This window comes from Mauremys reevesii, linkage group 22, assembly GCF_016161935.1.
Source record: "Mauremys reevesii isolate NIE-2019 linkage group 22, ASM1616193v1, whole genome shotgun sequence".
NCBI classification, from domain to species: Eukaryota; Metazoa; Chordata; order Testudines; family Geoemydidae; genus Mauremys; species Mauremys reevesii.
This window is the reverse complement of record NC_052644.1, coordinates 18,698,807-18,830,790: the sequence shown is the minus strand read 5'-3', so window position 1 is coordinate 18,830,790 and position 131,984 is coordinate 18,698,807. Positions and strand designations below refer to the sequence as shown.

Genomic DNA, 131,984 nt, shown 5'->3' with positions numbered 1-131,984 from the left:
AGGAGGGGCCCGTTCCCAGAGCCCCTCGAGGCAGGCGCCCCATGCGAGAGCTGCAGACTCTGTGACCCTGGCTCCCTCCAAGGACCAAGGGCCCAGCAGCACCCGGCCCTTGGAGCTGGACAGACAGCGGGAGCTGGGCTGGGGATCCAGCAAGACGAGGAGCCGGAGCAAAGGTCGGCAGGAGGAGAAGCGGCACCCCTCTGTGGGGCACCCCACCAGCAGGTAGGTGGGGCTGGAGCATGTCACGTCAGCTGTGCATGTTCAGCAGAGGCCGCTTCCGCAGGACTCCTGGGTTCTATCCCCGGCTCTGGGAGGGGAGTGGGATCTAGGGGTTAGAGTGGGGGGGCTGGGAGCCAGGACTCCTGGGTTCTCTCCCTGGCTCTGGGAGGGGAGTGGGGTCTAGTGGTTGGGGAGTGGGGACATTGGGAGTCAGGACTCCTGGGTTCTATCCTCAGTCTGAGACTGACTTTCTGTGACCCTGGGTTAAGCCTCGTGCCTCAGTTTCCCCCACTACACGGTAGGGCTGTGCTTCCTCCCTGCTGGGCTGTATAGGGGAGCACTGCGCTCCCCGTGGGGCCTGGGGGGGGCTGCAGAGGGATAGGAGGTCCTAGAGATCCTGACTGGATGCTCTCTACTCTCTCTAGGACAGGCAGCCGTGTTTCCTGGGGGCTCAACAGTCGCCCCCATTCCTCCTACCCCCTGCTCCTGAGACTCAAGACTTCCTAAGCTTAGCTCAGGTCTGGGCCGTTGCCAGGAGCTTCTCTCATCAGGCCAGGAGGGGAGTGGGGTCTAGTGGTTAGAGCAGGGGGCACTGGGAACCAGGATTCCTGGGTTCTTTCTCTGGCTCTGGGAGGGGGTCTAGTGGTTAGAGCAGGGGGAGCTGGGAGCCAGGACTCCTGGGTTCTCTCCCCGGCTCTGAGAGGGGATGGGGTCTAGTGGTTAGAGCGGGGTAGGTTGAGGGAGGGGGCAGGACTCCTGGGTTCCATACCCAGCTCGGGCTGGCCGGACCAGCCTTCCATTCCATGAAACACGGGGGCATTTTGAGGTTTGCTTCCCCGTGACGCTGAACAGAGACGAGGCCTGTTGACCCCGTTCCCTGGCCAGCCGGGACCTGGGGGCGCTCTCCTGCCGTGGCCACCTGCCCATCACCAGGGCACAGCCCTGCCATGGGATGCCCCTGCTCTGCCCCATTTGGGCGAGGGACCTGAACCAGGGCGTAGCACTGGGGGCTACCCAGGGCTCTGATGGACCCCCTTACCCTGAGTGCTCTGTGGGGGGGGGTCTGCTCCCCAACTCCATAGGAAAAGCAAGCCCCCCCCAGACCCATACAGGGCAGCCCTACAGGCACACCCCAACCCTCACGTGTCCCCCTGCAGCCTCTAGGCCCTGGGCACCCTGGTTTACCAGCCCCCCTCCGCTCGCCACGCTGCATTAACCCCCAGCGTTTGGCCCCACGTCTCGTGAGCCCCAAACCACGCAAGGTTTCGTGGCACTAGACTCAAGCGGTCTCGGCCCTCCTGCCCCAGTCCTGCCAGCCTGCCTGGGACCCCCCTTTCATGAGACAGGCCCGCGAAGGATCCTGGCGGCGCATCTCCACCAGCTCAAACTCCTGCGTTTGTGTTTCTTGCCAATTGTTGGTCAACATTAGTTTCGATTTTCAGCCATTGTTTTAGGGGTTTTAAGGCCAATTTTTTTGTTTCTTTTTCAGTTTTCGGTCAAAATTAGGGCTGTTGATTAATCGCAGTTAACTCATGTGATTAACTCCAAAAAATGAATCACAATTAAAAAACTTAATCACACGCTGTTACACAATAGAATACAATTGAAATGTATTAACTATTTTTGGATGTTTTTCTACATTTTCAAATATATTTATTTCAATTACAACACAGACTACAAAGTGCACAGTGCTCATTTTACATTCTTATTTTTATTACAGATATTTCCACTGTAAACATGATAAACAAAAATAGTATTTTTCAATTCACCTCATAAAAGTACCGTAATGCAATCTCTTTATCGGGAACGTGCAACTTACAAATGTAGATTTTTTTTGTTGTTGTTATCTAACTGCACTCAAAACCAAAACAATGTAAAACTTTATAGCCTACAAGTCCACTCAGTCCAACTTCTTGTTCAGCCAATCGCTCAGACAGACGTTTGTTTACATTTACGGGAGATAATGCTGCCCGCGTCTTATTTACATCACCTGAAAGTGAGAACAGGTGTTCGCATGGCACTTTTGTAGCCGGCATTGCAAGGTATTTACATGCCAGATATGCTAAACGTTTGTATGCTCCTTCATGCTTCGGCAATCATTCAGAGGACATGCTTCCATGCTGATGATGCTTGTTAAAAAAATAATGTGTTAATTAAATTTTGATTGAACTCCTTGGGGGAGAATCATATGTCCCCTGCATTCTGCCATATATTTCATGTTATAGCAGTCTCGGATGATGACCAGAACATGTTGTTCATTTTAAGGACACTTTCACCATAAATTTGACAAAACGCAAAGAAGGTACCAATGTGAGATTTCTAAAGCTAGCTACAGCACTCAACCCAAGGTTTAAGAATCTGAAGGCAGGGGACTGGACTCGATGACCTCTCGAGGTCCCTTCCAGTCCTAGAGTCTATGAATCTATGAAGTGCCGTCCAAAATCTGAGAGGGACGAGGTGTGGAGCATGCTTTCAAACGTCTTAAAAGAGCAACACTCCGATGTGGAAACTACAGAACCCGAACCACCAAAAAAGAAAATCAACCTTCTGCAGGTGGCATCTGACTCAGATGATGAAATTGAACATGCATCGGGCCGCTCTGCTTTGGATCATTCTTGAGCAGAACCCGTCATCAGCATGGACGCATGTCCTCTGGAATGGTGGTTGAAGCATGAAGGGACATATGAATCTTTAGCGCATCTGGCACGTAAATATCTTGCAACACTGGCTACAACAGTGCCATGCGAACGCCTGTTCTCACTTTCTGGTGCGATGTAAACAAGAAGCAGGCAGCATTATCTCCTGCAAATGTAAAGAAACTTGTCTGTCTGAGCGATTGGCTGAACAGGAAGTAGGACTGAGTGGACTTGTAGGCTCAAAAGTTTTACACTGTTTTATTTTTGATTGCAGTTATTTTTTTGGTGCGTAATTCTACATTTGTAAGTTCAACTGTCATGGTAAAGAGATTGCACTACAGTACTTGTATAAGGTGAATTGAAAAATACTATTTCTTTTGTTTTTTACTGTGCAAATACTTGTAATCAAAAAATAAATATAAAGTGAGCACTGTACACTTTGTGTTTGTGTTGTCATTGAAATCAATATATTTGAAAATGTAGAAAACATCCAAAAATGTCAATAAATGGTATTCTATTATTGGTTAACAGTGAGATAAATCGCAATTAATTTTTTTAATCGGTCAATAACCCTAGTCAAAATTTGTTTAATTTTTCAGCCATTTCTTGGGGAGGTTGGCTGGTTGGCCAATTTTTATAGCCCAAATTTGGTGGATTATTTTCAACTACCCCTTTTTTTAGCCCATTTGTTTTGCAGCTGTTTGTATTATCTGGCAATTTTTTCATGATTTTCCACTGTTTTCTGGGTGGTTTTTGTTTTTTGTTAGCTAAAGTCAAAATTTAGATGGAAATGGAAAACCATTGGGTGGGTTGTGATTTGCTATGGAAAATCCACCCCATTTTCCAATCAACTCTAATAACCGAGTTCTGCTTAATAGCTTCTCTTGACTTGCCTTTCTGCGGAGCGGGGCAGTTGGGGGATATTTTCTCTTGTGCAGAATCAGGTGTTTCGATCACGACATTGGGGGCGGGAGGGTCCCAGCTGATCACGGCGTGGGTGTTTGTCTCCACAGAGGCGGCAGTGAGCAGGCTGCAGTCAGAATGAAATCCCAGTAGAGGCCAGGTAAGGGCTGGCAGAGCTCCATCTCCGTGCATTTGGATGTTAGCCGCATTCAAATCTTCACCCTATTCTGCGTGTTATGGTGGCGCATCAACACGCTGAGATCAGGGCCTCGGTTGTGCCAGGTGCTGTACAGACACAGAGCAATCCCCACGCCCCACAGCGCCCCCTGCGGTGGGGTGCAGTAGTTGGCAGTACGTTCTCTGCCCTACGTGACGACAGTTTCTCTTCCCGCAGGCCGGACACAGCCAGCGCTGGAGGAGAGGATTCGTCGCCCGGCCCGGGGAGTCTCTCAGGGACAGGACGTCTGGAGGGCCTAGGCTGGGGGATCGGGGCAGGGAGCAGCTAGGACGCCCCTCAGTGGCCGGCCGGCCAGGAGCACGGGGCAGCGAGTGTCACGGCTTTCCCAGCTTTGCCTATTAAAATTTGCAGTGAACGTTGGGTCAGGGTCGTGTGTTCAGTTGTCCCTCCTCCGCGGCAGCCAGTGACCACCAAGGCTCAGGGCTGGACCCCTGCCCTAGGGTGGCGCTAGGGAGCCTGGGCTGCAGGGAGGGGGCTGAGTGGGGGGGGTCGGTGTCAGGGGATGCCGAGTGGGGGAGTGGGGGGGGGCAGTCAGGACGGTGATGGGGAGCAGTGTGGGGATGGGATCCGGGGGCATTCAAGGGGTGGGGAGAGCCGCGTGGGAGGGTTCGGGGGAGGCGTATGGGAGGGTGGGGGGAGCAGAGTGGAGGGGACTGGGTCAGGGGGGCATTCAGGGGGGTGGGGAGAGCAGTGTGGGAGGGTTCGGGGGGGTGTACGGGATGGTGGGGAGCAGAGTGGAGGACTGGGTCAGGGGGCATTCAGGGGAGGAGAGCAGTGTGGGAGGGTTGGGGTGTGCGGGATGGTGGGAGCAGAGTAGAGGGCACTGGGTCAGGGGGGCATTCAGGGGGGTGGGGAGAGCAGTGTGGGAGGGTTTCTTATTGGCTGAAAGGCCTCCCCTCCCCCCACATTTCTAGAAGGTTCCATGGCAGTTGCTCCTAACTGACATGCGGTGGGGCGGGGCCAAGCCACGCCCTTTGCTCCCATTGGCCAGAGCCTTCCACGGCGGGGAATGTTCCAGCCAATAGGAACTCAGGGGGCACTGAGTCCCCTGCCCCCTCAGAGTCTTTGGGGCACAGTTCTGACCCACAGTCACACTGTATGGGGGGGCAAAGGGAGCGCAGGCCGGGGAGGGTCGGGGAAAGATCCTGGCAGCGGGGGCAGCGAGGAGCACAGGCTGGGGTCAGGGAGGATCCTGGCAGCGGGGGCAGCGAGGGGAGCACAGGCTGGGGTCAGGGAGGATCCTGGCAGCGGGGGCAGCGAGGGGAGCACAGGCTGGGGTCAGGGAGGGATCCTGGCAGCAGGGGGGGCGAAGGGAGCTGTGGGAGGGGTTGGGATCCCAGCAGCAGGGGGTGGGGCAGCGGCAAGGGGAGCGCAGGCTGGGGGTGGGAAGTTGGGGAGGGATCCAGCAGTGGGGGGGGGCGCAGGCTGGGGGGGTCAGGGACAGATCCCAGCAGCACCCCTGGGGGCCAGAGGGAAAGGTCACCCCCACATTTTATTCTTTCTCCCTTTAGAAGCCCAGAGCAACTGAATTTACTAGCTTGGGGCATTGGGGGTGAGACACAGGTGAGACCAAGCTCTGGGAGGGGAGTGGGGGCCAGTGGTCAGAGCAGGGGGGCTGGGAGCCAGGACTCCTGGGTTCTCTCCCTGGCTCTGGGAGGGGAGTGAGGGCTAGTGGTTAGAGCCGGGGGGGATGGGAGCCAGGACTCCTGGGTTCTCTCCCTGGCTCTGGGAGGGGAGTGAGGCCCAGCGGTTAGAGCAGTCCAGTCTCTCCACTTTCACAGGAATGCAGAGCTCATATGGAGCCGGTGGGGGGGAGAAGGGTGCCCCTGAGGGGTCCCGGGGGTATTACCGCACAGCCCCCTTTGACCCCCGCTTCCCCAACACAAACCAGACCCGCAACTGCTACCAGAACTACCTGGGTGAGTGGCAGAGGGCCCTCGGGGCAGGGGGGACTAGGAGCCAGGACTCCTGGGTTCTCCCCCTGGCTCTGGGAGGGGAGTGGGTCTAGTGGTTAGAGCAGGGGGGCTGGGAGCCAGGACTCCTGGGTTCTCCCCCTGGCTCTGGGAGGGGAGTGGGGTCTAGTGGTTAGAGCAGGGGGGCTGGGAGCCAGGACTCCTGGGTGGGGTAGTGGTGGGGAGGGGTTGGCTATGGGGGGCAGGGCGGTGAGGTTGGATCACTGGCGCCTCCTTGTGGGGGCAGAGGGTAACGTGCTGTCTCCCTGCAGACTATTACCGCTGCCTGAAGACACTGGGGGCGAAGGGAAAGGACACCAGGCCGTGCCAGTGGTACTACCAGGTCTACAAGTCCCTATGCCCCATCTCCTGGGTATGTGGGGTGCCAGGACCCCGGGGGTACCCCCCACTCTGCACTCAGTGGGAGAGGAGGGGAAAAGGTCCCATGCCCTGTTCCCTACCCCGCTGAGACAGTCAGTCCCCTGCCCTGGGGCTGGACGGGAGCTGGTATCCCCAGGGGAAAGGGCCCCTGCGGGGAGGGGGGCTGTGCCCTGCTCTGTGGGGGGGAGTGGGGGGGCCTGCTGCCCCCTGCTGGGAGGGCTAGGCCTTGCTCTGTGTGGAGCTGCCCCTCTGGGTGTGACCCCCCACCCCAACCCCGTTTCTCTCCCCCCAGGTGAAGCGCTGGGACGAGCAGCGGGAGGACGGCTCCTTCGCTGGCAGGATCTAGGCCCAGCTGCACCTGGGGGTGCTGGGGGGGGGCAGACCTACAGGCCCCGCCCTGTGGCGAGTCCCTGCCCCCTCCGGCACATCCCGTGGTGACTCCTCCTCGCTGGCTCCTCACAGACCCACAATAAACCTGCTTCTTGCATAATTTGGCTCTGGAGTCCAAGTGTCCTAGTCCCCATAGTGCTCCCTCTGAGGAGATCCCCCGGCGAGCCTGGGGGCTAGGTTTGGGGAGCCCCAGGTGCTGAGCCCAGAAAGCCCTAGGGGGGACGCTGGCTGGCACAGACCGGACCAGCCCCAGTGCATCCCCTCCTTGCCCCCCACACAAGCTGCCCCCCCACTGCATCCCTTCCCCCACTGCCCCATTCCACCGACACTGCCCGCTCCCTCCCACCCACTGCCCCCACAGCTCATGTCCTCCCCTCCCCCTCATGCCCCTCCCCACATTTGCTGCCCAACGGTGCCCCTCCCCATGCATTGCTCCCCATATCATGCCCCTGCCTCCTCCCCACACCACGCTCCCTCCCCACTCACGCCTCCCCATCGCACTCCTACCCCCATTGCATCCCCACTGCCCCCTCGTGCCCCTGCCCTGACATTCACCGTTCCTCCTCCCCACTCACAGCCCCACATTGTGCCCCTCCACACCCATGCCTCCCCATCGCACCCCTTCCCCACATTGCATCCCGCACTACCCCTCGCGCCCCTCCTCATGCTGCCCCCAGACACCCCGCCCCCACTCACTGCCCCCACCACGCTCCCTCACCCCCAACCGCTCCCTCTCGCTTGTGGCCCCACCCCCTTTGCTCTGCCCCTCCCCGCCCCCAGCTCCGTGTCCCCGCCCTGTCGGAGGGGCCCCGCTTCCTGGCCCGGCTCCTTTTCCTGCCCCCCCCACCAGCACCGGCCGGGCGGGGGCGGGGGCCATCCGCGCTCAGTGACTCCGGCCCCGACTGGCAGCGGGCTGGCCGCAGAGCTGGGGCTGGGCTGGGGGTCGCGCCCCACCGAGGGGCCATGGGGCGGGCGGGGCAGCCCCCAGGCTGGAGCTGAGCGCGGGAGCGGAGCCCAGGAGAAGAGACGTCCGGCCCCCCGACGGGACTGGGTAACCCCCCCCCCCCCGCTTTCCTCGGGGGCAGCCGCGGGGGACGGGTGGGGTGGGGAGTGGGGTTATCGGGGGCCAGCTGGGGGGGTCAGAGTGGGGTGATTGGGGGTCAGAGGGGCGCAAGTGGGGTGATCGGGGGCAGCCAGCTTTGGGGGGGAGTGGAGTGATTGGGGCCAACTGGGGGGGTGATCGGGGGCCAGCCGGGGGGGTCAGAGTGGGGTGATTGGGGGTCGGGGTGGGGAGTGGGGTGATCGGGGGCAGCCAGCTGGCCCACAGCCTCCCCCCTCCCCACTCTGACCACTAGCCCCCACTCCTCACCCAGAGTGGGGCCGGAACCCAGGAGTCCTGGTACCCCAGCCAGGCTCCTTACAGCTTTGGGGCCTGGGGGTCTCCCCGATGTGGCGCCTCTGTCCCCTCTGACCTGCGCCCTGGGAGGGGGAAGCATTTGAACCAATAAAGAGCCTCGAAAGACACCGCAAAATGGCCCTGGGCTCCCTCCAATTCCATGGATCCCAGCTCCCCCGGCCCCCTGCCCCCTCAATGCCGCTGGCTCTGGGGCGGAGCGGGAGGGGGGCTGGTAGCCAAATCTAACTGGGTGGAAGTCACTGCCTGTGCACTGGCAGGACCAGAGAGAGAGCTGGCCCCCAAAATCCTGTCCCCCAACCTACCCCCCAACCCCCACTCACCCCAACCTATCCCCCAACCCCCAACCTATCCCCCAACCCCCACTCACCCCAACATCCTGGCCGCCAACCTACCCCCTTCCCCACTCACCCCAACATCCCAACCCCCAACCTACCCCCTCCCACTCACCCCAACATCCCAGCCCCCAACCTACCCCTCCACTCTACATCCCAATCCCCAACCTACCCCCTCCTCCCTCCCCCAACATCCCGGCCCCCAACCCACCCCTTCCCCACTCACCCCAACCTAACCCCAACCCCCACATCCCAACCCCAACCTATTCCCCAACCCCACTCACCCCAACATCCCGGCCCCCAACCCATCCCCTCACCCCAACATCCCATCTCCCAACCTACCCCCATCCCCACTCACCCCAATATCCCATCCCCAAACTACCCCCATCTCCACTCAATCCAACATCCTGGCCCCCAACCTGCCCTTCCCCCCTCCCCAGCAGCTGCAGCCTCCCGGCCCCTCACCAGTGCCCTCTGCCGGGTCTGGCTGCCGGCTCCCACCCGGTCTGGCTAGGCCCCTGCCCCTGGCACGACTGCCCCGCTCCTGCCAGCGCTCTGCCATGGCCGTGTCCCCCCAGGTGCCCAGCGCCCCCGGCACCATGTTCTCGGAGGAGCGGAAGGAGGGCAGCCCCCGCTTCGGGAAACTCCACTTCCCCGTCGGCCTCTGGATCAACTCGCCCAAGAAACACTTCGTCAAGATGAGCCGTCGCTGGCCCAGCGTGGGCTCCGTCAGGTACCGGCTCCCTGCCCCCTGGAACGGCCCCCTCCCCTCCTGCCCCCTGGAACGGCCCCTCCCCTCCTGCCCCCTGGAACAGCTCCCCTCCCTCCTGCCTCCTGGAACAGCCCTCATCCCCCCTGCCCCCTGGAACAGCCCTCCTGCCCCCTGGAATGGCTCCCCTGCCTCCTGCCCCCTGGAACGGCCCCCATCCCTCCTGTCTCCTGGAACGGCCCTCGTCCCCCCTGCCCCCTGGAACAGCCCTGCCTCCTGCCCCTGGAGTGGCTCCCCTGCCTCCTGCCCCTGGAACAGCCCCCATCCCTCCTGCCCCGGAGTGCCCCACAGCCCTCCTACCCTGGTATCCGGCCCCCTGGATCAGCCCCACGGGCCCATCTACCCCTGTATCCGGGCCCCTCCTGCCCCCAGATCAGACCTATGGGCTCATCTACCCCAGTATCCCTCCCTCTCCCTGCCCCCCAATCACACCCACAGGCCCATCTATCTCAGTATCTTGCCTCCTTCCTGTCCCCCCAGTCAATCCATGGGCCCATCTCCCCCATTATTGCCTCCTTCCTGTCCCCCAGGCCAGCCCCACAGACCCCTCCAGCCCACCCTCCCAGCCTCCCTGCTCCGCTCAGAGCAATGGGCCCATGTAACCCAGCCTCCCGCCTTCCTCCCCAGGTCCACCTCCTCGGACACCGCCAGCCGGGGCAGCGAGACGGTGGAGCTGCGGCCCCCTGGCAAGGCGAAGGCGGGCCGCCACAAGCGCCTCTCCAACCTGTTCCACCGCAGCACCAGCAGCGGGGCGGGCGTGGGGGGCGGGCGCTGGGGCAGCGAGAAGAAGCTGGCGGATCTCATCGACCCAGTGCCTGAGGACCTGGTGGAGCTGTCCAGCCAGCCGCAGCTGCCGGGCATCCTGAAGATCTTCGGGGGCGCCATCTCCCGGGGCGCCAACTACAAGAGCGTGCTGGCCACGCCGCGCTCCACAGCGCGCCAGCTGGTGCGGGAGGCGCTGGAGCGCTACGGGGTGGCGCCGGAGGAGGAGGAGGGGGGCTACGTGCTGTGCGACGTGGTGGGCCGCTTCGAGGGGCCCGGCGGGGCCTGGCAGGCCGAGCACCTGCGCCCCGTGGGCGACACCGAGCGGCCCCTGGTGCTGCAGGACGTGTGGAAGCCCAAGGCCGGCCTGTCGCGGCGCTTCGAGGTGCGGCGGCGGCGCGAGGTGGAGAGGGTTGGCGAGGCCGAGGATAACGAGACGGCGGGTGAGGCTGCGGTGGGGGCTGCCCCCATCCCCTGGGCATGCCAGGCTGGGAGCCATGGGACCCCCGGGTCATCCCAGGCCGGGAGCCACGGGACCCCCGGGCATGCCAGGCTGGGAGCCACGGGACCCCCGGGTCATCCCAGGCTGGGAGCCACGGGACCCCGGTCATCTCCCAGCCAGAAGTTACGGGGTCCCCCAGTCATCGTCCATCTCAGAGACATGCCCCCTCATCTTCCCGCAGCCAGGAGCCACGGGACTCTCTGTCGTCCCCAAGTTCGGAGCCATGGGGCCCCCCACTTATGTCCTGCCTTGAAGCTACAGGCCTCAGATTGTCCCCGGGGGTAGGGAGTCGGGCTGGGGATCCCTGAAACCCCCAGAGTGGGGAGCCGGTCAGCTCCCTCTGAGGCTCCCCCTTCTCGCCCCCCAGGCATCAACGCCCAGGCGCGGCGGCTGCAGAAGAGCCGCTCACGGGCAGCCTCGGGGGGCCCGGCCCCCAAGGAGCGGGCCGACAACTTGTCCCTGCGCCGCAGCATCAGCGACATGAACCTGAGCGCCCGCAAGCGGCGCGAGCGCAAGGCCGTGCTGAGCGTGGCGGGCGCCGAGGTGGGGCCGGCCAGCGAGGAGCAGGAGGGGGAGGTGGCCCCGGCCCAGGAGGCAGAGCCAGCAGACGGGGGCACCAAGTCCGGGGAGGCCGAGGACTCGGCGGACGGGGCCAATCTGGAGCAGCTGTCCCAGTGCCTGATCCAGCCCCCCACCCAGCACCCCTACTTCCTGCTGCTGCTCGGCTGCGACAAGCAGGTAGGGCAGGGGGCTCTGTGGGGTGCTGGGCTGCAGGGAGTGGGGCGGAGGCTCAGCAGGGGGTGCCAGGCTGCAGGGAGCAGGGTAGGGGGCGTTGTGCTGCAGAGGGCACCAGGCTCGGGGGGGGGGGCAGAGCGGGGGCTCGGAAGGGGGCGCTGGGCTGCGGTGCAAGGTCAGTAGGGGGTGCTGACTCCAGCCCCCAAGACCATTTGCTCCCCACTATGGTTCAGCAGAGAGCATGCTGGGAGCACAGCTTTCCCATAATGCTTTGCACCCTCTGGGTCAGCCTTGTGGGAGGGAAGGGTTGGTGGGAGCGCCCCAGGGTATGGGGGAGGGTGCAGTAATGGAAGAGCCCATTTTAACATAGGAAATAGGGGGCTTCCCAGAAGAGACAATTTTAGCCAACAAAAATGGGGGTGCAACAGCAGGATGGCCCATTTTCTCACAGAAACCGTGGGTGGGGCAAAAAGGGAGAACCCATTTTATCATAGAGGGGATTCCTGGGAGAGCCCCCCCCAAGAGTGGTGGGGTGCCACAGTGGGAGAGAGCCCACTCCCCTCCCCCCCCCAGAGGGCAGGGGTGGTGCAGCAGGAAAGCCCATTCCCCCCCAGAAAGTGGGTGTTGTGCGGTGGGAGAGCCCATTCCCCCCCAGAGGGCAGGGGTAGCATGGCAGGAGAGTCCATTCTCCCCCAGAGGGCAGGGGTGGCATGGTGGGAGAGCCCGTTCCCCCACAGAGGGTAGGGGTGGCATGGTGGGACAGCCCATTTCCCCCCCCCCCCCGAGGGCAGGGGTGGCATGGTGGAAGAGCCTGTTCCCCCCAGAGGGCAGGGTGATGCTGTAGGAGAGCCCACTCCCCCCAGAGGACAGGGGTGGCATGGCAGGAGAGTCCATTCCCCCCCAGAGGGCAGGGTAGTGCTGTAGGAGAGCCCCTTCCCCCCAGAGGGCAGGGGTAGCATGGCGGGAGAGTCCATTCCCCCCCAGAGGGCAGGGGTGGCATGGCAGGAGAGTCCATTCCCCCCCGGAGGGCGGGGCAGGCCCGCTTTCGATGGCACTCCCGTGTTTTGACGCCATTTTCCCCCCATCGCCCCCCAGGATTTTGTGATCTACGTGATGACTCGGCGCCGGCACGTCTTCGGGCGCCGCCCCCAGCCCGACAAGGGGGGCTACGTGGACACCTTCCTCTGCGCCCCGGACATCCTGCCCCGCCACTGCTGCGTGCGGGAGGCCGAGCCGGCCCCGGGGCCAGCCCTGGTGCGGCCCTTCCGGGGGGCGGCCGTCACCCTCAACGGGGGGGCCCTGGTGCGCGAGGCGGAGCTGCACCCCGGGGACCTGCTGGGGCTGGGCCAGCACTTCCTCTTCATGTACAAAGACCCCCGGACCCCCCAGCCCCGGCCGGCCTGGCTGCCCCGGCCCTGGGTCTCACCCGGGCTGGCGGGTGCCTTCTCGTGCCAGGCCTGCGGGCGCTCCCTCCAGGAGAGGCAGGACGCCTTCCAGGCCTACGTGGAGAGCCGGGAGCCCGAGCTGCGCTACCGGCCCCAGGAGGAGGAGGCGCTGCTGAGGGAGATCGTCCGGCTCCAGGGGTCCACCCCCTTCAACCTGGCCCCGGCCTTCCTCCTGGGCCTGTGCCTGGAGCACTCCACCCGCGTGCTGGAGCCCAGCCACTTCCCCCGCCTGGTGGCCAGGATGGCCCAGCTGATCAAGGAGGCTGTCTGGGTAACGAGAGGGGGGTGGGACGGGGGATCGGGGCTGGGGAGCAGCAGTGGTGGACTAGTCACTGGGACAACGGGGCCCTGTGCCCAGGCTCCCAGCCAATTGGGGGGCCCTGGAAAAATGGGTGCCCCAACCCGCTCTGCCCACCCACCCAGCGCTCCTACCAGGGGCGTGGGGGCTTGGAGTGCCGGGTGGGGGACCCCATGTCCCCAGCAGCAGCACACGGGGGTGGGGATGGACTGCAGGTAGAAGGGGTGGGGGAGGGGCCCCACTTGGTCTGGCCCAGGGCCCCACAAAACCCCAATCTGCCCCTGGGGGTCAGGGACTCCTCCCAGAGTGGGGGAAGGGCGGAGGGAAGAATGGCTGGGGGCAGGGCCCCCTGTGTATCCCGGGGTGGGGGCCCCCATGTGTATCGGGGGGCAGGGCTGGGGGAATGTGATGGCAGCCCCAAGGCCCGTTCCGGATCAGCTCTTTCTTCCCTGCCAGGAGAAGATCAAGGAAGTCGGGGACCGGCAGCCGGAGAAGTGAGTGAGACCCCAGGACCCCGGCCACACCCCACCCTGGGCGTGGGGGCTCCCTGGCTCGCCCCCCTCTGCGGCAGCGGCCAGGGTGGGGGGAGCTCTGTCCTCGGACTCCAGCCCCACGCCAGAGGGGTTGTATCTTAGTGCCGGGCGAGGGGACCCCAGATACCCAGCCCCTGCACCCACCCAAGAGGGGCCAGGTCCCAGCGCCGTGCGAGGGGTCCCCATATACCCAGCCCCTGCACCCACCCCAGAGGGGAAGTTAACCCCTTCAGAGCTGAGTATGTCCCATTGGAAGCTGCTAAGAACTGGACGGGGTCCCAAAGGGCCTGGGGAGGGGAGAGGGTGTCCCAGCAGCTCCGATGATCCCCCAGTCGCTCCCCCCACCCCTCTCTCCCCTCCAGCCAGCAGGACAAGGGCCAGGTGGGGGTGCTCAGCATCGAAGAGGTGGCGGCCGACTTGCGCCCCCTGATGCTCTGGATGGCCAACGCCATGGAGCTGCTCAACCTGGTCCAGAAGAAAGTGCTGGACATGGAGAAAGAACTCGACCTGGAGGGTGAGCAGGACGCCTGGGTTCTCGCCCCAGCTCTGGGAGGGGAGTGGGGGCTAGTAGTTAGAGCAGGGTGGGGGGTTGGGAGCCAGGGTTCTCTCCCCCATAGGGGATGGTGGGGTGAATTCCACAGGGATGGGATGAGCTCGGCAGCGAGCGCAGCTCACAGAGCCCCACGTCCGACCCCCTTTGTCCTCTCCAGGAAGTTCCCATGATGCTTTGCTGTCCAGCGACCTGGAGACCTGCGACGAGGCCATGGCGGTGCTGGACGAGGTCATCATGTCCACGTTCCAGCAGTCGGTGTATTACCTGACCAAGGTGAGCTCAGCCCCCCTGCAGCCCAGCACCCCCTAGTGCAGCCCTAGGGCATGGGGCCAGCCCTGCCCGGCCGGGGAGAGCCCCCTGCTGAGCCCCCCGCTCCCTGCAGCCCAGCGCCCCCTAGTGCTGCCCTAGGGCATCGGGGCCAGCCCTGCCCGGCCGGGGAGAGCCCCCGCTCCCTGCAGCCCAGCGCCCCCTAGTGCTGCCCTATGGCATAGGGGCCCATCCTGCTTGCCCGGGGAGAGCCCCCTGCCCCGCTCCCTGCAGCCCAGCGCCCCCTAGTGCTGCCCTATGGCATCAGGGCCCGTCCTGCCTGCCTGGGGAGAGCCCCCTGCTGAGCCCCCTGCCCCGCTCCCTGCAGCCCAGTGCCCCCTATAGCCCTCCTGGCTCATTGCCGCCCATGCCCCGTGTTTAACCCTTTCCTTTCTGGGCAGACGCTGTACTCGGCCCTGCCCGCCCTGCTGGACAGTAACCCCTTCACTGCCACGGCGGACCTGTCCCACGCCCAGGAGCTGAGCACCATGCCCGAGGGCATCCGTGGCACCCTGGCCATCTACCAGGCCACGCTGGAGCTGACCAGGGAGTGTGAGCTACACCCCGACCTGGTATCCCAGACCTTCGGCTACCTCTTCTTCTTCTCCAACGCCTCCCTCTTCAACACCCTCATGGAGAGAGGTGAGGGGCTGGGGGCCAGGATGCCTGGGTTCTCTCCTGCTCTGGGAGGGGAGTGGGGTCTAGTGGTTAGAGCAGGGGGAGCTGGGAGCCAGGACGCCTGGGTTCTCTCCCTGGCTCTGACAGAGGCTCTGTTCTCATTAGCCAGACTCAGTGAATCACAGGCAGCCCGAAATCCCAGCCACCCTCCCCCTGTTTCCTCCCATTGTCCCATCCCCGGATCAGCAGGAAGGCAGCTCTTTCCTGCCCATGGGCCCCGGGGCGGAGCAGGGCAGGAAATGGGTCCGTGCCAGGAACCAAGGCAGGAGGGGCAGGGGGGCAGGGGGCTCAGTCAGTGGGGGGCCAGGAATCACTGTGGGGTTGGGAAAGTTTGATCAGAGGGGTATTGGGGGGGTTGCTGGGGCTACCCCAAATCCTGACTCTGAGGCAGGGCACCCAGCTGTGTCTCTTCCCCCAGTCTCAGCCCCTGGCTCCCTGCCCCCCACCTCTCCTCCACCCCGCCCCCACATCACAGTCTGCTTCACCCCCTGCCCCCTCGTACCGCTCATGTCTCATGGTGGGTGAGTGGTCAGGACACGAGGATGGGCGGGGATGGGTGGATGGATGGATGGATGAGGGTTGGGAAGGTGGATGGATGGGACGGAAGGGGGGGATGCCCGGGATGGGAGGTGGGGGGACGGATGAGAAAGAAGGTTGGGGGGTGGCCGGTGGGAAGGTGGGGGAATGGCTGGGGAGGAAGGCGGGGGTGTAGGTGGAAGGAAGGCGGGGGACGTCTGAGAGGCAAGTGAGGGGACGCCCTGGAGGGAAGGCGGGGATGGATGGGAGGGAAGGTCGGGGCTGCCTGGGAGGGGAGGTCAGGGGACGCCTGGGAGGAGGTGGGGAGACGGATGGGAGGGAAGGTCGGGGTGGCCGGGAAAGGTGGGGACGCCCGGGAGGGAAGTTCGGGGTGGCGGGGAAAGGTGGGGGACAGATAGGAGGGAAGGTCGGGGTGGCCGGGGAAAGGTGGGGGGACAGATAGAGGGAAGGTCGGGGGTGGCCGGGGAAAGGTGGGGGACGGATAGGAGGGAAGGTCAGGGGTGGCCGGGGAAAGGTGGGGACAGATAGGAGGGAAGGTCGGGGTGGCCGGGGAAAGGTGGGGATGCCCGGGAGGGAAGGTCGGGGTGGCCGGGGAAAGGTGGGGAACAGATAGGAGGGAAGGTCGGGGTGGCCGGGGAAAGGTGGGGACAGATAGGAGGGAAGGTCGGGGTGGCCGGGGAAAGATGGGGACAGATAGGAGGGAAGGTCGGGGTGGCCGGGGAAAGGTGGGGGACAGATAGGAGGGAAGGTCGGGGTGGCCGGGGAAAGGTGGGGGACGGACAGGAGGGAAGGTCGGGGTGGCCGGGGAAAGGTGGGGATGGATAGGAGGGAAGGTCGGGGGTGGCTGGGGGAAAGGTGGGGGGACACCCGGGAGTTAAGGTGGACAGATAGATGGACGGGTGGGTTGGAGGGCGGATGGGTGGCTGGATCTGCCCCAGGGCGGGGCCGAGGCCCAGCTGCCCTGGGGGTCCCATCCAGCCCCACCCTGCTGTGACTGTGGGTCTCCTGCTCCCGGCGCCAGGCACCGGGGGGCCCTTCTACCAGTGGGCAAAGGCCGTGCAGATCCGCACCAACCTGGACCTGGTGCTGGACTGGCTGCAGGGCGTGGGGCTGGGCGACATCGCCGCCGAATTCTTCCGCAAGCTCTCCACCACCGCCAACCTGCTCTGCGTCCCCAAGACCAGCCTGGTCAAGGTGAGGGGCCGCCTGCAGGGGGCGCCGCAGAACAGCACCAGTGGGGAATGGGGCCCGGGGCCCGTCCCCTCTACGGGGCGCCGGCTCCCATCCGGCCCCAGGGCAGGGACTGGCCAACTCAGGGGGGCGGGGAATGGGGCCCGGGGCCTGTCTCCTCTAGGGGGCGCCAGCTCCCATCCGGCCCCAGGGTGGGGACTGGCCGACTCAGGGGGGTGGGGAATGGGGCCCGGGGCCTGTCTCCTCTAGGGGGCACCGGCTCCCATCCGGCCCCAGGGTGGGGACTGGCTGGCTCGGGGGGCGGGGAATGGGGCCCGGGGCCTGTCCCCTCTAGGGGGCGCCGGCTCCCATCCTCCTGCAGCTCCCAGGGATCTCACCATCTCTCTGCTCCCCCCAGGCTACCTGGTCCCGGCTGCGCAGCGACTACCCGGCCCTGACACCCGCCCAGCTCCACCATGTGCTGAGCAACTACCACCTGGGGCTGGGGCGCCCGTACCCCGAGGGCTGGAGCCCCCCGCCCGAGGAGAGGGAGGAGATGGCAAACAGTGAGTGCCAGCCCCCCCCCACCCCCGCCCTGCCCCCCGCCCTGCCAGCCCCCCTCTCCCGACCCGCTGCCCCCGCCAGCCCAGCCCTGCCCCCCCGCCCTGCCAGCCTCCCCACTCTGACCCATAGCCCCGCGAGCCCAGCCCTGCCCCCAGCCCTGCCAGCCCCATCACTCTGACCCACAGCCCCCGCGAGCCCAGCCCAGCCCCCAGCCCTGCCAGCCTCCTCACTCTGACCCACAGCCCCGCGAGCCCAGTCCTGCCCCCAGCTCTGCCAGCCCCCTCACTCCCGACCCACAGCCCCCGCGAGCCCAGTCCTGCCCCCAGCTCTGCCAGCCCCCGTCACTCTGACCCACAGCCCCCGCGAGCCCAGCCCTGCCCCCCCAGCTCTGCCAGCCCCCCTCACTCCTGGCCCGCAGCCCCTGCCCGCTCTCACCCCTCTCCCCTCCCCCAGGCGAGATCTTCGAGAGTTTCTCTGACCACCCGCCCCTGATCCTGCCCAGCGAGGGGTTCCGGCTCTGCCCCGCGGCCCCGGTGACGGACGACGCCCTCCACCACCAGCTGTGCCGCCTGCGCCGCTTCCTCTGGGACCTGGAGCAGGCCTCGCTGCCAGCCAACCAGCGGGCGGCCCATGGGCTGGAGGGCGGCCAGTGAGCGCACCTGGCACCGAGCGCCTGCCGACGCCCCCCCACCTTCCCGGGGTGCCCGGCTGGGGGGGGGTGTCAGACGTCGTAGGGCCTGGACAGCGACGGGGGGCGTCACCCAAAGTGTCTCCCCTCCGGGAGAGTGGGGACCCCGATGGGTTCCCCTGGTGCTGGGCTTGGAACGAACTGTGTATTCCAATAAACCATGTCTCTGTGCCAGCGCCCGTCTCTGCCAGCAGGGGGCGCTGGGGGCGTCTCCCTGCAGGGGTGGCGGAGGGTGTCAGCGAGAGCCCGGTGCTGCCCCTGCTGGTGTGTTTGTGGTGGGGGCTGGGAGCCAGGACTCCTGGGTTCTCTCCCCTGCTCTGGGAGGGGAGTGGGACCTAGTGGTTAGACATTGGGGGGGCTGGGAGCCAGGACTCCTGGGTTCTCTCCCCCGCTCTGGGAGGGGAGTGGGGCCTAGTGATTAGATCATGGGGGTGGGGCTGGGAGCCAGGACTCCTGGGTTCTCTCCCCCGCTCTGGGAGGGGAGTGGGACTTAGTGGTTAGACATTGGGGGGGCTGGGAGCCAGGACTCCTGGCTTCTCTCCCTGGCTCTGGGAGGGGAGTGGGGCCTAGTGGTTGGACATTGGGGGGCCTGGGAGCCAGGACTCCTCGGTTCAGGCCCTGGCTGGGGAAGGGGAGTGGTGTCTAGTGGTCGGAGCGGAGCTGGCCCGGCTAGGTCTATATTTATCAATGGCGTCAGTCCCGAGCATGATTTAATCCTGGAAACTTTAGCTGGGGAAAGACGCATGAGCTCATCTCGCCCGGCTGCAGGCCACCCCACCTCCCAGCACCCAGCCCTGCCCCCGAACCGCCCATCAGGCACCCGGGGGGGGATCAGCCCCCCAAGAGGTGAAGGGAAAGAACCCCGGAGTCCTGGCTCCCAGCCCCTCTGATCTACACCCTAGACACCACGCCCCCCCCCCACCCCTCCCGCCAGAGCTGGAGATGGAACCCAGGAGTCCTGGCTGCCCCTCCCCTCCCCACCCCACACTCCAGTAGGGGGCAGAGCCCATCTCATCCCCACCTGGTTTTTCCCTGGAGCTGGGGTTGTGGGGGAACATGGGGGTACAGGGCCAGGCAGAGGTGGGGCCCGGGCGCAGGGTGGGAGGGACCATGGCTGGGGGCAGGGTGGGCATCAGGCCGGCTTTAAATACCCGCAGCTGAAACCGATCCGCAGCGTCAGTGAAATCCAGCTCAGCCCAGACAGCCAGAGACAGGTGCCACCTGTCGCGGGATCCCCCAGCGCCCCACTGCAGCCACCGGCAAAGGGCAAAGGGCACCCGGCGGCTGGTCCCTGGCTCGCCCTCCGCACAGCCCCACAGCACAGCCCCAGCTCCCAACACGTCTGTCCAGGCCACACCTACTGCGACGGGGCCCCGATCTCAGCGACTCTGTGTCTGGGCAGCGCCTGGCCCGACGGGGCCCTGATCTCAGCGACTCTGTGTCTGGGCAGCGCCCGGCCTGATGGGGGCCCGACCTCGGGGACTCTGTGTCTGGGCAGCGCCCGGCCCGAAGGGGCCCCGACCTCGGGGACTCTGTGTCTGGGCAGCGCCCGGCCCGACGGGGCCCCGATCTCAGTGACTCTGGGTCTGGGCAGCGCCCGGCCTGACGGGGCCCCGATCTTGGTGACTCTGTGTCTGGGCAGCGCCCGGCCCCACAGGGCCCCGATCTCGGGGACTCTGGGTCTGGGCAGCGCCCGGCCCCACAGGGCCCCGATCTCGGTGACTCTGGGTCTGGGCAGCGCCCGGCCCCACAGGGCCCCGATCTCGGTGACTCTGGGTCTGGGCAGCGCCCGGCCCCACAGGGCCCCGATCTCGGTGACTCTGTGTCTGGGCAGCGCCCGGCCCCACGGGGCCCCGATCTCGGGGACTCTGTGTCTGGGCAGCGCCCGGCCCGACGGGGCCCCGATCTCGGGGACTCTGGGTCTGGGCAGCGCCCGGCCCGACGGGGCCCCGATCTCGGTGACTCTGGGTCTGGGCAGCGCCCGGCCCGACGGGGCCCCGATCTCGGCGACTCTGTGTCTGTGATTTGGGTGAGGAGTTCAGGGGCTGAGCCAGGAATAGGACCCAGGAGTCCTGACTGAAGGTGCAACAGTCACATCCCCCTCTAGTGGCCAAACCTAGGACGCCTGGGTTCTCCGGACTCTGGGAGCGGGGTGGGGACTAATGGTTAGAACGGGGGGGCGGGAGGTGCCAGGACTCCTGGGTTCTCCCAGCTCTGGGAGGGTGGGGACTAATGGTTAGAGCGGAGGGCGGGAGGTGCCAGGACTCCTGGGTTCTCCCAGTTCTGGGAGGGGTGGGGACTAATGGTTAGAGCGGGGGGGAGGGAGGTGCCAGGACTCCTGGGTTCTCGGGCTCTGGGAGGGGGGTGGGGTCTAGGGTCAGCCCAGGGGGCGGGTCCCTGCTGAGCCAGCAGCGCGTTCCTGCCCGCGAGTGGCGGTGTCGGGTGACCGGCAGGTGGGGCCTTTTCACACGTGGGGCAGCTGCCGCCCCCCATGGGGGCAGCTGTGACATCACCGGCCCGAGGTCCTCCCGCCCCCCAGCCTGCAGAGCCCGCCCGTGACCGGCCCCAGCACCCCCCACGCAGCCGGGCCGGGACCCGCGGGGAGAGACCGACCGAGCCGGGCCGGACAGCGACCGGGACAGTCACCGCGCGGCGCTGGTGGGTGGGACCCCGAGCCCCCAACCTGCCATCTGGGACCCCCCGAGCCCCCCAACCTTCCCTCTGGGGCCCCCAACCTGCCGCCTGGGGCCCCCGATCCCCCAACCCGCCCTCTGGCTCCCGTAACCCCCAACCTGCCATCTGGGGCCTCTGAGCCCCCACCTGTAGTCTGGGCCCCCTGATCCCCCACAACCCGCTCAATGGGGCCCCCGATCCCCCCAACCCTCCCACTTGGGCCCCCGATCTCCCAACCTGCCCCCAGTCCCTCCAACCCATTCCCTTGAACTCCCAATCCCCCAACCCGCCCCTGAAGCCCCAGATTTCCCAGAACCCACCTCCTGGGCCCCCCAACCTGCTCTCTGGGTTCCCATGATGGACTCAGCCTGCCCCCTGGGTCCCCAGATCCCCCAAATCACCCCTGGGGCAGCCAATCTCCCAACCCACCCCTGGAGCCTCCAACCTGCCCCCTTGAGACCCAATCCCCCCAACTTGCACCCTGGGGCCCCCTGATACCAGCAATCCCCCCAATCTGCTCTCTGGGGCCCCAGATCCCCATCCTGCCCCTGAAGCCTCCAACTTGCCCCTTGAGACCCAATCCCCCAACTTGCCCCTGGGCCCCAAGCCCTCCAACCTGACCCTGGAGCCCCCAACCCACCCCTTGGGACCCCTGATACCCCCAACCCACCCCTGGGCCCTGCTATCCCCACCTGCTCTCTGGGGCCCCCTGATCACCCAACCTGCCCCCTGGGGGGCCCATCCTGCCTCCTGGAGCCCCCTGATCCCTCCAAACTGCTTCCTGAAGCCCCCAATCCCAAAACCTGCCCCATGGGGCCCCCATTCTCCCAAACCTGCTCCCAGGAGCCCCCCAAATCCCAAACTTCTCCCCAACCTGCCCGCTAGAGCCCCCCAATCCCCACTATCCACCCCTTGGGGCCCCCTGATCCCCCAACCTTCCCCCTGGGGCCCCCGATCCACACCTTGGCCCCTAGATCCCCCAACTGGATCCCCCAAACCTGACCCCATCCATCTCCCCAATCCTGACCCCCCCAGTTGATCTCTCTTCACCCACTCCTGCCCCAGCCCCTCCAATCTGCTCCCCAAGACATCCCTGCCCTCAAACCTGTCCCACTCCCTTTCCCCAAAAATCTGATCCCCCTGATCACCCAACCCGCCCCCTGGGGGCCCCCTCCTGCCTCCTGGAGCCCCCAATCCCCAAACCTGCCCCATGGGGCCCCATTCCCAAACCTGCCCCGAGGAGCCCCCACTCCCCACGATCCCTCCTCTGGAGTTCCCCACTCCCCCACTTGCTCCCCCTGGAGCCTCCCAATCCCCCAACCTGCCCCCTGGGGCCTCTGACCCACAGCTTGGCCCCTAGATTCCCCAACTGGATCCCCCCAAACCTGACCCCATCATCTCCCCAATCCTGACCTCCCAGTTGATCTCCCTTCACCCAGTCCTGCCCCAGGCCCCCACAGTCTGCCCCTCAAGACATCCCTGCCTTCAAACCTGTCCCAATCCCTTTTCCCAAAAAATCTGATCTCCCAAATCTGACCCCCTATAGCCCCCCTGAAATCTGACCCCTAGATCCTCATGTCCCAGAATGTGCCCCACCAGATCCCCCCAAACCCTGCTGTCTGACCCCTGCCCCATCCCCAAATCTGCCCCCAGATAGGCCTCCTCTAAACTGTCCCATCCTGCCCCCCAAACTCCCAAAATTGGCCCCCGGATCCCCGCAGCCCTTTGTTCTGCTCCCCCTCCAAACAGAGCCCCCTAGATCTGCCCTCCCCGCCCCAGCTCCCCACCCCCCAGCAAGGAACCGGGGTGTGTGCGTCTAGAATTAAAATGACCCCCTATGCAGGGAATAATCTGTCCCAACAGGATTAGAGCTGGGGGCGGGGGGCTGGGAGCCAGGACTCCTGGGTTCTATCCCAGCTCGGGGGGGGGGGGGCTGGGAGCCACTGAGTGGTAGTTTTTGAGAGTTCTCTGCCCCCCATTATCCAGCCCTGGGGCATTTCCATCCCCCTCAACTTATGGGGGCCCCTCTCTCAGGGGAGGGGTTGTTTAGTCACAAGCTCCATCTGTGACCCCCCCGTTCTCCTTCGGTCTCTCCTCCCTGCTGGATTGTTTTGGGGTCCCCCCAGGCCAAGGTGGCCGGCCAGGTGTCCCCCCCTTCGCGCTTGACGCCCCCAGCCCAGACCATGACCCTGTTGGCCTCCGAGCGCTCCATGCTGATCCGCAGCAAGTTCCGATCCGGTGAGTGGGGCTGGGAAACGGGCCCCCAGCGCAGGGCCTCGAGGGGCAGATGGTAAAGCGGGGGGCTGGGAGCCAGGACTCCTGGGTTCTATCCCGGCTCTGGGAGAGGAGTGGGGTCTAGTGGTTAGAGCAGGGGGGCTGTGAGCCAGGGACCCGGGCGTGCCAGACAGCAGATCCCCTGGGTCTCCAAGGCCTCCTTCTGGCCTACCTGAGGTCCCGCCTCTGCCCGGATGCCTGGGTCCCAGAGCTGAAGGGATTCTCCAGCTGGGGGGAGGGGGGTGTCTGTGAGCAAAACAACCCTGCCCCCTCCCGGCTGTGGCAAAGCCCAGGCCCTGGTTTAGCCACAAAGGGTGGGGTAGGATGGGGGGTGAATGGCACCAATGGGGAAAGGGGGCAGCATGATTCCCCAACCCCCATGATCATAACTGCCCCCCTCCCAAGCTCTGTGCTGCAGCTCCCCTCCCCCCCAGCCTCCTCTGCCGGGAGATATTAGCCAGCCCTGCAGGGGTTAATGAATCGGGATTCCCCCCACCCTGATGCCTGGAAATGAGCTGCTTCACTTCCTGTCCTAAATCTCCTCTTGGCTGCCTGTTCAACAGCTGGCTGCAGCCACCCCAGAGCCAGCCGCAGCCCACGGGATCAGAGCTAGAGTCTGCAGTTTAGCGCCCTCTGCCGAGCCCCCGCCCCGCCCCCTGCAGCCCGGAGCCCCCTGCCGAGCCCCCACCCTGCTCCCTGCACCACAGGCCCCCCCGCTGAGCCCCTGGGGGTATTCCATTGGTGGGGGGTTATATGGGGTGGGGAGAGGGTGGTTCTGTGGGGGGCAGGGGGGGGTCTCATGTTACCAGCTCCCGAAATAGCTCTCACTCCCCTCACCCCAGCTGCCACCCGCCAGACACCTGCTGGGGTGGGGGGGAGGGACAAGAATAGATGGGAACACCACGGCCCTCCCCCTCCTCTGCCTGCTCCCCTCCTGTCCCTCCTCTTCCCCCACCTGCCCTGCCTTCTCTCCACCCCATCCTCTGCTCCCCACCCCATGCACCCCACTCCCAGACCCCTCCCCCCGTTTCCCCCCATCCATCCCGAATGGGACCTGAGAGACAGCGGGGACTGGTGGAGGGTGAGGGGGGGCTGCCCAGGATTGTGGGGTTGCAAGCAGAGCTCTGGGGGGGAACCCCTGGGACGTGGGCGATGGGGCTGGTGGTCTCACCCCCCTGATTGTATCCTCCCTCCCCCAGTGCTGCAGCTCAGGATGCAGCATCGCAGATCCCAGGAGCAGCATCTCCTGACACGTGAGTGGGCCCAAGGAGGAGGAGCTGGTAAGGGGGGGCCCAAGGAGGAGGGGCTGGCAAGGGGGGGCCCCAGAAGGGCTGGTAAGGAGGGGGTCTATGGGGGAGGGATGGGGGGGATCAGGGAGATGGTGGGTAACCAAGCACAGCATATCTGGGAGGGAGGGCCCCCCCTTCACAGCCATCCTTGGCTTCCAGGGACACTTCTCCTACTGAGGGTGACAGGCTCTAACCTTCCCATCTCTCCCTGCAGCTCTGACCAAGCCCCCCCCAACCTACCTGGAGGTGAACGGAACCCCAGAGCAGAGCCGGGTGAGCAAGCGGGGCAGCCTGGGGGCAAGGGGAGGCTTGTGTGGCTATGTTGCTGCTGCAAGGCAGGCTGGGTAATGGAATATGCAAATCATCCCCCCCCCCCACTGGAGGGTCTTAGAGTGCTGGAGACACATTCAGGTGGATGGGAGTCAAACTCCCAATTGCGCAGAGCGGGAAACTGAGCCACAGAGAGGGGAAGGGACTTGCAGGGGAGAGAACCCAGGAGTCCTGGTTCAAATACCCTCACACACACTAACCACTAGACCCCATTCCCCTCCCAGAGCCAGGATAGAACCCAGGTGTCCTGGTTCCCAGTCCCCCTTCCCCGCCCCCAACCACTAGACCCCACGCCCCTCCCAGAGCTGGGGAGACAACCCAGGAGCCCTGGCTCCCAGCCCCCGCTGCTCTAACCACTAGACCCCACTCCCACCCAGCAACCAGTGCTCCTGCCCTGCTCCTCCCAAGCACCCCGATACCCCCCCTCTTTGCTGCTCCAGGCTGTTCTGACCCCCGGTCCCACCCCTTACAGGCTGACGAGACCCTGAAGGTGAAGGTCCAGACGAGAACCCACAAAGTGGGAGCTGCCAAGGGCCAGTTCACAGAAGGTAGGTGCCACCTGGACACCTGGGTCCCCAATCCCATGCTCTGGCTCACCTGGGGTCCCCGCCACCAGGACATCTGGGTCCCCAGTCCTTTGCCCCAGCCCATCTGTGGCTCACCTGCCTGGCCTCTGGGGTACCTGGTTCCTTCTCCCAGATGGTTGGGTCCCATGATTGGCACAAACAGATCAGTGCATGGTACTTGGGTCCGTCCCCCCCCATGGCCTGTGACCCCCCATTCACTCTGTGCCCCCCCAGCAGAGTCTGGGGGGGACCCCTCATTGCGGAAGGAGAAGAAGACGCGTCTGGCCGAGGATCTGAAGGAGAAACTCCTGCAACGGCCGGGGCCACTAGAACTCGTGACGAAAAACATCCTTTCCCTGGACCCCAGCCTCAAAGATGCTGTGAAAGGTACGGCAGGTGCCAGGACTCCTGGGTTCTCTCCTTGGCTCTGGGAGGGGAATGGGGTTTAGTGGTGAGAGCAGGGGGCTGGGAGCCAGGACTCCTGGGTTCTCTCCCCAGCTCTGGGAGGGGAACGGGGTTTAATGGTGAGAGCAGGGGGCTGGGAGCCAGGACTCCTGGGTTCTCTCTCCAGCTCTGGGAGGGGAGCGGGGTCTAGTGATGAGAGCTGGAAGCCAGGACTCCTGGGTTCTCTCCCTGGGTCTAAGGCTCAATGAGTGGCTGAAGGTGGACACGTTCTGGGAATAGTGGGCGCCGGCTCCTATCCTGGGCCAGGGTGGGGACTGACTGTCTCGGGGGGGGGGCAGGTGAGATTTTCTAGACTTCTCTAATTCCCCTCCCTCACCCCACCCCCCCGCCCCCGCCAGCTGATCCTGCCCCTGGGACCTTCCTATTAGACGAGGACCTCAGCAGCTCTTCATCGTCCTCCTCCTCTTCTTCCCCATGCTTCACCCCCTGCCTGGGGGGGGGACACGGCAACCCATCCCCCCCCTCGGCCTCAGGGGCCGCTGTCCAGGTGAGATACATGGTGGAGGCCAGAGCTGGGCACAGGAGGGGGCTGCGGGTCGGGAGTGAGGGGCACCGGCAGTGGTGGGGGGGTTCCCTGGGTCTCTGCTGCCATCTGGTGTCTGGCTTTTCAAACTGCAGGTACTGTGGGGGGGGGGCGGGGGGGCTGGGAGCCCGGACTCCTGGGTTCTATCCCCGGCTCTGGAAGGGGAGTGGGGTCTAGTGGTTAGAGTTGGGGGAGAAGGGGGGCTCGGAGCCAGGACTCCTGGGTTCTATCCCGGCTGTGTGACTCCTTGGCTTTCTGGGCCTCTCTCCCTGCAGCCGGAGCTGCTGTCGATCCGGGAGTCCCAGCCCCCCTCGGCGCCTGCCCCGGACCCCGAATCCCAACCTCCTGGGGGTGGCCCCCCGGCTAAGGCCCCGGCCTTGCTGCCCAAGGTAGGTGCCAGGCTGTGGTGGGGCCGGGGGTGGGGAGCTGTGGGACGAGACCCCAGCAGGAATTGGAAGGGGAATGTAGGGAAGCTGGAGCTGGGGTGTCCCAGCTGGGGGGTGGGTGTTGGGGGGTGGGTATTGGGGTGTCCCAGTGAGGGGATGGGGAAGAGGGGCTAGCATTAAGAGTGGGGGGCAGAATTGGGGTGTCCCGGGGGAGTGGGGTGTTGGGGTGTCCCAGCTAGGAGGTGGTTGTTGGGGGGTGGGTATTGGGTGTCCCAGTGAGGGAATGGGGAAGTGGGGCCAGCATTAAGAGTGGGGGGGCATAATTGGGGTGTCCCAGTGGGGGGGGTGAGGCTGGAGTTGGGGGGATCCCAGTAGGGGGATAGGGCGGGGGCCCCACTCAGCAGGTCCCAGCCACATTCTCCCCCCTCGCCAGGGCCCCCCACGCCCCAAGAAGGCGAAGGACCCCAAGCCCAAGGTGAGGAAGCTGAAGTACCATCAGTATGTGCCCCCCGCGGCCCGGCCCCCCCGGGCCCCGGCCCCCCTGGACGCCGCCTACGCCCGCCTGCTCCAGCAGCAGCAGCTCTTCCTCCAGCTCCAGATCCTGCAGCAGCAGCAGCCGCCGGCCCCGCCGGGCCCCCCCACAGCGCTGTGTGTGCCGGCCCTGCACCCCCTGAGCGCCAGGTACCCCCTGAACCCCCCTATAGCCCCTGAGCACCAGGTATCCCCTTGCACCCCCTGAGTGCTAGGTACCCCTGCACCGTGCTGCACCCCCAGTGCCCGGTCCACCCCTGCACCCCCCAGTGCCAGGTACACCCCCTGCACCCCCTGAGCACCAGGTACCCCCCGCACCCTCCTGTACCCCCTGAGTGCTAGGTACCCCCCTGCACCGCCCTGCACCCCCTGAGCACCAGGTACCCCCACACCCCTGAGTGCCAGGTACCCCCCCAACTCCTCTGCACCCCTGAGCACCTGGTACCCCCCCTGCACCCCCAACTCCCCTGCACCCCTGCACTGAACCCCACTGACCCCCTCTCCCTCTCCCCCCTCACTGACTCTGCCCCCCTCTAACTTCTCCTCTCTCTGCCCCCCAACAGTATTTCCCCAGATCCAGTGATCAGCTTCACGGCCCCCCCAATTACCCTGGCAGCACCCCCCACCCCTCCCACCCCTCCTGTGCCCCCCAAGCCTGAGCTGCTGCCCGCCAACCTGGATGACCTGACAGTGAGTGTGTCTGTGAGGGGGGGAAATCTGGGGGGACCCTGATCCTTCTCTTGCTCCTCCTTGGAGGCAGGGACTGGCAGGGGGCTGCCAGAGTGGAAGAGGAGGAAATGGGGAGTGGGGATGTGGGGGTTGGGAGGGAATGATGGAGCGTCATGGGCGTGGGGGGGTTACGAGGGGTTATTGGAGGGTGGGGCTGTGAGGGGAGGGGTTATTGGAGGGTGGGGTGGGGCTGTGAAGAGGTGGGGAGGGGTTATTGGAGGGGTGGGGTGGGGCTGTGAGGGTGGGAGGGGTTTATTGGAGGGTGGTGGGGCTGTGAAGAGGTGTGGGAGGGGTTTATTGGAAGGGTGGGGTGGGGCTGTGAAGAGGTGGGGAGGGGGGTTATTGGAAGGGTGGGGGTGGAGCTGTGAGGGGGTGGGAGGGGGTTATTGGAGGGGTAGAGTGGGGCTGTGAAGAGGTGGGGAGGGGTTTATTGGAGGGTGGGGTGGAGGGTGGGAGGGGTTTATTGGAGGGGTGGGGCTGTGAAGAGGTGGGGAGGTTATTGGAGGGGTGGGGCTGTGAAGGGGTGGGGAGGGATAATGGGGGTAGGGAGATTGTGAGGGGCTGGAGGATGGGGGGGTTCCCTTCTCCTCTGTCAAGAAGACATTCTTAGTGGGGTGGAACGGGGACCAAGGCCCCCTGACCCCCACTGACACCCCCCTCCCCCCCAGGTGTCAGAGCTCCGCCAGCAGCTGCGCCAGCGCGGGCTGCCCGTGTCGGGCACCAAGCCGGCCCTGCTGGAGCGGCTGAAGCCCTTCCAGGTGCGGGGGGCCCCGGGGCCGCCCCCCCCGGCCCTGCCCCCCGCCGACCGGGCGCTGCGGGAGAAGCAGCGGCTCATCGACAGCCTCACCTGGGAGCTGCAGCGGGAGCAGCAGGAGGCCGACGACCTGCGGGAGGAGCTGCAGCTGCACAAGTGCCGGCGCAGCCGCCCGGAGGGGGAGCCCCTGCCCCCCTCGCCCCCAGCCAGCCACGGCCCCCAGGCCCCCGCCGGGGAGACGCCCGAGGGCACAGCGCCCAGGAGAGAGGGGTTCCTGGTGAGAGCTGGGGGCGGGGCTTGTGTGCCAGGGGTGGGGCATGATCAGGGGCGGGGCTTGTGTGCCAGGGGTAGGGCCTGATTGGGGGCGGGGCTTGTGTGCCAGGGGCGGGGCATGATCAGGGGCAGGGCTTGTGTGCCAAGGGTGGGGCATGATCAGGGGCGGGGCTTGTGTGGCAGGGGCGGGGCATGATTGGGGCAGGGAGGATGGGCCAAATGGGAGGGGCATGTCAGGGGGTGTGGCCATACCATAATTGGAGTGGGCGGAGCAGTTGGGGGGCATTCCAGGGGAGAGGCTGAGGGGCGGAGTCATGACAAGTTGGTAGGGGAGGGGCCCTGGGAGGGAGGCGGAGCCATGCCAAGGAGGGAGGGCCATAGGGCCATGTGGGGAGCAGGGGAACCTAAAATTTACCCCCATGTCCCTCCCTCTCTCTCAGGTTTTCTGCCCCCCTTCCTGTGAGCCAATCGGGGAGGACCTAGAACTGCCCCTGCAGATCACGGCCAGCCCCGCCCCGGCCCCCCGCTCCCTGGAGGAGGAGCTGCAGGAGGCCATCCAGAAAGCCCAGGTATGGGGGGGTCCCATAGACCCAGCCCCCGCACCCCACCCCAGAGGGGCCGTGTCCTCGTTTCTGCCCTTCACTCCCTTTCTGTCTCCCCGTCCACAGCTGGTCCCAAGTCAGTCGATCGAAGACATCCTGGAGGAGCCACTGGCGTGTGCAGGTGAGACCCTGGCTACCCCCCTGCCCCAGTCTGGTGTACGGGCTGCCATGGTGCAGGGAGCGGGCTGGGGGCTCAGCAGGGGGCACTGGGCTGTGGGGAGCAGGGCAGGAGGTGGGGCTGTGAAGGGGTGGGGTAGGGGGCTCAGCAGGGGGCGCTGGCCTGCAGGGAGCAGCTTGGAGGGGGTGCCATTCAGCATCCCATGTCCATCTAACCCCCCCGCCCCCTCTCCAGGTGATCTGCTCCCCACGGATGCCCCCTTGCTGCTCCCCACGGAGCCGCGCCGGCCCCCCTCGCCTCTCAGCCAGCAGGGGGCGCCCTGCAAGAAGCGCCGTCGCACCCCACCGGCAGCGGCAATCTTGGATTTCCCCGGCCACTACGACTTCCTCACCCCTCCCTCCTCCTCCTCCTCCTCTCCCTCAGACTCCCTGCATGGGGTCTTCTCCCCGGAGCCCCCGGAGGGGCCCCCGTCACCCAGCCCCCGGCCCGCCTTCGACCCTGTCGATTGGCTGGAGGCCTTGACGTCTGGCCCGGCCTCGGGGCTGGGGCCCGGCACCCCTGGCGGCAGCAGCATCTTCTCCACTGACTTCTTTGACTCGCCCGAACTGAGCGTCAACCACATGATTGACCTGATGGTGGAGCAGTGGTAGGGGGTGCGGGCCCCCCTGGCCCGTCTACGGGGAGTCCCCCACCGCCACCCGAGAGACGCCAACAAATCACACCAATGCAGGTGCCATCTTGGATGGGTGACATCAACTCCAGGCACCATCTTGGGAGGAACTATTGTTTGTAGTGACGCCAAAACTGGGCGCCATCTTGGATGGTGGAACCATTGTTCAGGGTGACATCAACTCCAGGCGCCATCTTGGATGGGTGACGGTAACTCCATCTTGGATGAGTAGAAGCATTATTCTTGGTGACGTCAACTCGCGGCACCATGTTGGATGGGTGGAACCCTTGTTTGGCGCCATCTTGGATGTTTGGAACCATTACTCAGGGTGACATCAACTCTGGGTGCCATCTTGGATAGGTGAAACCATTGTTTGCAGTGATATCAATTCCAGATGCCATCTTGGATGGGTGAAACCATTGTTTGCGTTGGACATCAGCTTGGGATGCCACCATTCATCGGTGAAGCCAACTGGATGCTATGTTGGGTGGATGAAACCATTGCTTGGGGTGATGCCAACTCCAGACACCATCTTGGATGGGTGAAGCCATTTTACTGGGTAATGTCAACACTGGATGCCATCTTGGATGGATTAAACCATTGCTCTTTTGGTTGTCAGCCCCAAGGGGCATCTTGGAAGGATCAAACTGTTGGTGTTCAGAGTGAAACGGTGGGTGGCTGCAATCTTACATAAATCATACCACAAGTGTTCAGGGTCAACATCAGCTCTTGAATGGGTTAAGCCATTATCTGGGGGTGATGCCAACTTCCACCCCCGCATCTTAAATGGATCAGACCAGTGATGTTTGCGTCACGTCAGCTCTAGGTGCCATCTTGGATTGGTCCAGTCATTGGGGCTTGGGGGGATGCCAAGGCCAAATGCCCTCTTTATTTGGGCCGTACCATTTAATTGGACTTAAGTGTTTCATTGGCAGGCGGAAGGCAACTCCACCTGTGGGATGCCATCTTGTTTGGGACATACCACCTTTGACTCTGGTGTCTTATTGACCAGAGGGGAGGATGTGGAAACCATCTTAGTTTGGATTGTACCATCTTTGTACCTAGCTGGGTTGGGAGTGGAGAAGCCAACTCTAGACGCCATCTTGGATGGATCATACCATTTTTTACCTCATGTTTTACTGGCAGAGGGGGGTGGGGAAATGGCAACTGTAGACGCCATCTTGGTTGGACTGTACCATTGCTGAGCCTAGTGTTCTGTTGGGGGCTGCCGCACCCCCGGCCCTTTTCACTTCCCCCCACTGGGACCGGATCCCCCCCTCCTCCCACCCAGGCTGCCCCCCAGCTCCTGGCCCCCTCCCATTTACACCCAGTCCCCCCCACCCTGCTCATCACTGTGCCCTGCCTGATAATTACGGGGTGGGGAGACTCTGACCACTGGTGAGGGGGCAGCTCCCTAAGGGGGCTGAGCTCGTGGGGGAGGCATCATACCACAGGGGGGTGGGGAGCTGACAGTGGCCAAAGGCTACTGAGAAATTTGGACCGACTGGGTGACAGGGCACTGCTGTGGGGAAGCTCGCAGCCCTAGAACAGCCCCCTTGGGGCACTGTCATGGGGAAGCTCACAACCCCTTTGGGGCACTGCCGTGGGAAAGCTTGCAGCAGGGGAGCTCAACTCCTGTTTGCTCCCCAGAGTGGGGGCAGGGGCCGGGAGAGCTCCCCCCATCACTGGAGGGGGGCAGTGGGGATTCTGGCCTCCCATGAGCCCCGATCCGCAGGGGGGTGAGTAGAAACTCCAACTTATATCCAACCCCCCCGCCCAATTCACCTGGAACTGCCTAGCCTCGTTCCACCCCCCCACCCCAGCTCCACAGCTCTAATGGTTCAGCCCACAAGGGTTGGGGAGGCCCCTCCCACAAGTGCTGGCTAGTGGGGGGTCAGTTGAGGGGGGACCCCTGGAAGCCAAGCTGATCCCCCCACACAATAAAGCCCCTTCCCACTGCACCAGCTGCCTCTGTGTTTTTTAACTCTGGCTGCGGGGGTGTAGCTGAGGAGTGGTTCATAGGGAGGGAAACTGAGTCACGCTGAGCTAGGAATAGAACCCAGGTGTCCTGGCTCCCAGCTCCGCCCCTCACTCAGAGGCGGGAACAGGACCCAGGAGTCCGGGACGATAGTGTATTGGCAATAAAATCCTGTCTATTTAAAAATAGCGGGGGGGGGGTTGGAGGTGGGAGGAACCAGGGCGGGGGTGTTGGTTCTGGAGTGGGTGGGCGGGTCACGTCTTCAGCTGCCCCTCTTGGCTGCCACCGTCCTTCTCTGGCACCTCCTGCTGGCGGCGATAGAGCCAGGTGCTGTAAGGGGGGGAAGGGGAGGGGGGTTAGGGAAAGGAGATGGGGGGAGCTGTCTGGTGGGGGGGGGGACAGAGCCAGCACTTGTCCCCCACCCGGGCACAGGCCTTGCCCCCCAGACGCGCAGCCCCTGGCACATGGGGGCCCTGTCCCCCGGGGGGAAGGGGGGAGGGACCCCGGCGTCCGGACTCACCAGCCCCCGATGAGCAGTAGGACGAGCCCAGCGCTGCTCCCAATGATGACCCAGACGGTCCAGTCTCCAGGGCCCCCCGGGGGGGTCGGGCTCCGTGACGGGGGGGGCAGCGTCAGGGGCCCCAGCAGGGGCGGCGCAGGTGGTGGGGTGCTATTCCCCGGCAGGGGAGTCACTGCAAGGGGGAGGGGACAGGGGTTAGAGGGAGGCAGGGCTGGGAGCCAGGACTCCTGGGTTCTCTCCTGGCTCTGGGAGGGGAGTGGGGCTAGTGGTTAGAGCAGGGTGGAACTGGGAGCCAGGACTCCTGGGTTCTCTGCACCTCACCTGTCACCTGGAAGCGCAGCTCGGAGCAGACCCAGCCCTGGGTGTTCAGCATCTCACAGCGGTAGCGCCCCGAGTCGTTCGCTGCCGCCTCCTTCTTCACGAGGAAGGCGTCGGGGCCCGTGACCATGACCTGCTCCGAGCCCCCCACAGCCTGCAGGAGAGACACAGGGATCTGGGAGACTGCGGGTCGGGAGTGAGGGGCACCGGCAGGGCTGGAGCGGGGTGGCAGGGCTGGGCTGGCAGGGGCTGCGGGTTGGGAGTGAGGGGCACCGGCAGGGCTGGGGGAGCCCAGAGCTCGGCTGGCAGGGGCTGCAGGTCGGGAGTGAGGGGCACCGGCAGCGTTGGGGGGAGCCCAGGGCTCGGCTGGCGGGGGCTGCGGGTTGGGAGTGAGGGGCACCGGCAGGGCTGGGGGACCCAGGGCTCGGCTGGCAGGGGCTGCGGGTCGGGAGTGAGGGGCACCGTACCCGGTAGAAGCGGTAGCTTTTGGCACCGTAACTGGCACGGTGCCAGGTCAAGGCACAGTCCAGGATCAGGTCGTCGTCCTGCTGCACCTGCAGCCTCCGCTCTGCCAGAGACCCAGAGATCAGAGCCCATAACCCCCCGCCCCTCCGGCCGGGCTCATCCACTCCAGTAACCCGCCCCCCCCCCCCCCATTGATCCCAGCAGTGTGCCCTGGGTCACAGCAATGGGCCCATCCACCCCAGCCCGCCCCCCGCATCAGAGTAGGCCCATCCATCCCAGTACCCACCCCCGCCCCCGGTCAATGGGCCCATCCAGTCCAGCTTCTGACAGTGGCCAGTTAGATATAGAAAACCCCTTCATTACCCACAATGCACCTGGCCATAGTGGAGGTGGGGGGAATTTTCCTTCCTGACCCTGCTGGAGAAGCCAGGCCCTGGAGCCTGGGAGTGAAACCCCAACACAGGTGGGAGACCTCTAGACCCCCCATCCCTTCACAGCTGCCCCTCCCCCTGTTCATCTGACCCTCCATCCCGCCCCAGGCAGCCCCCGCTCACCCCCGCAGCGCAGGTCCCGGTTGCAGGAGTAGATCTTGGTACCGCAGGCTCGACAGTCGATGAACTGGTGAACCATGCGCCCTGTGGAGAGGCGGGGGTCAGGGCCGGGGGGGTCAGGTCCCCAAGGAGTCAGAGCCTGGGGGGGAGCTCAGGGACTGGAGGGGGAGCTCAGGGCCCAGGGTTTGTCAGGGATGGAGGGGGGGGTCAGAGTCCAGGGGGGGAGGTCAGGGCCCGGGGGGGAAGTCAGGGATGGGGGGGGTCAGAGCCCCAGTAGCTAGGGTGGGGTAAAGGCCCCCTGGGTGTAAGGCTGGTGCCGGTATCCCGGGAGTCAGAACCTGACTTGCTGGGGGAATTGGACCCAGGTATTCTGGGGCTGGTGGGGGGGGGGAATCACTGGGGGGAGGCCCTGAGGGGCTGCAAGGGGGTGGTAGCATTAGGAGGTCAGGGTGCCCTAGCCTGGAGGGCAGTCAAGGATAGGACCTTCCCAGCACAGGGATTCCTGACCCCCCAGGGAATCAGACACAGGGTCTCTGGAACCCCTCACCCCTCCCCCAGGATCTGTCCCTTCCCCCCCCCATCCCTCCTGGCTCCCACTCACCACACTTATTCGGGCAATAAACTGCAAAACAAGAAGGAAGAAGAAGGGTGAGAAACGCAGCTCACCCCCCCCCCAATCCCCTGGGGAACAGGGCTACGGGTCGGGAGTGAGGGACACCGGCAGAGCTCGGGGGGATCCCAGGGCTGGGCTAGCCGGGGCTGCGGGTCGGGAGTGAGGGGCACCTTCCCGCTCACCCTCTCTCTGGAATCGGGCCATGAGGGTTGTGAAAGTCTCTCTCAGCGCCTGCAGGCTCCACATCACCTCGTTGAAGAGCTGCCCATCTGCAGAGCAACCAGTGCGCTGTGAACACCACACAAGGACAGTGCCATGGCCCCATACAACTGGGCAGCCGTGTGGGCGTGGCTTCCGTCTAGCCCCGCCCATATCCCTCAGCCACCCCAGCCCCACCCCTCAGATCCGCACCATGGGACTCAGCAGCGCAGCTCCGGCCCCGCCCCATCCTTAGGTTCAAGAGGCAACAGGGGAATTTAACTGAAAACTAGACGCCCCTCCCCCACACCAAAGTGGGACCCTTCCCCCATATCCCGCCACCCACATTCAGAGCAAAGCCCCCCCCCCGCGCGCGAAAAGACCCTCTCCTAGAATCGACCCACGTCGTCTAAGCGGTTCAGGTGTCAAAGGGTTAATCGAGCTTCAAAACTGAAGAGCAGCCAGAAGGGGGCGCTGCCTCATTGGCAATGGGAATGGGGAGCCCAGGGCCGGGCTAGCAGGGGCTGCGGGTCGGGAGTGAGGGGCACCGGCAGGGCTGGGGGGAGCCAGGGCCGGGCTAGCAGGGGCTGCGGGTCGGGAGCAGTGGTTTCCCCAGGAATTGAAATTAGGGGGGGTGTTCGAATTTACAGGGGGGGTGTCAGGACCAACGAGATATATAAAAGAGATATGAATAAAGTAAATGTTTTGTTAGGATTATGCAAATTTAACATAAGAATAATGCAAGTTACACCAAAACACATAACAGGTCTAGATTTCTAAAAAAATATACATTTTAAAAAAAAGTATTTAATTTAAATTGACTTTTGAAAAGTAAGCCATCATGGGGTAAGAGGAAAGTCCTCTCATGGATCAGTAACTGGTTAAAAGATGGGAAACAATGGGTAGGAATAAATTATCAGTTTTCAGAATGGAGAGAGATAAATAATGGTATCCCTGAGGGGTCGGTACTGGGACCAGTGCTGTTCAACATATTCATAAATGATCTGGAAAAATGGGTAAACAGTGAGGTGGCAAAATTTGCAGATGATACAAAACTATTCAAGATAGTTAAGTCCCAGGCAGACTGCGAAGAATTACAAAGGGATCTCATAAAACTGGGTGACTGGGCAACAAAAATGGCAAATGAAATTCAGTGTTGATAAATGCAAAGTAATGCACATTGGAAAACAATCTCAACTATATATACAAAATGAAGGAGTCTGAATTAGCTGTTAACACTCAAGAAAGAGATCTTGGAATCATTGTGGATATTTCTCTGAAAACATCCACTCAGTGATTCTGTTTGCTTTTTTAAAAAGAACAGGAGCACTGTAGATCTCTGAAAACATCCACTCCATGTGCAGCAACAGTCACAAAAGCAAACAATGTTGGGAATCATTATGAAAGGGATAGATAATAAGACAGAAAATATCATATTGCCTCTATATAAATCCATGGTACATGCACACCTTGAATAGTGTGTGTAGATCTGGTCACCCATCCTAAAAATATATATATTGGAATTGGAAAAGGTACAGAGATGGGCAACTAAAATGATGAGGGTATGAAACAGGAGGAGAGATTAAAGTGACTGGGAATTTTCAGCTTAGAAAAGAGATGACTAATGGGGATATGATAGAGGTCTACAAAATCTTGACTGGTGCGAAGAAAGTGAATAAGGAAATTTTATTTAATCCTTCACATAACACAAGAACTAGCAGTCACCCAATGAAATTAATAGGCAGCAGATTTAAAAAAAAACAAAAGGAAGTATTTCTTCACACAATATAAAGTCAACCCAGGGAACTCTTTGCCAGGGGATGCTGTGAAGACCAAAACTATAACATGATTTTAAAAAGAACTAGATAAATTCCTGGAGAACAGGTCCATCTGTGGCTATTAGCCAGGATGAGAGGGATGCAACGCCATGCTCTGAGTGTCCCTAGCCTGTTTGCCAGAAGCTGGGAGTGGGCGACAGGGGATGGATCACTTGATGATTCCCTGTTCTATTCATTCCCTCTGAAGCACCTGGCCTTGACCACTGTTGTAAGACAGGGTACTGGGCTATCTGGACCATGGGTCTGACCCAGTATGACCATTCTTATGTAAAAATTAATTATAATAAAAATGTTTAGTACAGAAACTCCCCAGCATAATGACCTCCCAAGATAGCAACAATGTGAGATAACAACCTTGGCAAATACTGCATTTTAAAAATCTTGGCCTACTGGGAAACATATTTATATAAGTTTCCATTCCCAGTCACAAATCTAGCATTCTGGAGCAAAGTGAATAAAATATAGTCCAACAAACAAATGTTTATTTAACGTGCCCCTCACTTTTCCCTCCACCGCACTCCACTCACCGGTGTCGTCCTTGGTCAGTGGAGACTCAGAGTTCAGAGATGCTTTCACGTGAGTACACCTTCCAGGTGGGGGACAAAAAGGCACAGTTTGCTCTGGCCATGGCTGTTCTGTTCGTTGTGCCACCGTTCACTCCACCACTCTGTTGCCAAAGGCCCTGCACAGTCACCTTCTGCTGTCACCTACCACTGTGACCTCTGCGAGTTGGTCTCTTGAGGTTCCACCAGCTCTCAGTGATTTCAGCTGAGCCCTCAGTGCGGGAACCTCACTGCTAGTGCAGTCTGGGCTGTCTCTTACACAAAAACACTGTCCCCACAGGAACACTGTCCCCACAACAGGACAAAGCACTTAGACCTGATTGTCAGTGATTTCAGCTGCAGTGGTCACTTAACAAAACAAAAGACTCTCTATGGAGCCTAATCAGCTCTGTCTTTAAACAGTGGAGAGGGACAGGTCCCCAACCTCTCTCTTGATGCCTTCAAATCATAAGAACATAAGAATGGCTGTACCGGGTCAGACCAAAGGTCCATCTAGCCCAGTATCTGTCTACCGACAGTGGCCAATGCCAGGTGCCCCAGAGGGAGTGAACCTAACAGGCAATGATCAAGTGATCTCTCTCCTGCCATCCAGCTCCATCCTCTGACAAACAGAGGCTAGGGACACCATTCTTACCCATCCTGGCTAATAGCCATTTATGGACTTAGCCACCATGAATTTATCCAGTCCCCTTTTAAACATTGTTCTAGTCCTAGCCTTCACAACCTCCTCAGGTAAGGAGTTCCACAAGTTGACTAAGTTCCACATCACAGACTAAGTACAGTTCTACTGCCCTTTATTCATCAATAAGAACAACATTTCATCCCCCCTTCCCCCCACATTCAAGTGGTTTGTAACCCAACCCCAGCCAAAATCTATCACTTGGACAACACAGCTCTGTTTGCTGGATCCCTAGGTAGATTAGGTGGGAATGTAAATATAATCTGTCCCTGAAGCCTTAGCCCCCAGCTCATCACTAGCTGTCAGGGAGAGCTCATTTAGACTTTGCTTACAAATCATCATTTGAAATTATTAGGATAGCCAACATCACCGAAATGAATGCACTGACACTGTCATAAAAAACAGCTGTATAAGGAAGCAAGGAAGCTAGTCTATGTTCATACTTTTCAAATCTATTCTACTTTTTCAGATACACATATTTTATCATACACTGTATAAGCTTTTAAAGTGTGTATTAATGTTTCAGTTTAAATTCAGATTTCCAAACAGTCACTAAATTGGTATGTAACTAGCTCACAAAACTGGGGGGGGGTGTTGGGAAAATTCAGGGGGGGTGTAGGGAAATCACTGGTCGGGAGTGAGGGGCACCGGCAGGGCTGGGGGGAGCCAGGGCTGGGCTAGCAGGGGGCTGCGGGTCGGGAGTGAGGGGCACCGGCAGGGCTGGGGGGAGCCAGGGCCGGGCTAGCAGGGGGCTGCGGGTCGGGAGTGAGGGGCACCCTGGGGCTGGTACCTTTGAAGTCATTCTCCATGATTCGGGTCACGGCCCGTCTGAAGTGGGCGGCGGCTTCTCCCATCGTCTTCTCGTCTGGGGGGGGGGGCAGTGACATGTTAGTGGGGCAGCAAAGGGGATGAGACCCAAAGCTCTGGGATCCCGCCCCCCCGGGCTGTATTGGGGTGTCGGGGGCGGGGGGGCCCTGCGCACCGATGACCCCCATGTAGCTCTGCTCCCCGATGGGCAGCTCCGCCAGGCCCTGGAGGCTGCGCTCGAGCAGGGCCTCCAGCCGCGCCCGCAGGCCCGGCTCCCCCCGCAGCTGCCGGCCCAGGTAGGGCCCCTTCAGCTCCCGCAGCAGCCGCATGGAGCCGGGGTCGCAGCGCAGGCAGCCCCGGGCCCCCGGGCCCCCCAGCACCCACAGCGCCAGCCACAGCGCCCAGGCCATGGCCGGCCACCAGGGGGCGACCTCGTGCAGCCCCGCCCCCCCGCCTCGCGGCCAATCGCCGGCGGCACCCACCCCCGACATCACAATGGCCTGGCCAATCACGTGCCAAGATTAAACCCCGCCCAGCCTGACCTGGGCGAGGGGTCCCCATATACCCAGCGCCCATGCCCCACCCCAGAGGTGGCTGCTTCTCAGTGCCGGGCGAGGGGTCCCCGGATACCCAGTCCCCGCCCCACCCCAGGGGGCCGTGTCCCGGCGCCGGGCGTGTGAAATCCAAGCTACTTTAGGGCGACAGGCGTCTCTGATTCGGGGTTAATCCCACCTGCCTTTCCCTCCCCCCTCCAAGCTGAGTCCCAAATGGTTGCCGTGTCCCCCCAGCCCCCCGCTGAGCCCCCGGCCCCTTGGCAGGCCCGGGGCCCTGTTGGTCTTTCATAACGGCTTGTGTGTCAGGGCTGGGACCACCTGCCCGGGCGGGGGTCAGAATAACTCTGGACACGGTCTGCTTCGGATTAATTAACCTTTGATCCGAATGGGCAACCCGGGGCGGGGGCGGAGGGGGGTCATAAAACCAGCATCGAGATTGATGGCTGCTTTCATCAAGTGAGGGACAGAGCCAGCCAGCTGGGAGTGGGAGGTGGGGCTGCGCGTCGGGAGTGAGGGGCACCGGCAGAGCTGGGGGGGGAGCCCAGGGCTGGGCTAGCAGGGGCTGCAGGTCGGGAGTGAGGGGCACCAGCAGGGCTGGGAGCAGCCCAGGGCTGGGCTAGCAGGGGCTGCAGGTTGGGAGTGAGGGGCACCGCCAGAGCTGGGGGGCAGGGTTGGCCTAGCGGGGGGCTTCAGGGTGGGAGTGAGGGGCTGGGGGGAGTCAAGGGCCCCATTGTGCCGGGTGCTGCAGAGACCCAGAGACAGTCCCTGCCCCATGGAGCTCCCACTGTGACTAGACCTCAGGAGAATCCTTCTCCCCACTTTACAGCCGTGGGGCAACTGAGGATAAAACCACGTCTCTCTGCCCCTTGTGCCCCATCCTCGCCCCCCCGAGCCAGCCAGTCCCTGCCCCGGGACCGGGTGGGAGCCGGCGCCCCTAGAGGGGAAGGTCTGACCCCAGCCATGACCCAAGTGCTGGTCTGGCTCCCTCCATCCCGTGGCTCTCAGCCAGGGGGGCCGCGTTTCCCGGGCGTCCGCCAGGGTCTTCCCGGGGGTCCATCAACTCATCCCGAGAGTCGCCTGGTTTTACACCAGGGGGCGGGAAAAGCGCCAGCGCCTCCGTCCGAACGAACGTTTTGTGCAGCCAGTGAGCGGTGCCGACGGCCCCGTGTCCTGGCCCGGGGGTGAGCTCAGGATTTCTGTCCCAGGTGCTTTGTTTGCGAATCATACGGTAAAAGGGCGAGAGGCGGCAGGTTTTCAGTGACACTGGCTGGGGCACGGTTGTATTTTTGGAAGCAGCTCGTTTGTGAGCGAGGCGAATCTTGGGGGTGCACAAGACATGAAAGGGGGACAATGGTCTGGAAAGGTTCAGAGCTGCCGGCTCCATCCTCTCTGCAGACTCCTTCCTTTGCTCCCTCTTCCCGCCCCTCCTTTTCCCAGCCCCACACGCCTCTCCCCACAGCCGGCCCCTCTGGAGCGCCAAGCCCTCCGCAGCTGGGGTGGGCTGGAGGGCTCAGTGGGGGACACCGGCCGACCCCAGCCTCTGCCCCGTCCCAGGCTCGCCGTTCCTGTTCCCTGCGTGGAGATTCCAGGGGGGTCTGGCTCGTCTTTCGGGGGGCGACCGTCTCCCCCATGGCACGGTGAGTCCGAGCGAGTCCGGGGGCCGTCCCTGCTGTATCAGTTTCATAGTGAGACGTGTGAATCTGACTGGCTGTGGGAGGGACACTCCCCTCCCCGGGGAGAGAACCCAGGAGTCCTGGCTCCCAGCCCCCCGCTCTAACCACTAGACCCCACTCCCCTCCCAGAGCTGGGCAGAGAATCCAGGAGTCCTGGCTCCCAGCCTCCCCTCCCCTCCCCCCCCCCCCAACTACTAGCCCGCACTCCCCTCCCAGAGCCGGGGCTAGGACTCCTGGGTCCCATAAATGGGGAGGGATCAGAACACACGATTCGGGGCTGGCTGCTCGGGGTGAGTTGGGTATCGACTCCGGATGGGTGCGGAGCGAGGGATGAAGGTGGGCTTGCCTGGGGAAGTGCGGGTGAATGAGAGAAAGAACCAACGAGGAAATGAGGAAAGACGTGAAACTCTGAAAAGAAAGACAGAAGGGCTGTAAAAGGAGAAACGAAAGAATTTAAAGGCAGGGAAGAGAATGAATAAATTAATTAGCACAAAAAGATGATTAAAACCGAGAAGAAAGATGGAGAGGGAGATTGACATGAAAAACAGCTATGAATGAATGACTTGAAAAAGCGAAAATGGGATGAAAAGTGAGAATGAATCAAAAAATTGAAAAGAATGAAAATGGCAAATGAAAAAATAAATTAGCTAATGGATGGAGAGAAGAATGTGTTAGAAAACCAAAAATGGGGAAAAGAGAGCAGGAAGAATAGAAAAGAATTAATGAAAAAAATGGATGAGTGAAAAAGAGAGAGAGAATCAAAACTAGAAAAGAAAGAATAAATGAAAGAAAAAAGAATGAATGAAAAATAGAAAAGAAATATAGTGTGAATGAATGAAAAAGAAAAATGAGGAAATTAACTAGACAATAGAGAATGAATGAAAAAGAGAAAATGAAAAAGAGAAAGAATTGAAAATAGAAAAGAAAGAATAAAAGAGAGTGAATGAAAGCAAGAAAAAGAATTCATGAAAAACCAAAAAGAAATGAATGAATGAAAAAGAAAGAACTGAAAATAGAAAAGAATGAAAGAGTGAATGGATGAAAGAAAAAAGAATGAATGAAAAATAGCAAAGGTAAAGAATGAAAAAGAAAAATGAAAAACTTAACTAGCTAATGAATGATAAAGTGAATGAAAACCAGAAAAGAATGAATGAAAGCAAAAAAGAATGAATGGAAATTTGAAAAGAAAGGTTGGATGAAAAAAGAAAAATGAAGAAATGAATGAGAAATTAGAAAATGAGTGAAAAAAAGAAAAATTTGAAAATAGGAAAGAAAGAATGAAAGCAAAATAGAGTGAATGAAACAGAACTGGAAAGAAATATCGAATGAATGAACGAAACAGAAAAATGTGAAGACACTAACTGGAGATTAATGCAAATCAGAAAAGAATGACTGGAAAAGAGAAAGAGAACACATGACCCAAGGAAGGTGGAATGGAAAACTGAAAAGAGAGGATGAAAAGGGACAAGGAATGAATGAACGAGAGATGAGAGGGAATGAAAGACTGAAAAAGGAAAGAACGAATTCAGTAAAACAGAAAAGGGGGGAAGGGAGAGGATGAAAAACAGAACATTTTGGATGAGAAAGAAGAAGAGAATGAGTGGGAAATGGAGGGAGAAAGAAAGAAAGAGAATCTATGTGCTGGGGGGGTATTACAGTGTAACCCCCCCCCCCACACACGATGTCTTTGCCAGCTGCCGGGGGCGGGAGGGGGGACGACGCTGGCAGATCAGGGTGGGGGCCCAGAGGCACCATTTGCTCGTATTTTTACACTCGAGGGTCAGCTGAGCTCACGGCATCCCCCAGGGCTCTGTGCACCCACCAGCCCCTGGGGGCCACTCTCCTGGCCCCTGCATTTGAGGGACTTCCTTGCACCCACCATCTGCTCCCCCTCGTGTCAGGGGCTCTGGGTGCCCCCCATTCCTCCTCCCCCTGTGCCCGGGGCCCTGTGTACCCCCTCCCCCCATACCAGGAGCTTTGTGCCCCCTCCCCCATGCCAGGGACTCTGTGCCCCCCACCCCTTGCGCCAGGGCCCCCATTCTCCTCCGTATGCCCGGGCTCAGTGTGTATCAGTACCTGGGTATTAGCTGCATCAGGCTCAGGATGTTAGTACCAGGGCTTGGGCATTGACAGCAACATACTGGGGATTTTACCATCAATACTGGGGTATTAGCTGAACCAGGCACAGGGTGACAGTATCAGTACTGGGGTATTAGCTGGAGCAGGCTCAGGGTGACAGTATCAATACTGGGGTATTAGCTCTAGGAGGCTCAGGGTGTTAGTATCACTACTGGGGTATTAACTGTAACAGGCTCAGGGTGACAGTATCAATACTGGCTATTGGCTGGAGCAGGCCCAGGGTGTTAGTATCACTACTGGGGAATTAACTGGAGCAGGCTCGGGGTGACAGTATAGATACTGGGGTATTAACTGGAGCAGGCTCGGGGTGACAGTATCGATACTGGGGTATTAGCTGGAGCAGGTTCGGGGTGACAGTATCAATGCTGGGGTATTGGCTGGAGTAGGCCCAGGGTGTTAGTATCACTACTGGGGTATTAGCTGGAGCAGGCTCGGGGTGACAGTATCGATACTGGGGTATTAGCTGGAGCAGGCTCGGGGTGACAGTATCGATACTGGGGTATTAGCTGGAGCAGGCCCAGGGTGGGTTGGGGTGGGTGGGTAGGGGGCAGGGTAGGAAGGGAGAAGATATTCACGGCTGGAGGAAATAAGGCGAGTGGGAGCCATCCGAGCGAGGGTGGGAGCTGGGCCGAAGGTGAGAACTCAAAGGATGGTTTTGGCTAATGCTGTAGGAAGGGATTAAAAAGTATGTTATCCCTTGGTCTAACCCTAGAGCCTGCTCCCCTTCTAAAGCCAGGGATAGAACCCAGGAGTCCTGTCTCCCTCTGCCCCCGCCTGCTCTAACCAAAGAGAGTGGGGGCCAGGACTCCTGGGTTCTATCCCCGGCTCTGGGAGGGGAGTGGGGGCTAGTGGGTTAGAGCAGGGGGGCTGGGAGCCAGGACTCCTGGGTTCTATCCCCGGCTCTGGGAGGGGAGTGGGGGCTAGTGAGAGCGGGGGAGGGCTCTTTAGAAAACAACATCCAATTTCACAGCTCACCCGGCTGTTTCCCCTTCTCCCGTCGGAGGTTGAACGAATCGGAGCCGCGCGGAGGTAATAAAACTCTGATTTCAGCAGGGCCGTCGGCTCGTGTGGAGGCCGGGACCCTGGGGCTTGTAAACTGGGCGAAGGAGCAGGACAGTGGGGTCTCGTAAACCCGGGACCTAACTGAAAGCAAACAAACCCTGGGTGATCCGAGGGCTGCGCAATCTGGGCCCTGGGGGGACAGGCCCCAGGCGCTCGCCTGCTTGGGGAGCGCCTGGCGAATGCCATGGAGAGGTGAGACGCCGGCGTGGATGCATTTGGGGGCAGGGGGGCCGTGCCGTGACTTTTCTGGGCTGGAATGAAGCGGGAAGAGGGGCGGGAGGCAGAGGTGCTGGAACGGAGGATGCGGGGGGGCAGCCGGCCCCCCTGGCTTGCAGTGGTTTCCATCATACCCAGGGTTTGCAGTTTGGTTCAGTGGCTCCCCGCACCCGGTGGGGGAAGGGCTGGATGCTCGCGGTGAGCGAGCAGGTAGGGACGGCAAAGCATGACCGACCGCTGGCCCGAGCTGGGTGCGCAAGTCTGGGTTTAAGAGCGTTTGCAGGGGGGAAAAGCCAATGGCCTGGAACGGCTCGTAAGAGCGACCGAGGAGCGCGTCGAAAGGGGAGTGAATCGGCAGAGTCTAGAGGTGGGAATATTAACAAATAGTAACACAGAGCAGCCGAGATTCGTTAATAATGATTATTAAATACTGAGCAGCAACTTAACGTTCTTAATGACATAAAGCTTAGCAGTCTGCAACGTGCATGAACATAATTAATCCTGTTAAAAAACTCCATACGGGCTAACAATAGTGATCATCCTGCGAGCCGAGTATTCATAACACCTGAGAAATGTATATTCATAATGACAAAGACCGAAAACATGTAATAATAACAGTATAAGAAAACCTAAGTGAATATGAACAATATTAAATAACCTAGAAGTGTTCATAATAGTGATGATGATGATTATTAGACTAATAGTAATAACTAATACACACCAGAAAACACATAATATGACTAATAAATAACCTAAAATTGTTAATAAGAATTATCATTAGTATTAGACTAGAATTCTTAATAATAATTGAACTGTTAATAGGAATTATTGTGCTTCCACTAGCATTCAGAACAAGTAATTAATGAATTAATAGCCTAGAATTGTTAATAAGAACCATTATTGGTAGACTGGAATTCATAATAATCGACCAATAGTTTAGGCTTGTTAATAAGAATTATTATTAGACTAGAATTAATAAAAAATTCATGAATAGTTTAGAATCATTGATAATCAGAATGATGATTAGTCTAGAATTATTATTACGACTTATTTGTAATAAATATCCCAGAAATGCTAATATTAATAAATGAGCTAGAATTGTTAATATTAGTTATTAATAAGCTACAATGATTAAGTACTTATCATTATGTATTGATATATGATTATCACATTATTATTTTACTAACTTAAGATGAGTACTTATTATTTATTACTAATGTAGAATGATATTAATAAGTAATTGATGGCATATATTTGTTAATAACAAATCATAGCGCACGATGGTTAATACATAATTAATAGTCAGAGTATAATGTAATACATTTATAAATATTTATTAACAGCATAGAGCTATTATTAATAATAAAAAATAGCTTAGAATCGTTCATAATAATCAACAATCACTTTAGATAGTTAATAATAATAATAATAATGAGAGAAGAAGAAGAAATGCCTGTGATGGTGGTTACAAATTTGGAATAAACAGTAATGTGAGGTCAGAACAGTACCAATAATTAATAATCCATTTGCTAGGAATAGCAACGAGTTATTGTACTTTAAGATTTTTATTAATAAATTATATTTTAGAATGTTTATTAAGCTTAATAAAAGAGTAGCCTAAGCTAATTGGTAGTAGAAATAATGGATTATAATAAATAATTAGATTATGATGTTTAGTAATAACATCTATGCATAAGTGATTATAAAAATATTATGAATAATAAATAATTAGCCCATGATTTTTAGTAATAATACTAAGAATTAGTCTAGAGGGTTAGAAACTGCATTAACAAATAGTGATGTATGATTGTTTATAAGAATAAATAGCTTTTGATGGTAGGTAAAAATATTAATGCATAAGAATTGAACATAAGTAAGTAACTATCGCTTATATTTGTTAATAATAAATTAATAAGTAGTGAATAATTAATAATTAGTAATAGGCACTGGTAGGTCATAGAATATTCATCTGTAATAATTTAAGATTGTTAGTGATATAAATTATATCTGAGTTGTTAATAATAATACATTAAAATTAGTTAATACTTATAAGCGATAATAAATTACCTCTGATAGTTCAGAAATCAGACATTTAATATATGATAATTTACATTTCTTAGTAATAAAAGTAATACATTATCACTTACAGTTGTTAGTAATACACTAATAATTAGTTATAATTAATAGCCTCTGATAGTTCCTAAACATTACTCTAGCATCATTTCAGTTAGCTCGCAATATTAATAAACTATAACTTAAATAAATAAATAAATAAATAAACTATAAACTTGTTGATAAATTAATAATTAGTTTATAATAGTAATTAGTAATAATAGTCACAGTTAATAAAATATTACTCTATAATGTAAGGTTATTAATAGTATTTCTTATCTTTAACAGTGTTAATTATAATTAATAAATAACCCATGGTAGTTCATAAAATAATAATCTATAATAATTTGATTGTTAGTAATAATATTAATAAACTATAGCTTAGAGTTGTTAATAATGAATAATTAGTTATAATAATTAATAAATGTCCTCTAAGATACCATTACATATTAATCTACAATAACTAAAAATTGTTAGTGACAATGTTAATAAATTGTATCTTAAAATTGTTAATAGTCACACTTGAATAGTGAATAGTTAATTAGTGAATAAGTATTTATACATTGGTGATAATATTATTAATGAATAGCTTACTGTTTCCGGGGCTAATTTCATTTAGTCAGATGTCTACAAATTGCTTAGACTTGCTAATTGCAGTAATTACACATCCTGGTCTGTCCTTGTTTCATATGTGCCCTGTTCAGCCGAGACTCTCCCCCACATGCCCCCGTGTGGAGCCCAAAGCTTGGAGGTAGAACAAAGCGACGCAACCTTGGGGTGGGGGCAGAAACGTTGGGCCGTGGGCACAGAGCAAGAGAGACGGCCACTGCACCGAAATCACAGGGGGAGCTTGCTTGTAGAACCAGTGCTGGCTCCCCACTGAGAACGGGGCTCAGGAATGTCTCGGGTCATCATAGGATGTTGAAATTGTCGTCGGTCATACGGGCGATACGTCGTGACACGATTCCTCCCTGGTATTGTTTTCCGTTCTTACGTGGCATCTCCCTTCCTGGAGGTTTGCAGCCACGGCGGGGTCTGTTCTGTACCATCCTCTGCTCATCTCTTTGGGGATGACGGGTCCTTGCAGCCATCCAGGGCACCACGTCGGTCATACGACGGCTTCTTTTTCTGCCGCGTGTTCTTCTCCCCTCGATTTCCGGTGCCTGTCAACGCGCCTCGCCCGCCAAACCTCGTAAAATGGGCCCAGCAAATCAAATCTTTCCTCTGCTAAGATCTCTGGTAGCGTTCGCTGAGTCCCAGGCTTCTCCCGTACGTGTTCGTCAGCTGCTCCGTCCGCCCGTAATATTTGCAGAATTCACCGATAGCTCTATAAGTCGACCGATTGTAACTGCTTTGGCGTCATTTATTTGAATGTCCCTGTTTCACGGCCGTGATGTCAGTTTGACCAATTTATTTATATTCAGTGTTTCATATGACCAACAATTATTTGAGATAATGTATTAGTTAATTTACATTGATAATACAGGGAATACATAATTCCTTACGATTTCTCATGGCTGTTATTATCTTATATCACCCATAACTACTTTATATCACTTATTATTTAAAGTGTTTCTATTATTAAACTATTATTGGTCATACAAAGATACATATTGCTAATGATTCATTTTAATTTATGTTCTCGATACTTATTATTATTTTATGTACTTTATTATTCATTGGCATGATTGTTGATTAAAATGGGTAGTAGTAGGTGCTATGCATAATTGCTTTTAAATAAGCTAAAATCAAACTCTACTAAGTTCTTAAGCAACATTTTTCTTACCTTGTTTCTGTGTGATGGGGCCTCGATCTTGGTGACTCTGTGTCTGGGCAGCGCCCGGCCCGACGGGGCCCCGATCTCAGCGACTCCGTGTCTGGGCAGCGCCCGGCCCGACGGGGCCCCGATCTCGGTGACTGTGTCTGGGCAGTGACTGGCCCGACGGGGCCCCGATCTCAGTGACTCTGTGTCTGGGCAGCACCTGGCCCAACGGGGCCCTGATCTCTGTGACTCTGGGTCTGGGCGGCGCCCGGCCCGACGGGGCCCTGATCTCGGCGACTCCGTGTCTGGGCAGCGCCCGGCCCGACGGGGCCCCGATCTCGGTGACTCTGTGTCTGGGCAGCGCCCGGCCCGACGGGGCCCCGATCTCGGTGACTCTGTGTCTGGGCAGCGCCCGGCCCGACGGGGCCCCGATCTCGGTGACTCTGTGTCTGGGCAGCGCCCGGCCCGACGGGGCCCCGATCTCGGTGACTCTGTGTCTGGGCAGGCCCGGCCCGACGGGGCCCCAAATCCGATCTCAGTGACTCTTTATTCGATGTGCTAGTCCAGAGCAGGAACTGAGAAGCATCAGAGCGCTGCCACTAGCGAGTTACCACGAGACGATCCCCAGAGAGTTCGGGCAGCGCAGAACAATGTTTATCTTTCCCTCAGCAGGGGTAAAATTCTCACTGGAGCGCTGGGAAACGTGACCCTGGTAGCTCGTGGAGCCGAGGAACCAGTTGGTGCTTTGAAGATTTAAAGCATTCGGAGACCAGACGCGCAGCAAGTGTCACTCGGTCGTAGCGCCACTGGGGTCACTGGGGCTGCTTGACCCCGCTGAGGATCTGTGACAAAGCTGTTCTCCAGAGAACAACTGGGCACGGTCCCTGTGCTCTGCTGAATGTCTCCGGTCCTCAGAGTGGGGCCAGGGCAGCCGGGTTAGAGCGGGCAGCGGGCACGGAACAAATCCAGGATCTGCACCCGCAACTTCTCCCCCCGCCCGAAGTCCGAACCTCAAGAGCTGGGTAATGAGGAACTATTCACTGGACGTATCAGTCAGTGCTGGGCAGTTGTTACCGAGCAGCAGTTTTATTGTTCTGCTTATGTATTTACGTGATTCAGTCAGTCAGTCTGTCTGTCTGTCTATCCCGACACCTCCCTATCTATCTATCTATCTATCTATCTATCTATCTATCTATCTATCTATCTATCTATCTATCTGTTGTGCCTACACTTGCCCCCTATACTCACCTGTGGATGTTGGCTGGAAGGGGGTGTTTGGGAAGTTGTGGAGGGGCCTGTTGAGGGATGAGTGGATGGAAGGCGGGATGTGGATGGGTGGTGGATGGATGGATGGAAGGCGGGATGTGGATGGGTGGTGGATGGATGGATGGAAGGCGGGATGTGGATGGGTGGTGGATGGATGGATGGAAGGCGAGATGTGGATGGGTGGTGGATGGATGGATGGAAGGCGAGATGTGGATGGGTGGTGGATGGATGGATGGAAGGCGAGATGTGTATGGGTGGTGGATGGATGGATGTGTCGATGTGTGGTGGATGGATGGATGGAAGGCGGGGTGTGGATGGGTGGTGGATGGATGGATGGAAGGCGGGGTGTGGATGGGTGGTGGATGGATGGATGGAAGGCGGGGTGTGGATGGGTGGTGGATGGATGGATGGAAGGCGAGATGTGGATGGGTGGTGGATGGATGGATGGAAGGCGGGGTGTGGATGGGTGGTGGATGGATGGATGGAAGGCGGGGTGTGGATGGGTGGTGGATGGATGGATGGAAGGCGGGGTGTGGATGGGTGGTGGATGGATGGATGGAAGGCGAGATGTGGATGGGTGGTGGATGGATGGATGGAAGGCGAGATGTGGATGGGTGGTGGATGGATGGATGAAAGGCGGGGTGTGGATGGGTGGTGGATGGATGGATGGAAGGCGGGGTGTGGATGGGTGGTGGATGGATGGATGGAAGGCGAGATGTGGATGGGTGGTGGATGGATGGATGGAAGGCGGGGTGTGGATGGGTGGTGAATGGATGGATGGAAGGCGAGATGTGGATGGGTGGTGGATGGATGGATGGAAGGCGGGGTGTGGATGGGTGGTGGATGGATGGATGGAAGGCGAGGTGTGGATGGGTGGTGAATGGATGGATGGAAGGCGAGATGTGGATGGGTGGTGAATGGATGGATGGAAGGCGGGATGTGGATGGGTGGTGAATGGATGGATGGAAGGCGGGGTGTGGATGGGTGGTGGATGGATGGATGGAAGGCGTGGTGTGGATGGGTGGTGTATGGATGGATGGAAGGCGGGGTGTGGATGGGTGGTGAATGGATGGATGGAAGGCGGGATGTGGATGGGTGGTGAATGGATGGATGGAAGGCGGGGTGTGGATGGGTGGTGAATGGATGGATGGAAGGCGGGATGTGGATGGGTGGTGGATGGATGGATGTAAGGCGGGGTGTGGATGGGTGGTGGATGGATGGATGAAAGGCGGGATGTGGATGGGTGATGGATGGATGGATGGATGGAAGGCGGGATGTGGATGGGTGGTGGATGGATGGATGGAAGGCGGGGTGTGGATGGGTGGTGGATGGATGGATGAAAGGCGGGGTGTGGATGGGTGGTGGATGGATGGATGAAAGGCGGGATGTGGATGGGTGATGGATGGATGGATGGATGGAAGGCGGGATGTGGATGGGTGATGGATGGATGGATGGATGGAAGGCGGGATGTGGATGGGTGGTGGATGGATGGATGGAAGGCGGGGTGTGGATGGGTGGTGGATGGATGGATGGAAGGCGAGATGTGGATGGGTGGTGGATGGATGGATGGAGGGTATGTGAGGAGATAGATAAATTAAATAGAACCTCCCTAGAGCCACTAACCACTGGGGAAACTTGTTGGTTTCTGATCTCAGCTCCCCGGGGTCAATCAGGAGTCACCCCAATTGCAATGGGAGCAGTGCCGGATTCTGATCTCAGCTCCCTGGGGTCAATCCGTAGTCACCCCAGTTGTAATGGGGGCAGGGCCGGATTCTGATCTCAGCTCCCTGGGGTCAATCCGGAGTCGCCCCAATTGCAATGGGGGCAGGGCCAGATTCTGATCTCACTCCATAGCGGAACTTCTGATTTAAGTTCGGTCGAAGGGATCCAATCCTGCTAACATACAGGGCGTAAACCAGATCCCTTCCTTCCTAAATCTCTCCCCTGGAACCTGCCTCTGAAAACCTGACCCCTAATGCTGGGGAGGAGAAGCTGCAACATTTTTTCAACCAAAAAAAATTTTTTGCGAGGGGGGAGGGGATGAGAAGCACAGCTTTGGTGCCATGGAAACAATTTGTGGATTTGGGTCAATTTCACTCAATTCTTCCGGTCCAAGAAAAAAATGGAAAAAAAAATTCTCCCTCCCCCCCGATGATTTGTTTAGACATTTTCTAACCAAATAGTTTTGTGTTTTTCAATTGGAAGCGTCTCTTCCTTTAGACATCGCCTGGTGCTTTTAAAAACACTCAGCATTGCAGCGAGTCGTTTCCTTCTACCCGAATCAAAACCAATTCCAACTTTTGGGTGCAATCAAAATGTCACCAAAAAAGATTCATTTTTTTAACTAAAAATGAATTCCCCCCCACCCCCCCCGCCCGATTTATCAGAAGAACCAGAAAGTCTGTTTGTCACCCAGCTCATGAGAGGCACAAATGCGAAAGGTCCTAGCACAGTTATTCTCATCCAGGAGTACACAAACCCTGGGGGTACACGGAGCTCTTCCAGGGGGTACATCAACTCATCCAGAGATTTACCTAGTTTTACAATGGGCGGCAGAAAATGCCCTAGCGAAGTCAGTGCAAACTAACATTACATACGGACAATGACTTATACAATATTTATATTCCAGCTGATTGGTTTTATAACGATATGGTAAAAAGGAGAAAGGCAGCCGGTTCCCACTAACCGTGTGGCTATGCCGCTTTTGTGTTCTTAGCTCTGATTTTGGAAGCAAGTCGTTTTTAAGTGAGGTGAAACTTTGGGGGCATGCAGGGCCGGCTCTAGACCCCAGCGTGCCAAGCGCGTGCTTGGGGCGGCGTCCCAGCGGAAGGGTGGCAGGCAGCTCCGGCGGACCTCCCGCAGGCACGCCTGCGGAGGGGCCGCTGGTCTCGCGGCTCCAGTGGAGCATCCGCAGGCGTGCCTGCGGGAGGTCCACCAGAGCCGCAGGGCCAGCGGACCCTCCACAGGCACGTCTGCGGGAGGTCCCCCGGAGCCGCGGGACCGGCGACCGCTAGAGCACCCCCCACGGCGTGCCGCCATGCTTGGGGCGGCGGAAATCCTAGAGCTGCCCCTGGGGGCGTGCAAGACAAATCAGACTCCTGAAAGGGGTCCCGTCATCTGGAGACACTGAGAGCCTCTGGCCTAGCTCATGGGATTTTCCGTAGGCCTGGGAGTGATCTTCTGCCAAGTTGAACAGAGAGAAGGCTGAGGTATGACTTGATCCTAGCCTAGAACTGCCGACATGGGGACCAAAGATTGGATAAGGGGCTTGTCGATCTAGCACAGGTCTAACGTGGCTGGAAGCGAAAGCTGCACAAATTCCGACCGGAAATAAGGTGGATTAAGGAGGGTGATTAGCCATTGCAATTGGAACAATTCCCCATGGGTTGTGGTTCGTAGCGTAGCTAGCGGGGTTCAGGGGAAGCAGCCGCTTCCCCTCAGCACGTTTCCAAAAAGCGGCGCCTTCCGGGCCGGCGCTGGCGGCAGCACGGCCGGAGGAGCTATGGGGGGGTGGCAGGCGTGGCTGGAGGAGCGAGGGGGCCGGCTCCTCGGCCATCGCGCCCCACGCTCAGCACGGGGGGCGTGGCCAGAGGAGGAGCCAGGGGAGGCGCCTTTTTTATATTTGCTCCCCCTACACTTAAAACCTGGCTACGCCACTGGTTGTGGTGGATTCTCCGTCACCGCCAAGACGGGATGTTTTCTAAATGCTCCGCTCTAGAGAACGTTCTTGGCCCTGCGTTAGCCAGGAGGTTGGAGTTGATCACAATGGTTCCCTGGAGTCTGTGATGTTTTTTGGTGGTGGTGGGGGCGTTGGGGGACTGTTTCTAAAATAATTTATGCTCCCCGTGGCTCTGCCCGACAGGGGGGCCCTGGAACATCTGGTTCGGGAAGAGGGGGAACATTTTGGTGTCGGAGCGTGAAATGGAAAGGCAGCAGGGGAGCTGATGTGAAATTTGCTCCTTCCTCACGGCTCATCTTTCTTTCAAGGCACCAGGCCAGTCATTAGCAATCCACTTGCCGGTTCCTTCTAGGCCCAGGCCCGAGGTTAGAACCAGGTTGGGCGGGTAGGATTCTGCTCTCACTAACTCCGGGATTTCTGGCAGCGTAAATGAGAAGAGAATTGGGCCCGAAGGAAACCAAGCGCAAAGGTCCTCAGCTGGTTTGGAAACGGATCATTTCATGCCTGGAGAAAGTTAACTGGAATGGGGGAACGGGGCACATTTTTTTAGCTGACACAAGTCTTTTTTCTCCCTGTGAAAGTCAGTGGATCTACGTCGATTTACACACGGTTGACGATTTCGCCCGGTCTTGGTGGCTGAGAGGAGAAATAGATTTAACTCGGCCATCGGTTGTGGTTCTCGTGCGTTAACTGTAACACCGGCAGGTACAGCAGAGTGGGGAGGAAGTGGGTTTTGTCTCTGTGAAATCCAAGAGGCCTGTTCCTTAAAAAAAAAAACAAAAAAAAAATGGCCAACTTAAAAAAAGCCATCTTCTCTTTTTGTGGATCAATGAACATGATTTATGGGGGCGATTTTCAGAAGTGGAAATTGAGTGTCTAGCTGCTGGTTGCACCTGTGATAACCCTCTGCTGTTCGGAGCCGTTTGATCTACCCCGGCTGAAGATCTGATTCTTTTTAAACGACTTTAGTGGCAACAATCGTTTTTCACTCCACTGCACGGCAGTCTGATTTCCAGGGCTGGTTGGGAACGGGACTTTGGTTTGTGGGAGATTCTGACATCCGGGGGAAAGTGAGGCAGGGCGGGGAGGGGGGAGCCTGTTCGGAGTCTCAACCAACAGCTGAAACTTTGAAATTTTCCACAAAACACAAATTCTGAATAACGTCAATTCCAGGCCCAGGCGGATGATTTGTTTTGAAACTTTTGATTTTTGATAAGGTTAAAACTTTCCATATTGACGTGATTCTTTTGATTCGTTTTGTTTGGACTTTGGTGTTTCGATTCAGTCTTAAATATATATTCTGGAGATTCCATCTTAAATATATACGCAGTCTATACATTACTTTAGATCATATATATATAAAATTTTAGAGATTAACATATATATAATATTAGAGCTTAACTATATTTATTTGTATATATCATCAGATCTTAAATATGTATATTCTATATATTAGCGCTTAAATGTATATGTAATATATTGTATATATGTTCTATAGATTATATTTAAGATTGTATGTTAAATATGTTAGATTCAATATATAAAATATAATATTCAAACAAACAGAAGGCTGAGAGGGGACATGATCGCAAAGTGCAAGTACATGAAAGGTTGTTACAAGGAGGAGGGAGAAAAATTGTTCTCGTTAACCCCTGAGGACAGGACAAGAAGCTTTGGGCTTGAATTGCAGCAAGGGCGGTTTAGGTTGGACATTAGGAAAAACTTTCTGTCGGGGGGGTTAAGCGCCGGAATAAATCACCCAGGGAGGTTGTGGAATCTCCATCACTGGAGATTTTTAAGAGCAGGTTGGACAAACACCTGTCAGGGATGGTCTAGATAATACTTAGTCCTGCCCTGAGTGCAGGGGACTGGACTAGACAACCTCTCGAGGTCCCTTCCAGTCCTACGATTGTATGATTCTATGAATACTACAGTATCATGTAAACATAATAACAATATATTAAAGCTAAAACAAAATGCACCAAAATAAACTCAGAACATTTCAACTTTACCAGAACATACCGAGAAAGCTGAAACAATTCGCTTGGGCATCTCCCGGTCTAAAATTTCCTTGAAATTGACACATTCCCCCACAATAATTTCGATTTCCACAAAACTGCAATTTCCAAGAGAAGACGGATCTGGTGGAAAATATTTGTGACCCTTTCTAACGGCAAGTGTGTGGTGTTCTGGTAACAAAAGTGAAGACTCACGCGGGTGTTTCGTTTCTTAAAGGATCCATTTTTAAATTTAATTCTACCACGTAAACAAATTAAGAGATTTAAGTGGCGCGCCTCAGGAAATCCATCCTTTCATCACAGAAGAAGCACTGACGCTTTGAGAAGGGGACGTTATATTTTTCCTACGTAGCAAAGAGCTTGAATCTGCACTTTGGGGGCACAATTGGAGTTCATCTTTTACTCTGGAGCTGTGACTTGTGCTTGCCTCGGAGCGAAAAATATATTTAACGCCCCCGCCTTACACAAGTCCTGTGATTGTGAGTGGGACTTGCCATGAAAACAGGTGCAAAAATGGTCAGAACTAATGCGGCGGTTGAGTGGCGGGTGTTTTTTGTAAAATCCACGCTGCCTGTTGCTAAAAAAACGGCAGCAAATTTCAAATATTCTCTTGCAGTTTGTGCGGTCTGGGCTGCTGCCTTATCACTGATGCTTTAGAAGGCGCTTACTGATTCATCCTCATTCCCCACAGCTGAGGGTCTGGTCCTGTAGACTGGAAAAAAAAACGTACATTTAACTTTGAATTCTGAAATGGGACAGCAAGTCCCAAGAAAATTCAGACAGAAGCATCTTTGCTGAGTGAATCCCCGATCCTAAAAACTGATCGCAAACTTGGGCACAGTGTTTCAAAGCACCTGTCTGGTTCGTTGGTTTTTTAGAAGCCCGAGTTTGAGGATTTAGGTATTTTTGAAACCCCCGGCAAATAAAAACTTCGCCTTCCCGTTTTGAATCCCTGAATGTTATCCAGACTCTGATATGTTGGGGTAGCTTTTAACAGAAGGCCGTCCTGGTTTCCTTTCGCTTGATTTCTATATACGAGGCAAGTATCAGGGGTAGCCGTGTTAGTTTGTATCCACAAAACCAACAAGGAGTCCGGTAGCCCCTTAAAGACTAACAGATTTATTTGGGCATAAGCTTTCGTGAGTAAAAAAACCTCACTTCTTCAAATGCATACAGGGCTCTGTCATGTTATTTGAAAAATATCTCTCTGCCTACAGGAGGTTCTTCTTAACAGCCTTCGGTGATGGCAGATGGTGAAACAGAAGGAAAATCTGGAGTGGTGATGGGGGGAGGTGAAGGTTACGGGAGGAGCGGAAAATCGAATTTGGAAAGTTCCGATCATTAGGGAGGAATCAGAGGGAAAGGGAGGGGGTTTTCTAGTGGGGGGTTGCTTTTTTTTTTTAAAGGAGAAGGGTTTTAAGAGAGAAGAAGACAAGACAAATGAAAGATGAGGGGGGAAATTCTAAGTGAGCGAAGAAAAGTTTAAGTAAACGGAAAGAGGCCTTTTCAGGTTGTAAAAGAAACTCCACCAGGGCCTGGTTCCCAGCGAGTGGAAATCCAAGGAAGCGCCGTTTGTTGATACGGTGACACCTTCATCAGGCAGTGCAGTTCTGATTGCGTCCTGGCGGATTTTTGAGAAAGAGAGCAGGGCAGTATTTTCAAAAGCACTTCAGCTTCGTGGGAGCCTTCGGTCCCGCCGAAAATCAGAGGGACCAATTTTCAAAAGTGTTTAGGAGACTGTGGAAAATTTGAATCCCGGCTTTGATTTTAAACTCCCCCCGCGCGCGCGTTTTGACAGGGCTGTTTCTGGTCTGTGCTGGCGTTTGAGAGAGAAGAGTCACAGCCCCCCTCCCTCTGCGTCTTTGATCCTCTCTGGGCCCCTACCTCTCCGGAGAGTGAAAATAATTGAGTCGGTTTCACCTGGGCATCTTGTCAATTTCACACACACACACACACACACACTCTCTTTGCTCTGGTCAGTTTCCCTCTCTGGGTTTTTCTAGGCCCCTGGCCCACAGCCATAACGGTGCTGGCTACGCGGCCCCGGATCCTGACGGGGCTAACTCAGAGCTCAGCACGGGAGCTCCTGGGAATACACCTCTGCCATGGGCCCAAGCAGATGTGCGTGGTTCTCACACCTTCATCTGAAGCAGTGACGGGCTCAGCCTGCAGCTCGCGAGCTGCCGGTGGCTCTTTCACGTGTCTTCTGCGGCTCTTTGCAAGCACATGATATTAAACCAGTGCGTGATTTAATTATTGACCAATCTAGGTTATTAACACATCTGGATGTTTTTACTGTGTTCTCAACCAGCGAAGTGAGCAACTGGCACTAAGTTAGTAACTCATTTGCTGCGAGAATTATAGATCTCTCTATATAAACTTAAATATTTCTCCGTCGGACTGTTTAAACGTGAATAGTTCTGTAGTAAATGAAACAATGAGTTCACACGGCTGTGGCTCCTTCGGGTAATGCTGATTCGGCTCCTGAGCCCGAGGGCTGAGTGTCACTGATCAGCATCAGCTCTGGCCATGGTCAGGGCCGGGACGATGGGCTCGACGCGCCTTGGGTCCGATCCTGTTTCTCGGATTGCCCTGGTGGGGATCGGGTCCCATTGACTCCAATGGAGCTATGGCTGATTGACGCCAGCTGGGAATCTCGCCCAGTAGTAGCCGGCTGCTGATCTGGCAGGTCACGGGGTCGGGCCCCTCGTCCCCACATGCCTCCCGGCGGCAGAGCTGACAGCGCTGGCGAGGCGCGTGCGGATCGGAGACATTAGCAGCAGAGACAGGACGCTGAGCAGCCGATCTCACTGCGGAGCAGCGAGGGGGACTCCAGAGTTTGCTGTAGGTGTCTGTCTGTTTCCTCCGAGGATTATCTCTTTGTCTGCCCCCCAGGAGGGGCAGAGGGGAATCCGTCCGTTACGTGGCTGTGTGAGCGCAGCGTCTAGGAGGCCTGGCTGAGATGAGGGCAGCCTGGATCCCCGGGCACTGGCTCTGAGCCGCGCGGGAAAAGTTTCAGGATAGGCAGGTGCTTGTCTCAGGTGGGTGGGTTTCCTCTTGGTTTGAAAGAAAGAGCCCTCCAAAAAAGTTTGGGGGGGGGGTTGTTTTGTTTTTGCTTGGGTGGTGGTTTTGGTGTGCTGGGTGGTTGTTGTGTGTAGGTTTCTGTGTGTAGGTTTGTGTGGGGGGGTGTTTTTGCTTGGCTGTAGGTTTTTTTGGGCGGGGGAGGAGGGTGTTGGTTTTAACTGTCTGCTTGGTTTTTTTGTGACGAGTGTTTGTCCTGTGTAGGTTTGTGTGTGCTGTTTTGTGTGGTGTGTTTTGTGTGTACTTTTGGGGGGGTGTATGTGTGTGTGTTGCTTTTTTGCTGTCTAGTTGCTTGGGGAGGGTTGTCATGTGTAGGTTTGCGAGGGGCCATATGGTTCTTTTTGCTTGTGTGTCATTTTTGGTGGGTGGGTATGTATGTGTCTTGTTTTGCTGTGTGGTTATTTTGGGGCATGGGTGGGTGGGTGCGGTGGGTATAGTTTTGGGTGGAGGGGTTGCTCTGTGTGGGTGGTTTTTGGAGGTGTGTGGTTGGGTTGGGGGGTGGATGGTTGTTGTTTGTGGCGTGGTTGCGTAGGGTGATGAGTTGTTGGTGTGTTGTGTTGTGATTGGTACGGGTGGGTTTGGTGAGTGTGTTGCTGTTGGTTTGTGTGAATTTGGGGGCGGGATTGTTCTTTGCTGTGTGTTTGTGTTTGGTACGTGGCTGTGTGCGTGTGTTGGCTCGGGGGTTGTGTGGTGGTTCTCACTGCGTGTAGGCTTGGCGTCTGAGTTCGGTGGGCGTGTGATGTGTGTGAGTGTGACTTCGGGGGGGGGTGTGTACATGTGTGATTGTGTACCCAGGCCCGTGTGCTTGGCACATCTGTGCGTTGACATTTGCCAAGCAGCATTGGTGCCTTTTGGTGTCCTTGGTTTTTGCATCTGTGCGTGTGTGTTGATTTGCGTCCTTGCGGAGTTGTGAGATGCCACAACCTCACCTGGGCCCGTCCTTTTCTTCCACCCCTCGGGAAAGAAAAGGACTGGAAAGATTTATTGAGCTGCTAATCGAACGAGGGCAGCTCCCTTGTGCGGTTTGTTAGTGCAGAGACAACACCCTGCTGGTCATTTATGGAAATGGGGGGGGGGCTTGGAGAAAATCCCACAGAAGAGCAAAAACCCCATGAATTCCTGATCCGGAGCCCTCAACTGCCATGTTCCCTGTCCCATTCCGGCACGCTGGAGTCAGAGATCCAGACAAAAATACAGACGGGTTTCAGGGTATCGTTTACAGACCAGTATAAACAAGTCACTGTCTGTAGGAAATGTTAGTTTGTCCTGACTTCGCTAGGGCTTCTTCTGTCACCTGTTGTAAAACTAGGCAAATCTCTGGATGAGTTGATGTACCCGCTGGCAGATCTCTCTGTGCCCCCAGGGGTACATCCCTGGGTTGAGAACCTCTGCTTCAGATCCCCCAGCCAGCTGTATAACCCAGATGATTCAGCGTCACCCACTTACCCCCTGTCTCTCTCCCCCACGTTGCAATCTGTAACTCCGTTATTAAGGGGTTATTAGGCACCCCCTGAACAGCGTTTAAAGATTTGTAAGTAACGGAGAGCAAGGTGAGATGTTTCCAGTGGTCAGTGGTTGCTTCTCTGCACAACGGATCGCTAAGATGAATTGTGTTTAAAAGTTAGTTATGAGTAAAGATCAGGGCTAACGGAATAATAATAATAATCGCCCACATGATTACAAATCCTAATCGGTTGTAGATATTAGTTATTAACAAACAGCAACGCTAGGTTTTAATAATGAGTCACGATTGTTGCTCTACGCAAATGGTTGCAAAGGGGAATAGAGTTTAAAGATTAGTTAGTCATAAAGATCAGGAATCAATTTGATAAATACTTAATAATTACACACATGATTTACAAATCTGAATGGATTATAAATATTAGTAATTAATAGAGAGCAAGGATTGGTGCTCATGATTAATAATGGCTGCCACACATGAACAATTGCTGACATCATGAACATCTTTTCAGTATTCCCACGAAAGAGCAATGGTCTGTTTTAATAGTAATATTTGCTGTTGGTTATACACAAACGATTGCTGACGAGCAGAGCTTTTAAACATTCATAATAAAGAGCAATTATAGGGTCTAATAATAAATAATTGCTACCCATTACACACTAATTGCTACTCTCATTAATAGAGTTTGGCTAGTAGGTAGGTTTTAATAATTGTCTCGACTTTGGTGGTACACAATTATTAATTATATGAATTGCTTTTAAATATTTCTAATAAAAGGGAGTGGTGAGTGAACACCAGGTTTTAATAACAATTGATAATTACTGTCCATTAGACATCAATTATATGTATATATTATATTATACACTAATTACTGTCAGGAATAGGTGTAATATTTAATAATCGCTACTGAATATGACATTGTTAATCATGTCAATTTTATGGTGTTAATATGAATTTCCATTAATTTTTGTTTTAGTCATTCATAACGCATTAGTAATAATTAGTGCAGATGTATTAACAATGACTAATAGCACCCATTTATTGACATTTGGTAATTGTAATTGATTATTTGTTATTTGCTGTTATTCCATTTATTAATTAATATTATTATAGTTAATTGTAGACAATCAGTCATCTTCAATTATTTGTTAATATTTGTTATTAATCAAATATTGGTTATATATAGCTCATTTCCCATGTGCTATTCATTATTTGTTAATATTTAAGAATAGGACTAATATAACTACTTGTAACTTATAATAATTAAGTATTATTATATAATTATTTGCCAGTAATTGTGATAGGTTCTTTATTAATAATAATAATTTATTATTAATAATCAATGTTTATTAGCTGTTATTAATTGCAAATTATTTGTTATCTACTAATTGTCATTAAATGTTCATTAGTAATTATAGATTATTGCTAGTATTATTGATTGCTAATTATTAGACATTAGTTGTCATTATTTATTAGTAAGTATTGTCATTAACTGTTAGCAATTGTCTATTGCTATTTAATTGTAAGTAATTATTAATGATTGCTAATTATTTGATAGCATGTATTATCACATTCATTAGCAATTATGAATTATTACCAGTAATTATAACTGATTGCTTAATTATTTGTTAGCGGTTAGTTGTAATTATTAATTAAAAATATTAATTGCCACTAATTAAATATTTGGCAATTGTCTATTGCTAATTAAGTGTTAGTAAATCTTACTGATTGCTAGTTATTGGTGATTAATTTTTTTTAGCAATTAGTACTGTTAACTAAATATTAATTGCCAATTATAAATAATTATAAGTATTAATTAGCCATGTTAGTATATATTAATCATTCCTAATAATCTGATTATGGATGGCCATGTGTTATCAACACTGATGCATAATTAGTAATAAATATGTGCTGGCTAGTAATGCCACTTATGCTTTTAGCCATTAACAATTTATGCTAATCATCAATTCATTATTAATAATCATTAATGATTAGAGAGCCATTATTACCCACAACCCTGTAGCCCCCAGGACTAAGGAACAACCTCCCCGCCAGCAGCCCCCCCAAAAACCTAATGCCTACAGCTTCTCCCCACCCCAATCTCCCCCGGCCCAGTATAAACTGCTCCCAACTGGCGGCCTCCTGCACTTCTCCACTGGCCTCCGTGTCTTTCTCTCCTTCCATCGCTTTATTCGTTCCTCTTTTCTTCATTTCCTTCTGTCTTCATGTCTTTTGTCAGTCTTTCCTCGGCTCTTTCCTCATCCATCCATCCATCCTTCCTGGTGTCTCCTTCACTCCTCCTTCTCCCGTCAGTTCCCATTTGTTCATCCTCTGGTTAATTCCTTCCTTCCGTTCCTTCCTTCCTTTCTTTGTTTCTTCCCCTCGTCTGGTCATTCTTTCCTATATGTTTCCTTCATCCTTTCCTTCACTCGTCTGTCATGCTTTTGGGTGCAGTTTCTTGCCTTCATCCATTGGCTCTGTCCTTTATTTCTTTCCTTCATTCCTGCGTTTATTCTTTCATTCACACTTTCCTTCATCCAATATTTATCTTTCTTTCTTTCTTTTCTCCCCTCTGAACCTGAAATCAAATACAGGCCAAAAACGGCAAGAGTTCCCGGACACTCCAGCAAAGAGGGAGCTGAGAGACCTGTTAAACCCTTCGCTTAGCTCATCCCTCACCCGCTGGGTGCCTCTGGCCACCTGTCACAGCCCATCTGATGCCTGGGTCTGCTCTCGTGATGGTGTCTGGGCAGCGTCCAATGTGATGGGGACTCGATCTCAGCGACTCTGGGTCTGGGCAGCGCCCGGCCCGACGGGGCCTCGATCTCGGCGACTCTGTGTCTGGGCAGCGCCCGGCCCGACGGGGCCCCGATCTCGGCGACTCTGTGTCTGGGCAGCGCCCGGCCCGACGGGGCCCCGATCTCGGCGACTCTGTGTCTGGGCAGCGCCCGGCCCGACGGGGCCCCGATCTCGGCGACTCCGTGTCTGGGCAGCACATGATAATAATGATCAGTGTGAGGCCAGCATGTCCCAAACTGAGAAACGATTGGGTGATGTTTGCGTTCAGGGTGGTCACTGGGATTTTGTGGGAAAGGTTCAGGGACATGAGGGTGAGTTTAGGGGGAAAGTTCGGGGGGAGGCTGGCAGCGAGTTTTGGTGGGCCAGGGGAGATAGGGTGCTTAGAAAGGGTCCCACCCAGCCACCTCTGCCCTCCCATGCTCCCGCGCCATGTCCCATTATTACTGTAGGTCCTACCCAATGATAGTATCCACTCCCTGGCAGCCCAGGCACTCCCGGACCTGGTCTGGCTGCGGCCTCAGATCCAGGCTCAGTAACTCCCAACCCGGAGAGGCTGGGGGCTGGCGCTCGGGGTGGGACGGGCCCCAGGAGTGGGAAGACAGAGACCTCTCAGCCCTGCAGGAATGTTAACAATTAGAGCTGACCTCAGCAATTAGCAATCGGGGAAATCAGAGCTGGGCACAGACCCACGGCTCCCAGCACATCTGCCGCCCCTGGGGAGCTTCTCACTAGCTCCCACTGCCCTCCCAGTGCAAGGGGATAGACCCCAGATGTCCTGACCCCCAGCCACCCCCCTGCTCTAACCACTAGCTCCCACTACCCTCCCAGTGCAAGGGGATAGACCCCCAGGTGTCCTGACCCCCAGCCACCCCCTGCTCTAACTACTAGCTCCCACTACCCTCCCAGTGCAAGGGGATAGACCCCCAGGTGTCCTGACCACCAGCCACCCCCTGCTTTACCCACTAGCCCCCACTGCCCTCCCAGTGCTGGGGCTAGAACCCAGGAGTCTTGGCTGCGAACCAACACCTCCCTCTCCAGACCTGGGGGAAGGTGTGGCCAGGAGTTTTTTCCCACACTCCACCGGGGTGATAAATAGCTGGAGGCAGCAGCAGGATGGGCCCCAGTGTAAAATCCCAGCTGCCATGAATCAAACAGAAGATCCTGCCGGACATGAAAGGGGCAGTGCTGGGGGGCGGGGGAGCTGGGCCCAGCACTGGAGGATGCTGGCAGCAGTGAGATCTTGAGAGAGAGCGCGGATGGGACAGGAGGATGTGCAGAACACTGCTGCGGGGAAGCTCGCAGCACTGGAGTCCCTGGCTGGGGCACTGCTGCGGGGAAGCTCGCAGCACTGGAGTCCCTGGCTGGGGCACTGCTGCGGGGAAGCTCGCAGCTCGGAGAAGTGCGCTCTCAGCAGGGAGCGGTTCCCCACAGTTTGTATATTTTCCTACCCTGGAGGGGTGGGGGCTGAGTTGGGGGGCAGGGGGCCCAGATAGGGGCGAAGGTGTTTACTTAACATGGAGTGCAGGAACGCAGCGAAAATCAAGAATTCGCGACGACCTAATCCCAGACTTAGCACCCCTGAGTCATCAATCAGTGTCCAAGAGACACAGGGAGGCAGAGACAGGTGTCTGGCCGGGCTAAGGCAGAATAAGAGAATTTCCTTCTGGTCACAATCAGGCATCCATCGCGCCGGGCACTGCCCGGACCCAGAGTCACGGAGATCAGGGCCCCGTTGGCCCAGGCGCTGCCCAGACCCAGAGTCACCGAGATCGGGGCCCCGTCGGGCCGGGCGCTGCCCAGACACGGAGTCGCTGAGATCGGGGCCCCGTCGGGCCGGGCGCTGCCCTGACACAGAGTCACCGAGATCGGGGCCCCGTGGGGCCGGGCGCTGCCCAGACACGGAGTCGCCGAGATCGGGGCCCCGTCGGGCCGGGCGCTGCCCAGACACACAGTCGCCGAGATCGGGGCCCCGTCGGGCTGGGCGCTGCCCAGACACGGAGTCGCCGAGATCGGGGCCCCGTGGGGCCGGGCGCCGCCCAGACACGGAGTCGCCGAGATCGGGGCCCCGTGGGGCCGGGCGCCGCCCAGACACGGAGTCGCCGAGATCAGGGCCCCGTCGGGCCGGGCGCCGCCCAGACACGGAGTCGCCGAGATCGGGGCCCCGTCGGGCCGGGCGCCGCCCAGACCCAGTAACTGAGATCGGGGCCCCACTCAGCGCTTTACACATGCACACAGAGAATCCAAGTGGGAAACAGGCCCCAGGAGCCCTCACTATTTTATCTCTGCAAATTTGTGGCTGCATCAGAACCAGTTCTCTGTGTGGAGTGAAAGGCCCCTGCCCCATTCCCCATCCCTGGGCCACCTGGGCCCCTGCCCTGGGGCCACATTGCCGCTGGCGCCCCCTAGAGGGGAAAGGCCCCATGTCCCAGCCCGGGTCCCCTGAGCCAGCCATTCCCACTGGAGATCGTTTGGGGCTCTCCGTGCAGTGGATGGGTGGGTGTCCTTTACCCCTCCAGGCTGCCTTAATCCTGCATTGACTCCAGCTGCCAGCGGACCCTCTCTCAGATCCACCCCTTCCCCATCGGCCCTGCCAGGGAAAGGAGAAGGGGGCTTGGGTGGGTTGGAGGGGAAGCGGGAATCAGGACAGAAACAAGCCGATGAGCCCTTAATAACCGTGAGAGTCTGGATTTAAAGGGCCTCTTCTCACAGCAGTCACGCACCCGGATTAGCGCCGAGCTGGGGCTGCCGGGGTGGGGGGCTGTTAACCTTTTCCAGGCTGGCCGCAGCCAGGCCCGGGGCAGGTTGGAGCAAGCCTGGGGCGTGAGATGCCTAGATCCTAGGGGGACCGGCCGCCGGTCAGTTCCACCCGGTCCCTTACCCCTCTGGGACGCCTGGAGATTGGCCTGCGATCAAAGCGACCTCCTGGGCCAGGGGCCGAAAACGGGCGTGTCCCAGAGCGGCAGAGGCTGGTTCAGGTGAGCCAGCCCCAAATTCCAGCGTCCCCGGGCAGGCGAAAGGACCGGTCGGGGGAGGAACAGCAGCGAGGGGTGGGCAGGATTAGCCCGGCTGAGAGGGCTGGATCCCAGCTCAAGGAGGGTGTAGGGAGGTTGGGATCAGCTGGGCTCCACATGGCACAGAGACGGGCTGGGGTCTGTTCCCGGCGAGCGAGATCTAGGGTGGATATTAAGAGGGGGCTGGCAGGGGCCGGAACAGGCGGGACGAAGCCTCGTTGGGGTGGGCTCGAACACCACGGGTCTGGTTCAGCGCAGGTGGGGCCGGATTGGCCGCGCACCCGCCGTTGCAATGAGCCCGGCTGTGCGAGCTCTGGGGGAAGGGGCCTTTCCCCCCAACCCACTGAATTCCCAGCCAAGCTGAGCCGGGAGAGAAATTCATTCCTGCCCTGCTCATCCCAAATCTGCTGAGCATTTAGACCCTAATGTGTGACACCTCGGTCAGGAAGCTAGAAAGAAAATTCTCTGAGCACCAGTCCAAGCCGGACTCTGGGAGAGGAGTGGAGGCTAGTGGTTAGCGATGGGGGGCTCTGGGAGCAGGACTCCTGGGTTCTCTCCCCAGCTCTGGGAGGGCAGTGGGTCTAGTGGTTATAGTGGGGTGGGGGAGTTGGGAGTCAGGACTCCTGGGTTCTATCCCTGGCTCTGGGAGGGGAGTGGGGTCTAGTGGTCAGAGCGGTGTGGGGGGATAGGCTGGGAGCCAGGACTCCTGGGTTTGGGAGGCTGCATGGTGGTGTATGCAACACACTGTCTATGTATGTTCTGTAGCCCTTTTGTGTCTGGTTTAGCTCGAGGGTAATGCCCTACTACAGCTGACTGGAGCTGGCAAATGGAGTTACTCCACTAGGTCATTGAACATAAGCGCTGGCTTTGGCACCCCAGGAGCAGCGCTCTGCCCAGGGTGGGGAAGGTGTTAGTTGGAGCAAGTGGGTCAGAGATGGTCCCTTGGGTCCCTCCCACTTCAGCACAGAACACGTGGGGCACGACAGCGAAGGAGATCCAGCCGCTGAGTGGTTTAGCCTGTGGAACTCACCACCACTGGATATGGCTGGGGCAGAGTCCTGCCGAGCGACGGCTGTTTCTGTGACCCACCACAGTCAGGGGAAGGAATGAGAAGCCACCTGCTTTCTGGCAAGCAGGCGGGCCTGGGGCTGGCCACTGCAGGCTGTCTCCTGCCTGGCCTTCCCCTCACCCTCTCCTCTCTCTGTCTCTCCAGGTGATGCCAGCCCGGCGCTGACCACCTGGCCATGCCTGGCCTCTGGCGGGGCCTGGGGGTGCTGCTCTCGCTCCAGCTGGCCCTGCTGGGCCTGGCCTCCGACCCCTGCTACGATGCTGCCCGGCGGCCCCGCTACTGCCTCCCGGAGCCGGCCGACCTGGCCGCCGGGCGCCCCGTCCAGGCCTCCGCCACCTGCGGCCGCCCTCCGCAGCGCCTGTGCGCCTTCCGCCACCCGGGCGACGCCTCGTCCCGCCGGTGCCGCCTCTGCGACGGGGCCGACCCTGCCGCCGCCCACCCCGCCGCCTACCTGACCGACGCGGGCGGCGAGGCCACCTGCTGGCAGTCGGGGCCGGTGGCCAATGCCAGCCTGACCCTGGCCCTGGGGGGCCGCTTCGAGCTGCTCTACGTGGCCCTCCGCTTCTGCTCCCCCCGCCCCCACTCCCTGGCCCTCTACAAATCCACCGACCACGGCCACTCCTGGACGCCTTTCCAGTTCTTCTCCGCCCGCTGCCGCCAGGCCTACGGGCTGCCCCCGGCCTCGGCCGTCAGCAAGGCCTCGGAGCACGAAGCCATCTGCACCGCCGCCCAGACGGACCCCACGCCGCTGGTGGGGGGGCTGGTGGCTTTCATGCCCCTGGCCGGCCGCCCCTTGGCCCGAGCCTTCGAGTACAGCCCCGTGCTCCAGGACTGGGTGACGGCCACCGACCTGCGGGTGGCCTTGGATCGCAGGCACCGGGGGCTGGGCCTGCGGGGCCGGGAAGCCTCCTACGGGGTGTCGGAGCTGCAGGTCGGGGGCCGGTGCCGGTGCAACGGGCACGCTGCCCGGTGTGGGGCCGCCGGGCCCGGCGGCGCCCCCCAGTGCCAGTGCCGCCACAACACGGCCGGCCCCGAGTGCGAGACCTGCAGGGCCTTCTATTGCGACCGGCCCTGGCAGCGCGCCACGCCCAGCGATGCCCACGAGTGCGTGGGTGAGTGACAGGGGGTGCCTGGCTGCTAAGGGGGGGCACCCGGGCAGCCCCTGGGTGCTCCTGAGCACAGAGACCCCCCAGGCTGGGTTTGCGGGGGGGTGGCGGGAGCGGGGTGGGCACTGCAGGTCAGGATTGGGGGGGCACTGGCAGAGTTGGGGCGGGAGGGTGGAGAGCCCAGGACTGGGCTGGCAGGAGGCTGCGGGTCGGGATTGAGGGGCCCAGGGCTGGAGAACCGTGCGGGGGGGGGGGGAGGCTGCGGGTCGGGATTGAGGGGCACCGGCACCTGCGTAAAGGATGGGCTGGGTTTGCCGGTGTTTGAGGCGCCCCCTGCTGGGCATCACTGGAACGACGACTCCCCCACCTCCACCCCAACTCTATCTCCACAGCCTGCGAATGCAACCGCCACTCACACCGGTGCCGCTTTAACATGGAGCTGTACAAGCTGTCGGGGCGGAAGAGCGGGGGCGTCTGCCTGAACTGCCGGCACCACACGGCCGGGCGGCACTGCCACTACTGCCAGCCGGGTTTCAAACGTGACCTGGCTCGGCCCATCACCAGCCGCAGGGCCTGCAACGGTGAGCAACACAGGGCACTGCTGCAGGGAAGCTCACAACTTTGGCATCCCCATCTGGGCACTGCTGTGGGGAAGCTCGCAGCACCTCCCCACCCCTTGTGAAGCCTGCTGCTGGGATAGACATTAACCCTGCTTGTTTCCTTCCCAGCCTGTCAGTGCCACCCCATTGGAGCTGTCGGCACCATGTGCAACCAGACCACGGGGCAGTGCCAGTGCAAGATGGGTGTCACCGGGCTCACCTGCAACCGCTGCGCCCAGGGCTTTCAGCAGAGCCGCACGGCCCACATCCCCTGCATCCGTAAGTCTACCCCTTATACATACTGGCTGGGTGTAATCCCCTAGACAGAGCTCATGTAGGCTGCTCAATACGGTAACCGGGCTGGGCCCATATATTCTGCTCAATATGGTAACCAGGAAAGGCCCATATATTCTGCTCAGTACGGTAGCCAAACTGGGCCCATATATTCTGCTCTATACAGTAACCAGGAAGGGCCATTTATATTCTGTTCAATATGGTAACCAGTCAAGCCTTTTATACTCCCTTTAGTAGGGTGACCAGACTATCTTGATATTAGGGGCTTTGTCGTATATAGGCAACTGAAACACACCCACCCCCCAAAAAGTGCCTCTATTTGTCACATTTGCTATCTGGTCACCCTAGTTAGGTGCAGTAAACAAATTGGGACCTGTATTCTGTTCACTAGAGTAACCAGGAGAGGCTGTATATTCTGTTCAATATGGTAATTAGACAGAGCCCATATATTCTGTTCAATATGGTAACTAAATTGGGCCCATATATTCCATTCAGTTTGGTAATTGGGTTGGGCCCATATATACTGCTCAATACGGTAGCCAGGCTGGGCCTATGTAGTCTATTGAATATGGTAACTGCAGAACTTTCATTTTCTGTTGAATACTGTAAAGAGGTGGGGTCCCTATACTCTGTTCAATAAGATAACCACCTGTAACATATTAATCCACCAATCAGATCCTGCCCAGAAAGCCCCGCCTCCTGGGAGTTTTTCAGGGGGCGGAGGATAAAATAGATGCTAATTCAGGAAGTGAGCTCATATCTCTGGATCTGACCTCTGGTTAGGGCACTTCAGGAAGTCCCGCCTGTAGGGGAGGAGCTCATTCAAGAAGTGACCTCATAGCTCTCCAGAGGTGTGGTATGTGGTGTAATGCACTCCAGGAAGGCCCACCTCTAACTGGGCCTGGGGGGCGGGCATTGTTAATTCAGGAAGTGACATCATGGAACCGGCACTGTCGCCTGGCATGTGGCACTCCAGGATGTCCCACCTCCGGTGGTGGAAGGGGAGAGAGAGACATTGTCATTCAGAAAGTGACATCATAACTCTAGAAGTGAGTCATCCATCCAGGAAGTGCAAACACTAATTCAAGAAGTGACATCGTAGCTCATGCCTTCAACCTGTCCTGGCAAATGGGCAAGGATCACGCCTGGAACATGCTTAGTGGCAGCCTGAGTGCATGAGTGAACCTTGCTCTCTACACGCATGAGATGGTGAGGGGGTGGCAGGATCACGCTTATTGACTCCACACGTCTCTCTCTCTCTTTCTCCTTCCCTCCTTCCCTCCATCCCCCTCTCCCAGGCGTTCAAGAGGTGATGACCACCACGGCTGCCTACTCCCTGGAGTGGAACACAGGTGCCTGGGGCAGGATGAGGGGGATCAACGGTTGGGCATCGTCCCCCCACTCCCATTTCCCAGCCTCAGGATGGAGCAGTCACCCCCGCCTGGTGCAAGACTCTGTAGGGAGGATGACTGCCTACTACTGCTGCCAGCTAGGGAAAGCCGCTCCTTTAGTGCAACTAACAGAGAGCCATGGCTTTGGGGGGAGGGTTCAAATCTTGCTGGTAAGACTCAGTGGAGGCCAAGCTGCAATACTTGGCCTCCACTGTGGGTCATGGAGCCTGCAGGTTCATGGCATGAACCAGCCAAATATGCCGGCTCTGGTGGAGGGGAATTTGGGGGGGGGGGTGCCAAGGAAGATGGGCATTTAGCAGATGGGGATGGAAGTGAGGCAGGCAGGAGAGGTCGGAAGAAGGGAATGGGAGGAGGAGGACAATGGGAAGAGGAGGGGAATATTAGGAGGGGGGTATGGCTGAACACATTTGTTGGGGTACCTATAAAGAAGACCCTCCCCCAACAGAGTTTCAAGGTTCCAGGGGCTGTAGGCAGGAAGTGATGTCATAGCTAGTGCCCAATGATATATGGCACTCCAGGAAGTAGAAAATATAATTCATAGACCTGGAACTGTGGCACAGTGTAGGACAATCCAGGCAGGCCCGCCTCCAAAGTGGGGGAAATGCTTATTGAGGAAGTGACATCGTAGCTCTGGAGCTGTGCTGTAGGGTAAGACATTCCAGGGAATCCCTTCTAAAAGGTGGATGATGAACACAAATTCAGGAAGTGACATCATAACCGCAGAATTATGTCCTCTACCTGGCACTCTAGGAAGTCCTGCCTCCAAGGAGGGAGGCATGCTAGTTCAGGAAGTGACATCATAGCTCCAGAACTGTGCTGTATTACGGCATTCCAAGAAGTACCGCCTTTGGAGGGGAGGGGGAAATGTTACTTCAGGAAATGACATCATAGCTCTGGAGCGGTGCTATAGGTTCCACCTCCAGCGGGGGTGACACATGTAATTTCAGGAAGTGATGTGATAGCTTAACAGCAGGGCCGCCCAGAGGATTCCGGCGGCCCGGGGTCTTCGGCGGTGGGGGGCCCTTCCGTTCCGGGACCCGCCGCCGAAGTGCCCCGAAGACCCGCAGCGGGGCCCTCCCCGCCACCAAATTACCGCCGAAGCGGGACCCGCCGCCGAAGTGCAGCCTGGTCTTCGGTGATAATTCTGCGGCGGGGGGTCCCCGCCGCGGGTCTGCGGGGCACTTCGGTGGCGGGTCCCAGAACGGAAGGGCCCCCCGCCGCCAAATTACCACCGAACACCGGGCTGCACTTCAGCGGCGGGTCCCGCTCCGTCTTCGGCGGTAATTCGCCAGTGGGGGGGTCCTTCCGCCGAAGACCGGGAGCAGAAGAAGCTCCTGCGCCCGGCCCCGCAAGAGTTTTCCGGGCCCCCCGGAGCGAGTGAAGGACCCCGCTCCAGGGGCCCCGAAAAACTCTGGTGGGGGCCCCTGTGGGTCTCGGGGCCTGGGGCAAATTGCCATTCTTGCCCCCCCCCCTCTGGGCGGCCCTACTTAACAGCTGTACCATGGAGTTTCAGCCCTCCAGGAAATCCTGCCTCCAAGGAAGCAGGGATGCTAATTCAGGAAGTGACATCATAGCACTGGAGCTGGAGGTCCCGCCTCCAGGCCTGGAGCAGCAGTTGTGGGGGGGTCAAAGGCATGATTTGGGATGGATCCTGGTTCGTGAGAAGCAGGATGGGGTGAGGAGCCGGGGACGGGCTAACCCCACAGTACCCATGTGCCCCCATCTGTGCTCTCCCCCTAGGCACTGAATGCCAGACTCACTGCAGCCCCTCCCACGGCCGCATCCACATGAACCTGCGAAAATACTGCAAGAAGGATTACGGTAACATTGACCTGACATCATTATCTATCTATCTGTCTATCTATCCCCAGCCACCCCCTCCATCTATCTATCTATCTATCTCCAGACACTCCCTCAATCTATTCATCAGTCTATCCCATCCACCTATCTGTCTCTCTCTCCCTATACGTGTCCATCCTGAAGCTGGGAAATGTTATAGAAAGAAAGAAAGATGTGCCATGAGGATGGATAGATAGATAGATAGATAGATAGATAGATAGGGGGGGTGGATGTGGATAGATAGATAGATAGACAGGAGGTGTCGGGATAGATAGATAGATAGATAGATAGATAGATAGATAGATAGACAGGAGGTGTCGGGATAGATAGATAGATAGATAGATAGATAGATAGATAGATAGATAGATAGATAGATAGATAGGGGGGTGGATGTGGATAGATAGATAGATAGATAGATAGATAGATAGATAGATAGATAGACAGGAGGTGTCGGGATAGATAGATAGATAGATAGGGGGGTGGATGTGGATAGATAGATAGACAGCAGGTGTCGGGATAGATAGATAGATAGATAGATAGATAGATAGATAGATAGATAGATAGATAGATAGATGGGGGGTGGATGTGGATGGACAGATAGATAGATAGATGGGGGGTGGATGTGGATAGATAGATAGATAGATAGATAGATAGATAGATAGATAGATAGATAGACAGGAGGTGTCGGGATAGATAGATAGATAGATAGATAGATAGATAGATAGATAGATAGATAGATAGATAGACAGGAGGTGTCGGGATAGATAGATAGATGGGGGTGGATGTGGATAGATAGATAGATAGATAGATAGATAGACAGGAGGTGTCGGGATAGATAGATAGATAGATAGATAGATAGATAGATAGATAGATAGATAGATGGGGGTGGATGTGGATAGATAGATAGATAGATAGATAGATAGATAGATAGATAGATAGATAGATAGACAGACAGACAGGAGGTGTCGGGATAGATAGATAGATAGATAGACAGGAGGTGTCGGGATAGATAGATAGATAGATAGACAGGAGGTGTCGGGATAGATAGATAGATGGGGGTGGATGTGGATAGATAGATAGATAGATAGATAGATAGATAGATAGATAGACAGGAGGTGTCGGGATAGATAGATAGATAGATAGATAGATAGATAGATAGATAGATAGATAGATAGGAGGTGTCGGGATAGATAGATAGATAGATAGATAGACAGGAGGTGTTGGGATAGATAGATAGATAGATAGACAGGAGGTGTTGGGATAGATAGATAGATAGATAGACAGGAGGTGTCGGGATAGATAGATAGATAGAGGGGGTGGCTGAGGATAGATAGATAGATAGATGGGGGGTGGATGTGGATAGATAGATAGATAGATAGATAGATAGATAGATAGATAGATAGATAGATAGACAGGAGGTGTCGGGATAGATAGATAGATAGATAGATAGATAGATAGATAGATAGATAGATAGATAGTTAGGAGGTGTCGGGATAGATAGATAGATAGATAGAGGGGGTGGCTGAGGATAGATAGATAGATAGATGGTGGGGGGATGTGGATAGATAGATAGACAGGAGGTGTCGGGATAGATAGATAGATAGATAGAGGAGGTGGCTGAGGATAGATAGATAGATAGATAGATAGATAGATAGATAGATAGATAGATAGATGGGGGGTGGATGTGGATAGATAGATAGATAGATAGATAGATAGATAGATAGATAGATAGATAGATAGATAGGAGGTGTCGGGATAGATAGATAGATAGGAGGTGTCGGGATAGATAGATAGATAGATAGACAGGAGGTGTCGGGATAGATAGATAAATAGATAGATAGATAGATAGATAGACAGGAGGTGTCGGGATAGATAGATAGATGGGGGTGGATGTGGATAGATAGATAGATAGATAGATAGACAGGAGGTGTCGGGATAGATAGATAGATAGATAGATAGATAGATAGATAGATAGATAGATAGATAGATAGATAGACAGGAGGTGTCGGGATAGATAGATAGACAGGAGGTGTCGGGATAGATAGATAGATAGATAGATAGACAGGAGGTGTCAGGATAGATAGATAGATAGATAGATAGACAGGAGGTGTCGGGATAGATAGATAGATAGATAGATAGATAGATAGACAGGAGGTGTCGGGATAGATAGATAGATAGAGGGGGTGGCTGAGGATAGATAGATAGATAGATGGAGGGGTGGATGTGGATAGATAGATAGATAGATAGATAGATAGATAGATAGATAGATAGATAGATAGACAGGAGGTGTCGGGATAGATAGATAGATAGATAGATAGATAGATAGATAGATAGATGGCTGTGTCCCGAGATGGATGGATATGATTTATTCCCCAGCAACGCTCTGTTCAGGATCTGGTCCCTGCCCCCTGCCCTCGCTGTGACAATTGGCCGGCAGAGAATTCTCCCGCACTGCGGGGTTGACCCTGAGCTGGAGGCCGGGCTCAAGGCACAAAGGGCATTAGGAGTCTACGCGGTTTTTCGCCCAGGGATTAGGAAGGGATTATACAGATGAGCCGCCCACTGCCCCTGGCCCCGGCTCCTGTGAGCAGCCAAAGAGCAACAGATCACACACACTCTGCACAAAGGATAGCGAGAGCCCAGCCTGCCCCACTCTGCCTCCACCCCCCACCTGTGTGTCCATCCCCCCACAACCACCTGTGTCCATCCCCCCTCCTCCACCACCCTTCCTCACTGGCTCTCTCAGGATCAGGCCCTGAGTGCCAGAGCCAAAACACCTTGGCAAGTCTGGGTGGCCGGCCCACTGGGCATGGCCAGGCACCATTCGTGGGAGAGGGGGGCTTTCTTTGGGGTGCTTAGAATTGCTGGGCATAGCAGGGTCTGATTGCTGTTCCTGGGTAGGAGTTGGGGCCACTTGAGGGTTTTATGGCACATATCACTGGGTATTAATCAGCATCAATTGGTATCTGTGAACATCACTGGGTGTTATTGGGTATCAGTAGCTATCACCGGCTAGCACTTCATATTGTTTGGGTATCAATGAGTATTGTTGGGTATCACTAATTATCATGGTATTGTTGGGTTTCAGTGGGTATCGATCGATATCACTGGGTATTGTTGGTTTCAGTGCGTATTGCTGGGTATCACTGGATATCACTGGATATTGGGGTTCAATGGCTATTGTAGGGTATCACTGAATATCACTGGATATTGGGGTTCGGTGGCTATTGTTGGGTGTCAGTGGATATTGTTGTTGTCAGTGGATATTGCTGGTTATCACTGGATACTGTTGGGTTTCAGTGGGTATTGCTGGGTATCACTGGATATTGGGGTTCAATGGCTATTGTCAGGTATCACTAGAGATCACTGGATATTGGGGTTCAGTGGCTATTGGGTGTCAGTGGATATTGTTGTTGTCAGTGGATATTGCTGGGTATCACTGGATACTGTTGGGTTTCAGTGGGTATTGCTGGCAGATATGGATATTGGTGGGTATCACTGGATATTGGTAGGCACTCTTCGGTATCACATATTGATGGGCATTGGTGAGCACTGGGCATGATGGGCACTACTGCATATTGGTGGGTAAGTTTCACTGGGTACTGGAGTGCACTACTGGTCATCGATGAGTAACGCTGGGTATTGGTGAGTATCATTGGTTATTGGTAGGCACTGTTGGGCATCATTTGGGATCACTGAGTTTTGCTGGGTATCGCTAAGTATTGGTGAGCATCAATGGGTATTGATGGGCATTGGCATTATTTGGTAATGTTGGGTGTTGATACGTTTAATTGAATATGGGTGAGTGTTGGTACCATTGGGGAATGTTTGACATCAGTGGATAATGTTGCATATTGGGTCTCATTGGATATTGGTGGGCACTGTTGGGCATCATTGGGTTTTGGTGGATATTGGTATCAGCATCATTGGCTAATCATAGAATATCAGGGTTGGAAGGGACCTCAGGAGGTTCTAGTCCAACTGCCTGCTCAAAGCAGGACCAACCCCAACTAAATCATCCCAGCCAGGGCTTTGTCAAAACTGACCTTAAAAACCGATAAGGAAGGAGATTCCACCACCTCCCTAGGTAACCCATTCCAGTGCTTCACCACCCTCCTAGTGAAAAAGTTTTTCCTAATATCCAACCTAAACCTCCCCCACTGCAACTTGAGACCATTATTCCATGTTCTGTCATCTGCTACCACTGAGATCCATCCTCTTTGGAACCCCCTTTCAGGTAGTTCTCTTCTGCAGACTAAACAATCCCAGTTCCCTCAGCCTCTCCTCATAAGTCATGTGCTCCAGCCCCCTAATCATTTTTGTTGCCCTCCGCTGGACTCTTTCCAATTTTTCCACATCCTTCTTGTAGTGTGGGGTCCAAAACTGGACACAGGACTCCAGATGAGGCCTCACCAATGTCAAATAGAGGGGAATGATCACGTCCCTCGATCTGCTGGCAATGCCCCTACTTATACAGCCTAAAATGCCATTAGCCTTCTTGGCAACAAGGGCACACTTTTCTGCAGAACTGCTGCCTAGCCATTCGGTCTCTAGTCTGTAGCAGTGCAATGCTCATGTTGGGTATCATTGAGTATCATTCAGTATTGTTGAGTATCATTGGGTATTGATATAATTATCTATTGAGTATCATTGGGTATTCGTGGGTATTGGTATGGTCTAATGCTGAATATCACTGAGTATAGTTGGGTGTAGGTATCATTGGCTAATGCTGAATATTGCTGAGTATTATTGGGGATTGGCTGAGTATTGTTGAGTAACATTGAGTATTGCTGGGTGTTGGTATCATTGGCTAGTGTCGATTACCATTGAGTATCACTGGGGAAAGGTGAGGTTTGGTATCACTGGATACTGTTGAGTATTATTGTGTATTGTTGGGTATTGCTATAATTGACTAATGTTGAGCATCGTTGAGTATCATTGGGGAATGGTGAGGACTAATGAGTATTCTTGAATATCATTGGGTATTGGTATCATTGACTAATGGGTATTGTTGAATATCATTGGGTATTGTTGGGTATTGTTATCATTGACTAATGGGTATTGTTGAATATCATTGGGTATCGGTATCATTGGCTAATGTTGAGCATCGTTGTGTATCATTGGCTGATGAGCATTACTGGCTATCATTGGGGACTGGCATCACTGGCTAATGTTGGGAATAGGAGAGTATCCTGCCCCTTCCTGACCTCTGACCTCCCCCTGCAGTGCTGCATGCCCAGCTGCTGGCCATGGTGGAGTCGGGCGAGTGGTGGCAGTTCACGACCTCAGTGCTGGCGGTCTATCGGCAGCGCCAGGTGCCCATCCGTCGGGGCGAGCAACCGCTCTGGGTGCCCCGGCAGGACCTGGCCTGCGGCTGCCTGCGCCTCCAGGTTGGCAAGGCCTACCTGGTGATCGGGAACGATGCGGAGTCGCCCGACCCGGCGCGCCTGGTGCTGGACAAGAACAGCCTGGCGCTGCCCTGGCGCGATGTCTGGGCCCACAAGCTCCGCCGCTTCCAGCAGCAGAACCGGCGGGGCAACTGCCGGAGCCCCTGAAACCCAAGGAGGTGGGATGGAAATGCCGGGAACCCCAAGGCCAGGGGAGGGGGCGCGCCAGGCACCCCAAGACCTGGGGCAGGGTCTGTAACACCTGGTGCTGCTCCTCCAGGGGCTGAGATCCCCCACTGATCCCTGAAACTGGGCCCATATCCCCTCCTCAATCCCCTAAACTCCCCCATATTCAGACCCTGCCCCCCATGCAGGGCCCAGTCCTACCTCCCCTCATCCAGCCCTACAGGGGAGCCCATCCCCACCCAGCTTCCCGCTGCCCCCTCGCCCCACACGTTTATAATCAGGTTGGGGGGGAAGGGGAGGAAATACCAAAGACGACCTCCAGCCTGCTCTGCTCTTGCACTTGTACAAAAGATGAATGGAATAAAACGAGAAATTATTTTACTCACTGGAGAGTCTGTTTATTGGGAGGGGAGCGGGGTCCTGGTTAAAGTGTGTGCGTGGGGGGGGGACAGGGAATGGGGCCCAGGGCCTGTCCCCTCTAGGGGGCACCAGCTCCCATCCGGCCCCAGGGCAGGGACGGGCTGGCTGGGGAGGAGGAATGGGGCCTTTGATGTGCAGGTTCCCAGCTGCCCCGTCAGCAATGGGGGGGGGGAGACATCCTGCCTGAACCCAGCCTTGTTGCCATTGACCAGAACCAATCACTGGGCACGGGTGTGAAATCGCCATCTGTGCCAGAGGGTCCTGTTACTGCAGGGGCAGCGCACGTCCACCCCCACACAACCCCCCCCCCGCCACTTCACACCTTCCTGCCCCTTCACTCTGCCTGCCAGCCTCACTCTGCCCCTGGCTGCGTGGGGCCCTGCACCCGTCTGTTCCCCCAGGCCCCTCTCCCCAGAGTCCTGAGCACCCCAGCTCCGAAGGGAACCCCCAGGACCCAAAGCCCCTCCCGCCCGAACACCAGAGATACACCCCATCTGGCCGGCTGGCTGGGACTCTCGGGCCCACTGTGTCTGCTGCACACACCCGTCTCCAACCCTCTACCTGTCTGTCCCTCCATCACTCTCACCCCGTCTATCCATCCATCCATCCATCCATCCATCCCGCCGCACCTCCCATCTACCCTTGCCTCCATCCCCCTTACCCCGTCTATCCATCCATCCCCCCGCACCTCCCATCTACCCATCCCTCCTTCCCCCTCACTCCTGTCTATCCATCCATCCATCCCCCTCAGTCCCGTCCATCCATCCATCCATCCCCCCTGAACCTCCCATCTACCCATCCCTTCATCCCCCTCACCCCATCTATCCATCCATCCATCCCCCTCATCCTGTCCATCCATCCATCCATCCCCCGCACCTCCCATCTACCCATCCCCTCACTCCGTCCATCCATCCATCCATCCCCTGAACCTCCCATCTACCCATCCTCCATCCCCCTCAACCCTTCTATCCATCCATCCCCCCGCACCTCCCATCTACCCATCCCTCCATCCCCCTCACCCCGTCTATCCATCCATCCCCCCGCACCTCCCATCTACCCATCCCTCCATCCCCCTTACCCCGTCTATCCATCCATCCCCCCGCACCTCCCATCTACCCATCCCTCCTTCCCCCTCACCCATCTATCCATCCATCCCCGCACCTCCCATCTACCCATCCCTCCATCCCTCTCACCCCATCTCTCCATCCATCCCCCCGCACCTCCCATCTACCCATCCCTCCATCCCCCTCACCCCGTCATCCATCCATCCACCCGCACCTCCCATCTACACATCCCCCTCATCCCGTCCATCCATCCATCCCCCCTGCACCTCCCATCTACCCATCCTCCATCCCCTCACCCCATCATCCATCCATCCATCCCCGCACCTCCCACCTACCCATCCCTCCATCCCCTTACCCCGTCTATCCATCCATCCTCCTGCACCTCCCATCTACCCATCCCTCCATCCCTCTCACCCCGTCTATCCATCCATCCATCCATCCCCCCGCACCGCCCATCTACCCATCCCTCCATCCCCCTCATCCTGTCTATCCATCCATCCACTCCCCACACCTCCCATCTACTCCATCCCTCCATCCCCCTCATCCCGTCTATCCATCCATCCCCGCACCTCCCATCTACCCCTCCTCCATCCCCTCACCCGTCTATCCATCCCCCCGCACCTCCCATCTACACATCCCCCTCATCCCGTCCATCCATCCATCCCCCCTGCACCTCCCATCTACCCATCCCTCCATCCCCCTCACCCATCTATCCATCCATCCCCCCGCACCACCCAACTACCCAACCCTCCAACCCCCTCACCCCGTCTATCCATCCATCCCCGAACTCCCATCTACCCATCCCTCCATCCCCTCATCCCGTCTATCCATCCCCGCACCTCCCATCTACCCATCCCTCCATCCCCCTCATCCAGGCTATCCCTCCATCCACTCCCCACACCTCCCATCTACTCCATCCCTCCATCCCCTCATCCCGTCTATCCATCCACCCCCCCGCACCTCCCATCTACCCATCCCTCCCTCCCCCCCACCCTGTCTATCCATCCATCCCCCCGCACCTCCCATCTACCCATCCCTCCATCCCCCTCACCCTGTCTATCCATCCACCCCCCCCCGCACCTCCCATCTACCCATCCCTTCATCCCCCTCACCCATCTATCCATCCATCCCCCCGCACCTCCCATCTACCCATCCCTCCATCCCCCTCACCCCATCTATCCATCCATCCCCCCACACCGCCCATCTACCCATCCCTCCATCCCCCTCACCCTGTCTATCCATCCATCCCCGCACCTCCCATCTACCCATCCCTCCATCCCCTCACCCTGTCTATCCATCCACCCCCCCGCACCTCCCATCTACCCATCCCTCCATCCCCCTCACCCCGTCTATCCATCCACCCCCCCGCACCTCCCATCTACCCATCCCTCCATCCCCCTCACCCCTCTCTGATCCCAGATGGGGGAGGCAGGAGTCGGCGGGAGGCTGAGTGGGATGCTCTGTGGGTACCTGGGGGGCGCCAGGGGGCTGGGGGAGGGGTGCTGCTGGCAAGGCCTGGCACAGACCCTCTGTATGGGGCACAGCGCCCCCAAGGGGCCTCAGAGCCAGCCCCACCCCACACGCCAGTCCCCTAAGCGGGGCCCATCGCCAGGCACAGCCTGCCCCCACCCACCTCCATTTCTAGAGCCGCTTCGCCCCCTAGTGGCCGGTTCCCCGCACGGCAGCAGCACACACCGGTGCAGGGGTTATTTGCTAGTGACAGGCCGCGACTCTGCAGGCGATACGGGGTTAATCCAGGGGAGGGGGGTTCGGCCCCGTTCCGCAGAGCGGGAAACTGAGGCACCGATGCTGATGAACCCAAATGGCTGGAGCGTGACAGAGGCCAGGAAGGACTCCTGGGGTCTCTCCCTGGCTCTGGGAGGGGAGTGGGGTCTAATGGTTGGGGGGGAGGGGCTGGGAGCCAGGACTCCTGGGTTCTCTCCCCAGCTTGGGGAGGTGGGTGAGGATCAGGAGACTGGAACTGGTGCCCCTCCCCCGCTATCTCAGCTCCGCGCCCGAGGGTCTGTGCCGCAGCCCCTTAACTTTTGGGTGGTGACTTCCCAGGGCAATTCTGTGCTGTGCCTGGCCCCCGGCCCCACTCCATGTGGGAGCCCACCTGCCAGCCCCTGGCCCAAGGGGGCCCTGTGTGAACCTGGCCGGGCGCACAAGGAAAGTCCAAAGCAGACTCAGGCATCACACAGGGATCCCACAACGCTGGGCGACTGGGCCACAAAACAGCAGCTGCAATGCGATGCTGAGAAACGCAAAGCAACGCCCATTGGGAAAACGTAATCCCGACAATTCGTACAGAACGGTGGGGTCTGAGTTAGCCAGTCCCCCCCCTCCCGAGAGAGAGCTCCTGGGGTCACTGGGGAGAGGTCTCTGAAAACATCCGCTCAATGTGCAGCCCCAGTCGAAAAATCAAACAGCCTATTGGGAATCGTTAGGCAAGGGAACGATCATAAGAAAAAAATATCCTAATGCTGCTATATAAATCCCTGGTCCGCCCACCCCTTGAGTCCCGCGTGCAGAGCCGGTCACCCCAGCTCACAAAAGGTACATTGGAATTGGAGAAGCTGCAGAGAACAGCAACAAAATGATCAGGGGGCTGGAAAGGCTCCGTATGAGGCGAGATTAATAAAACTGGGACTTTTCAGCTGGGAACAGAGACGACTAAGGGGGATATGACGGAGGTCTAATGAATCCTGACCGGTGTGGAGAAAGCAGGGTGAGCAGGTGTCCTGATTTTATAGGGACAGTCCCAATTTTGGGGTCTTTTTCTTATATAGGCTCCTATTATGCCCCACACGATTTTTCACATTTGCTGTCTGGTCACCCTAGGAGAAAGTGAATAAGGAAATGCTATCGACGCCTTCTCGTTACACAAGAACTAGGAGCCACCCAATGAAATGAAGAGGCAGCAGGTTTAAAACAAGCAGCAGGAAGTATTTCTTCACCCAACGCCCCGTCAATCTGTGGAACTCACTGCCAGGGGAGGTTGTGAGGCCAAAAGTATAACTGGGTTCCAAAAAGAACGAGACACGTTTCTGGAGGACAGGTCCATCAGTGACTATTAGCCAAGATTAGATGGATAGATGGATGGAGTGGATGGGGTTAGATAGAGAGAGAGGGGGGGGTGGCTGGGGATGGATAGATAGAGAGAGAGAGAGAGGGTGGATGGGGATAGATAGATAGATAGAGGGGGTGGCTGGGGATAGATAGATAGATAGATAGAGGGGGTGGATGGGGATGGATAGATAGATATTTAAAAGTCCTTCCCATACTCCTAGGCAGGCTTGGAAGGTTTAGGATTTTTATGGGTGAATGTCAGTAAACATCAATTTCACTGCACACACCAGAAAAATATTTCCATTGATATTATAAAATCATGACTAGAGAAAGTAAATCAGGAAGTGCTATTTACTCCTTCTCCTAATACAAGAACTAGGAGGCACCCAGTGAAATGAAGAGGCAGCAGGTTTCAAACAAACCACAGGAAGTATTTATTCACCCAATGCACAGTCAAGCTGTGGAACTCACTGCCAGAGGATGTTGTGAAGACCAAGACCATAACAGGGTTCAAGAAAAGAACTAGATAAGTTCCTGGAGGATGGGTCCATCAATGGCTATTAGCCAGGACGGGCGGGGATGGTGTCCCACGTCTCTGTTTGACAGAAGCTGGGAACGGGCGACAGGGGATGGATCAGTTGATGATTCCCTCTGGGGCACCTGGCACTGGCCACTGTCGGCAGACAGGACACTGGGCTGGATGGACCTTTGGTCTGACCCAATCTGGCCGCTCTTAACTTCCTGCATCTCCCCATCTGCTGTCATGTCACAGTTCTCATCTGACCTCTCCATGGCCTGGCACCACCCCATCATTTTGCACATCTCTCAATAGTTCAATGGATAAAAATGCTCAAACCGCATCATTCTGTGCCACTCTGGCCCTTTCACTCAACACAAATCTCTGTAGGTGCCTGGAGCCCCTGCCCTGGCCCCTCCCAGCACCTCTCCAGCAGCGCAACAGGGGAAATGCCTGACAGTAAACACTGCTGTGACCCGTGGGGATTGTTAAGCAAGAAGTGAAGCGCTGCCGAGCGCCGAGGGGCTGGAAATGCCCGGCTGGCCCGTGCCGCAGAGCAGCCCCGGCTGGGGGGGCACCCACCGATTTCCAGTCGGGTCGGTGCCGGGAGCGCGCAGGGAGCTCGCCTGGGACAGGACCGGCTGCAAAGTACCAGGGCCCCGGCCTCCTTCCCATCGCCTGAGCCCTGGGGAGCGTCTCATGCTGGCCTGGGCTGGGGGCAGCCGGCAGGGGGCAGCGTTGCACACACACACACACACACACCAGCAGGGGGCAGGACGGACACAGACGCGCGGGCTCCCCGGGGGGGCGGGAGGCACCAGCTGTTCTCCCCGGACCCCCTAGTGGGGCAGCCCCCCCCTTCCCGCGGGATCCCCCCGCCCACGTCACTGCCCAGCGCGGGGCCCGGCTGGGGCTGCCCTGGGGGAGGGGGAGGAGGATCCCCCCACCAGTGACCCGGATTCACACAACGCCCCATTGTGCGGGGGAAGCCACGTGGGCCCTGTGGGGCGGGGCCGGGCCGTGGGAACGGGACACAGACGGAGCCTGGAAAGACCCCGGCCCGGAGGGTGACCTGGGTGAGGGGGTGGGGCGCAGCTCCTCAGCCCCTCCGGTGCCCCTCCCTCCCGACCTGCAGCCCCCTCCCCAGCCCTCCCCCCGGTGCCCCGCCCTCCCGACCTGCAGCCCCTGCCCCCCCCAGCCCCACCGGTGCCCCTCCCTCCCGACCTGCAGCCCCTGCCCCCCCAGCCCTCCCCCCGGTGCCCCTCCCTCCCGACCTGCAGCCCCTGCCCCCAGCCCCCAGCCCCACCGGTGCCCCTCACTCCCGACCTGCAGCCCCTGCCCCCAGCCCCCGGTGCCCCTCACTCCCGACCTGCAGCCCCTGCCCCCAGCCCCACCGGTGCCCCTCCTCCCGACCTGCAGCCCCTGCCCCCAGCCCTCCCCCGGTGCCCTCCCTCCCGACCTGCAGCCCCTGCCCCCAGCCCCACCGGTGCCTCCCTCCCGACCTGCAGCCCCTGCCCCCAGCCCTCCCGGTGCCCCTCACTCCCGACCTGCAGCCCCTGCCCCCAGCCCCGGTGCCCCTCACTCCCGACCTGCAGCCCCTGCCCCCAGCCCCGGTGCCCCTCACTCCCGACCTGCAGCCCCTGCCCCCAGCCCCACCGGTGCCCCTCCCTCCCGACCTGCAGCCCCTGCCCCCACCCAGCCACTCCGGTGCCCTCACTCCCGATCTGCAGCCGCTGCCCCCAGCCCTGCCGCTGCCCCTGCCCCTGCCCCTGCCCCTGCCCCGGACTTCAACTCTTCAAGTCCGGACTGTCCTCCCCCTCCCCCTCCCATCTCCTGCCCTGCCCCAGTGGGTCCCTAGGGGGCGATTCCTGCCCAGGGTGGTGGTTGGGAATTGGGGGGCTGGAGGGGGAGGGGCTCAGAGGTGGGGATGGTGACACGGGGGGGGATTAATGGGGAGGGGGGACCCAATAACACAGGGCTGGTGCTGCCCGTTGCTGAGGGTCCCCCCCTGCCCCCCCCAGCACCATGGCTGACCCCGGCCCGCGCTCGCTGCTGTACGAGGGGCTCATGCTTCCGGCCCTGGTGCACAGCGAGGAGAGCCTGCGATACGCCCAGTTCGGCTTCCAGGTGCGAGACAGCGACGTCTTCAGTGTCACCTACCCCAAATCGGGTGAGAGACCCCCCCCCCCAAGCCCCCTCTGCACTCTCATATCCTCCTTACCTGCCCTGCACCCCCTGAACCGCCTACATGCCCAATACCTCCCCTGTACCCCCATGTCCCCTGACAGTCCCTGAGCCCCACCCCATATCACGAGAGCCCCCCAGAGCCCCCCTCTGCCTGCCATACCTCCCCTGCACCCCCATACCTACCCCCAAATTGTGTGAGGTCCCCTCGGACCTTCCCCTGGAGACCCCCACTGCACTCCACCCCTATCCCAGCGCAGATGAGACCCCCCAGATCCTGGGATCCCCCATTCCTCCCCATCCCCCCCATACTGCTTCCCCCATCTCTTCCCCCCCCCCATGCATCCACATACCTCCATCCCATCCCTAGCTCCTGCTACTAACTCCTCTGCACCCTGGCCCTGGGATCCCCACAGCCTCCCCCAGGATCCCCACTGCACCCCCCGAACCCCAGCATCTGCACCCCTCAAACTCCACTTACATCCTCTGAACCCTGGCACAGCCTTTGAGCACCCGGCCATCTCCCCTACCCCCTGGGTCTCCCCACCTCCCCTACCCTCTAACTCCCCCTCCACCCCTCTGACCCCCAGGATCCTAGCTTCCTACCCCATCACCCTGCGCCCTGGGGGTCCCCTCCTTTGTACTCCATTCCCCCCATGCTTCCCCCACTCCTGGCTCTAACCACCCCCGCACCTGGGGACCCCCTACTACCCCTCCCTGGGGCCCCCTCCCCCAATATCTACCCAGCCCCCCAGCTCCATCATTCTCCCCCCTCTCCCAGGCACCACCTGGATGCAGGAGCTGTTGACCCTCATCCACAGCGATGGGGACCCCCGGTTGGCGCAGTCGGTGCCCTCCTGGGAGCGGGTGCCCTGGCTGGAGCAGATCACAGCAGCCGGGTTCCTGGAGAACAGGCCCTGTCCTCGGCTCATCTCTTCCCACCTGCCCTGCGGCCTCTTCCCCACCTCCTTCCACGGCTCCAACGCCAAGGTGAGGGGCTGCGGGTCGGGAGTGAGGGGCACCGGCAGGGCTGGGGGGGAACAGGGCCGGGCTAGCAGGGGGCTGCAGGTCAGGAGTGAGGGGCACCGGCAGGGCTGGGGGGGAACAGGGCCGGGCGCAGCAGGGGGCTGCGGGTTGGGAGTGAGGGGCACTGTCTCAGTCCCTGTCCCTCTCCCAGGTGATCTATACTGTGAGGAACCCCAAGGACGTCTGCGTCTCTCTCTATCATTACTCTAAAATGGCCTCGTTCCTGGAGTTCCAGGAGGATTTTGGGGAATTTGTGGAGCTCTTCAGTGCAGGCAAAGGTACCAGGCAGCGCGGTGCAGTGGTTAGAGCGGGGGCGGGGGGGCTGGGAGCCAGGACTCCTGGGTTCTCCCCCTGGCTCCGGGAGGGGAGTGGGGGCTAGTGGTCAAAGCAGGGGGGCTGGGAGCCAGGACTCCTGGGTTCTCCCCCTGGCTCCGGGAGGGGAGTGGGGGCTAGTGGTCAGAGCAGGGGGGCTGGGGAGCTGTGTGTGCCCAGGCTGTTATACCAAAGGGTTTTCAAGCCCGGCCCCTGGGTCCCTCTGTTCGTTTCATACATAAATTGGCATTTTACCCTCGCTCCCTAACCCCACCTTACTTCCAGTGCTGTTCGGCTCCTGGTTCCAGCACGTGAGGGGCTGGCTGGGCCTTAGGGACCGGCTCCACTTCCTCCTCCTGACCTATGAGGAAATGCATCAGGTGAGAGACTAGCACCAGAGAGAGGCGGGGCCAGGGAAATACCCCCCCCCACCGCCCTGGGTCACACCCCTGGACTCATCCACCCGGGTATCTAGCCTCCCCCCCCCCCCCCCACTGGATCAGACCCCTGGGCTCAGCCACCCCAATATCCCGCCCCCTCCCTGCCGCCTGGGTCAGAGCCCCAGCCGGACCCATCTACCCCGGTGTCCCGCCCCTCCCTGCCCCCAGATCAGCCCCCAGGCCCATCTACCCCGGGATCCCGCCCACTCCCTGCCCCCAGATCAGCCCCCCAGGCCCATCTACCCCGGGATCCCGCCCCCTCCCTGCCCCCAGATCAGCCCCCCAGGCCCATCTACCCCGGTGTCCCGCCCTGTGCCAGGACCTGCGGGGCAGCGTGGAGCGGATCTGCCGGTTCCTGGGCAAGCAGCTGGACGCGCGGGCGCTGGACGGGGTGGTGGCAAACGCCTCCTTCCAGGCCATGAAGCAGAACAAGATGTGCAACTACAGCCTGGTGCCGGAGAACATCATGGACCAGCGGGTCAGCCCCTTCCTGAGAAAAGGTGGGAGAGGGGCAGTGCCCCTGCCGGGCAGCAGGGGGCGCTGTGTGTGTGTGTGGGGGGGGCTCCCAGCTACCCCAGCCTGGCCGCTCCCAGCAGGGGGCGCTGTGGGGGGGGGCTCCCAGCTACCCCAGCCTGGCCGCTCCCAGCAGGGGGCGCTGTGGGGGGGGGCCTCCCAGCTACCCCAGCCTGGCCGCTCCCAGCAGGGGGCGCTGTGGGGGCTCCCAGATACCCCAGCCTGGCCGCTCCCAGCAGGGGCGCTGTGGGGCTCCCAGCTACCCCAGCCTGGCCGCTCCCAGCAGGGGCGCTGTGGGGCTCCCAGCCACCCCAGCCTGGCCGCTCCCAGCAGGGGCGCTGTGGGGCTCCCAGCCACCCCAGCCTGGCCGCTCCAGCAGGGGCGCTGTGGGGGCTCCCAGCTACCCCAGCCTGGCCGCTCCCAGCAGGGGGCGCTGTGGGGGGGGCTCCCAGCTACCCCAGCCTGGCCGCTCCCAGCAGGGGCTGTGGGGCTCCCAGCTACCCCAGCCTGGCCTCTCCCAGCAGGGGGCGCTGTGGGTGGGGGGGCTCCCAGCTACCCCAGCCTGGCCTCTCCCAGCAGGGGGCGCTGTGGGGGCTCCCAGCCACCCCAGCCTGGCCTCTCCCAGCAGGGGCGCTGTGGGGGCTCCCAGCTACCCCAGCCTGGCCTCCCAGCAGGGGCGCTGTGGGGCTCCCAGCTACCCCAGCCTGGCCTCTCCCAGCAGGGGGCGCTGTGGGGGGGGGCTCCCAGCTACCCCAGCCTGGCCTCTCCTAGCAGGGGCCACTGTGTGGGGGGCGGCTCCCAGCTATCCCAGGCTGGCCGCTCCCAGCAGGGCGCGCTGTGGGGGGGGGCTCCCAGCTACCCCAGCCTGGCCTCTCCCAGCAGGGGGCGCTGTGGGGGGGGCTCCCAGCTACCCCAGCCTGGCCTCTCCCAGCAGGGGGCGCTGTGGAGGACTCCCTGACCCCCTCCATTCTCTGCTTCCCGCAGGGGTCCCTGGCGACTGGAAGGGGCACTTCACGGTGGCACAGAGCCAGGCGTTTGACCGGCTCTACCAGGAGCAAATGCAGGATGTGGGTGTCCGATTCCCCTGGGACGAGGCCTGAGGGGTTGCCGCCCCCTCCACCGAACAGCTACAGTCTGTAGGGACCCCTAGATCCGTGTGTGTGGGCACTTGAATAGTCTGCAGAGCAGGGGCTAGAACCCAGGAGTCCTGGCTCCCCCCCAACCCCCGCCCTGCGCTAACCACTAGACCCCACCCCCTCTCCCAGAGCCAGGGATAGAACCCAGAAGTCCTGGATTCTGTTCCTGGCCTCTGTCACTCTACAGCCATTTGGGCTCATCAGCATCTGTGCCTCGGTTTCCCTCTCTGTGGAATGGGGCCAAAGCCCCCTTCCCGGGCCCTGGATTAATCCTGTAGCTGCGTGTCACTAACAACCCCAGCACGAAAGTGTGCGGCTGCTGTGTGGGGAACCAGCCACCAGGGGGCGAAGCCTCTCCAGAAATGGAGCGGGGGGGGGGAGGCTTTCCCTGGCAATGGGCACTGAGGCCCCTTGGGGGCGCTGTGCCCCATACAGAGGGTCTGTGCCAGGCCTTGCCAGGGGCACCCCTCCCCCAGCCCCATAGCGCCCCCCCCCAGGTACCCAAAGAGCATCCCACTCAGCCTCCCCCTCCCCACCTGCCTCAGCCCCCAGCACCTGCCCACACCCCTCCCCCTCCCAGCTCTATAAGGGGTTGGGGGGGATTAGCTGGGCTCAGGGTGACGAACCCAACGTCCCTCCATCTCCGGCAGGGGCTGCAGCCTGGAGTCCCCTTCCTCCATCCCTGCCCCCGAATCAGTCCCCTGGGCCCATCTACCCCGGTATCCCACCCCCTCCCTGTCCCCCGGATCAGCCCCCGGGCCCATCTACCCCAGTATCCCGCCTCCTGCCTCCCCCCAGATCAGCCCCCGGGCCCATCTACCCCGGTATCCCACCCTCCCTGTCCCCGGATCAGCCCCGGCCCATCTACCCCGATACCCCACTGTGACCCTTTTAGGGTTCTCCGGGGGTACAGGGTGAATCAGCAGTGCCAGGCCACCACCTCTGTGCTCACGGGGGGAAACGCGAGCCCCCACTCCGGGCCCCACCAGCCTGTCCCAGCAGGGGGCGCTGTGGTTTGCCTACGCCAGCCCGTAGGATCCTGGAGCGGATCCTTGGGGCAGAGCTAAATCTATGGAGATAGTTACCCGCCCCCCCAGCCGCCCCGAGGTCTGCTCTGTCCCTGGGGCACCGGCCCCTCCAGCCTGTCTGTGCCCAGCCCCTCAACTGCTGGGGGGGGGGCCGCTTTGCACTCGGATCGGCTGCCTCTGTGGGAGCCGGGCCCCCCTCTTAACCACCGTCCCCTCAGTCCAGCCTTCTGCCGAGCACCCGGGCTGGGGTCGTGTCTGCAGCAAAACCAAGAGCCAAACAGAAGCAAGTTTAAGGCTTTGGAAAGAGAGACAAGAAAATACAAACCGTGGGGTAGGGTCTGCGCTTGTTCCCAGTTAATAAGCAGGGTAGGGTCTGCGCTTGTTCCCAGTTAAACTGGCACTAGAACCCATAGTTATTACCGGTTAATAAACAGTCTGGAAGGTGTAGTAATTACTAGTTAATAAACGAGCAAGAGTCACAAACACAGTCCGAGCCTGAATTTATTCCCCGTGTCCTTTCCTGGCCAAGAAGGTGTTTCTTCCCCGTTGGTCCGCCCGGCTTACCCTGGCAGAGTGTCTTCTCCGTAACAGAGCCCATCTGGGGGCTGGCGTCCCCCCCCCATACGCGGTTCCCCCACTTTTCTCTCGGGCTGCCCAGAGGCGTTTTGTTAATTCACTTCGCCCCAATGGGCCTCCCCACCCCCCACTCAAAGCCTTTCTCTCGGGCACCTCGTCTAGGGCGTCCGCACATGGCTGGGCTGGGCCCCACATGTCCTCGCTCCTGGGTGAGTTAGTGCCCAGGGTCACACTCCCCTCCCAGAGCTGGGCGAGAACCCAGGAGTCCTGGCTCCCAGCCCCGCCCCACCACTAGACCCCACTCCCCTGCCAGAGCCGAGAAAGAACCCAGGAGTCCTGGCTCCCAGCCCCCACCCCAACCACTAGCCCTCACTCCCCTGCCAGAGCCGAGAAAGAACCCAGGAGTCCTGGCTCCCAGCCCCCCCCCAACCACTAGACCCCACTCCCCTGCCAGAGCCGAGAAAGAACCCAGGAGTCCTGGCTCCCAGCCCCCACCCCAACCACTAGCCCTCACTCCCCTGCCAGAGCCGAGAAAGAACCCAGGAGTCCTGGCTCCCAGTCCCCCCCCCCCCACCACTAGACCCCACTCCCCTGCCAGAGCCGAGAAAGAACCCAGGAGTCCTGGCTGGATGGTGGTGGGGGGTCCCCAAATGTGTCCAGTGCCTGAATCCCGGCACCAACCCCCCTCATTCTTCGGTGGGGAGCAGCACAAAGGGGTTCTGCTATATTGGGGGAGGGTCTTTTCTTAGCAACCCCCCCACCATTTTCCTTCTTCTCTTACAGTGGCTGGCACATAGGGTCCCTGGACGCCAGCCAGCAGCCCCCCAGCTCCAGCCTCCCCACAGACCGTGCTCCACGACCCCCTCCCGTGGGGCATTCCCCCATCATTCAGGGGAATCCCCGCCCCCAGGAAAGCTGCAGCATTCCACATGTCCCATGGACGGATCACTGGGGCGGAGGGGAGGTGAAGATAATTTGGGGTAAGCCCTGTAGGCCCCCTTCATCTAGCCTCTGAGAGGCCATACCCCAAGATTCCTGGAGCCCTGCACAGACAGCCCCTCTCCAGATTGCTGCACCCCAAGACTGGGGAGAGAGATCCATACCCCAAGAATTCCATCTAGATGGATTTGTGGGACCCCTTAACTGTCCACTCAGGCCACCCCAAATCTTCCCCTACCTCCTGGAAGAGGGAGCCTCCCTAGTTGGTCCCAGGCCAAAGAAGGGACCCCAAATTTCACTTGGGGATCAGACACAGGGCCTATACCCCAAGATCTGCGAATGGGGAGAATACTTGGACCCCTTAAACTGTACCCAGAGGCCAGTTCATGCCATTAGGGGGTGCCCTGTGCTGCGGATGTAGTGGGGGGGGGGCTCGGGGTGACAGCAGCCCTAACCCAGTCCAGGATCTGGGCTCCCCCAAACGAGTCCCAGCCCCCACATTTGTAAATAGCCCCAGCAGAGTGGGGAGGTCCCTGTGGGGCTGCTGGACTGAGAATCCTGGACCCCCCCCGGGTCAACACAAGGTCATGGAGAGGATCAAAAACCCCAATTCGGTCTCTGTGCTGGGTGCGGGGTCCCCGTATACCCAGCCCCCGCACCCCACCCGAGGTGCTGCAGCCCATCACCGGCCGAGGGGTCCCCGCGTCCCAGCCCGGCTGCAGCTGGGTAAATAATCCCCCTGCTGCGTTTTTTTCCAGCAGTGACCCTCACCCGTGTGTGGGCGGGGGGGGGGGGAGTGCAGAGCAACTACTGCAAAAGCCTGTTTCTGCTGGAGCGCAGCGCGTGGCGCCCACAAAGCACCAGGGGGTGCTGCACCCCGCTCTGACGGAAATCCCTGCACCCCGCAGTCACGGGCCTCGGGGAGGGGGGCGGGGAGCCAGGACTCCTGGGTTCTCTCCCTGGCTCTGGGAGGGGACGGGGGTCCAGTGGTGAGGGCGCGGGGATCTCCTGGCTCTGGGAGGACGGGGGTCCAGTGGTTACTGCGGGGGGGATCTGGGTGCCTGGACTCCGGGGTTCTCTCCCGGGCTCTGGGAGGGGACGGGGGTCCAGTGGTTACGGGGGGGGAACGGGACTCCTGGCAGCAGCCGGCCCTGACGGGCCGTGACGTGCTAGCGAGTGTCCCGTGGCCAGGTGTGGGGGGGTCCTGCCCCACACACTCTAGTACCCCCCAGCGAGGGCAGAGTCCGGGCGCGGCCCCTTTAAGAACTCAGCCGACCCGCTCTGCCTGCCCCCCCCCCGCCGACACGTGCCGCCCCATGTGCTGCCAGCCCCCCAGGCCTCTCCCCCTGCCGCCTCCCGGATTGGCTAAAAGTGGGTCAGGCTCCTCCCACCCTCCGGCTTCCCATTGGCCAAATCTAGGTCAGCGCTCCCCTCCCCCCGCCCATCGCCTCCCCCCCATGGCCCGGACACATGACCGGCCCGGGCGCACGAGTCTGGGCCTTGGCAAACCTCCCAGCCCGCCGATTGGCTGGGCCGGAGGCAGCTCGGGTGAGGGCCCCGCCCCCTCCGCACGCCCCGCCCCCTTTCCCCAAAGCGGGGAGTCGGGCGAAAAAAGAGATTAAGAAAAAAACCTTCCAGGAGCCGCCGGCAGCTGCGCGGCGCTGAGCTGAGATCGGGGGCGCGAGGTGCCCTGCAGCGCTGCGCCCCCAAACCCGCGGGGCGCCCCCACCAGGCTGCGCGGGGCGCCGGGGCAGGGACCCCCCCGGGCCGCCGGCAGGCGCCAGAAGTGGGAGCCGGGGCTCTGCCGGGCGGAGCGGGGAGCCGGCGGGTTTGGGGCGCAGGGTCCCCGCAGCGGGGAGCCGGACCAGGTCCTTTCTCCGAGGGATCCCGCGGGACGCGCTGCTGGCCCTTGGGATCCCCAGCTCCGGCGGGCACCGCGGGGATCCCCGACGGGCCATGGCCAGACCAGCCGCCCAGCTGGGCGCCACGGAGCGGCTCCCGACCCCTCTGCTCGCCTCCCCGCCGCTGGGGGTGCCCGGGGCCGGCATGGTCAGCCTGAAGAGCCTCCTGCAGGGGCCCATCAAGAGCCCGGAGCGCAGGCCCAAGGACCTGAGCACCTGTAAGTGCCCTGTCGGGCCGGTCCCGCGCGGGTCTGTCGGGCTGGGGATCGGCCGGCCAACGCCATGCGCACCCCTTCCCTGTAGGAATCCCACCATCCATCCCCATGGGAACCCCTCCATCCATCCCCATAGGAACCCCATCATCCATCCATCCCCACAGGAACCCCATCATCCATCCATCCATCCATCCCCATAGGAACCCCATCATCCATCCATCCATCCATCCCCATGGGAACCCCGCCATCCATCCATCCGTCCATCCCCATGGGAACCCCGCCATCCATCCATCCCCATGGGAACCCCGCCATCCATCCATCCCCATGGGAACCCCGTCATCCATCCATCCATCCGTCCCCATAGGAACCCCTCCATCCATACATCCATCCATCCATCCATCCCCATGGGAACCCCTCCAACCATCCATCCATCCCCATCGGAACCCCTCCATCCATCCATCCATCTCCATGGGAACCCCGTCATCCATCCCCATAGGAACCCCTCCATCCATCCATCCCCCCCATGGGAACTCCTCCATCCATCCATCCCCCCCATGGGAACCCCTCCATCCATCCATCCATCCCCATGGGAACCCCACCATCCATCCATCCATCCCCATAGGAACCCCGCCATCCATCCATCCATCCATCCCCATAGGAACCCCGCCATCCATCCATCCATCCATCCCCATGGGAACTCCTCCATCCATTCATCCATCCCCATGGGAACCCCACCATCCATCCATCCATCTGTTCATCCCCATGGGAACCCCACCATCCATCCATCCATCCATCCATCTGTCCATCCCCATAGGAACCCCGCCATCCGTCCATCCCCATAGGAACCCCGCCATCCATCCGTCCATCCCCATAGGAACCCTGTCATCCATCCATCCCCATGGGAACCCCACCATCCATCCATCCATCCCCCCCCCATGGGAACCCCGCCATCCATCCATCCCCCCCATGGGAACCCCACCATCCATCCATCCATCTGTCCATCCCCATGGGAACCCCACCATCCATCCATCCATCCATCCATCCATCCATCTGTCCATCCCCATAGGAACCCTGCCATCCATCCATCCCCATGGGAACCCCACCATCCATCCATCTGTCCATCCATCTGTCCATCCCTATAGGAACCCTACCAGTCACCCACCTACCATAGGATCCCCACCATCCATCCGCCTGCTTGTCCATCCATCGATCCCCATAGGAACCCCCCATCCATCCATTCGACTCTCATCCGTCCGACCATCCATCCATCCCCAAAGGAACCCCACATCCATCCATCCCCATACAAACCTTGTCATCTCTCCATCCATGAACCCCGCCATCCATCCATTCCCCTACTCCCCTCTCTCTAATCCACCCCTCGGCAGTCTCTCTCCATACTGCCCTCCCTGCCCGATGTGACCAACCGTGACACCCGCAAACTGCCCAGCGCGCTCATATTGCGATGGAAACACCCCCCGGACAGTGCCCTCGGTCCCCCTCTGCAGCCCACCCAGCGTCTGTCCAGTGGTGCCCTTGTGCCAGGCTGTGCCCACCCTCTCCCCCAGCCGGTTGTAATCTGGGGCAGGATTTGCACTCTGGGCTGGAGAGGGGCAGCCGAGAGGGAGGGAAAGGTGGGGGGAAATTGTACCGGGACCCAAGCTCAGGGGGCCCCCTAAAGGTCTGTGTAAATGCAGTGAAATGGGAGGGGTCCCAGCGAACGCAAGGTGCCCAGACCCCAAATTCCTCTGGGCCGACCTGGCCACGGGGACCCCTCTGGGCAGCAGCCCTGGCTGCACCTGGGCCCAGGCATGTCGACTGCTGGGCCACCAGGAGCACTAACTTGTGTGTGGGAGAGAGACAGAGGCTGTGTGTGTGTGTGTGTGTGTGTGTGTGTGTGTGTGTGTGTGTGTGTGTGCCGTTTTGTGTACAAGACAGACAGAAGTGGAGCGAGTGTGTGTGTGTATTAATATGTGTTTGTGACAGAGAGCGTGCATATTTGTGGGTGAGAGACGGACAGAGGCAGAGTGTGGGTGTATCAGTGTGTGTCTGTGTGTGAGAGAGATGGACAGACAGAAGCTGTGTGTGTATTAATGTTTGGCTGTGAGAGAGACTAGCAGAATGTGTGTGTGAGAGACAGACAGAGGCAGTGTATATGTATTGGTGTGTGTTTGTGTGTGAAAGAGACGGATAGACAAGCCGTGTGTGTATGTGTATTAATGTGTGGTTGTGAGACAGAGTGTGTGTGTGTGAGACAGACAGAGACAGTGTGTGTGTGTATTGGTGTGGTTTTGCATGAGAGACAGAAGCCGATCGTGTTTGTGTATTTGTGACTGTGTGTGAGACACAGAGGCTGTGTGTGTGTGTATTGGTGTGGTTTTGTGAGAGAGAGACGGATGGACAGAAGGGGTGTGTGTGTGTGTGTGTGTGTGTGTGTGTGTGATAGGCCCGGTGTATTTGTATTAGAGCCCCAGACAGAGGCAGAGCGTGTGTGTGCGTCCATGCCTGTACTTGTGTGTGTGTGTGTGTATTTGTGGGTTTGCAGGAATGGCCCTGGTCTTCCACTGGCCTGTCTGCTCCCACTGAGAAGTTTAGAAAAGTCCGGAGGCGCTGGGGGAGGTCTGGGGGGCAGGGTCTGTGCAGGTTCCCTGCCTAATTGCGTGACACACACACACACACAGCTCTAAATCCCCACAGCCAGCACACAGCCGGGACACGGGATGTGACAGGAGGCAGAGAAACGTGCGCCGAGGGTTGTTTTTTATTAGGTTTTTTTTTTTTTTTTTTGCCTAAGGAAATGTTGGTAAAAAGCTGCCAAGCGCCTGAGCCCGTGTGGACCCAGGGCAGGGGGTGGGTTGTGTTTTGACAGATGAGCGAGTCCCACATTGGGCCTCTGGGGTCAAGTCGGGGCAGCCTCTGATGCCCTGCTACAGCAGGATCTCGCTAGCCACGGGGTAGCCCCCTCCCATCCCATCCCAAATTCCCCCCACCCCGTGGCACATGGTCCCTGGTTGCTGCTGGTCAGGAGTGAGGGGCACAAGCAGAGCTGCGGGGCTTGGGGGGGGAGCCCAGGGCTGGGCTAGCAGGGGCTGCGAGTCAGGAGTGAGGGGCACCAGCAAGCTTGTGCAGGGGAAGCCCCCCCCCCCCAGGGGAAGCAGCCCCTTCCCCCACCCGTGCTGGGGGAGGGGGCCCCTTGGGCAGTGACTCAGCCCTGCTCTTGGGGCGCTGCCCCGCTGGGCACGGGAGAAACCCAGCCCAGGGCGTGACCCGGGGCTGTCACCTGGCTCCCTCCACACGTGGGCTGGGGAGTCAGGCCCCAGGAATGGGGCGTCACCCGGGCATCCCGCCTGCTCCACCTGCTGCAGCCCCGTGCCAGCCTGCGGGGCAGGAGGAGGGGCAGTCTGGAGTCTAGGCTGGGCGGGGCTGGGAGATGTGGGGTGCCCACCCGGCCCATAACCCCTTGTCAGCCCTGCCACCATGGAGCGTCCCAGCGTCCTTTGCTCCATTCGGGGCTTGTTTCTTCCCAGAACCCTTTGCACCATTCCTCAGTCTTCTTGGGACATCCCAGAACCCTTTGCACTGCTCCCCACATTTCTTGGGGCATCCCAGAATGCTTTGCGCCCTGATTCCCTTCCCATCTTGACACCAGGCCGGGGGGGCAGGGGGGGGCGGTTGCTTTCGAGGCCGGAGACGAAAGCCAGACACACCGAACCCCAGGTGTTTTGGGGGGACAGGGGAGTTGGGGATCACAGGGGGATTTGTGATGCAGGCAGCTGACAATGAGAAACCAGGAATCCTGGGTTCTCTCCCCGGCTCGGGGAGGGGAGTGGGGGCCAGTGGTTAGAACAGGGCGGGGGAGGGGAGGGGCTGGGAGCCAGGATTCCTGGGTTCTCTCCTCGCCTCTGGAAGGGGAGTGGGGTCTAGTGGTGGTGTGGGGGAGTTTGGATCCAGGACTCCTGGGTTCTCTCCCTGGGTGACTTTGCAGGTGCTGGTGCAGCAGTGCTCTCTGTGGGAGGCAGATTGGAAAGCCGAAGCAGGGTGCTCCCCTCCCTTGGGTGCCGACCGATCCCCCCGCCGGGCTGGAACCCGCAGCGCCGGGCGGGGGGCCCTGCACAAGGGGGGTGTTAGCGCCTGAGCCGCGCACGCTGCAGTGAGCAGCCGAGCCGGGGTCGCCCGAGGTGAGCCAGGCCTCACGTGTGCAGGGAGCGGGCGGGCGGCACGTGCACGGAGCCAGCCCGGCTGCGGCTGAGGCTGGGGAGCAGCTGGGGCCCAGGGACGGGGCAGTGTCTGGCTGGCGCCGTGCAGGCCCTGACTGTCCATCCACCCCCCCCCTCATCTGTCCATCCATCCCCACATCCCCCCTCTGTCTAGCCCAGTCTCACTCCTCCGTCTCTCTCGGCACCATTATCTCTACCTCCTTAAGTTCAGTACCCCCCCCCCCGCAGGGTTTCCGTACTCTGGGGGGGCTCCAGGGCTGCTCCCCATCGCTGCCATGCTCAGGGTGGGGGGGCCTGGCTGTGATCTGCTTCGTTTCTCTTCCTGGGTCTCTGGCAAACACGCCCAGCCTGGGATTTGTGCACACCTCCCCATCCCCACTTGTGCACGCAAATCCACCCACTTGTGCACTTACTGGGGCACACACTTCCACACACGTGTGCACGCAAACCCACCCTCTTGTGCACACATTTGTGCATGCACCCTCACCCCTGTGTGCACACACTTACGCACGCACCACTACAGGGCTGCACTCACCTGCCCCTGGCCACGCCTGACTGCTTGCTTTCGCATTCCTGGGTGCGGTGTCGCGCAGGGCCTGCCGCTCACACCCCCAGCACACCCCCCTCACGTGCGCCCGCTTGTGCTCTCCCCCGTGCGAGCAGCCAGCGAGCTGTGGAGGATCGCACTGCCAGCACCCCACGTGAGCACAGGCCGGCTGCCACTGGGAGCCGACACACGGTCGCTTGGGAACGCGCCCGCGAAATCCCGCAGCTCCCACACTCCCACGGATTTGAACGCCCTGTGGACTCCCACAGCAGGGCCCCGGGCAGACACACAGCGTGCAGGGCTCATCTCTGCCAGCAGGGACACACACTCCCAGCCCCCCCCCCCAGCTCTAATCACTAGACCCCGCTCTCCTCCCAGAGCCAGGGAGAGAACCCAGGACTCCTGGCTCCCAGCCCCCCAGCTCTAACCACTAGACCCCACTCCCCTCCCAGAGCCAGGGAGAGAACCCAGGACTCCTGGCTCCCAGCCCCCCAGCTCTAACCACTAGACCCCACTCCCCTCCCAGAGCTGGGGAGAGAACCCAGGACTCCTGGCTCCCAGCCCCCAAGCTCTAACCACTAGACAAGGGGTAGGCAGCATGCCAAAGGCGGCACATGAGCTGAGTTTCAGTGGCACTCACACTGCCCAGGTCCTGGCCACCAGTCCAGGGGGCTCTGCATTTTAATTTAATTTTAAATGAAGCTTCTTAAACATTTTAAAAACCTTATTTACTTTCCATACAACAATCGTTTAGTTCTATATTATGGACTTATAGAGAGAGACCTAAAAATGTTACAGTGTATGACTGGCACCACGCGAATGTTATGACTGGCACCCCTTAAATCAGAGTGAATAAATGAGGATTCGGCACATCACTTCTGAAAGGTTGCCGACCCCTGCACTAGACCCCAGTCCCCAACCAGAGCCAGGGCTGGAACCCAGGCGTCCTGGCCCCCAGCCCCCTCCTGCTCTAACCACTAGTCCCCACTCCCCAACCGGAGCCAGGGATGGAACCCAGGCGTCCTGACCCCCCCTCTCCCCCACTCCAGGCCTGGCCAAGGAGAAGGAGCGGAAGATGGAGGAGGAGCTGGGGGGCGCTCGGGCGGGACAGTGCGCCTACCTGGGCTCCCTGCTGTGGGAGCGGACCCTGCCCTACAGTGAGATCGAGTACGTGGACCTGGACGAGTTCCTGCTGGAGAACGGGCTCCCTCCCAGCCCGGTCCAGCCGCCCTTCTCCCCGGCCAGCCAGGCCACCCGCTCGCCCTCCAGTGGCATCGCCGTGGACCTCAGCCGCCCGGCCTCCTGCACCTCCTCGGCCTGCTCCTCGCCCGCCGAGTGCCCGGGCAGCAGCGACGGGGACCAGTGCTGCGCCACAGCAGGTAGCCGGAGGCCCCAGGAGGGAGCAGGGCTGGGGGGGGGGGTGGCAGGGAGCATGGGGGGGCAGGGAGGTGGGGCTGGGGAGCAGTGCCCAGGAGTTAGGGGCCCAGCAGCCTGGGGGTTGTGTGGGGGTCTCTGCTGCTGAGTCACTGTCTCTCAGTCCCTGCCCCCCAGCACCAGGACACGTGGAGGGGGCAGACCCCTGGGCCCGCCCCACTCCCAGCCCCACAAGCCTCCCAGGCAGCCTGCACATGGCGCCAAGCCAGGGAATCGCCCCCGGGGCTCCCGTAACAGGGAATCCCCAGCCCCCCATAACGGGGAATCCCCACCACTCACTTATCTCCCAACCCCACGGGGTTCTCCCCCTCCCACTGGAATCTGGAGGCCGCCGGCCCTCCCACCCCGCTGTGTTCTCCTCTGGGCCCCCAGCTGGCTCCCCTCCCGCCCTTCACGCTCCGGCCCACGTGCGCCGCCCGGCCCGGCCTCACACGCGGGGGCGGAGGCTGCAGAACGTGACGGCGGGGAGGTTCGTGCGGGGACACGAGACCGCGGATTAGACACGGATTCCCCGCGCGGCGCCCTGCGCCCCCGCCCTGCCCGCTCCCTGCCCCCTCCTGCAACCTCCTCCCGCCCTGAAACCTCCCCGCGCCCTGATCGCTCCTGCCCCCTCCTGCAACCTCCCCGCCTGCAACCTGCCCCCGCGCAGCGCCCTGCTCGATCCTGCCCCCTCCTGCAACATTCCCCTGCCCCCGCCCTCTCGCCCTGAAACCTCCTGCCCCCGCGCGGCGCCCTGCTCGCTCCCTGCCCCCATGCCTGCAACCTTCCCCTGCCCCCGCCCTCTCACCCTGAAACCTCCTCCTCCCGCCCTGCTCGCTCCCTGCCCCCGCCTGCAACCTGCCCCTGCCTCCAACCCCCGCGCGGCGTCCTGCTCGATCCCTGCCCCGCCCCCTCCCGCCCTGCCTGCAACCTCCTTCCCCGCCCCTTCCGCCCTGAAACCTCCTCCCCTCCCGCCCTGCTCGCTCCTGCTACCCCCGCCTGCAGCCTGCCCCCTGCCTGCAACCACCCCCACGGGCGGCACCCTGCTCGCTCCTTGCTACCCCCTGGCCCTGCAACCAGCCCCCAATCCCTGCCCTCACCTTCATCCCTGACCCACACACCCTGTCCTGCACCCACTCCCTGCATCTCCCAGTCCCCCACCCACCTGGCACCCTGCCTGCTTCCCCTCCCCCATCCACCCTGCTGCCCCTGCTTCCCAGCCTGCACCCTGCCTGCAGCCCCCACCCCGTGTGCACCCGTCACCCGCTGTGCACAACTCCCCCCCCCCAATTTGGAAAGGAATACCAGCCCCCTCCCCCCACACAAGCACACACAGATACAGGGACCTGGTCTGGGAGCCAGGACTCCTGGGTTCTCTTCCTGGCTCTGGGTGGGGAGCTGGGTCTAGTGGTCAGAGTGGTGGGGGGAGGGCTGGGAGCCAGGACTCCTGGGTTCTATTTCCTGCTTTGTGACTTTGTCCAAGTCCCTTCCCCTCGCTGTGCCTCAGTTTCCTCCCCCGGGGAACTGCCCTGGCAGGTGTTTATGGGGCCCAGGGGGGTGCCTGGCTCTCACCCAGCCAGGCTGCCCGGTGCCTGGCTGATCCCTGGCAGCAGCGAGGTCCCGCTGGCTGTAAACCCGCCTCTAATCCCCTCCTGGCACCACAGCTCCCCGAAGGCTGGCGGTGCCCCCACAGCTGCCCCACGCCTGATCCCTGCAGAGCTGCTAAGCAGGGTCACAGCAGGTCAGGGCTTGGACGAGGGGCCCGCCTAGGAAATACCAGCTGCTCAGCAGGGGGCGCTGGCCCCTGGCAGTCAGCGCTGGCCCCATTACGCCAGGGTGTGGGGATGGGGGGCTAGGCGGGGGGGGGGGGCAGCTGGATGGCTCAGTGCTGCCATCTGGTGGCATGAAGTGGGAATGCCCCTTGCTCTGACCTCCTGTTCCCCCCCTTCCCCCCCAGGTCCGGTGACCCCCGCCTCCCGGAACACGCCCAGCCCGGTGGACCCCGAGGCGGTGGAGGTGCTGATGAACTTTGACCCGGACCCCGCGGACCTGGCGCTATCCAGCATCCCGGGTCACGAGACCTTTGACCCCCGGAAGCACCGGTTCTCGGACGAGGAGCTCAAACCGCAGCCGATCATGAAAAAGGCGCGGAAAATCCAAGTGCCGGACGAGCAGAAGGTGAGTCCCAGCCCGGGGGGGGGGGGCGTGGGACAGGGGGCCTCTCCCTTCTGGGGGGCACCTGCTCCCATCCAGCCCCAGGGCAGGGACGACCTCCTCTGGGGGGCACCTGCTCCCATCCAGCCCCAGGGCAGGGACTGGCTGGTTCAGGGGGGCAGGGAATGGGCCACAGGACCTCTCCCCTCTGGGGGGCACCTGCTCCCATCCGGCCCCAGGGCAGGGACTGGCTGGTTCAGGGGGGCAGGGAATGGGGCACGGGGCCTTTCCCCTCTAGGGGGCGCCAGCTCCACTCAAGTCTCTCTCTCATTCCTTTTCTCTCCCTCTGCCCCATGGGTCTCCCCCCAGGATGAGAAGTACTGGAACCGGCGCTACAAGAACAACGAGGCGGCCAAGCGGTCGCGGGACGCCCGGCGGCTCAAGGAGAACCAGATCACGGTGCGGGCCGCCTTCCTGGAGAAGGAGAACGCTGTCCTGCGGCAGGAGGTGGCCAGCATCCGCCAGGAGCTCTCCCGCTACCGCACCATCCTCACCAAGTACGAGTCTCAGCACGGCGCCTTGTAGGACGCCGGCCGCCTGCACCGCCATGCGCCCCGGCCCCCCTGCGGACGGGGGGGGCTGCTTCCCCGCAGCCAGGGGGCGCCCTCTTTCCCCCTTCCCCCGCTCCTGGGCTCCCCCCCTGCGGGGGCTCCAGCCGGCTCCAGCGGATGGACCAGGAGCAAGGAGAGACACTGGCTCGGACCTGGACCCTGCTCCCCCTTCCCGGGCGGAAGTGGGGAGCCAGGCTGACTCTTTCCCGGGGAGCGGGCCGGAGTGTGTGGGGGGGTCTGAACTGGTGACGCAGCCCCCCCCCAGCCCTGCAGCAGGATTAAGCGGGGGTTTGGGTGGGCGTGCGCACATACGCCCCGCCCCACCGAATGGAAGAGGTGGGTGGGAGGCACAGAGCCAATTGGTGGCAGGGTTATCTGATGCGGGGAGGGGCTGGGAGCCAGGACTCCTGGGTTCTATCCCTGGCTCTGGGAGGGGAGTGGGGGCTAGTGGTTAGAGGAGGGGGGGCTCTGGCCTCCTGGAGCTGAGGGTAGAACCCAGGAGTCCTGGCTCCCAATCCCCCTTGCTGGAAAAGAGACCAAGGGCTGTTACTTTGCCAGCTCTGGTGCATCACCTGCTGGTGGCGAGTTGTAATAGGCACCTGTGGCTTCTATCAGTCACAGCCAGGGACTGGGTGAGGGGGCTGGGGCCTGGGGGTCCTTCACCCTAGTGCCCCCCCACTCCCCTCCCTTCTTCTTGCTTCAAACTGCTGCTCAACAGCCAGATTTCAGAGCAAGCAAGGCCAGTAACTTTGCTCGGGGGGTTGGAATCCCAGGACTCCTGGGGTCTCTCCCCAGCTGTGGGAGTGGAGTGGAGTGAAGTGGTTGGGGGGGGGGGGGGCGGACCTCTGACCTCCCAGGGCAGGATAGAACCCAGGAGTCCGGACGCCCAGCTCTCCACGACCCCACTCCCCACCCAGAGCCGGGGATAGAGCCCAGGGGTCCTGGCTCCCAGTCCTTCTCCTTTAACCCTTTGCACTCTGACCACTTTTGAGGCGCCGGTGTTGCTGGCAGGGGGGGCGTGCGGCGCGTCCCCGCCGGGACACTCCACGGGTTTGCACAGGGGTTCAGAGCAGGGTGGTGGGGGGAGGGGAGAGTTCTTCTTAAGTATTATTATTATTATTATTCTAATGACTTGCTCTGTATTTTGTTAAGTGCGGCCGGGGGGTCCGGGCCCCGCGTCCTGTGTCTCCTGGCCCCGCCCCCTCTAGCCAGCTAGGATTTTCCAGGGTTTTTCTGTCTTTTCGGGTGTTTTTACAAAGCCGGGACCTCAGGCGCCGCCCCACGGACCCTGGGCGTTTACCGGCCCGCCGGATCCTGGCCCGCGGGCTGCTTTTCTCGGGGAGCGGGCGAGGCAGCGCGACAGAGCCAGGCCATCGTGGGGAGAAGCCAGCGAGCCGGCCCGTGGGAGAGCTCCGCTTCCACAGCAGGGCTAGACGGACGGACGGAGGCAGCGCTTCGAAAGCAGCGCGTGGAGCTATTTTTTCAGGGGGGGGGGACAGACAGACAGACACGGCTACTGCAGCTCAGCACAAGAGACCACCTTTTGGGGGAGGGGGGAATGACTATTCCAGAGCAGCGCGGGATCTGCATGGGGGCAGGCGGCCGCAGCGATCTCAGGCCGGCGCAGGATCGGACGATGCCGTTTTATATTTTTATGGAGGAGGAGACTTATTTCATACAGAAAGAAAAATATATATATAAGGGGGGGTCCGAGGTCCGGCTGTCACGGCCGAGGGGAGGGTCTTGGTGGGTTTTTTCCTTTCCGAATGCAGATGGGCGGCCGGCCGCTTCCGCTGGCTGGTGCCAATTGTACCAGGGCAATAAAGAAGCCGAGAAAGCGATGAACAGAGCTCGGTGGTGGGAGTGTGTTTTGAATGGGGGTGGGAGGGTGCCCCCCTGCTAGAGGGGGTTGGGGGGGTGTAGATCTGCCTGCTGGGAGGGGCTGGGCCCTGCTCTGTGGGGGAGGGTGTATGATATTTGTGGCAGGGTCAGTCCCTGGGTTTAACACCCCACCCCTGCCTCGGGATGGGGCCGCAGGGGGTTTTAATGCCGCAGGCCCTAATATTGATCAGCAGCACACGGACACCCCAGCTGGCTTGGGGGGGAGGGGAGGTGCTGGGTCGGAGCTCCCCAGTCCCACCTGGGGGCCAGCACCTGCTAGAGGGGAAAGACCCCAGGGCCCCATTCACCGCCCCCCTGAGCCAGCTAGTCCCTGCCCCGGGGCCAGGTGGGAGCCAGCGCCCCCTAGAGGGGAAGACCCCATTCCCCCGGTGATGGGGCCTTGTTTACTTTCACGGGACACTTGTGCTGTGCTGCCCCATAGTGGTCAAACCCAGCAATGCACCTTCATTTCTCTTCCAGCTTCAACTAATGGAGAATCCAGAGCACTGGGCTCCCTGCCCCCCTTGTCCAGTGCCCCTCATTCCCGACCCGCAGCCCCTGCTAGCCCAGCCCTGGGCTCCCCCCAGCCCTGCCAGTGCCCCCCACTCCCAACCCGCAGCCCCTGCTAGCCCAGCCCTGGGCTCCCCCCAGCTCTGCCGGTGCCCCTCACTCCCGACCCGCAGCCCAGCAGCTGAATGAAGGGCGCGGCCCAGAGGCCTCATGCTCTTGCTTTATTGCATAGGTCTAAATCACTTCGACAGGGACAAGACGTGGGAACAGCGAGGGCAGCCATGGCACACGCAGGGTTAACACACAGGGCCTGATGCCAGTACACCCCCCCCCAGCAAGGCACCTGGGGGGCAGGGGGAGAAATTGCCTCCCACTGCATTGTAGGGGAAGTCAGAGCTGCTCCTCCCACTGCCTTGCTGGACAGCAGGGGAAAGGGGTTCACGGAGCTGATGGGGGAAAAAGGTCAGATACTGGGATAGATGGGCCCATGGGGCTGATCTGGCCCTGGACGGACAGGGCAGGGGGGATACCAGGTAGATGGGCCCATGGGGCTGATCTGGCCCTGGACAGACAGGGCAGGGGGGATACCAGGTAGATGGGCCCATGGGGCTGATCTGGAGAGGGCCGGGGGGATACCAGGTAGATGGGCCCATGGGGCTGATCTGGAGAGGGGTAGATGGGCCCATGGGGCTGCTCTGGAGAGGGCCGGGGGGATACCAGGTAGATGGGCCCATGGGGCTGATCTGGAGAGGGCCGGGGAAACACCAGGGTAGATGGGCCCATGGGGCTGATCTGGAGAGGGCCAGGGGGACACCAGGGTAGATGGGCCCATGGGGCTGATCTGGACAGGGCCAGGGGGACACCAGGGTAGATGGGCCCATGGGGCTGATCTGGACAGGGCCAGGGGGACACCAGGGTAGATGGGCCCATGGGGCTGATCAATTTCAGCTCATTCTAGTTTCTTGCTCACATCAAAGTTACTGGGGGGGGGGGGGGGCGCTGTTAGCAGCAGCAACTAGTAGGACACACAGGACAGACAGACATTGTCATCTCTTCCCCCCTCCCCCCACAGCCCACCAGGCCTCCCCCCTCACAGAGCACAGAGGTTTTAGTGCAAAGAAAGCTCCAGCGTGCGGCCTTTGCTGGGCCCTGCCCCTTCCCGCCAGGCTCTGGTGCACCTGGCACCTGGCCAGCGGAGGGGGGCCAGCCTGCCAGTGTCTGGGATAGAGGGAAACTGAGGCACGTACCTGCCCACCCCCTAGGCTCCCCTCCCCTCCCAGAGTCAGGAAAAGACCCCAGGAGTCCTGGCTCCCACCCCCCAGTAGACCCCCCTCCCCTCCAAAAATTGTACCTGCTGCTCATATAGGGGAGGGGGGTCTAGTGATTAGAGCGGGGGTGAGGTGGAGACTGGGAGCCAGGACTCCTGGGTTCTAGCCTGGCTCAGGGGGGAGGGGGGCGCGAGTGGTTAGAGCAGGGGCAGCCAGCCAGCATGACCGCACCACAGAGATCAGCAACTGGTCCGCAAAGCCACGCCCCCTCCCCCGCATGTAATGGGAGCATCTCGCCTGCAGCCCCACCTCCAGCCCCCAGGGGGAGACACCAGGCTGCACACCGGGGGGGGCACAGGTACTGCAGCACCTGCTGGGACACCTGCCAGCCCCTCCCACTCCCCCCCGTGGCTGGAGGCACCAGCCCGGTGGCCGCCCCCGCGGCCACAGCCTCCCCCTCCGTGGCGGGCAGTGGGAACGTGCCCCGGTTGCGACTCCCTAGCGCCCCCTGGATGCGGGATGGGGAGGGGAGGGTGAAAAAGGGCCTTTTCCCTCCTGTGACCCCCACAGGGTGGGAGACCCCCCTCCCCTCCCCTCCCCCAGGGGTCACGCCCCTGCCTTACATTCATTCAGTGGGTGATGCCAGGATCAAAGCAATAAATAGGCAGCTTTAGGCAGGCGCTGGGCGGTCAGTCCCCGCTGCCGCCGGGAGGGGGGGGGGCGGCACGGCCCCTGCCAGCCGTTTCCTGCTACCCCTCGCACCAAGCCGGCTGGAGAGGGGTCTGGCCCCCCCCCACGCCCAGCCGGGGGGCGTCAGCCGGTGGCGATCTTGAGGCGGTCGACGCCGGTGATCAGTCTGGCGAGGCCCCGGTGCACCTGGCCCTGGATGGGGCCGTATTCCACCCGCTCGCCGTCCACAGTCAGGATGCCCTTGCGGGTGAGGGGCTCCAGGCGGAAGGCCCGGACGGGCACGTGGACGAGGTGGGGGCACTCCTGCTCGAAGTGGCTGCCCTTCTCCATGGCCAGGAAGAGGCGGACCAGGGCGGCGCGGGAGATGCCGGCTTTGATGAAGCAGAGGTGGATGAGCCCGTCGTCGAAGCGGGCGAAGGGGGCGGCGAAGAGGTCGGCCCCCAGGTGGCTCTGGTAGATGGCCAGCACCAGCACGAAGTCGTCCTCCACCGTCACCCAGGAGCCGGGCACCGGCTGCCCCAGCGGCACCAGCAGCTCGTCCGGGGGGCCGCCCACCCGGGCCTCGCCCGCCCCGCCGGCCGGCAGCTCCCCCGGCCCGGGCTCGAAGGAGAAGCTGGGCGGGGGCAGGACGGAGGCGGAGGAGGGGGGCGGGGAGCCGGGCGAGGGGCAGGGCGCGGGGGCCGGCTCGGCCCCCCGGAAGGTGTGACGCTCCTCGCACAGCCCCATGTCGGACAGGGCGCGGTGCAGAGGCAGGCGCTGCAGGGGCAGGCGGCCGTTGGGGGCCACGGTGATGCTGCGGGAGATGGGCCGGTGGGCGTCGGCGGCGGGCAGGTAGGCGAGGCGCCCGCGGTAGGTGTGCATGGAGGCCAGGCGCACCAGGGTGCCCAGCGTGAAGCGGGCGGCGCCCATGTGCCGGTACTTCTCGCTCTCGATGTCCACGTCCGAGACGAAGCCCCAGGCCACGCTGAGGCAGGAGAAGCAGCGGGCGCCCGAGGCCGTGGTGACGGCCACCAGGTCCAGGGGGGTGACGGCTGCGTGGCACAGCAGCAGGGTGCAGTTCAGCAGCAGCTCCAGACCCAGCACCTGCTCCAGCCTGCTGGGGGGGAGGGTTGGGGTGAGCCGCCCGGCCAGGGGGTGCAGCCCACTGGTAAAGCAACCCCTCTCCCCCCGCCGCTGCCCCTTGCTGCAGGGGGAGCCGCTCCCTCCAGCCCCCAGGGGGACACATGGGGAGCGCAGGTTGGGCAGGAGGTGTGGGATGGGGAGGGCCTCCCCCCATCTGCTCCCCATGCACCCCCCCAGCCCCGCAACCCCATCTGATCCCCAGCCCCGCAACCCCATCTGCTGCCCATGCACCCCAGCCCCGCAACCCCATCTGCTCCCCAGCCCCCGCAAACCCCATCTGCTGCCCATGCACCCCCAGCCCCACAACCCCCATCTGCTCCCCATGCACCCCAGCCCCGCAACCCCATCTGCTCCCCATGCACCCCCAAGCCCCAACTCCTTCTTGAGCCAGGTATAGAACCCAGAAGTCCTGGCTCTCAGACCCCGTCCCCGACCACTAGACCCCCTTCCCTTCTCAGAGCGAGAGAGAGAACCCAGGCATCCGGGCTCCCAGTCCCCCCCCCACACACATACACACCCCCGCTAGCGCTGCCCTTACCCGGCGTTACAGTTGATGGCTCCAGCCAATGCATTCCCCGAACCACTCGGTAAAATCCCAATCGGCATCTTGATGGCCTGCTCCCAGTCGGGGCGCTCCATGAGCCCGTTGAGAACCTGCCGGCACACAGGTGAACCGCTGTGGGGCTAGCGGTGAGAGCAGGGGGGCCTGGGAGCCAGGACTCCTGGGTTCTCTCCCTGGCTCCATGAGGGGAGTGGGGTCTAGTGGTGAAAGCAGGGGGGCCTGGGAGCCAGGACTCCTGGGTTCTCTCCCTGGCTCTGGGAGGGGAGTGGGGTCAGACCTACAGCAGGGGAGGGTGCCAGGGTCGTTATGGCCGGGGGAGGGGAGGGGCGGGGCGTTACCTCATATAGGAGCCCATCCCCCGAGACGGCGACGATCCCATCCCATTCTGCCAGGTTGATGCCCTTCACCAGCTCCCGGGCGTGGTTCGGCCTCTCTGGGAGCAGGAGGAGAGAGACGGGGTATCAGACAGCCCCTCTCCCTGCCCCACCGGCCCAGCCCCTCCGGCCCTGCCCCCTCCCCCCCAGCCCCTCTCCCTGCCCCACCGGCCCTGCCCCCTCCCTGCCCCACCGGCCCTGCCCCCTCCCCCCCAGCCCATTGCCCTGCCCCTCCAACCGCGGGTCCTTCTCTCTCCCGCCCTCACCCGTCTGGATCAAGTTGAAGCTGATGTCGGCCTCCGTGATCATGGGCAGCACGTGGGTCTGGCACCACTGCAGGGCCAGGCCCCTGCCCCCAAACGGGTTCAGCAGCAGCAGCAGCCGGCGTGGGCGCGGCAGGAGGCTGGGAGCGATGTCTGAAAGGAGAGCGGGGAGAGCAGGTCAGGGGAGCCCTGCCCGGCGCGGAGCCGTGGCTGCCTCTGGGGTGAGGGCTGGTTACACAGGGACCCCTTGCCAGGGGACGCGGCTGCCTCTGAGGAGGGGGGCTGGTTACACGGGGACCCCTTGCCAGGGGACGCGGCTGCCTCTGGGGAGGGGGGCTGGTTACACGGGGACCCCTTGCCAGGGGACACGGCTGCCTCTGAGGAGGGGGGCTGGTTACACGGGGACCCCTTGCCAGGGGACACGGCTGCCTCTGAGGAGGGGGGCTGGTTACACGGGGACCCCTTGCCAGGGGACGCGGCTGCCTCTGAGGAGGGGGGCTGGTTACACGGGGACCCCTTGCCAGGGGACGCGGCTGCCTCTGGGGAGGGGGGCTGGTTACACGGGGACCCCCTGCCAGGGGACGCGGCTGCCTCTGGGGCGGGGGCTGGTTACACGGGGACCCCCTGCCAGGGGACGCGGCTGCCTCTGGGGCGGGGGCTGGTTACACGGGGACCCCCTGCCAGGGGACGCGGCTGCCTCTGGGGCAGGGGCTGGTTACACAGGGACCCCTTGCCAGGGGACGCGGCTGCCTCTGGGGAGAGGCGCGGGGGCGGGGAGTACAGGGACTGTAATGAAATGCTGAACTGTGGTGCCAGCAGATGCCCATGGGCACCACACACCTGGCTGGCGCTAAGCTCAGCCGTCCCTGCCCTTCCCCCCGGCAGCACCGTAAAGGCCCCGCCGGGCGAGGGAAGCCCTGTGCGCCAGCCAGATCTGATACGGACGCCTGCCGTGTTAGCAGCCCTGTCACTTCCTGGCCGCAAGCTGCACGCTCCGGGTTGCCAAGAGCGAGCCAGAGGGGAGACAAGGAAGCATCAAATGCTGCAACCAGGAAACGTAAAAAAAACTAACCCCCCCCCGCGCAGGCTCCAATCACCCGGTCTCGCCTCAAAGCCCCCGAATCTCTCAGCTTTGCTAGCCCAAAGCTCCCCAAGGAGAGGGCCAATCTGCAGGGTGCTCCTTCGGCTCCGCTCCGGGCAAATGGGTACACGCTTTGCCTTCCCTGAAGCCTGTCGCTAGGCTGACAAGGCCAGGGTGCTGCCAAGTTTGGGTGCCTGCTTTATAACGCGGAGAACCGCGGCTTCCGGAACAGCAGGTGACCAGCAGACAGCTCAAGGCTGCCGGTTTCGGAAGAGCTCAGCTGGCGACACGGAAACACCGGAGCCAGGCTGGGCGTTGGGTGCACGGATAAAAACCTTGCAGGGCAGTTGCAATTAAAGCCAGCCTGAATCCTGTTCAAACAGCAAAGCCCAGCAATGCGAAGGGCAGCCGGCCAAACCTGAAAAACCAGAAACCAGCTCAGAAGCTGTTTGGACATGGTAGGAGGACGACAAGCCGTTGCCATGAAACCTCGGAGGCAAGGAGTGAGGTCTCCCAGGCGAAAGGATCAAACTCCAAATGCCAAAGCCCGACGGCCTAAACGCACAGGCTGGGGGAAATTCATCTCCCAAGAGACAACGCACGTCCAGCCGAAGGCGCACGCTTTCATAAACGCGCGCACTATGGACTTTTTCCAGCAGTTCGCTGCACCCCCGTGGTCGCAGCGGGGACTCGTATTACAGACAATCCAGACGAGACGTCGTGCCGGGACCGATTACGAGCGATGCCAAAGAGCCTGCCTGGAGAGCGGAAGTGACTATTCGTGGCAAGACTTGACAACTGGCCCAGGAGCAGAGGTCTCCGTCGCGTCGACCCCAACCAGAGCCGGGGTCACCTCATGTAGCCGTGACTTGTCCTGGAGGGCAGCCCAGGCCGGCTCATCGCAGAGACAACGGCTTTGCGTTCAGACCGCACGGGATCAAAGACCAAGGACCTTCTCGGCCGCCGCGTGGCAGCCACGACAGAAGAATTTGACGGAGGATTTGATGTTGGACATTGGAAAGGAGATCCACTAGAAAACAGGCCACAATTCACCGCTGCGGGATTTCAGTCACTTTGATCAAGCGAATGGAGCGGCTGAGGAAATCAGAGCGCCAAGAAAAATCCCACAGCAGGGAAGATCCATCCGTCGCTCTTCCGAGTTACAGATAGACACCGACAGCAGCTCCTGGCCATAGTCCTGCACAGCTCCGGATGACACGACACCTCCGAGCTCCTGATCCGGCTTTGGAAAAGAATCTATGAAGAGAGTCCCCAAGTCTAGAACCAGGCGATCACATTCGGGACCGAGAGGACGGAGAAAAAGAATGGTCAACTCCAGCTGTCGAGCGCCCCGATCACACGCGATTGACACGTCTCCGGTCCGTTCGTCGGGAGGAACAAGCCACAGAGCAAACCCCCCGCAGGTGGCGGATGCACAGCGAGGCACCGACCATTGAAGGATGCCAGGCCGACCACGGCCAGGCGGTGCAGCGAACGGCCAGCCAGGCGGCTGAGCTGCGACAGTCGGGTCATGTAATGAGAAACCCAGGACAACTCGGAGACACTTACACTGATCCACCCTGAGCTTCTGAGCTCGCGTGACAGTGGCAGGAGGGTGGGGCACAGGGGCTGGTTACACATGGACCCCTCGCCTGGCACGGAGATGCAGCCCCCCCACCCCGGGCAGGGCACAGGAAGAGGGCCCTCTACTGAGCCCCCCCACCCCACTCCAGGCTGCATAGCCCCCCCTAGTGCCACACTGGGGTACTGGGCCCGGCACAGACGGCCAGGGGAGAGCGCCCTGACCTGTTCCATGCAGCCGGGGCAGCTCTGCCCTCACCACAGGGCCCGGCAGGGTGAGGGAAGTAGATAAGTGATCCCGGAGGATGTGCGGGGAAGAAAGATTAACCCAGAACCACCACCACACACACTGCAGAAGGAACGCTGGGGCATGCAACCACTCATCCATTTCCTAGTGCCTGCCCACTGGGGGGCTGGGAGCCAGGACTCCTGGGTTCTCTCCCTGGCTCTAGGAGGGGAGCAGAGTGTAGTGGTTAGAGCAGGGGGGGCTGAGAGCCAGGACTCCTGGGTTCTCTCCCCGGCTCTAGGAGGGGAGCAGAGTGTAGTGGTTAGAGCAGGAGGGATGGGAGCCAGGACTCCTGGGTTCTCTCCCCAGCTCTGGGAGGGGAGCAGAGTGTAGTGGTTAGAGCAGGGGGGCTGGGAGCCAGGACTCCTGGGTTCTCTCCCTGGCTCTGGGAGGGGCATGTAATCAAGTGGTTGGAGGGCGGGGGGGGGGGGGCGGATTCTCCTCACTCCAAGTCAAAAGTTCCCCGGTTATCGTACCAGGCGGAGACGGCTGCACTTTACACCCAGGGCTGATAGCGGGGCAGGTTCTGCAGGGTCTCCGGCCCAGAGAGGCAGCGCTGATACCCCCCGCCCATAAACCCAATGCCCAGCGTGCCCCCCAACCAGCCAGCCCCACTCATGCACATCCACTGCACCCATGCACACCCCTGCCCCAGTCCCCCACCCTATCCCTAGGTACCCTCTGGAGCCAACCCCCATGCTAGCAAGCCCCCATCCATGGCATCTGCCCCCCAGCCCTCAGCAGGTGCAGAGAGGCGGGGAGCCACTGCCCAAGGCAACCCCGAGTCCCTCCAGGAGGGATCCTGCCCCCCCAGGGTTTGGGAGGCTCCTTGAGAGGCCCTGATGTGGGAGGGGTTAGACCAAGTGTGTGTGTGTGTGGGGGGGAGATGGGGGCCCTCAAGGGCAGCGGGGGGGGGGGGGGGGGAGGACAAGGAAACCAACAGCCCCACCTTCAAGACAATCCATTGACCTTTGGCCAGGCTGCGGAAGACAAAGGAGCCCAGCCCGGCCTGGCCCTGCCCCTGGATCCCCGCCCGGGACAAGGAAAGGACGGGGCCGCGCCCGGCCTGCGAGTTCCCTGAACCGAGGCGTCGCCATCCGGACCCCAAGCATGCCAGGCCCCACCCGGACACTGGTTCCAGCCCCACCTGTGGGCCCACACAATCCAGACAGCCTGCCTGCCTCCCGGCTGCCCCGTACTCTAGGGGCTGGACCCCCCTCCCAGGGCCGGGGAGAGAACCAAGGTGTCCTGATGCCCAGCTCCCCATCCCACCCCCCACGCTCTAACCACCAGACTCCCCCTCCCCTCCCCGGGCCAGGGAGAGAACCCAGGCTTCCGGGCCCCCATCCTGTGCCTGTAAAACCCACCCAGGGCGGTTCAGCGTGGCAGGCAAAGCTAGAGGGGGCAGGCGGGGCAGGGGTCCCCTCTTCACCGGGTCTGGTTTTGGGGGCTCTCCAGCAGCTGAGATCGCGGAGCCATTGCTGGCTGCAGCCCCTTGTCCCAGGCGCACATTCAGGTTAGAGCAGAGGGGGCTGGGAGCCAGGACTCCTGGGTTCTATTTCTAGTTCTGGGAGTGCAGTCTAGCAGGTGGGGGCTGGGAGCCAGGACGCCTGGGTTCTCTCCCCGGCTCTGGGAGGGGAGTGGGGTCTAGTGGGTTAAAGCAGCGGGGGCTGGGAGCCAGGACTCCTGGGTTCTATTTCTAGTTCTGGGAGTGCAGTCTAGCAGGTGAGGGCAATGGGGGTGGGGGCTGGGAGCCAGGACACCTGGGTTCTCTCCCCGGCTCTGGCAGGGGAGTGGGGTCTAGTGGGTTAGAGCGGGGCTGGGAGCCAGGACGCCTGGGTTCTATCCCTGGCTCTGGGAGGGGAGTGGGGTCTAATGGGTTAGAGCAGGGGGGGCTGGGAGCCAGGACACCTGGGCTCTATTTCTAGCTCTGGGAAGGCGGCCTAGCAGGTGAGGGCAATGGGGGTGGGGGCTGGAAGCCAGGACTCCTGGGTTCTCACCCCAGGTCCAGGAGGGGAGCAGGGCAGACGGCACAGAGGCGGCCTTACCTGTGTCGCTGGAGATGGGGATGCCCAACACCAGGCACTTGATGGCAGCCGCCCATTTCTCCGCCACCGCTTGGTTCTTCTCGTAGTCGTCAGCCCCATCCACCTGGAAGGTCCGCGCCGCCCTCTGCCGCCCGCGCCCCGACCCCACCGCCACCTTCCTCTTCTTCAGCGGGTAGGCGTAGACAGAGAAATACGCCGCCCGGTCGGCCGGCGCCCGGCTACGCAGCGTGTGGCAACCCACCACCTCGGCCAGGGGCACCACGGTGCGCTGGTCCGTCTCCGGCTTGGGCACCAGCCGCTGGATGTGCAGCGCCGTCCGGGTCAGGCTGAGGGCGTAGCGGGACCCCTTGGAGGGGTAAGCCCCAAACTCCCCGTGAAGCAGCGTCTCCGCGCCCTCGCCGTACGGCCCCAGAACGAGGTTCATCTTCCCGGCGGGGACGTGGCCCAACCCGCCTTCCCCAGCAGGCTCAAGCCGCACTTTGGGTGGGTCCTTCCAGCACCATCCACTGTCCCCTAGTTCCCCGCCCAAACCCAGACCAAACCGCCACTAGAACGTGGCCCGCTCCTGGGCGGGGGGTGGATCAGCGCCGGGCCAGGGGCAACTAACCCCACTAGGAGAAATGTCCAGCTCCAACCCCCCAAGTCTGTTCTGCTGCCTCTGGCCCACCCAGACTCCGGCAGGATCTTTACGCCCCACGACGCCCCATCCCCGAGGGCAGCGCCCCAGGGCAGGAATACGGGGAATCTCAAGCAGCCGAGGAATGGGAGCCGGCCTGACTAAGCGGCTCAGCAGGGGGAAGGGCCCGCAGGGATCCAGAAACCGGCTTCAGCCTTTCCCCTCCCGAGGGGCCCAGCGGGGAGGGGGGAGCTGAGTTGGCTCCAGCCCTCTCCCCCCTCCCCGATGTCTGCGTTCGCCTGGGGGTGGGCGGGGGGGGCCGGCTCGGCAGGAGGGAGCCAGGAGTCGCTGGGATTTTTAAAGACACTTGAAAAGTTTCTTTCCCCCGCAATGGGGCCTGGGGAAATGGGGGGGTTGGACCCGATCCAGGCCCCCCCCCAGCTAGGGACACAGGCGGGGAGCAGCCTGGCCCCGCGCTACAGGGCAGGGGGGCTGGGAAATGGGCCCCCCCGCAGGGCTGACACCTGCCACCATCCCCCGCCCCCAGCAGCAGGTGCTTCCCCTCGCCCCCCCTTCCTCCTTCGCCCCCTTCCCTCTGGCCCCCCTGCCCCTGGACCTGCCGCCCTCCCTCTCTCCAGGAAGTGCTTCCAGCAGGCGCGAGCCGGCCCCATAAATGGGGAGGAGTGGCTGGCTCCCGCCAATCACAGAACAGCCCCTTCCAGGCCCACCAATCAGGGCGCTCTACCTCCACCCCCCCCCCCCCCGCACACACACCTCCTCTCCAACTCCCGGGCCAGGAGGCGGCCACCTTTGTGGAGGGCAGCATCAGTCACGCCGGCTTCGCCCTCCTTCCGATAGTCCCTGTCGCGGCCATCTTTGTTGTGGGCGGAAAGGACTGTCTCCACCCTCCTCCCTGCGATTCAATGGGCTGTGGCGGCCATTTTGAATGTGGGCAAGGGAGAAAACGTCCCTTCCTGTCTGAACCGACGGATGGGGCGGCCATCTTTGTTGGAACTAGGCCCTGCCTTTATTCCCAGCCCTCCCATAGAAACCAAATGGGCATGACGGCCATCTTGGATGTGGGCAAAGGAAATTGCTTCTCCCTCCATAACAGCTAATGCATATGGCGACCATGTTTAGTAGGGGAAATGCAGAGCGGGACTCCCATTGTGCTAGGAGCTGTACATTATTTATTAGGGGTATTACGGTAGCACCTAGGGGCCCCAATCACAGCCCAGGACCACGTTGCACTAGGGGCTGTACATTATTATTTCTACCAGGTGTTAATACGGTGCCGCCCAAGAGCTCACAATCTAAGCACCCACAGTGGTTTATTATAATAATAATTTGTAATGAAAATTAACAAATTAATAATAATTCTAGTCTTATTGTTATTGATTATTTGCATTGTGCTAATACTTAAAGGCATCAATCAGACTCTGTTTATTATTTTTAATAATGAGAGACACTATTATTCAAATCTATTCCTCCCATATTGGTATATAGATTTTTTGTCCCACCTGTATGGTAACCAATTCCTCCCCTCCTCCTACCCCCCCAAGACTCAAATGTACAAGTAACTGTGGATTAATGCCAACTAGAGAGACCTGAAAATGAACGGACGGAAGAAGTTTTCCATTGGAAAATGCTCATCTGGTAACATCAAAACACAGGCATGCGTCAATGTCTTATAAACATTCCGCAGAAAATGTTTCCTTTCAATACGGGCCAAAGGTTTCCTTTCGGGCGCTTCCTTTGGACTTTGATGCTCTCCGCGATAAGGCAACACAATAGAAAGGTTAAAGGTGTCCATGAGGCTGAAAGGGAAGGATTATTTTGCCCAAACGGGCGACATTTCCACTTGAGGGACGAAACGAAATTGCAACATGTCAGAATTCCCCGTGGATCTGAGGCGCAGTCACTGTGGTCTAGTGTCTAGTATCAGAGGGGGAGCCGTCTTAGTCTGGATCTGTAAAAGCAGCAAAGAGTCTTGTGGCACCTTATAGACTAACAGACGTATTGGAGCATGAGCTTTCGTGGGTGAATACCCACTTTGTCGGATGCATGTAGTGGAAATTTCCAGAGGCGGGTATAAATATGCAAGCAAGAATCAGGCTAGAGATAACGAGGTTAGTTCAATCAGGGAGGATGAGGCCCTCTTCTAGCAGTTGAGGTGTGAACATCAAGGGAGGAGAAACTGCTTTTGTAGCTGGCTAGCCATACACAGTCTTTGTTTAATCCTGAGCTGACGGTGTCAAATTTGCAGATGAATTGGAGCTCAGCAGTTTCTCTTTGAAGTCTGATCCTGAAGTTTTTTTGCTGCAGGAGGGCTACCTTTAAAACTGCTATTGTGTGTCCAGGGAGGTTTGAAGTGTTCTCCTACAGGTTTTTGTATATTGCCATTCCCGATATCTGACTTGTGTCCATTTCTCCTAGGGTCACCAGACAGCAAGTGTGAAAAATCAGGACAGATGGTGGCGATGGGGGGTAATAGGAGCCTATATAAGAAAAAGCCCCATATATCAGGACTGTCCCTGATATAAAATAGGGACATCTGGTCACCCTAATGTATCCCAAACTAGTCTAGTCTGTCCAGTCACCAAATTCGGACCTGTTCTGCTCTATTCCAGTCCAGTGACCATTTTATACTGGACTCTAGTTAACTCCAGGAGCCACTCTCTGTTCTGCTCCAGTATCCCCAGCCTAGTCTAGCCCCCAGCTCTGGGAGAACTGATCTGGCTGGGCTCCATAAACTCTATCAGAGGCTCTATCATAGTTTGGAGTCCTCCAGCACCATCGAGCCCGCCGGCCGGAGCGTCCCACGTCTGGCGCCAGCGGGGCCCTGCCTGCCGCTGCGCTGCCATAGAGCGGAGCGCCCGCTCCCATCAGCCCCCGCGCGGCCCCGCCTCCTTCCTTCCCAGGCCGAGGTGCCGCCGCCGCCGCCATGGTAAGGCCGGGGGGGGGGCGCGGGGAAATCCGCCGCCATCCCCCGGGCGGGGGGCGCCGAGCCCGGGCCTGGGGCTGCGGGGGGCCGGGGCGGAGCCCGGGGGCCGGATCGCCCTGAATGGGCGGGGGCTCTGCCGGGGCCTCCCCGCGCACATGCAGGAGATGGGGGCACCTGCCCGGGGCAGCTGGGGGCTGGCAAGGGAGGGGTCTGGGGGCGTGTGACAGTGGGGGCGGCACTCGGTGGGAGGGTGGGGGAGGGAATGGGGGGCACACAGCGGGGTGGGGGGATCCCGGTGGGGTTGGGGAGGCTATGGGGGCACACAGCGGGGTTGGGGAGGCACACAGCGGGGTGGGGATCCCAGTGGGGGTTGGGGAGGCTATGGGGGCACATAGCGGGGTGGGGATCCCAGTGGGGGTGGAAGAGGGAATGGGGGCATCTAGTGGGGTGGGAAGGGGTCATAAGGGAGGTGAGGGGGACATGGGGCATCAGGTGGGGGCTGGGGACCCGTGGAGCAGAGGGCATGGGGTTACCTGGTGTGTGGGGGGAGCAGCCGGGGGGGCACCCAGCAGCCGAGGACAGGGGTGACCTGCAGTGGGGAGGACACGCTGGTGTTGGGGCCACCCCATGTGGGGGGTACTGTGGGGCATATGGTGTGAGAGCGGGTGGCACTGGTGGTTGGGCTGTTTGGGGGGAACCCCATAAGGGGCAGGGTGAGGATTGGAGGCCATGGGGGGAACGGGCCATGGGGGGGCTGCCATGGCCACCCTGGGAGCAGTGGCTGTTGAGGTGGCGGCAGCAGGGGATGGGGTGACTTACGTGGTACTGGCTGCATGGGAGAGTCGGGGCACCCCTCAGACCCACAGTTCGGGGAGTCTGGGTGGGGGACACTGAGGCAGGGGCCCTGACAGTGACTGCCCCCCCCAGGGTGTCGATATCCGACACAACAAGGACCGCAAAGTTCGCCGCACAGAGCCCAAGAGCCAGGACATCTACCTGCGCCTGCTGGTCAAGGTAACGCTGCCCCCCCCCCCCTCCCCCCCAGGATGCCTGGGTTCTCTCCGCTCGGGGAGGGGGCTGGGGAGTGAGGACTCCTGGCATCTACTCCTGGCTCTGGGAAGGGGAGGGGGGCTGGGAGCCAGGACACCTGGGTTCTGTGCTTGGGTCTGCCACTGACAGATGTGACCTATGCAAGCACAGCCAGTAGAGCCCTTCACTGCCTCAGTTTCCCCTGGGTGCCTGCGGGGTGGGGGCGGGGCGAAGGGCTCCCCCTGACGGCTGTGTCCCCCCAGCTGTACCGGTTCCTGGCCCGTCGCACCAACTCCCGCTTCAACAAGGTCGTCCTGAAACGCCTCTTCATGAGCCGCACCAACCGCCCGCCGCTCGCCCTCTCCCGCATGGTAAGTGGGGACGGGCTGGGGGGTCTGCTGGGGCCCCTGCCGGCCCGCGACCCACGGCCCCTGCCGGCCCAGCCCACGTCCCTTGATCCTGACCCAGAGCCCCTGCCGGCCCGGCCCTACCCGCGTCCCTCAACCCCGACCCGTGGCCCCTGCCAGCTCTACCCACGTCCCTTGATCCTGACCCACAGCCCCTGCCGGCCCAGCCCTACCTGCATCCCTCAATCCTGACCCATGGCCCCCGCTGCTGGCCCTACCCACAGCCCCCTGCCAGCCCAGCCTGCAGCACCCCTGTGCTGTTCCGTTTGACTTGATATCCGGACTCCTGGGTTCTCGTCCTGCCTGAGTCCCCGTACCCTGGAGATACTGACAGGGTGTCCGGGGAGGGCCATGTCCCGGGGGGCACTGCCCAGAGGGGGGCTCTCACTGATCCTCTGCCCTCTTCCTGCCCCAGATCCGCAAGATGAAGCTCCCGGGGCGGGATAACAAGACGGCCGTGGTGGTGGGAACCGTCACCGACGACATCCGCATCCACGACATCCCCAAGCTGAAGGTGAAACCGGGTGCTGCGGGGTCCCCACCCCAGTGAGCTGGGGGCCTGGACTCCTGGGTTCTCTCCTGACTCTGGGAGGGGAATGAGGGCTAGTGGGGGTGGCTGGGGGAGAGCCAGGATTCCTGGGTTCTCTCCTGGCTCTGGAAGGGGAGTGGGGAGTAGTGTGGCGGGCTGGGGGCCAGGACTCCTGGGTTCTCTCCTGGCTCGGGTCGGGGAGGCTGGGGGCCAGCACTGGGGCTGTCACTGACCCGTCTCTCCTGGCAGGTCTGTGCCCTGCGGGTCACCAAAGGAGCCCGCAGTCGCATCCTGAAGGCAGGGGGTCAGATCATGACCTTTGACCAGCTGGCCATGGCAGCCCCCAAAGGACAGGGCACCGTGCTGCTCTCGGGTGAGTCCTCCCACACCCTGTGCTGGGACGGGCGCCGGCCCTGCCCCACACAACCTGCACCAGGCAGCAGGGGCCAGCTGGGCTGCAGGGCCGGGGCTCAGCAGGGGGCGCTGTCCCCAGGCAGCCAGTTTGAACAGGGTGGGGTGTTGGGGCCTGCACTGTTCGTGCTGTTGAAATTGACCTGCCCCACCCCAGAGGGGCCGCGTCTCTGCGCTGGGCGAGGGGTCCCTGTGTACCCAGCCCCCGCACCCCACCCCAGAGGGGCCGCATCTCTGCACTGGGTGAGGGATCCCTGTGTACCCAGTAACCACGTCCCACCCCAGAGGGGCTGCGTCTCTGCGCTGGGCGAGGGGTCCCTGTGTACCCAGCCCCCATGCTCCACCCCAGAGGGGCTGCGTCTCTGCGCTGGGCAAGGGGTCCCTGTGTACCCAGCCCCCGCGCCCCACCCCGGAGCCGGCCGCCCCAGACGAGGGGCCTTGCGTAGAATTATCGAAGTGGCAGGGACCTCGAGAGGTCATTTAGCCCAGCCCCCTGCACTCAAGGCAGGACCAAGTATTACCTAGACCATCCCTGACAGGGGTTTGTCCAACCTGCTCTTAAAATCCCCAATGATGCAGATTCCACAACCTGCCTGGGCGATTTATTCCGGTGCTTAATCACCCTGACAGGAAGTTTGTCCTAATGTCCAACCTAAACCGTCCTTGCTGCAATTCAAGCCCAAAGCTTCTTGCCGTCTTCTCAGAACCATTTTTCTCCCTCCTCCTTGTAACAACCTTTTATGTACTTGAAAACTGTCATCCCCTCCCCTCTCCGTCGTCTCTTCTCCAGACCAAACAACCCCAGTTCTTTCCATCTTCCCTCACAGCTCATGTTTTCTAGACCTGAATCATTTTTGTTGCTCTTCTCGGGACTTTCTCCAATTTCTCCACATCTTTCCTGAAATGTGGCTCCCAGAACTGGACACGACGCTCCAGCTGAGGCCGAATGAGCGCAGAGTAGAGCAGAATTATTATTTCTCATGACTTGCTTACAACCCTCCTGCCAATACATCCCAGAAGGACGTTTGCTTTTTTTTGCAGCAGCGTTACACTGTTGACTCATATTTAGCTAGTGGTCCGCTCTGACCCCCAGATCCCTTCCTAGGCCGTCGTTCCCCAGTCTAAAGAACGAGTCCTTGTGGCACCTTAGAGACTGACACATTTATTTGAGCATCAACTTCCGTGGGCTGGAACCCACTTCAGGGGATGCTTTCATTGTACGTGTGCAGCTGATCAGTGCTTCCTATGTGCAGCGCTTTGCATGGGTCCTTATTGACTTCAGACCGGTTCTCCGGTGTGTCCAGATCATGTTGAATTTTCATCCTGTCCTCACTTGCGACCCCTCCCAGCCTGGTATCGCCCGCAAACGTTCTCCGTGTTCTCGCTATGCCGTTACGTAAACCAGCCATGAAGTTATTGAACAGAACCGGCCCCCGAACCGATCCCTGCGGGACTCCACTCGTTCTGCCCTTCCAGCCTGTGAACCCCTGATCACTACTCATAGAATCATAGATCAGGGTTGGAAGGGACCTCGGGAGGTTCTAGTCCAACCCCCTGCTCAAAGCAGGGCCGATCCCCAGACAGATTTTTGCCCCAGATCCCTAAATGGCCCCCTCAAGGAGTGAACTCTCAACCCTGGGTTTAGCAGGCCAACGCTCAAACCACTGAGCTACCCCACCCTGTCTGCCGGGGGCCGGTTTTCCAACCAGTAGCACCCAGCTTGTAGCTCCGGCTAGGTTGGCTTTCCCTGATTTGTGCATGAGAAGGGCTGCGAGACGGTAGCGGCAGCCTCACGAAAGTCAAGCTCTGCCCTGCCCAGCCTAGGAGCTGCCTTGGGCACAGCTTGGGGGGCGGGGGGAGGCTCTCACTGCCAGGCCCTGACAGCCTGGCACATGGAGTTCCTGGCCCCCTGCATAGGGCCTGGCTGCCCCTGTGGGCTGGTGGCCGGAGCAGCCCCCCCCGCCAGAGGCCACATCCTTCCCTCGGGGCCTTTCCTGGGAGGTGGGGGGGCTGCGCCCCCATGCGAGGGGTCACTGTTGGCGTAACTCTGTCTCCCCACAGGGCCCAGGAAGGGACGGCAGGTGTACCGGCACTTCGGCAAGGCCCCCGGCACCCCCCACAGTCACACCAAGTGAGTGCAACCCCCCCCGCCCTGGGTCCCGCTTCCTGAGCACGAGCCCTGGGTGGGGGGAAGTCCGGGTAATAGGGGCATATCCCCAGCATGGATCATGTTCCTGTGTCTTGTGGGGGTCAGGACTCCTGGGTTCTCCACTGGGCTATGGGGGGGAGTGGGGTCCGGTGGTTGGGCTGGGAGCCAGGACTCCTGGGTTCTCTCCTGGGCTATGGGGGGGAGTGGGGTCTGGTGGTTGGGGGGCTGGGAGACAGGACTCCTGGATTCTCTCCCGGGCTATGGGGGGGAGTGGGGTTGGGGGGCTGGGAGCCAGGACTCCCAGAGACCCTAGAGCCCCATGACCTGTTCCACTAACATGTTGGGTCATGTCTGAAAACAACCCCCCACCTTGTGCTGCCCTTGGAGCTGGCAGCGGCCGTGTGCCCAGCTCCGGCGGGCACCTCGCTGCAGGGTGCCCCCTGGAGAGTGGGCAGGGAGCAGCCTGGGCCCTGGGCCTGAGCAGCGCCGGGGGCATCCTCCTAACGCCTCTCCCCTCCCCGCAGGCCCTACGTGCGCTCCAAGGGGCGGAAGTTCGAGCGGGCCCGGGGCCGCCGCGCCAGCCGGGGCTACAAGAACTAACGGCGCCGGCCTGCGCCTGCCTGTGTCCAATAAATGGGTCAGAACCGGGGGCTGGTGTCTGTGCATTTGCTTGTGGGGCGGCGCCCTTCCCCCCCCCCAACCCAGGGGGGCCATGGCCCTGTGCCGGGAGAGGGGTCCCCGGATACCCAGCCCCTGCACCCCACCCCGGAGGGGCCATATCCCAGCATGGGGCAAGGGGTCCCTAGATACCGAGCCCCGCACCCCACCCCAGCGTGGGGCCAGGGGTCCCCGGATACCCAGCCCCTGCGTCCCAGCACAGGATGAAGGGTCCCTGGATCCCTAGCCCATGCCCTGCCCCAGAGGGGCCATGTCCCAGTGAAGGGGCCCTGGATACCCAGCCCCCCCGTACAGGGGCCATCTCCCAGCACTGGCTAAGGGGTCCCCAATACCCAGGCTCTGCGACCCACCACAGAGGGGCCCCATCCCAGTTGCTGGGCCAGGGGTCCCGGGATCCCCACCCCCACGGTCTCAGCACTGGATAACCAGCCCTACACCAGGGGGCTGCATCTCAGCACCAGGCGAGGGGCCCCTGGGCCACCCCAGGCTGTAACGGTGGCTGTATTTGCCCACCCCTGTCCCACCGACACAAGCTGTGAGGGGGGCAGGGCTAGGTTTGGGGGGCACCTGCCCTTCCAGGGGGGCTCAGAGCCTGGGAGAGAACCCAGGAGTCCTGACCCCCCAGAACCAACAATCCCGCTTTCCCAAGGGAGGGGCCCAGGGGTGTGCCCCCACAGGGAGCAGGTACGGGGGGTTCTTGGAGGGGGCCCTGCTCACAGATCTCTCCTCAGCACCGTTCCCAGGAACAAAGGGTTTATTTCCAGCCGAAAGGGGGGGGGGGCATATTACAAATAATCCACAAACCCCCCGGCATGGAGAGCAGCAGGGCCATGGCCGGTGGCCCTGCAGCACCCCCCCGCCCCCCCGTTTGGCCAAGGTGGGGAATTGCCTCCCCAGTGCCCCCCAAACAGCTGGAATCCGGGGACAGGAGCAGCTGAGCAGAAGCGAGAAACCAGCAGCGAAGCTGGGGATAGAACCCAGGAGTCCTGCCTCCCAGCCCCCCCCTGCTCTAACCACTTGGCACCATTTCTCTCCCTGACTCTGGGAGGGGAGTCTTGATGAGTGGTTAGAGCTGGTGGGGGGGGGGGGGGGTGTCTGGGAGCCAGGACTCCTGGGTTCGATCCCTGGCTCCACCCTTGGCTGAGCATGGTCTTTCTGTGCCTCGGTTTACCCGCACCTGTGTGGAAGGGGGAATGATACAGACCTAGCTGCCTCCAGTGCCCCAATACCATCCCATCCTCCTGCCTGCAGGGGCTGGAATTGGGGGGGGGGTCTCGGCCCCTCCCAGGGCTGAGGAGCAGGATTTGCCCCTCCTGGTGTGGACACATTCCCCCCCCCAAGAGGGGGCGCTGCAGGGCCAAATGCCCTATCCAGGCTGCCACATAGATCAGCTGCAGCTGCAAGCAGGATTCCCCCCCCCCACTGCCCAACCCCCAGTGAGCCCCTTGGATGCCCCCCAGATCTCCCATCCCCCCAACCACTGGGGAAGGGGGGGAATCCAGGCCCCCTAGCCCAGCCCCACACCTCTCAGCCACTGGGGAAGGGTGGGAATCCAGGCCCCCTAGCCCAGCCCCACACCTGCCAGCCACTGGGGAAGGGGGAGGATCCAGGCCCCCTAGCCCAGCCCCACACCTGCCAGCCACTGGGGAAGGGGGAGGATCCAGGCCCCCTAGCCCAGCCCCACACCTGCCAGCTAGGGGGAGGCAGGGAATCCCCCCGGCCTAGGCCAGCCCCATGGGCTCGTGCAGCAGGCAGGCCAGGTAGCAGCAGATGGCCCAGGCTCGCCCCACCTGGCCCTCCATGGCGGGGGGCTGGACCCCGCGCAGGAAGCGGAAGCGCAGGGCCTTGTCGGCCAGGCTGGCCAGGCTGAGCACCTGCCGGCTGGCCTCCCCCTGCCAGGCGCTGAGGGCCACGGGGCCGTCCCGCAGGAAGGGGGGCAGCCCCGGCCCCGCCGCCCCCTCCCCGCCCCGCAGGGCGGCGCTGCAGCAGAAGGCCAGGAAGCCGCTGGGGGCGGCCAGGGCGCAGCCCTGCAGGGCGTAGAGCCGCCGGCCCCGGCCCTCGAAGCAGAGCTGGGCGCAGTCCAGCACCACCAGCGGGACGCCCCCGACCCGCAACGCCCGCCGCGGCTCGAAGCGCTCGACATAGCGCGGGCTGCACCGCACCGGCACCTGCGGGGGGGCGGGGGAGATAGTGTCAGGCCCTGCCTGGGGGGGACTGTCCCTCCAGGCCACACCCCCTTCCCAGGTGAGGGGACCACCCCTGCAGGCCACACCCCCTGCCCCTTCAGGCCACTCCCCCTTCCCAGGTGAGGGGACCACCCCTGCAGGCCACACCCCCTGCCCCTCCAGGCCTCTCCCCTTTCCCATGGGGGGCGGGGAACCGTCCCTCCAGGCCACACCCCCTGCCCTTCCAGGCCACTCCCCCTTCCCAGGTGGCGGGACCAGCCCCTCCAGGCCACACTCCCAGTCCTCCAGGCAACCCCTGCCCCTGGGGGTGGGCGGAGCCACCCGTCCAAGCGATGCCCCCTCCCCATGTGAGGGGTGGACCAGTCCCTCCAATCTATCCTGCACAAATTCTCTCCTGCTCCCCTCTAGGGGGCGCCGGCTCCCATCCGGCCCCAGGGCAGGGACTGGCTGGCTCGTGGGGGGCAGGGAATGGGGCCCGTCCCCTCCGGGGGGCGCCGGCCCCAGGGCAGGGGCTCACCTGGGCCAGCCGGGTCTCCATGAGCTGGGTCCAGCTGAGCCAGTAGCGGGAGGCGGTGGCCTCGGAGAGGTGGAAGCGAAAGGCCAGATCCTGCAGGAGCAGCCCCAGCCGCAGCCGCACCAGCACCAGGAAGAGCTGGTCCTCGGGGCTCAGGGCGCTGGGGGGGCCCGGCTCAGTCCCCCGCTGCGGCTCCCCCTCCCTCAGGAAGGCCAGGAACGCAGCCAGGCGCTGGGCGCTGTCGAAGCCAGTGTAGAACCGCAGCCACTTGCCGTCGTCCCGGACGCTGGCCAGGCAGAACCGGCCTGGCCCGGCCCGGCCCCCCTGCTCCTTCAGCTTGTGGCTGACGTGCAGCACCGTGCCACGGCTCCGCTCCAGCTCCTCCCGCAGCCCCTGCGTCCGGCTCTCCAGCTGCTCCCGCTCGCACCGCAGGTTTCGGTTCTCCGCCTCCAGCGCCGCGATCCGCTGGCCCAGCTCCGACGCCAGCGCCCAGCACTCACTCTCCGACCTCTCCTGCGGCACGCAGAGCCAGAGACGCGGCTGGGTTCCCGGGGACCCCTCGCCCAGCCCATCTCGGGTGGGGCGCAGGGGCTGGGTATCCGGGGACCCCTCGCCCAGCCCATCTCGGGTGGGGCGCAGGGGCTGGGTATCCGGGGACCCCTCGCCCAGCCCATCTGGGGTGGGGCGCAGGGGCTGGGTATCCGGGGACCCCTCGCCCGGCGCTGGGATGCGGCTGACCCTGGGGTAGGGCTGGGTATCCGGGGCCCCCTCGCCTGGCGCTGGGATGCAGCTGACTCTGGGGTGGGGTATGGGAAGGGCGCCCCCTGCAATGATGCCCATGCCCCCTCCTTGCAGCACAGCGCCCCCTAGTGCCTCGCCCCTCACCTGCAGCTCCTGGCAGCGCTCCTGGCTGGCGGCCAGGGCCTCCTGCAAACTCTGCAGCAGCTGGCTCTGCCGATGCACCGTCTCCTGCAGCTCCCGCACCATGCGGCCCAGTGCGGCCGGCTCCTGGGGGATGCCGTAGGCCCCATGGTCGTGCTGCACGGCCGGCTGGGTCCCGCCCTGGGGCTGGGCATAGCAGGGGGACACCCCGGCCATCTCCATCAGCTCAGCTGCCAGAACCAGGTCCCCGATGCCAGAGGGGGCTTCCGCTGTGGGGACAGGGTGCGGGGTCACTGGGGGAGAGAACCCAGGAGTCCTGGCTCCCAGCCCCCCCCGCTCTAACCACTACACCCCACTCCCCCTCAAGCCGGGGGAGAACCCAGAAGTCCTGGCTCCCAGCCCCCCCCCCACTCCCCTCCCTGAGCCGGGGGAGAACCCAAGAGTCCTGCCCCTCTGCGGGATGGCACCTTTGTCCTTGGGCGCCTCTGCTGGCAGCCGGCAGCCCGGGCGGATTCTCCTTCTTTGGGGCTCCAGCAGGTTCCTCCGGGCGCCTCTCCGAGCTCTGCCGGGTGCCTCATCCTGCACTTCCTGCTCCGGCCCGTAGTGGGCGCCGGAGACGTCGTTCGGGGAGATCTTGGAAACAAGTAACGTGCCTGGATCATTATTGCTTATTGACAACCGTAGCCAAGTCAGCCGGCCGTCGGGTGGCCGTGCTGCGCTCACACAGTAGCCAAGTCAGCCAGCCTGCCGCGGCCTCAGCGTGACCACAGCAGGAGGGGAGGGGGGTTGGGTACCACAGAAAGAGCGGCTTGACCCCGCGCCCTTCCTGCTAAGAATATGGAAATTGCTGATACTCGTATTTTAGCAAAACACGAATCTGGCCATCAGGGCACAAAGGCACGAACAGGCTACAACCACCCACATCTGGTTAAATTGATGATCAGAAGGAAACCTCGTGCTTGACCTTTAAAAATCGCTTGCTTAGCAAGTTTTCTTTAAGTGACATGTCGTCCTATTACTAACGTATAAACGACGGGGAAGTTTGAGTTAGTTGGACTCTTCGGGAGGGTTTCTTCAGGGACGCTCCCTCCGGATGCTTCTCGGGGTCCCCACCGGCAGACGGTTGGCCGCCGGCAGCCTGCCGCGGTGCCACTCGAGATCCACGCTCGGCTTCGGTAACTATGGAGGGTTGGGGGTATTTTACTGACCTGTTGCGGACGTGTGAGAGTGCTTGAGACTAAGTAAAGTTTAGCTTTCATTGTTGTCCTGCGTGTGCCAGCCATCGATCGGTCGGATGGCCGTGTGTCTCCCGATTTATTTCCTGACACCTCCTCGCGCAGAGTAAAAATTACCAAGAGCTTTGGGTTGAAAGAACCCTGGGGAACAACGTGGCTGGGTTCATGATACTCCTTGGGCGGGGATGGAGAAATTGAGGGCGGTGGGGGAAAGATTCACCAAGGGCAAGTCATGCCTGACCAACCTGATTGCCTTCTAGGATGAGATAACGGGCTCTGTGGATATGGGGAAAGCAGTGGACGTGATATATCTTGACTTTAACAAAGCTTTTGATACAGTCTCCCACAGTATTCTTGCCGGCAAGTTAAAGAAGTATGGGCTGGATGATTGGACTATAAGGTGGATAGAAAGCTGGCTAGATCGTCGGGCTCAACGGGTAGTGATCAATGGCTCCATGTCTAATTGGCAGCCGGTATCAAGCAAAGTGCCCCAAGGGCTGGTCCTGGGGCCGGTTTTGTTCAATATCTTCATTAATGATCTGGAGGATGGGATGGATGCACCCTCAGCAAGTTGGCAGATGACACTAAACTGGGAGGAGTGGTAGATACGCTGGAGGGTAGGGATAGGATACAGAGGGACCTAGACAAATTGGAGGATTGGGCCAAAAGAAACCTGATGAGGTTCAACAAGGACAAGTGCAGAGTCCTGCACTTAGAATGGAAGAATCCCAGGCACTGCTACAGGCTGGGGACTGACTGGCTAGGCAGCAGTTCTGCAGAAAAGGACCTGGGTATTACAGTGGACGAGAAGCTAGATATGAGCCAGCAGTGTGCCCTTGTTGCCAAGAAGGCCAGCGACATATTGGGCTGCATTAGTAGGAGCATTGCCAGCAGATCGAGGGAAGTGATCATTCCCCTCTATTCGGCACTGGGGAGGCCACATCTGGAGTATTGCATCCAGTTTTGGGCCCCTCGCTACAGAAGGGATATGGACAAATTGGAGAAAGTCCAGCGAAGAGCAATGAAAATGATTAGGGGGCTGGAGCACATGACTTATGAGGAGAGGCTGAGGGAACTGGGGTTATTTAGTCTGCAGAGGAGAAGAGTGAGGGGGGATTTGATAGCTGCCTTCAACCACCTGAAGGGGGGAGTTCCAAAGAGGATGGAGCTCGGCTGGTCTCAGTGGGGGCAGATGGCAGAACAAGGAGCAATGGTCTCAAGTTGCAGAGGGGGAGGTTTAGGCTGGATATTAGGAAACACTTTTTCACTAGGAGGGTGGTGAAGCACTGGACTGGGTTCCCCAGGGAGGTGGTGGAATCTCCTTCCTTAGAGGTTTTTCAGGCCTGGCTTGACAAAGCCCTGGCTGGGATGATTTAGTTGGGGTTGGTCCTGCTTTGAGCAGGGGGTTGGACTAGAACCTCCTGAAGTCCCTTCCAACCCTGAGATTCTGTGATTCTATGGATCAGAGACCCCCTGTCCCCAACTGAGGGAGCTGCTCTTCCCCATTCCTCCAGCCCTGAATTTACCCACAATCCCTCATTTCCTCCTACCTCCCCCGCCCCACAGCCCTTCCCTTTGCAGCCATCCCAGCTGGAACAGGATAACAACCTACTACTACTGCTGCCAGCTCACAGAGCCAATTCTTCAGGGGCTCTGGGTGGGCATTAGTGGGCGCTGGTCCAGGGCCTGAGGAACCCAACTTCTATTTCAGGCCCTGGCACAGGCCCTGGGAGAGGAGCATCCTCTGGGTCTCCGTGCCTCGGTTTCCCTCTCTATAGGAGGGGATAATGAGCCCCGGCCTCTCACACAGGGGGTGTCGGGAGGGTACAAACACTGTGAGACGCTCAGGGGGCGGGACAGACAGGTAACAGGCCAGTCCTACCGACCCCTTGTACCCAGGACTCCTGGGTTCCGCTCCCAGGTCCATTTTCTTGCCCAGCACGGAGAGGCGACTGAGGGTCAGGAGTGAGGGGCACCGGCCGGGCCGGGGGGGGCTGCGGGTCGGGAGTGAGGGGCACTGGGGGGGGCTGTGCGTCTGGGGTGGGGAGCACCAGAGGGGCTGTGGGTGAGGGGTGGGGGCACCGGGGGCTGGGGTGGGGGCACCGGCTGGGCCGGGAGGCGGCAGGTCGGGAGTGAGGGGCACTGGGGCGGGCTGCAGGTCAGGGGGGGGGGGCACCGGCCAGGCCGGGAGGGGGCGCAGGTCAGGAGAGGCGGGCACCGGAGGGGGCTGCGGGTCAGGAGTGAGGGGCACCGGGGGGGCTGTGAGTCAGGGGTGGGGGGCACCGGCCAGGCTGGAAGGAGGCAGCGGGTCGGGAGTGAGGGGCACCGGGGGGCTGCAGGTCGGGAGTGAGGGGCACCACCAAGGCTGGTACCTGCAGCGCTGGAGGGGGGCTGGGCTGCAACATTCTGGCCCCTCAGCCTCGCTCTGGATCGAAGATGGCGGCTGATCTGAGCCTGCCCTATTCAGGGCCAGCCGGGGGCGGGGGATGTGCCAGGGACAAAGATGGCGGCGGTCACGTGTGAAGCAGGGATGGAGCCAAGCTTCCGCCAGAAGCTGGATCTTGGGCGGGGTGAGAGAGAGATGGGAGAAAGGGGGCGGGGCTCATGGCTCTTGCCCTGCCAGAGCTGGGGAGAGAACCCAGGCGTCCTGGCTCCCACCCACCCCCTGCTCTAACCACCAGACCCCACTCCCCTCCCAGAGCCAGGAGAGAACCCAGGAGTCCTGGCTCCCAGCTCCCACTTGCCTGCTCTAACCACTAGACCCCCACTCCCCTTCAAGACACAGGGATGGAACCCAGGAGTCCTGGCTCCCAGCCCCTCCCCAGCAGCTGTACGGAATGCTGCCCGGGGTGATTCACACCCTGCGGAGCTCAGGCCCCTGTGGGGCAGAGGCCGGGCATCTGCCAGGGAATCAGGAGCTGCTCCCACTGTCTGGGGCTTTGTCATTAGCATCTGTGCAGTGAGTATCCTGACATTGCCTGGTGGGGGGCTGGGAGCCCGGACTCCTGGGTTCTCTCTCCTGCTCTGGAAAGGGAGGGGAGTGGGGTGGTTAGAGCAGGGGGGCTGGGAACCAGGACTCCTGGGTTCTCTCCCTGGCTCTGGGAGGGGAGTGAGTGGTTAGAGCAGGGGGGCTGGGAGCCAGGACTCCTGGGTTCTCTCCTTGGCTCTGGGAGGGGAGTGGGGGTGAGTGGTTAGAGCAGGGAGTCTGAGAGCCAGGACTCCTGGGTTCTCTCCTTGGCTCTGGGAGGGGAGTCGGGTGAGTGGAGAACTCCCAGCACCCTGCTCTAACCAAACAGCTGTCAGTGACTCTTTCTGACCCATTCATGCCGTTTTCATCACCTTTCGCTTTGTGGCCAGAATTTGGCACGGGGGCCCCACGAAAGGCCGGTGGGTTAAACGGGAGCCGACTTTCTCCTGTGTTTTCCCATAACTCCAGTTGCTCGGGGCTCTATGCAAAACACCCCAAACCCTGCCAATTAGCGACCCCACTGATTTCTCTCGAACAGGTGTGCTGGCAGCTTCTCTTCCAAATGGGAACCCAGGCATCCAGGTGGGAGATGCTGCTCACCCACTTATTAGACTAATCACGGGGCTGCTGGCAGCTGAGCAAGCTCGTTAAGGAGGCGTGTTTTCCTCCCAGCTTTCCTGGCACAGGGCCAGGCGGCCAGGCCCGGCGGCAGGTGATGGGCGCGGGAGGGCAGGAATTGTTAGCAAAACCAGCGATCGGGAGACGGGCTTGGAGAGCCGCAGCATCACTCGTTTTGATCTTTATGTGGGGGTGAGATTGACCCCAGGGAGCTGAGATCAGGGGTGACTCTGAATTGACTCTGTGAGAGCTGAGATCAGGGGTGGCTCTGAGTTGATGCCAGGGGACCTGAGATCAGGGGTGACTCCGGATTGATTCCAGGGAGCTGAGATCAGGGGTGACTCTGAATTGACCCTGTGGGAGCTGAGATCAGGGGTGGCTCTGAATTGATGCCAGGGGAGCTGAGATCAGGGGTGATTCCAGATTGATCCCGGGGAGCTGAGATCAGAACCTGGCCTTCCCTGCCCCCAGTGCAATCAGGGGCGACTCCAGATCCAGCCCAGGGGTGGGTGGCTCTGTCCCAGGGCAGGGGGTGTTTTGCATTCCCCTGCCATGGGGTGCCCGGAGCCAGCCTCCCACACTCGCTCTGTGGGCGGTTCCCGGCCCGGACCCAGGGGAATCCCTGCATTGCTCCCACAGCCGCCGAGCCAGCCAGGCACTGCCTCCCGCCCTAGGGCAGGTAAGAGGGGGGGGGGGCTCCCCCTGTGCGCACAGCCCGGCTGGGGATGATGGGGGGGGGGCTGGCCCAGGGGGCCCCCAACGGCTCCGGGCTGACTCCGGCCTTTGCTCTGAGCAGCTCCAGGGTCAGGTTCTTCCTTTGCCCACGGTGCCAGCCAACGGGTGCGGAGCAGAGCCAGCCGGGGGCCGAAACGCACACCAGGGGCGGGATGGAGAGAAGGGGTGTGGGAGGGTAGAGGAGAGGGGGATGGAGGGAGCATGGGTGTAGAGGGGTTCCTGTGGGGCTGGGTAGAGGAGTGGGGATGGAGGGAGCATGGGGGTGGAGGGGTTCCTGTGGGGCTGGGTACAGGAGTGGGAGGGATGGAGGGGTGTGAGGGGAGGGGCTCCTGTGGGGCTGGATAGAGGAGTTGGGGGATGGAGGGGTGTGGGGTTGGAGGGATTCCTGTGGGGCTGGATAGAGGAGTGGGGATGGAGGGTGGAGGGGTTCCCATGGAGCTGGGTACAGGAGTTGGGGAGATGGAGGGGGAGGGGAAGGGGTTCCTGTGGGGCTGGGTAGATGATGGGGGGATGGAGGGGGTGTGAGGGGGAGGGGCTCCGGTGGGGCTGGATAGAGGAGTTGGGGGTGGAGGGTGTGTGATTGGAGGGGTTCCCATGGGGCTGGATACAGGAGTGGGGGAGGTGAAGGGGGCGTGGGGGTGGAGGAGTTCCTGTGGGGCTGGATAGAGAAGAGGGTGTGGGTGTGGAGAGG

The 131,984-nt window shown here is 59.9% G+C and overlaps 12 protein-coding genes across 35 annotated transcripts in view; 9 read left to right on the top strand and 3 right to left on the bottom strand.

The window, feature by feature from the left end:
* Positions 1 to 4,356, top strand: part of LOC120388963 (mucin-19-like) — a 12,686-nt gene extending 8,330 nt beyond the window's left edge. For 8 of the 9 annotated variants that reach the window (XM_039511096.1, XM_039511100.1, XM_039511099.1 and 5 more), the window contains 3 exons: positions 1 to 222; positions 3,869 to 3,918; positions 4,153 to 4,356. The exon at positions 1 to 222 is cut by the window's left edge. In XM_039511096.1, coding sequence (XP_039367030.1) covers positions 1 to 222; positions 3,869 to 3,911 — 265 coding nt within the window. In that variant the 3' untranslated portion in view covers positions 3,912 to 3,918; positions 4,153 to 4,356. The remainder of the gene's footprint in view (positions 223 to 3,868; positions 3,919 to 4,152) is intronic. The other variant, XM_039511103.1, reaches the window with a different exon arrangement.
* A 631-nt stretch (positions 4,357 to 4,987) lies between these two features.
* LOC120388737 (cytochrome c oxidase subunit 6B2) lies at positions 4,988 to 6,819 on the top strand. 3 transcript variants are annotated; one of them, XM_039510783.1, is made up of 5 exons: positions 4,988 to 5,092; positions 5,508 to 5,559; positions 5,778 to 5,915; positions 6,221 to 6,291; positions 6,622 to 6,819. In XM_039510783.1, the coding sequence occupies exons 3-5, from the start codon at positions 5,780 to 5,782 to the stop codon at positions 6,673 to 6,675; spliced, it is 261 nt and encodes an 86-aa protein (XP_039366717.1). In that variant the 5' UTR covers positions 4,988 to 5,092; positions 5,508 to 5,559; positions 5,778 to 5,779; the 3' UTR covers positions 6,676 to 6,819. The 3 variants fall into 3 exon arrangements, with proteins under 3 accessions (XP_039366717.1, XP_039366715.1, XP_039366716.1); XM_039510781.1 differs by having other exon boundaries at positions 6,221 to 6,321; XM_039510782.1 differs by lacking the exon at positions 5,508 to 5,559 and having other exon boundaries at positions 4,996 to 5,092; positions 6,221 to 6,321.
* An 831-nt stretch (positions 6,820 to 7,650) lies between these two features.
* RASIP1 (Ras interacting protein 1) lies at positions 7,651 to 18,179 on the top strand. The gene is made up of 12 exons (XM_039509808.1): positions 7,651 to 7,770; positions 9,047 to 9,201; positions 9,865 to 10,442; positions 10,869 to 11,239; positions 12,332 to 12,952; positions 13,436 to 13,473; positions 13,875 to 14,026; positions 14,223 to 14,338; positions 14,773 to 15,013; positions 16,608 to 16,780; positions 17,175 to 17,322; positions 17,774 to 18,179. Exons 2-12 carry the CDS (start codon positions 9,068 to 9,070, stop codon positions 17,971 to 17,973), a joined length of 2,772 nt encoding a protein of 923 aa, XP_039365742.1. The 5' UTR covers positions 7,651 to 7,770; positions 9,047 to 9,067; the 3' UTR covers positions 17,974 to 18,179.
* A 2,358-nt stretch (positions 18,180 to 20,537) lies between these two features.
* On the top strand, positions 20,538 to 30,188 carry MAMSTR (MEF2 activating motif and SAP domain containing transcriptional regulator). 3 transcript variants are annotated; one of them, XM_039511056.1, is made up of 14 exons: positions 20,538 to 20,666; positions 22,808 to 22,919; positions 24,155 to 24,208; positions 24,459 to 24,517; positions 25,047 to 25,122; positions 25,375 to 25,527; positions 25,944 to 26,092; positions 26,404 to 26,517; positions 26,948 to 27,195; positions 27,609 to 27,735; positions 28,443 to 28,805; positions 29,242 to 29,370; positions 29,470 to 29,524; positions 29,756 to 30,188. In XM_039511056.1, exons 2-14 carry the CDS (start codon positions 22,865 to 22,867, stop codon positions 30,169 to 30,171), a joined length of 1,998 nt encoding a protein of 665 aa, XP_039366990.1. In that variant the 5' UTR covers positions 20,538 to 20,666; positions 22,808 to 22,864; the 3' UTR covers positions 30,172 to 30,188. The 3 variants fall into 3 exon arrangements, with proteins under 3 accessions (XP_039366990.1, XP_039366989.1, XP_039366987.1); XM_039511055.1 differs by having other exon boundaries at positions 24,155 to 24,235; positions 25,378 to 25,527; XM_039511053.1 differs by having other exon boundaries at positions 24,155 to 24,235.
* A 66-nt stretch (positions 30,189 to 30,254) lies between these two features.
* IZUMO1 (izumo sperm-egg fusion 1) lies at positions 30,255 to 39,152 on the bottom strand. 5 transcript variants are annotated; one of them, XM_039511057.1, is made up of 9 exons: positions 38,897 to 39,152; positions 38,705 to 38,779; positions 34,819 to 34,905; positions 34,625 to 34,645; positions 34,027 to 34,107; positions 33,475 to 33,575; positions 33,011 to 33,161; positions 32,690 to 32,861; positions 30,255 to 32,499 (listed from the first exon to the last, which is right to left on the bottom strand). In XM_039511057.1, exons 1-9 carry the CDS (start codon positions 39,129 to 39,131, stop codon positions 32,424 to 32,426), a joined length of 999 nt encoding a protein of 332 aa, XP_039366991.1. In that variant the 5' UTR covers positions 39,132 to 39,152; the 3' UTR covers positions 30,255 to 32,423. The 5 variants fall into 5 exon arrangements, with proteins under 5 accessions (XP_039366991.1, XP_039366993.1, XP_039366995.1 ...); XM_039511059.1 differs by having other exon boundaries at positions 30,255 to 30,876; XM_039511061.1 differs by lacking the exon at positions 32,690 to 32,861.
* A 26,274-nt stretch (positions 39,153 to 65,426) lies between these two features.
* Positions 65,427 to 77,763, top strand: NTN5 (netrin 5). Its single transcript, XM_039510757.1, has 7 exons — positions 65,427 to 65,519; positions 66,769 to 67,736; positions 68,123 to 68,311; positions 68,459 to 68,608; positions 69,922 to 70,005; positions 71,776 to 71,856; positions 77,101 to 77,763. Exons 2-7 carry the CDS (start codon positions 66,800 to 66,802, stop codon positions 77,427 to 77,429), a joined length of 1,770 nt encoding a protein of 589 aa, XP_039366691.1. The 5' UTR covers positions 65,427 to 65,519; positions 66,769 to 66,799; the 3' UTR covers positions 77,430 to 77,763.
* Positions 77,764 to 83,447: 5,684 nt separating this feature from the next.
* On the top strand, positions 83,448 to 88,895 carry LOC120388638 (sulfotransferase 2B1-like). The gene is made up of 7 exons (XM_039510593.1): positions 83,448 to 83,593; positions 84,539 to 84,687; positions 85,483 to 85,691; positions 85,879 to 86,005; positions 86,325 to 86,419; positions 86,799 to 86,979; positions 87,977 to 88,895. The coding sequence occupies exons 2-7, from the start codon at positions 84,543 to 84,545 to the stop codon at positions 88,090 to 88,092; spliced, it is 873 nt and encodes a 290-aa protein (XP_039366527.1). The 5' UTR covers positions 83,448 to 83,593; positions 84,539 to 84,542; the 3' UTR covers positions 88,093 to 88,895.
* Positions 88,896 to 92,290: 3,395 nt separating this feature from the next.
* LOC120388659 (D-box binding PAR bZIP transcription factor) lies at positions 92,291 to 102,134 on the top strand. The gene is made up of 4 exons (XM_039510640.1): positions 92,291 to 92,790; positions 98,598 to 98,927; positions 100,919 to 101,139; positions 101,485 to 102,134. The coding sequence occupies exons 1-4, from the start codon at positions 92,628 to 92,630 to the stop codon at positions 101,698 to 101,700; spliced, it is 930 nt and encodes a 309-aa protein (XP_039366574.1). The 5' UTR covers positions 92,291 to 92,627; the 3' UTR covers positions 101,701 to 102,134.
* A 2,185-nt stretch (positions 102,135 to 104,319) lies between these two features.
* SPHK2 (sphingosine kinase 2) lies at positions 104,320 to 114,555 on the bottom strand. Of its 3 annotated transcripts, XR_005590623.1 has the most exons (6): positions 113,393 to 114,555; positions 108,400 to 108,549; positions 108,098 to 108,192; positions 107,736 to 107,851; positions 105,014 to 107,171; positions 104,320 to 104,679 (listed from the first exon to the last, which is right to left on the bottom strand). XR_005590623.1 is itself a non-coding variant. In XM_039510638.1 (5 exons), exons 1-5 carry the CDS (start codon positions 113,814 to 113,816, stop codon positions 106,199 to 106,201), a joined length of 1,758 nt encoding a protein of 585 aa, XP_039366572.1. In that variant the 5' UTR covers positions 113,817 to 114,555; the 3' UTR covers positions 104,941 to 106,198. The 3 variants fall into 3 exon arrangements, 2 of the variants coding, with proteins under 2 accessions (XP_039366572.1, XP_039366573.1); XM_039510638.1 differs by lacking the exon at positions 104,320 to 104,679 and having other exon boundaries at positions 104,941 to 107,171; XM_039510639.1 differs by lacking the exon at positions 104,320 to 104,679 and having other exon boundaries at positions 104,941 to 107,168; positions 113,393 to 114,554.
* Positions 114,556 to 116,806: 2,251 nt separating this feature from the next.
* On the top strand, positions 116,807 to 122,126 carry RPL18 (ribosomal protein L18). Its single transcript, XM_039509776.1, has 7 exons — positions 116,807 to 116,955; positions 117,880 to 117,966; positions 118,245 to 118,352; positions 118,804 to 118,902; positions 119,167 to 119,290; positions 121,390 to 121,459; positions 122,002 to 122,126. Exons 1-7 carry the CDS (start codon positions 116,953 to 116,955, stop codon positions 122,075 to 122,077), a joined length of 567 nt encoding a protein of 188 aa, XP_039365710.1. The 5' UTR covers positions 116,807 to 116,952; the 3' UTR covers positions 122,078 to 122,126.
* Positions 122,127 to 123,681: 1,555 nt separating this feature from the next.
* Positions 123,682 to 129,498, bottom strand: LOC120388176. The gene is made up of 5 exons (XM_039509815.1): positions 129,345 to 129,498; positions 126,205 to 126,370; positions 125,741 to 126,006; positions 124,859 to 125,368; positions 123,682 to 124,323 (listed from the first exon to the last, which is right to left on the bottom strand). Exons 1-5 carry the CDS (start codon positions 129,375 to 129,377, stop codon positions 123,877 to 123,879), a joined length of 1,422 nt encoding a protein of 473 aa, XP_039365749.1. The 5' UTR covers positions 129,378 to 129,498; the 3' UTR covers positions 123,682 to 123,876.
* The window catches only part of LOC120388177 (sulfotransferase 2B1-like), a 15,052-nt gene continuing 9,458 nt past the window's right edge, over positions 126,391 to 131,984 (top strand). The window contains exon 1 of one of the 6 annotated variants that reach the window (XM_039509819.1): positions 126,391 to 126,912. Coding sequence is in view for 2 of the 6 variants with exons in the window: in XM_039509816.1 (XP_039365750.1) it covers positions 129,810 to 129,931 (122 nt within the window). In the remaining 4 variants the exon portion in view is untranslated. Of the gene's footprint in view, positions 126,913 to 128,591; positions 128,630 to 128,911; positions 128,931 to 129,512; positions 129,543 to 129,778; positions 129,932 to 130,481; positions 130,523 to 131,984 lie in introns of those variants that run through there. The other 5 variants (XM_039509821.1, XM_039509822.1, XM_039509820.1 and 2 more) reach the window with 5 other exon arrangements.

What these genes read in the sequence shown, in the direction of transcription:
- MAMSTR (XM_039511053.1), top strand. Translation starts at nt 22,865, where the DNA reads ATGACCCTGTTGGCCTCCGAGCGCTCCATGCTGATCCGCAGCAAGTTC. An exon ending in GAACCCCAGAGCAGAGCCGG is followed by an intron (nt 24,518 to 25,046) that starts GTGAGCAAGCGG and finishes CACCCCTTACAG; the next exon opens with GCTGACGAGACCCTGAAGGT. An exon ending in CTGCACCCCCTGAGCGCCAG is followed by an intron (nt 27,196 to 27,608) that starts GTACCCCCTGAA and finishes GCCCCCCAACAG; the next exon opens with TATTTCCCCAGATCCAGTGA.
- LOC120388638 (XM_039510593.1), top strand. Translation starts at nt 84,543, where the DNA reads ATGGCTGACCCCGGCCCGCGCTCGCTGCTGTACGAGGGGCTCATGCTT. An exon ending in GCTCTTCAGTGCAGGCAAAG is followed by an intron (nt 86,006 to 86,324) that starts GTACCAGGCAGC and finishes CCTTACTTCCAG; the next exon opens with TGCTGTTCGGCTCCTGGTTC. An exon ending in CCTATGAGGAAATGCATCAG is followed by an intron (nt 86,420 to 86,798) that starts GTGAGAGACTAG and finishes GCCCTGTGCCAG; the next exon opens with GACCTGCGGGGCAGCGTGGA.
- IZUMO1 (XM_039511057.1), bottom strand. Translation starts at nt 39,131, where the DNA reads ATGGCCTGGGCGCTGTGGCTGGCGCTGTGGGTGCTGGGGGGCCCGGGG. An exon ending in GGCCCGATTCCAGAGAGAGG is followed by an intron (nt 34,646 to 34,818) that starts GTGAGCGGGAAG and finishes CTTGTTTTGCAG; the next exon opens with TTTATTGCCCGAATAAGTGT. An exon ending in GCTGCGCTTCCAGGTGACAG is followed by an intron (nt 32,862 to 33,010) that starts GTGAGGTGCAGA and finishes TCCCCCTTGCAG; the next exon opens with TGACTCCCCTGCCGGGGAAT.
- SPHK2 (XM_039510638.1), bottom strand. Translation starts at nt 113,816, where the DNA reads ATGAACCTCGTTCTGGGGCCGTACGGCGAGGGCGCGGAGACGCTGCTT. An exon ending in CCCCATCTCCAGCGACACAG is followed by an intron (nt 108,550 to 113,392) that starts GTAAGGCCGCCT and finishes CTCTCCTTTCAG; the next exon opens with ACATCGCTCCCAGCCTCCTG. An exon ending in GCCATCAACTGTAACGCCGG is followed by an intron (nt 107,172 to 107,735) that starts GTAAGGGCAGCG and finishes CCTCCCCCCCAG; the next exon opens with CAGGCTGGAGCAGGTGCTGG.
- RASIP1 (XM_039509808.1), top strand. Translation starts at nt 9,068, where the DNA reads ATGTTCTCGGAGGAGCGGAAGGAGGGCAGCCCCCGCTTCGGGAAACTC. An exon ending in CCCAGCGTGGGCTCCGTCAG is followed by an intron (nt 9,202 to 9,864) that starts GTACCGGCTCCC and finishes CTTCCTCCCCAG; the next exon opens with GTCCACCTCCTCGGACACCG. An exon ending in GAAAGAACTCGACCTGGAGG is followed by an intron (nt 14,027 to 14,222) that starts GTGAGCAGGACG and finishes TGTCCTCTCCAG; the next exon opens with GAAGTTCCCATGATGCTTTG.
- LOC120388737 (XM_039510781.1), top strand. Translation starts at nt 5,780, where the DNA reads ATGCAGAGCTCATATGGAGCCGGTGGGGGGGAGAAGGGTGCCCCTGAG. An exon ending in CTGCTACCAGAACTACCTGG is followed by an intron (nt 5,916 to 6,220) that starts GTGAGTGGCAGA and finishes GTCTCCCTGCAG; the next exon opens with ACTATTACCGCTGCCTGAAG. An exon ending in CCCTATGCCCCATCTCCTGG is followed by an intron (nt 6,322 to 6,621) that starts GTATGTGGGGTG and finishes CTCTCCCCCCAG; the next exon opens with GTGAAGCGCTGGGACGAGCA.
- LOC120388176 (XM_039509815.1), bottom strand. Translation starts at nt 129,377, where the DNA reads ATGTTGCAGCCCAGCCCCCCTCCAGCGCTGCAG. An exon ending in AGCGCTGCCAGGAGCTGCAG is followed by an intron (nt 125,369 to 125,740) that starts GTGAGGGGCGAG and finishes TGCGTGCCGCAG; the next exon opens with GAGAGGTCGGAGAGTGAGTG. An exon ending in TGGAGACCCGGCTGGCCCAG is followed by an intron (nt 124,324 to 124,858) that starts GTGAGCCCCTGC and finishes GCCCCCCCGCAG; the next exon opens with GTGCCGGTGCGGTGCAGCCC.
- LOC120388659 (XM_039510640.1), top strand. Translation starts at nt 92,628, where the DNA reads ATGGCCAGACCAGCCGCCCAGCTGGGCGCCACGGAGCGGCTCCCGACC. An exon ending in GCCCAAGGACCTGAGCACCT is followed by an intron (nt 92,791 to 98,597) that starts GTAAGTGCCCTG and finishes CCCCCACTCCAG; the next exon opens with GCCTGGCCAAGGAGAAGGAG. An exon ending in CCAGTGCTGCGCCACAGCAG is followed by an intron (nt 98,928 to 100,918) that starts GTAGCCGGAGGC and finishes CTTCCCCCCCAG; the next exon opens with GTCCGGTGACCCCCGCCTCC.
- RPL18 (XM_039509776.1), top strand. An exon ending in CGCTCGCCCTCTCCCGCATG is followed by an intron (nt 118,353 to 118,803) that starts GTAAGTGGGGAC and finishes TTCCTGCCCCAG; the next exon opens with ATCCGCAAGATGAAGCTCCC. An exon ending in GGGCACCGTGCTGCTCTCGG is followed by an intron (nt 119,291 to 121,389) that starts GTGAGTCCTCCC and finishes GTCTCCCCACAG; the next exon opens with GGCCCAGGAAGGGACGGCAG.
- NTN5 (XM_039510757.1), top strand. Translation starts at nt 66,800, where the DNA reads ATGCCTGGCCTCTGGCGGGGCCTGGGGGTGCTGCTCTCGCTCCAGCTG. An exon ending in CGATGCCCACGAGTGCGTGG is followed by an intron (nt 67,737 to 68,122) that starts GTGAGTGACAGG and finishes CTATCTCCACAG; the next exon opens with CCTGCGAATGCAACCGCCAC. An exon ending in ATACTGCAAGAAGGATTACG is followed by an intron (nt 71,857 to 77,100) that starts GTAACATTGACC and finishes CTCCCCCTGCAG; the next exon opens with TGCTGCATGCCCAGCTGCTG.